This window comes from Patagioenas fasciata, chromosome 3 (genome assembly GCF_037038585.1).
Source record: "Patagioenas fasciata isolate bPatFas1 chromosome 3, bPatFas1.hap1, whole genome shotgun sequence".
In the NCBI taxonomy this organism is placed as follows: domain Eukaryota; kingdom Metazoa; phylum Chordata; class Aves; order Columbiformes; family Columbidae; genus Patagioenas; species Patagioenas fasciata.
This window is the reverse complement of record NC_092522.1, coordinates 75,057,891-75,202,069: the sequence shown is the minus strand read 5'-3', so window position 1 is coordinate 75,202,069 and position 144,179 is coordinate 75,057,891. Positions and strand designations below refer to the sequence as shown.

The 144,179-nt window shown below is 36.1% G+C and overlaps 1 long non-coding RNA gene across 1 annotated transcript; it reads right to left on the bottom strand.

Annotated features, from left to right (window-relative positions):
• Window positions 1-55,698: 55,698 nt before the first annotated feature.
• LOC136099418 (uncharacterized) lies at window positions 55,699-118,591 on the bottom strand. The gene is made up of 5 exons (XR_010651083.2): window positions 118,219-118,591; window positions 64,108-64,300; window positions 62,873-63,014; window positions 61,333-61,465; window positions 55,699-57,494 (listed from the first exon to the last, which is right to left on the bottom strand). It is a non-coding gene; the product is annotated as an uncharacterized lncRNA (long non-coding RNA).
• Window positions 118,592-144,179: the final 25,588 nt, after the last annotated feature.

Sequence of the window (144,179 nt, the reverse complement as noted above, 5' to 3'; positions counted from 1 at the left end):
AGTTGGCAGCAAGCTGTCACAGCCATTCACAAGGGCAGGTTATCATATGCCTATGGCTGACCAAGTTGCAGGGCTTTTCCTGGAGCAAGGTCATGGCACTCCCAGGATGCTCTGCTCCAAAGCTATTGTTTCTGCTCTGATACAGAGCTTTTGACCTGCTGTTCAGACTTTTATCACGTCTGGGAGGTTTTGGATCATAATTTCACAAACTGTTCACTGCTACTGCCTCTCTTATGGTATCCAGACATAATTTGGAAATAGACAATAGCAAGGATCAGTGTGTTTACACAAGCGTCAAAGATTAACAATATGCACTGCCAGCAAACCTCATGAGACCCGCAGGATGATATTTAATAGTGTGAGTTCCATGTTGTTCATACAAGAACTGTAAGTACAAAGGGAGAGCCTGTCCAGTATATTTAGAGGAAAACCTCTTCCACCAAAATGTGGGGACAAAAATAGGGGCCTGTCTCAGTTTTGGGTTCGCATTGCTGTGTTGGGGGATGGGGTGGTGATCGGGGGGGTGTGGTGCCTGTGTTTGTGTAGGATCTGGGTGGTTGGAAAGATAACTTAGGTAAATGCATGTCCACTGCTACAGAAGAGCATGGAGATTAACTAGCTGATCAGACTAGACAGCAGCTATGCACGGAATTTCAAAGTTGTCTTGAGAATATCTTTTACCATAAAGGCATTTTTGGTTTTTTTTTGAAACAATGATTGAAAGAAATCTTAGGGTTTGTAAGTAACTTTTCTCATGTTGTGTTTTTTTCAACAGAAATATAATGTGTTTCTCCAACTTTAACAAGGTGACATAGCAAGTTAGTAATTGAGTCAAAGCTAATACTCTGTTATTTGGCTAAGAATTCTTTCTCTTAATAAATTAATGTTAGATTACCAAATTACAATCAGAGAATGTGAAAATGAAAGACTCATTCTATCTTGAATTTATTCATTATATAGCAGACATTTCTTCTAGTGATAATGATTAGCCTTCAAGATTTAAACTGTATGCATTTCAAAGACAATTAACTCACTCAGTACTGCTAAACTAAGTAAAGTGAAGTATATGTGTTGCAGAGTGGATTTTTCATTTTATGGAAAAGTTTAGCTCCAAAGGGTTTTATTTGGCTTCAATAGTCTAAGTTCATCAATGTCATTTCAAGGAGACTGAACACACGTCTGACTTTGAGACTTCCAAATAGAATTAGAAAATTTTCAGCTGTTTTTCTGGCTGTTAAAGGCAGATGTCGTGTTTTCTCTTTACCTGTCCAGACTATGGATATGAAAAAAAAAAATTAAAAATCCTAAAAATATTGTTTCAAGTTTTAAAAATTATATAAAGGATCATTTTTGCCCTCTCAAATGTTAAAACTTCTTAAATTGAATGTATTTTAAGAGGAAAAAATTCCCTGTATTCTAGACAGTTATTGGAAAAAAAAAAAAAAAGTGATTTTTACGAATTTGAACCAAGAGTTCTATTAGTTCACCATAGAGTTCTTTGGAAATATGACCTAGCTGTCCAAAATCAGAAATAATTAACTGTTGAAGTGTCTTTAGTTAAAATTAGGACTACGGAACTCTGCATTTCAGCGATTCTCACTGGTGGCACAGAGTTACATCTTTGGACGACTAAAATCATATTGTCTCCTATTTGGACCAACATTTGGCAACAGGCAGCAAAACCTTTAATATCCACCTATGATGTCTGTAGACAGCTGTTTAGGATGGTCATGAAAGTGTATACGGTTTACTAGTGAACTGGAAAAAATGAGTCCTCTGTTTAAGAGATAAAGCCCACTTCTCTAGGAATGTCCAATTCTTCAGGTAGTTTTTATGCAATTTTTATACCACCTTCTTAAGTAAAATCATAACTAGATGTAATATTGCAGAATACATATCACATTTTTAACGCTCTGTATTTGCTCAACACAATTCAGCTCAGAGCCGATGCCTGAAAGATTTACAGAAAAAATGAGAGTGTATGTGACATCTTAATTGCAATCAAGATATATGTTAAGTCCAAGGTGGTGTTTTTAGGGCTGCAAGATAAAGTTCTAGTCAAATCATGCGTATTTGTTTCCTCAGACTTTAGTTCTTAAAGCTACTACTTCACTCAGTTCTTGAATATGTTTCCAGAAGTTTTAATTATGGGTACATTATGTCAATTTATCTTCAAAATATTTGAAGAGTAATGGGTTTAATGAAAAATTATTAAACTCTGAGTGTATTTTGATTGAATTAACAAATTGTTTGGAAATCTTGTTTTAAATTAATATTAATTTTAATTATTAAATCAGAAGCATAATAACTGCATGAAAATACATCATAATTTTATTTCTTTAAATATTTCTCTATAGCTGAAGCTAATACATCTGTTTGAGGGGCTATCATTTTAGAGATGAAAACGAAAATCTTAGCTTTAGGAATTTAACTTTACTGAGACAGATTTAAGATGTATCAATCTAAAGCCATGATTTTTTATCCATATTTCAGCTTTCCAGACTGAAAATCCAACTCCCTAGCCTATTAACAGTGAAATTCTACCAGAACATTTGCTAATCATGCTGAGTTATGTTGTTCAGGGACACAGTCTCAGAAAGCAACTGGGCAGCAAAAGGAAAGTATAAGGATGTCTTTTAAACTGCAACATAAAAATATATTTCCTTGCTGGAGACTTCCATAGCCAAAAAATAAAGGAAATAAATGGAACTTAAATTCAAGAGCGGGGCTAGGAATTAGCTATCATAAAAACAAACAAGCAAACAAACAAATCCAAACCAAAACAGACAAAAAAAAAAAAAAAAAAAACAAAAACAAACCCAAACCCAAACAAATGGAAACCCAAACAAAAACAAACAAAACCACCAAAACCAAAACAAGCAAACAAACAAACAAACAAAACAAACCAACCAACCAAAAAACAACCAACCAAACAGAAACAGCACAACCAGATTAAACAGAACCATTGCAAGACTTTCCAGCACACATCTGCACTTCAGTTTGATGGTAGATCTTGGAAGGGAATAGGTGCCAAAAAATATTAAGCACTTTGAAATCTTATAGTTCTGACTGCCTCTCTTCCTGGAGCACCTGGCAAGAGTTTGTATTCAACCTTGACTATTACATCCAATTTGTAAATGGTTTATACTTTGCAAGTTGTGAGAAATTAGTTACTTTGACTGAAGATTATTTCTCAGTTCCACCAGAGGACTTGCAATAGCATTGCTAGATAAGATCAAATCACATATGGAGTAATCTAAATTCAGTGGTGTCTGAACAACTAGCTTGCTTTAATTAATTAATCCCTCAAAAATTGCAGCATTGAACATCCAGTTGAGAGAGCAATTAATGTCTACAACAAATTATGTCAACATTCTATTATGTTTTATTCATATACAACTTCACATAATGCAATTAGAGGCTAAGGGCTTCTAATTCTGCTGTTATTTACACTCTGCACATCGCACACTTCATTGACTAATTGGAACAAAAAAATGAAGATATAAGACCTTCTTATTTCAATTACCTAAAGCTGACGTTTTGCTGCCTACAGCTTATATATGGGAAGAAGTGTCAGACACCCTGCAGCATGGTATGGAATGTTGAACAAAAATCAGAGCAAACACAAGAAAGGTTAACTTACCATGAAATAGAAACACACCAGCCTTTATAAACTGGAAATATTCAAATAAAAAACACATGAGAGAAAATTAGGAGCTTCTCATTTTTAAATTGGAGTTCTGACATGCAATTCTGGTTTTGAGTTTTACTTAACCTTGTGATCTTTGCCATTTGAACCCAATCACTAAACTGACTATTTCATACACTAAGCAAGGCCAAATCAGAGATTGACATATTTTGCCATCCCTTTAACTAGTGCTGACAATTTGTGATTGGTAATAATAATTATTAATATGAACATTACAGCAGCTCCTGTGAGCTTCATCCAAAATCTCCATTACAGGAAGAACTGTAATAGTACAGTGTCAAATCCAGCCCTTTTCCCAAGGGTGTAGAAGATAACTGGTCAAGATATTTTGATTAAATAAGTAGTATTTCTGTGATGAAGAATACATTTATTAAAAGTATTAAATATTTTGTCAAAGATCATACTGCTAACTCACACATTCTTCTTGATCACTTAGGTGAAGAATAGCTTGTTTAACAAAGTTCTTGAGTACAAGCCACATTTGTGAAGCATCCTATCAACATGAAAAATCCTGACTCTGGTTGCAATTTCATTTCTATTTGTTTTTCAATGGTCTTAGTAAGTATGGCAAGTGAGAGTCAGCCAATCAAAACAGGAGTACTCTACACCTATATTTCAGAGGAAAAAAGTACAGCATATATCCAGGTAGACTTTATTGCAGTCTTTCAGTACTTAAAGGAGGCTTATAAGAAAGATGAGGACAAACTTTTGAGCAGGGTCTGTTGCAATGAGGCAAAGGGTAATGATTTTAAACTAAAAGAGAGGAGATTTGGGCCAGACAAAAGGAATAAATTTTTAGGTAGTGAAATGCTGGAACAGGTTGCCCAGAGAGGTGGTAGATGCCCCATCCCTGAAAACATTCAAGGCCAGGTTGTACAGGGCTCTGAGCAGATATCCCTGCTCACTGCAGAGGAGTTGGACAAGATGGCCTTTAAAGGTCCCTTCCAACTTAAATCATTCTATGAGTCTATAATTCTACATTATACATTATAAATGAGTCTAAGTTTTGATATGTTAATTTTGTTCATTGTGGCATAGAGGACATTTAAGAACTCTTAAACTTGCATATCTTTGTTGACTGTCTTTGGATGTCTCCAGCTTTTTAAGTCCTCATCCTGATACAGATTGGGACACACTGTTATCTAGTCCAACATTTAACATCTACTTCTTTACCATTGTCTTATTGAGAGCCTTTTTGAGCCAGTGATTGTCTTTTCTGAAGCTGTACCTGTCTATTGTGTCCCTGGTTCTTAATGACAGCCCTCTATTACTATGTTAAGACATACAATAGAAAACGCTTCTGCTAGGATTTTTCCTATATTAAAGATATTATTCACTCTCTGTCTAGGTTTAACCATATGCTGAGAATTCTCCTCATACATTAACACTGTAGATACTGTAGATGTTTAGTATTGATTACAAGGGGATTCACTAATCTTTCCTCCAATAAGAGCGCAGAAGGGAGGGCAGTGTGACAATCTCTAGTGTAAGTACTATGACCTTTTCTCAAGAAAAGGTCCAGGTTTGCTTTTGTACCTTACCAATGCATCACAAGTGGATGGGTTAAGCAGAAAAGAAAGGGGTTAATTATAAAATGAAGGGAAAGAGCAGATGAGAGACTCTAAAACCAAAAATCTATGAAATTTGTAAACTGTGAAACTAGCAAAGACTTGATTCTTATAAAGTTGTACCTTAATTTGGACTCTCTGATATCTAATAAAAGGCAAATGCAACTGAGGTCTGTCCTTAATTAGGACTTCTATGATACATTGCTCTGGATTGTATGGTGTCTACTAATTGGAATTCATGCAACACCCTTTCCCTTAATGGGTGCAAAACCAGTTTCTCTCTCCTGTACCCAGCTGGCTAGTTACAAGACCAAAGTCTCTTTAAAATGTGTATTTTATTTTAAATGTGATTGATCTTAGCTCATGGATTGAAAAATTGTTTGGAATCAGGATAGGGCTAGACAAGATGGACAGATGTTCATAAGCACATATACAGACTCTTACATACTGTCTTAATAAAATTGTGTTAACCCCCAGAAAAAGTGAAAATAGTTAGGGATTGCTTTTAACTCAGATCGGTGGTATGGTATCTCTTTTAGACTTTATTATTAGATTACAAGTTGGGTCAATTCATGCTTAGTAGAACTCTTTTACTATCCTGGTATTTAAGATAGAAATAACCAATACAGAATCTCTCATTAAAGTTTTTATAGCATGCAGGTATTTTCTTATACTGCTATACAAACCTTGTTCTCAACAAATAGCAGAGTCCTAAAATTGAGTTGTATTATTTTCTTGATTAGCAGATTCCCACCCTCTCCCATTAAAACTACATCTGGTTCTGTGGTGACTATTCAAAATTATTGTATCAAAGCATGCTATAACAGGTTTTTAGTGGGTACTTGCTAAGTGTTCTTCTGAAAATTATGTCACAGACATCTCAAATAAAGATTAAAGTAAAAAAAATAAAATTCTGGTAAAAATATGGAGAAAAACTTGATGTCTTGTAAATAGACACATGAAAATGACTTCACTATGGACTCTTCTGTGTTTTGTCTCCATGTGTTGAAGTCTCTTATGTTTTTTTCCAAGACAATGAGTAATCTGATTTTTCTCCAAATTCAAATTAAATTTCCTCCCTACCTTCTGTTGAACAGGACTTCGTTTTTGTAGCTACTTTCAAAGTCACAGGATAGCTAGTCCTAAATTAATTTGAATTTGTGGTTCTGCTGTTAAAATGAGAGGAAAAAAAAAAAAAATCTGTTGTGCTTGGGATTTATATCCTTTCTGCTCCATAAATGAACAATCTGGACTTCTGTGATTTGAACTGTATGTCCAAATCTCACAGACTATCCTACATTACATAAATAACTTTATAAAGTACACAAGGACTGCTATGCAAAAAAAAAAAAAAAAAAGAAAAAATAAATTTAACTCTTTGATTATACTTTCCAGATCTACAGATGGCTTGATAAGAGTTTCTGAGAGGTTCTAAATGGTAGGTAACATCAAAGACACCCCTCTACCTACTAGTGTGGCTCACAGCAGAAAATTCATTTGCCTTGTTTTCTCCTAAGTCATTTAATCATTAGTTTCCTCCCTGTAGGACAAAAGACATCCAGTAACAGAGAACCTCACTAAAGCCTAAGCAATGGATACATTGTTTATACTCTTCCTTGTATCATTTTAAGTCCATTCTTCAAAGAAAAATACAGATTATGTTGATCCTCTTTACAAGAAGGACATTTCTCTTAGGTCAGCTAACACATTTTCAGACTCGAAAATGTTTCCTCTTGTTGCCCTTCAGTTCCACAGTGTCCACCTCATTTTTCATATTTATAGCAGTTTGGTGAACAAAACTGGACCACGATGATGAGGCTTTTCTATTACAGACTGTATTGGCTGTTGACTGCAAGGTCAGGCTGTATTTCTATTTGCATATATATCTTTTTTTTTTTTTTTAATAACAGAATTTCTGTGTTGTTGTGTGTTCACATTATGATCTAGTGTATCCAGTATGTCTCCCAGACTTAGCAGGAATTTTACCTTGATTCACTTTTAGTAAAATCTGCAAACCGAATGGCATCATGTCTTCCAAACAATTAACTTTCTTTATTTTTGTGGAAAAGAACAGGACTAATATCATTTTAATGCGTCATAAAAGAGGCATGAACTTTCCATTGCAAATCCTACAGCTAAACGATGAAGGAGAATGAGAGTCTCATTTAATAGTTTTAATAACACTCTAACAGCTTCCTCTTCATTTCTGTTTCTTTAACAGAAATTTAATAGTATTTGTTTTCCATGTAGCTAAACAAGCAAAAGTTTCTCTGTTCAAGACCTCAGAACTGATTTGATAGTTTGTTGTTGGACAGTGATGACATCCTGTGACATACTTGGTTTTTTACAAATATTCATGATCCTGAAATTAATTCAAAAGATCCCCAGACATCAAGAGTTTGCAATATGAGCCCAAGAGTTGAGGAAATAATGGAAATACAAGGTAAAAATGATAAATTTATTTTATTCACACAAGTATAGTCACAACATAGCAGTTACTTTCCCTCTTTATAGACCTTACAGGAGAGAAGACTTTTAGCCTGACATCTCAAGGTGATTAATGCAGTGACACAGCAGAGTCTTAGAAGGAGTTGCTCCAGTATATCAATTGTATCATGGAAGAAAGCACACAGATATTCAAAGGAAAATTGGCTTGATGGGTGATGCAGAATGGCATTTCCTGGTACATTCAACTTGATGACTCAGTGGTAAATAAAAGATAGGAGATAAGATGAGTTTATAATTAAGGGCCTTAAGAGAGAAGACCAGTAGTTTATAATTACATGTTTGAATGTATCATTTGTTTCTTCTGAATACTAATGGAACTTTTAAATTTGCTTTCTGTAAACAACATGCTAGTGCAATTCCGTTCCCCAAATATCTGCAGATACAAGCAAACAAACGTTGCAAGTACAGCCAAAGCAAATTTATTGAAAAGTGAGTGTTGCATATAAATTTGTTGTACTATACTTTTCAGTCCTTCCTTTGAACCTGTACTTTCAGTGTTTCTTTAAGTGAATCTCTTGCAATGTTATAGTTATTTCCTGTCTCTGCAGACCATTTTTCTCCTAAAGTAAAGTAAATAATAGTAGATTTTGGTTCACCTCATATTTTGTCACCTTCCTCCTGGAGCTCTAAAGCATCTATACACTATAATCTATTAGTTTTAGGATGCTTCAGAGTAAATATTCTCTCTGTGTCATCTTCTCCAGTGTAACCTAGTCCAACACAGAAGTTTAGATTTCTTTCTACTACTATTCACACATGAGCTTGACATAAGACAAGGATATTTTGGGACTTTTCCATTGGTAAATAAAATGTCGAATTGGGCACTTGTATATTAAGGGCTGATGTTGTTAATAGATGCAGAAGACTGGATATCCTAAGGTATCTCACATAGTACATGGCCAATAGAACTAAGTCCCTAATCAATGCAGACAATAAAGGATAGAATCTGACTAAAGTCACCCTGAGACACACACCTATCCACTCAACTGAATTGCTTTTTAGATTCCAGCGCCTGTATTGATGAGCTTTCTACTGGTTATAAGAGAAACTTAGAAGCAGAAACCTACAGTGGGTTTCTTAGTCTTGAAACGCGTTCTGCTTGAGGAGTAATTTTGGAGTAGTGAAAATAAAACTGCAAGGTTTTCTTTGCTCTTTTCCTATGTCTGTAGTCATCTTCTCCTGCCCTCCTTAGACCTCCCTTACTGCACCCTTGGCCCCTTCAGTGCCAAAGCCCTGAGGCAACAAGGAGAGGTAAACGCCATTTTTTTCTCATCAGAGTCCCTTTTGCTGCAATCCAGCCCCTCCAGCGCCTTGCTGGAGCTGTCTTTCTTGCTTGTTTTCTCACTGCTACAAAACTGACCATCTAGAAGAAGATTACTGTGTTTTTATCATAGGATAATTATAATAAGAAACCCTGATAGATACGTGGATGTCTGTTGAATACTTTGTGAAACCCATGAAAAACAAAAGCAGCATTTCCAACATGTTCAGTATTCCTTGAGGTAAATGATAACCTCATTTTTCCTAAAAAAAAAAAAAAAAAATAAATAAATTCTAAATTAAATCTCCCACTTGCTCTCAAACAGGACTTAATCTTTACAGTGACTTTCAAAGCTGTGGGGTAGTCTTTGTAAATGAATTTCCTTGTTACACGATAAAAATTATACTGCAGTTCTAAAACGTAATTTAGGGTGTATGGACTTTCAACTCCATAAATCATCAGCATGTCCTTCAGCTGAAGCATGCGTACCATTTCTCACAGGCTGTAATATATTACATAACTATATAAAATATAAGATGCAGTAACAGACTCTCTAAAAATTCAAGTTCAAGACAGAGCTTATATATATGTATAAAAATCCATTTTATTGGGCTAATAGTATGATATAAAACTTTAAATTGAATTAAAATGATTTATGCTTTCAGATCCTCTTTACAAGTTGAGTTCAGTTAACGTGAGAGAGACTTTTTAACCTATATAACTGCCACAGTACATGAATACACATCTTTGAATCTGCTTTCTTTTAACTTGTGCTGAAAACAAAGACTTGTTGTCCCTTGTCTACCTCACTATTCCCATTCAAAACTAGGATACAACAGAACCAAATTACTAATAATTTATCATGATTTATAAATATTAACATGCTTGTACAGGATTATGTTCACAAAGAAGGGCAAAATCTACCTTTGGAGAAGTGTTTTTCCTCAGTGCCTTACCACTGATGCATCAAGACATTGACAGCAAGTTCCAGGGACCTGTATCTAGGTGAAGAATGTGCACTGTGCAAGCTGCCCTGTAAGGAGATGGCTGCATCTCATTATCTCTCTGTCTAGTAAAGCAGCATGTTAGCATGCTGCTAAAGCAACTGTTAGAAATAATGGGAAGTCCTGGCTTGCAGTCTGGAAATCAGGTTCAATATCTGATTTTGTTCACTTCCTCTTCCTTACAGAAACTATTTCTTGGTTCTTGTGTTTATCCTTCCATGCTACAGAGTCAGTCTTTCACTGCTTTTACTCTTTGTTATTACCTTTCTATTCTTACCTTACTGATTTTCCCTTTTCATGCATTTTTTTGTGAGAGTGCTGGAATCGCTTGCATTAATTTGTAAATATTTGAAAGTATTTCTGCCCAAAAGGTAACTAAAAGTTAAGTTCTGCAGGTACACAACTTGTAGTTCAAGGCTGTGAACAGAACTTGTCTGCCTGAGATCCTGTGTTCTCCTAGGTGCAGGTATCTCTGCTGTTACTAGGAGCACTACCTGAGTGCATTTGGAACATGTTCTGGGTCTCAAATGAGAATATGTATCTTGAAACTGGACAAAAACTAGACAGTAATCTTTGAGATGCTTTCTGGATGGAGGAATCACAATGGTGGGGGGACAATATCTATTTAATGTAGCAATAAAATTTGTAAGAAAATAGATACACCTGCAAAATGCAGATACCATCAAGCTAATGCCAATTGAGCCTTGGTATAGCACAGGCACGCCAGGCCAAAGATTACTATGGAGTGATAAGCCCCATGGAGACTTACACAGCTTATTAACTCACCAAATACAGTTACCTCAAATCCAGAGGCAAGTTAGACTCTCTCCATGTCACTATGGTATGTGTAAGCACTGAGATCTCTACATTCCAGTGTAATACAGACATGCTCAATGCATGTTTAGCCTGTTTCTGTGTATGCCCTTGGTCTAGCAGTATGCTTTTCCATAACTAAGCACTACACTTTTTAATTGTTATTTTATTTGATGGCTTGTCACAGTTCCAAGAGTGAATTCTACTACAACATCCAAATCTAAGAGCACATTTTGGGAAAATGTAATCTATGAAATGCATCTAAAAATGGGAGAAATTTCAAATCTCTGTTCTGATATAACTGAAAGCCTTCTACTTTAAATAAGTACTTGTGGTGAGACTGAAAGAAAGCTCTCTAGTGCTACTTGCTATATAATCTAAATGCAAAATCACTGTGCTTGGAGTAAATGCCTTGTCTCTTCAAGCCATGGAGTTATGTGGTTTTGTTTTGTTTGTTTGTTTGTTTGTTTTTATTTTGTTATTTTTGTTGCTGTTGTTCTTGTTGTCTACTTTAAACATCTGTATTGCAATAGTCTGCAAATGAACATTTTCCTATATACTGTCTTATCAATTAATTTCCCTGTCCCCATCACCTGTTAGTTGTATGTGCTAAAATAAGAGTATAATGTAATTTAGGTATTGAAATTTCCTTTGGACTCAATGGAGGGAAACAGGCATTTTAGAAGGATGTTTCATCACATTGCCAAAATTAGAATCCCACTCTGCAATTCAGAGACATTGGATGGAGTTCCTTTGATCAGAAGTTGACATCTATGTTGTAGAATCATAGAATCACATACATCTGATCTATATAGTCAAAATTATCTGCAAAGTCTGAGGTAAAAAATAGGTGCTTCCATTCACCTCAAAGTAGATTCTAAATAGTTGAGTGTTAAGTGATAGCTTTCCTCTCACTTGACTGTTAAGGGAGATGCTGGGCACCTGCCCTAGATGTAGAAGTCAAAGATATCTAACACTAACACCTTCTGTCTTGATTACTGAGATTGCTTCATCTCTTAACTGAGCCTAAACTCTTATCCTTGACAATTCAGCCAAGGTAAACCCTAAATGTAGGTGAGATGAATCCAGGCTTGTGTGTTACCCCATCCATGCCTCATATTCTCAGATTCTTGTCTATTTATTAATGATACCTATTAAGCACCAATTTGACTCCTATGTTGAAAAATCTGTGTTCATACTAAAAGTTAAAAAAATACAAGATTTTCCAATAGTTTCGATAACAGTCTCATTGCCAGCTATGAATGTAGATTATAAAGCACTTTACACAGGGATCTCTCTCCTTTCTTTGTACGTAAAATTTCTAGGAGCCAGTTGCGCTTCATTCTCCCTCCTCCAAAGAGAACACATTTTCACATCCTTTTCACACTTTTCCATTAGACAGAAAGCATATCTTCCCAAATTACTTGTGTGATGTATGTATTCCTTCTAAACTGTATAGCACAGGAGAAAAAAATCATGGTTTTCTTTCCTCTTGCTTAGATGGTGTTAATTAATGAATGTCACACAGTTTTCCAATGTGGCTTACATCATCACTGTCTGTTTTGGTTCCCTTGTAATGTTTGTACAGTGTGTAAACAATGAAACCAAATCCAGCACATCCAGTAATGGATCACCTAATGTAAGGGGGGAAGGGTGTTTGGAGGCAGGGGGAGAAGATGTGTTTTATTGCAGTAGCTCTGTTTTATATTACAGCCTCATCTGCCTGTGCTGGACCTTTTGATGACATCCAACAGTGCAAGCTAAAAGAATGATCATTTGGAAAACACTTTGACAGATCAGCTAAATAGTTAGACCCAAACCAGATGGTGCTGTCAAGAACAAGTACCTTTTTCTCTACCACTTTATGAATAACTGCTCTTATAATGATGATGAAAAATTGCATACAAAGCTTTTGTAATATTAAAAGAAAACTCTCCTGTTGCCAGGTGAGAGAAATTGTCATTTACCTTTTTTTAAAACTAAATCTGATTTGTTCAGACTGTCTTTATTAAATCACTTCTCAATGAGATATTATTCTCAGTATAAGATAATAATATTAGTATTAGGAAGGAATATGTTTTGTTTAAGATCATCCATGTAGAAATGAACTTTGCATGTAGACATATGTACATCTGTAATTATGATAACTAACAAAGAGTTTGTTTACTTCGTGTAGATACAAACTGTTACAGTGTTTATATTCCAACACACAAATATTTCAGATTCTTTGTGTAGAGGGTTTAATTGACCTCTCAGTGCAAATTAGTGAAGCCAATTAGTTTTCCCAAGTGTTCAGCAACTACAGAACCACCTGCACAAAGTAACTGTGGGTTGATTCACTGGTCTATAATTTTTCTCTTCTGTTTCTTGTGCTTCATGACTTTTAGATTTTGCTGTTCTTCCTGCCTTCATTGTCTGTCAGTTGATCATAAATACAGAAAAGTGGTAATTATTTATCACCAAATGTGTTTAGCCCAATTTATGTGATATTCAGATGCAAACTTAGGATACTCTGCAATCTAAAAACAATAGAAAAGACATTTTCCCCAAATTCTTCTTGATAGATCAGTATAAAAATAAATACCTCCTTATGCTTATTTGCTGTCAAGCAACAGAAAACTTTGTAAAGTTGAGTTGTGAGATATAGGTTGATCATTTTGGAACATTATTGCTTTAAGACTTCGCAATTTGGCAGTGCTAAAATATGATGATCATTTCCAGCATTCTTGCCAGGACTTCAAGGCAGGTATGAAATTTAAGGCCTAATTTTGTTCTCCCCTTATACTGGCATAAATCAGGAAGAATCCTATTTCATTCAGTGAAGTTACATCAATGTAGAATTACGTGTTGGTCCTGATATCAATAATCACTTCAAGAGCACACCAATAATACTGCTTTTATTGTTGTTGTTGTGCTTGATACTAGTATTTTGATATTTCCAAAAAAAAAGCAATGATATGGTTGATGTACTACTACACAAACCATGTACTGGTAGCATACTGTTATCCTAATGTTTTGGAAAATGTTCTGAGTCCTGTCAGAAATTCTTTGGTTATCTCTCTTGCCAGTCTGCAATTCCAGTTGTGTAGGACAGCACATGAGGAGTACATCATTTGAATAGACAGCTCTCTTAGAAGACCAAGAACTGAATCTACAATCAGATTACCACATGAGAACATAAAGAGGGAGGAGGCAAAAAACAGGCAAATATGGCAGTAACGTGATCATCTTGTACAGTTTAGTGGTGAGAATGACTTGGTCATCTGAATAATTAAAGCTTTCTGATGTAAATAAATCATTATCAGCAGTCTCCATCTGCCTTCTACTTGCTTAATAATTACTAGAAAGGAAAGTGTGTGTAACAAGGGGGCATTTTTTACCAACAGAAAAGGAAGGTTCTTCTGTCTTCTGCTTTGCCCACTTTTTGAAATTTGCTAGTCCAGCATTATTATCTCTCTTCCTTTCAAAAAGGTGGGAAGAGTAATGTCTTTTGGGCTTTTAATATTCTTTCTTCCGTACTCTCTCCTTCAGCAGGCTGGAAGATCTTTAACGTTATTCTGGCCTTTGTGTGCAATACTGTGAACAGATTGGTGTTGTCAGCGAATTACATCCAATCTGTGCTGAGCTTTGCACAGAAATTGTTTATGATTAGGTGATTTACACTTGAAGTGGGCAGAAGATGGCAAGGCCTATAATTAGAAGGAGGGAAATTTATCTCCCAACAGCATGTTCCTCCCTTTGAGCAGAGCCCTAGAGTCAGAAAAGGGCAAATGTAAACACACTTCTCCCCCAAGCTGGATGAATCTGCACCTGGGTTTGATTGAGTCTGGGTTGTTGCTGCCAGAAACAACAGTTGGACTTCAGCCTGGTTAGGAAAGGCAAATTCTGTCACCACTGTCTTCTTTGCTTAGCTTATCTGCTCTGTTTTCTAAAACATTTCATTGAAGCACATCTGCCTCTTCTGACCCAGTTGGCCAAATGTGCATGAACAAGCTGCAGCACACTACCTGCTCTTGGGTTTGCACAGACACAGGTCACTTGAAGAGTTGAAAAGGAATCAATAGCCATGCTAAATAACAGCTGTTTGAAGCTGAACGAAGAGACATTGTCAATGTCCCAACTCTCTTCCTTAAATCTGTGTAGCTGTTCTTCTGCCTGTAACTCTGCCTGTGCACCAGGGATTTGGCTCTGCCAATGTGGCTATGGCAGCTCCCAGTAGGGGACAGTGACTACAAGCCATTTAACAGATAATACCCCATATTTAGCCGTCTAGAGGATATGTTGGGTGCCTCAACAAAGAGCTCACAACTCCCACTTCCAGGTACTACCAAGCATTACATTGGCTTCCTATCTGACAACCTGATCGACATCTTGGTCACCTCATGGGTGTCTTTGGAGCAAAGTGTCTGGGTTTCTGGAGCTGAGTTCTTTGCACACCAACATCACCCAGCTCCCATGGTTTACTCTGACATTTCCAATAGTTTTCTAGTGAGGAAACAGATCTTCTGATTCAGACTGTCTAATAATTCAACTAAACTACACTTCTTCTTGGAGCAGTCCAACTAATCCAGAGAGTATTTTTATTGTCCATCTTAAAAGTCTTAATAATTACTTGTGAAGATCAGAATTTAGCTCAGCTAAAGTTTTGAAGTGATAAACTTGTCTTTCAACTGTAAAATTATATCTAGTTAAATGTATTCTTTTGTTGAACAAGAAAGTAAAGAATAAGTGGTAATTAAGAAGATTTTCCTGTGGACACAAGTTGTTTTGCTTTTTCTATCCAGGAATCTGTTTCTTTTTGAGCTTTTTTCTTTCTCCTTAATTCAATACTTGAGATTTTTTTTCTTTAATATTTTAACAGATATTCAACAATTCAGAGAAGGATGTATGCTGCCAGCCTAAAACTCCATATCTAATAAATCTCAGCCAGTCCCAAATGCTTCTAGTTTATGTGATTTTCCAGAAAAGTGAGAGCTACTGGCATCCAAGAAGCTGTTAAGAAAAAAGGGGGAAAAGTTACACAGTAATTTACTATTAACGTAGTCACTTATGTCTAGTAATTTTTTTTTCAATAAATGTTTTTTACATTTATTTTTAATATTTTTTTTAGTGTTTCCCCTCCCCCAACTTCTCATAGAACAGAGATATGGTAATTAGTTCTTATATCTCATAAAGGATTTTCTACAGAATGCATTATAGTTGTAAAAGGAGAGTGATTATATTCTGTTGTGAACTCCTAGAGAGCACAGCACAACTGTTTACAGTGTCTTCAGCCTCCCCTTGCTCTGTAGGAGGAAAGGGCTCCTGGGAGTTAGTTGACCTCTGTATGTGACTAGTAGTTCTAGTCCAGGAGTACTGTTAGTGCTCATTGAATTTGAAGAAACAAAAGAAATGGTATTACAGAGACTACCAGCTTCAATAAGGCAGAAGAGGACTGGTTATTTTTTAAATATGTACCTTTAGGAAAGGTAGCTAATAATGGACAGACAAAAACTGAAAAAGGAAGGAATACAGTTAGTGTAGTGACAAGTCAACCAGAATTGAACAAAACCAGATTATAACTCAGAAACACAGGTGAGAAGAAAATAGAGAGGAAGTAATAATAGAACTGTTTCAGCAAAGGTTGCACTTAGAACTTGAATATATTCTCCAAATTCCTTCACTGATTAAAGAAAATAAAATAAATTAAAAAAAAAAAAAAATCCAGAGATTTTAAAGTATAATATTGTGCTGCGGAAAAATTACATAACGGCATATGATAGTGGAAAGTGTTGTAATGATAAAGTATCTAGAAGTTTGAAAAAATCAATCTTTCATAAAATCCTCCAAAAACTGATCTGTTTTTAAAACCTTTTTAGACCTTTCATGTTCAATAACAAAAGAAGATTTCAAGACAAAAAAATACCAGTTCTGCTGACAGTAATTTATACCGTATATTGCTTTTCCTACTAAATTAAGTGGCCAAAACCTGCCAGCAAAGGCATCATTTTAATAACCATTAAACTTAGATTTCTGCTAACAGCGTAATTTGCTTAAGCATCCTGACTTTCATATCGTTCTGTTATTGGGTTAGGAAACATGGCAGAACTTTTCAAAGGCCAAAGTAATATTTTTCGAGGTATGTAAGGAAAGAAATTTCAACAGTACTTGCCTAGCTTCCACTAAATGCCCAGCTGCCCTTTTAGATTACTATATTTGAAGTATTTGTTTGTTTGTTTGTTTCTTATTTGACTGATATAAAATATTTGAGTCCTTCTCTGAGCTCTAAGGGTCTTTTTGGATGAGTGACGAACAAGCTGAAAAGCTGAAAAGTTGAAAAGCTGCAAGTCAAATCTGAAATAGTGCAGAGTGAGAAGTCCTGAATGTCACTAGAATGGTTTAATATTTTTTTAAGGTTGCTATTTGATGCTTGTGAGCATTCTGGGTCCAGCTGATTTGTGCTGCACTGCAGGACACACAGTACACGTGCTAGTACTCAAGCTGCTAATCACTATACTCTACTGTGAAAATTAAGTCCCTGATATTAAATTCAATCCTGTAGAAGTGAATTCTGTAATAGGAAAGATGGATGCAGCCATGATATAAGTGGTGACTAGAGCCCCACTTCAGGTACTGTACCCAGCTCTCTCACCTCCTCTGGAGTCCAGACTGTGCCCTATATCCCCAGCCACGGTGGGCTGCCTGCATCATGGGGAATTAGCCTGCAGCTGGCAGAGACACAATACCCACAGCCCTTCTGGCCCTGAAGCTGCTCTGTCCGTCTCTCTTGACACAGTGCTGGCATGATTTCAACTCCCAGTAAAGCACCAGGGATCCCCTGTGGAGCCAGAAGCTGCAGGGATGTGTTGGGTGGACTGAGTGATGCCAGCACCACAGCAGGGGAGGTAGGACCAGCATGAAAGCAAAAACCTCTGTGGTCTGCCCCACAAATCTGTTCTTGGAATTACATATTCAACATTCAAATGCCTGGTGAATCACAGGTCACATTCATTAATTTAGGCTTCACTTTAACTAGCTGATTATACACATAAAACAAATGAATATTTCCCTTGATTTCAGTTAGATCATTCAATTTAAAACTAGGCAAATTCTATTCTTTGCTGAACTAGGGCCATTGCTGTTCCATAATAAAATCTGTGACTTCATTTGAAGGGCAAGAATGGATAGAGAAGGCTGTCTGCTTTAACATGTGAGTGTTTGTTCTCTGTAGGCTGCAAACACCACCTAAACTGCTAAAATGACATAATCAAATGTAACATTTATGGGGTAAGACACTCCTCTGGCTCCTGATTCATTGCAACTCTTCCCCTGGTAGCTGAGGAAAAATCACACTGGTCAAAACAAAAGATGGAATGGTCATTCTGAATGTGTCATCAACCTGTGGATGACCCATTGCTAGTACTTCCTTTGGCATTTGTCAGTATGCTCAGCTGCAGATGACTCACATCTGCCAAAGACTTAGAGTGGGATGCTGCACATTCTGCTATTCTGAAATTCGACAACACATTTCAAGTTGACCAAAAGAAAGCAGCAGCTTCCTGACTTCAGTGGGTTCATCTTGGACTCAAATGCCCATGTGTGAATGGAGAGTCTAACATTTGTTTCATTTGTATGGTTGCCATGAGAGTAGATTAATCAGTGCTTTTGGAGTGCATGCTACGCTGCTAAGCACCATAGAAATGACTGTGGATAATATTTTTTTTTTGAGAAATCGTCATCGTTCTCTTCATATGTGCTCTGAAGGCTCTTAAAAGCTCTCTCTGACCCTTTTGTATTCAGTCATTTGTCTTGCAAAATCAGCTGCTTAGTGTGTGCTTGTGTAGTGACATAAAGGATTGTGATGAAGTGAAGGTTGAAGCTCTAACTTTAAAGAATTAAAGAATAGATATTATGTTCTGGTTTTCTTTCAGGACTGAAACTAAAATTAGATGGATGAGATTGGAAGGAAAAATTGTTATAAAGAGGGTGCAGTGAAACACAGGAAGAAATTTGTTTTGAGCTAAGTACTAAGAATGCAATGTAGTATTATACATTACAACAAAAATGATCAGAGGGCTGGAACACATCCCCTATGAAAAAAGGTTGAGTTGGGGTTGTTCAGCCTGGAGAAGGCCTTTCAGTGTATACAGGGATCTTACAAGAAAAATGAAGAAAGACTGTAGTGACAGGACAAGGGTTAATGGTTTTAAACTGAAAGAGGGCAGATTTGGATTGTACATAAGGAAGAAATTTTTTGCCACAAGGGTGGCAGATTGCTCAGAGAAGTTGTGGGTGCCCCAGGTCAGGTTGGATGGGACTTTGAGTAATCTGAAAGGTGTCCCTGTTCATTGCAGTGGGCTGTGGAACTAGGTGATCTTTAAATGTTCCTTACAACCCAAAACATTCTGTGATTCCATGAGTCTATGAATCTATGAATGACAGAATCTACTTGATGAGCAGAAAGAACCAGCAAGACCATGAACTGACTTGGCAAAAAGGGGACTTCAACTCATAATCAAAAGCCATGCTAGTAAGACAAGGCAGGAATGCTACTTGGGTAGGTAATATCTGGATAGACAGCAATCTGGAAGTTGGACATGCTGGCTAAGAAATGACAATTAAATGAAAAATATTTGTGATGGTGTTGCATCTGTGCTATTGAAGACTACAAACTTGGAATAGATACAACCTCACCCTTCCGTGCACTGAGGAATCCATAACAAATGCAATTTTCAGAAGGAACAATGAATTATTGAATACAGCTGGGAAAGAGAAGAGTAAATATAAACAATAATTAAATCCACTTTTCAGTGCAATGCTCTTTGCAAAACCAAACTAAATCTGTGCATATAGGAGTGCAATAGTAACAATAAACAATCAATGCAAAAATATTAATAATAGCAAAAAATGATGGATGCAAGCAAAATTATTAAGAAACCAAGTAAAACTAGCATTGCACTTTGAAATGCCACTCCAAAACTTACAGCCTCTCCAGTTAGAAAAACAAAATAAAACAAAACCAAACCAAACCAACAACAACAACACAAAACCAAAACCAAACGCAAACCAACCACAAAAAAAGCACACCCCCCCCGCCAAAAAACACCAAATAGGCCTCATGTTCTAGAAGTTGCTGACTGCATTGCCATCTACATGAAATATCCACTGATATCAGCATGATGTCTGGCTAAATCTAATAAGTTTCATTTGGAAGTGTAGGTTAGAAAAAATGAATTCTGATGTGAAAAGTGGAGTAACAAATGTAACTATATGTAACTATATGAAGGATATCCTGTGGCAGAGATCTCACAGTGGAAAGTATGTTTGAGTAACTAAATGCGTGTGTCTTCATCATCCACATAACACAGAAAGAATGATGTTCTTATCCTAATATATTCTAGAGTTATTACAGGAACAAACAAATAAAATATACCTCTTTACACACTATTAATCATTTTTGAGAAGCATAGTGATTCAGTGAAAATAGTTATTTATTAAGTAAAAGATTAAAAATATAAAAATACACCTAGAAAAATTAATCTCTTTTGGATTTCTCTGTGCTTATGATGAAAAGAAAGACTGCCATTAATACAAGTCAACAACACATCTAAATGTTTCTCACAAGTTCAACATGCAAGAACTCACATGAAAGAAAACACATTAAGATTAGGTTATGCTCATTACTTATGCCATAGAGTCATTATTACTGCTTTTAACAAGGCTACATCTCAGAATCTGAAACTTAAATAAGAAGATATGTTTTTCAGGAAGGTTAAAGGAAGTTATTTAAAAATGACAGGCATGTACCAGCTAGAACAAGAAAATTTACCAATTGATAAAACTGTATGGATACAAAAAGTGACATTTTCCAATATCCAGCAAAAGAACATTAGATTCCTTAGAAGCTAAATAGAAGCTAAAGACATTATTATAGATAATTTCACTGAATGAAAAATTATCTCGGAATTGATATAATTATATGTATGGCAGGATATTACATCTTTAGCTCCTCTTTTAGTTCATGCAACTGATAGGATAGGTCTGGAGTATATGATGTGATGTAATATTATGTCCCATAGTTAGTCAAAATCAGAAATCAATTATTTGGTCCCTAGTAAAACATGTTGAAAATATCATCTTTTTGTAGAGAATGTGGATTTCAAGTTTGAAATTATATGCCTAACCTGCCCATATTTATGTTATCACATGGGTTTGCTTAGTGGGTTTTTTTATGATTATACTCCAATTGGAAAAGCCATGGATATTTCTATAGGATTTTTTTTTTGTCTTTTTATGTGGTGTAAATTTAAAGTTGGAAGAACTTCAGCATACCACTCTTTTTGGACTTGCTAAGACAGCAAGTGCTTGTATTCTTTGGAAGCATATACATTGTCATGAACGACATAGATCCAGTCTGTATCAGAAACCTTTTTTCTTCAGTGTTATATTTAAGGTCTTATTGAAAGAAAAGTGAAGGCTATTGCATTTTGAAATAATCAAATTTTGAGCTGAGATCATCTTCTGTCTCTACTGTATGCTAATCTAGCAAGCTAGAGCTGCACCAACACAATTAGAAAGAAATAGCTTGTTTTTCCAAATATATTGCATCCTCAAGTGTCTCAACATCTTAATTTTAAAAAGCATCTGTGAAATACATTAATTAGCACATATTAAAAGGAGATTCTCAATTTTCTGTCTCTGTAAGCTTACCACTGATTCATTTAGTGGTATCTCACCAAAACCTCAAAAATTTTATTGATAATTCACAATTCATGACCCTCAGTTTCTCACCTAACCTAATTAGTGTCCTAAGGAAAGGATTCACAAAAACTAAGATATTGCTTATAGAACCAAACAAACTAGACAGAGTTTAGACTGAGCAGAACTTTTTGGATGGATAGGTACCTAGCAACAAAGTAGCTCAGCTCAGCTTTCAATTAAGAGCCATATCTTAGAGTGAAACACTTTCAAAAGGACTTTTTTCCACACTTCTCAGGGGAAGAACACTGCTCAGCCTCTTCTCTTCAATGTACAGCATGACACAATAGCTAGTGGTATTTTCTTTAACTATAATGTTGGAAGGACAGAAGGAAGACAATCAAAGAATCACAGGATGACTAACATTGGGAAGACCTCTGGTTATCATCTGGTCCCTGCTCAGGCTCCCTGTTCAAAGCAGGATAAGCTACAGTAGGCTGCTCAGAGCTATGTCCAGTGGGGTTTTGAAAACCTCCAAGGATGGAAACTCCATAATTTCTCTGGACAACCTGTTCCAAGTTTGATCATCCTCACAATAAAAAAGTATTTTAATTTGTTTAAAGGGAATTACTTGTATTTCCTTTTGTGTCTTTTACCTCTCTTCCTTTCACTGGATACCACAAAGCGTCTGGCACCATCCTTTTTACTTCCACCTGTGAGTTATATGTGTCCTGATCTTCACCTTCTCCAAACTCCACAGTCTAGGCTCTCACAGCCTCTCATACAAGAGATGCTCCAGTGCCTTAATCACCTTCATGGTCCTTTGCTGTGCTTACTCCCATATGTCCATGATTCTCTTGCACTGGGAAGCCAAGAACTGGGCACAGAAGTCCAGGTGAGTGACACCAGCCCTGACTAGAGGGGATCACCTCTCCTGACCTGCTAACAATGTTCTTAATGCAGCCTAGGATGGTGTTGGTTTTTGTCATGGCAAAGCCACATTGCTGGCTTTTGTTAAACTTTATGACCACCAGGACTCCCACATGTTTTTCCTCAAAGCTACTTTCCATCCAGTCATCCCCCAAAATATTACTGATCAATAGAGTTATACCTTCACAGATACAGGGCTTTGCATTTCTGTTTCACTGAACTTTGTAAGATTACTCTTTGCTCATTTCTACAACTTGTCCCCTGGCATCACAACCGTCTGTTGTAAAAGCCACTCCTCCCAGGTTTGTATCATCACAAACTTACTGAGATTATGCTCTGTCCCATCATCCAGGTCACTAAAATAGTGTTCAACAGTACTGGCTCCAGTACTGATTGAGCCTCTGGCTGGACTTCATGCCACTGATGATAATTCTCTGAGCTTGAGAGTTCATCCAGTTTTCAGACCATCTGATAGTCCATTTACATTGGTTGGACCTCGTGCAGTTTGTCTGTGTGGATGTTACTAGAGGTGGTGTCATTCCAAAGAGACTGTAGCCCAGTAACTGCATGCAGACCTCTAATTCCTCCCATTTGCTCCTTGTGCTATGTCCATCAGGAAACACAAACTTCTGATGTGCACCTAGAGTTATTGATTTATCAGTAAAAGTTTGGTGTACAATGTACGAGTAGAATTCATAGCTTTTATTAAATTAGAGCCTAGATGATACCAAATGAGCTCAGTTTGCACCAGGGGAGGTTTAGATTGGATATTAGAAAAAAAAATTTCATGGGAAGGGTTGTCAGGTATTAGAACAGGCTGCCCAGGGAAGTGATGGAGTCACCATCCCTGGAGGTGTTTAAAAGGCATTTAGACAAGGTTCTTAGGGACATGGTTTAGGGCTAGAGTTAGGTTATGGTTGGACTTGATGATCCAGAGGGTCTCTTCCAACTGAAATTATTCTATAATCTTATGATTCTAAATCCTGTGTTTTAACACAAAGAGTATATGGCATGGAAAAGAGAGAGGCCAGGCTAAAACTGATGCTGATTTCCTATGTTTATGCAAGTGAAACATCGTCCCCAGACATGCCACCTTTCTAACCTTGGCTGCTCAGACTTCACCACCAAACCTCAGGTTGCTTCTTAAATGTTCTCTAATAGTTGATGCTTATTGCTTCCACTTTCTCTTGCCAATACATCCAGCACTTGCATGGGATGTGAGAAGCCAGGATTCAAAATCTCTCTCAGCTGGAAGTTTTGTGTTTCTCACTTCTCAGAAAAGCATCCTATAAGCTATTTTGAGTCACTCTTAGCCTGTTTTATGAAAGTTTTTGATGCACATATAATCACTAATTGTTAGCTGGTCTAGCAACCAAGTATAAGTCAGTAATTAGGGAGATTGTGTCCCAGTCATTTCCTCAGTTACTAGCTGGGTAATTTACTCGAAACAGAACAACTTTAAAAAGTGAGATGGAAAATATTCTGTTCCTCCAGACTCCCATACTTTAACACCACAGTAACATTTATTGTAAAGTATTTTCCAAGCAAGTATTCTCAGAAGATGAAGTTGAATACTGAATGTCAACTTTGACATAATTCTCCAGTGCTCTAACCTTTCCAAGTAAATGTTCTCAGCTACAGTTCATTACTTTGTTGTATGAATCAAGTTCTTTAGATGAGATATACAGACTATGAAAACCCACTTGAGCATATGTATGAAATGGCACATCAGTGGAAAGATTTGAATTTGACTAAACTGTAGACTTAAGCATCAGAAGTATCAGTTGTACACTTGCTGCAACACTCAATGCTTCAAATTAACACTCTTATGAACAATAAAAATAGAAGGAAAAAAAAAAGAATTCTTCAATTTATTTTATTTTATGTCTAGTGAGGATAAAAATGTAATTTACTCTGTACTTAGCTCCTGAATTTAATTCTCTGTTTCCCATAGGAGAATGTCACAGTTCTATTAAGTATTTTAATTCTTCTGTATCCAGATATTTATATAAGTTAAAAAGGTAATGAGAGAGTTTTCACTGGGACTACACTTTGTTATCTTGTTAGTTTCATATTGGAAAACTGTATCCTATAACTCTTTTCAAAAAAAGAAGGGGGGAATGGCACTCTAATAAAAATTTTCAATAAATTACTGCAAACAGATGTTTAGAATTGAGCATCTGAAGCCACTGTGATTCTTTGTTATACAGCACTTGCCCTTCAGATGACAAAGCAGGACACAAGTCTTCTAAACAGAATGTTAAATCTGTCAGTCTCATGTAGATGCCTCAGATATTGTGTGCCATTTCGAATGGCACTAGATGTCTACATTTGGAGAACTGAACTGAACATAAGAGCTGAGAATCAATAATAGATTAAGATGTCTAAAACTAAGGTGTGCATTGTCTAGAATCACATTATAGTATACAGAATCTACAGAGATATTCATTTGACCAGAGATTGTGTTCTGTTTCAGTTTGAAGTGAGTAGGGCTTCCAGAACAGCAGCTTAGGTACTATGGGGCTAGTAAGTGGCTACACTACTTGGAGTATATCTCAAGGCTTACATGCAAAGTAACAGAAAACTCCAAATAAAACACAACAGATGTTAACCTCATTATCTCTTTTCCACTAACAATATTTCTGCCATTACATGCATTTCATGAAGGACAAGGATGTAAATATTCCTGTCCTGTTTCTACTTTTTCACAATGGTAGCCTAAAAGTGCAGTAACCCTTCCCTAGCTAGTTGAAATTACTTGTACACTGAATACAGGAAGATCTACCTCAATATCTTGTCATATTCTGTGTTGTTTGTTCAGGGTATTTTTTTTCCTGAATGGAACACCACTATGAAAAATTTTAACTGAAAAGTTTGTAATTTGGGATAAAGGAGAAACTACAACTATGGGAAGAAAGAAAACAACTTTAAAAATCAACATTAAAAAAATAGTCACAGATTTTTTTTTTTTCTCTCCAAATTTAGTTAATTAAAAGACCTGCAGTTCTAGGTTTTGGAAACTGCTTTAAGTCACATATTTTTTTCCTATTAGCTCAAGAGCAAGAGTTATGAGAATTAAACAGTTTATGGTGACATCATTCTGCATTTTCATCTCACAGCTCTTTGGTTTTTTAAAAACAGTCTTGAAATTAATATCTAAGAAGAATTATGATCTTCTCAGAGACATGACTGTCACATGATCAAAATAATTAGATTCAGCAACATCACCAAACTGAAATTAATCATGGAAAGCAGCTGTAGTTTAGCTAATTTCTACCATTCTTATAAACAAAGTTATCTATTTTAAAATACCCAGGAACAGAATGAACTTTTAATAATGTTTACTTTAAAGGATAAAGTAACATAAACTAAAAATAATACAGTATTCTAACTACCATAATAACAGACAAGTCAGTAGTCTGAAGAAGTAAGAACAGAAGATCATACCATTAGAACATTAGTTTATTCTGAATTAAGTAAAGGGACTGTCAGCCAGATTAAAAATTGCTCAGTCTTTAAAGAGCATCAAAACCCTTATTAGTGTGCTATACAGAATGGAGTGACTTCTCCTCCCTTCATTATTATCTCTGGCAATATTTAGTTGGACGAAAATAACATACTTCTCACCCACTCACAACCTCCCCTTTAATGGTTTTCAAAATACTCTTCAAGAGTTAGATTAAAATTTACTTTTCCTTAATAGAAATAAAAAGCGCCACATTTTTAAACACTTAACTAGGATTTCAGCATGCCTCACACCTTCTACCTGGAAAAATACACATAGAGGAATCTTAAATTTTATTTATTATAAACAAGGAAACTTTGTAATAAGCAAATTTTTCACTAACAAATTAAAACATTTGTAAGTTTTTAAGATTAATTGTTTTGAAGCTTTATATCACCAGATTGATCCCTTCTTTAGAATAAAAAAAATGAAGGTAATAAAATCTGGGGCTTTTTGACAAAAAGATTTAGGTTCTGCTCTTTTTTATCTTCTTTCGTGACTGACCATAGGATTTAAAACAAAGATCAGACATGTATATGTTTAACAAAAACAAGATTTTCTAGAGATCACCCATTGTTCAGATCATATGAAATTTCTAACTAGTATCATTAAAAGGAGCTTATTTGCAGCTAATTTGCTATAAATCCCCAGTCATGGATTTATTTTCTTTTTCTCCATACTGTCATGGAGACCTCAGGAGCACATCATTCTACCTACCCAAGCCAGAAACTGAGAAACAGATGAGTATTAATGCACAACGAAGAGGGGTATCTCTGGTTATTTTTCTCTGTTTTTTTGTGCCCAGGTTCCATATTAGAATAATAATTAAGTTGTGTTATTTACAAGTGGACAAATGAAAAAGGCAAACTGCCACTTTTTGAAGAGGATCAAATTCTAGGTTTCTAAAAAGTCATTCAGGGCCACAATGTACATGAGAGCTTGTAAGGACCCCAGTTAAAGTCAGCTTCTCAAGGCTGATCTCTGTACTTAAACCATGCACAATTTCTTTTGATCATCTCCCAGCCTTGAATTTGCAATAGAGACTGGATGAAATGAAGCCATCAAAGGACACTCCTTAGCCTGGCTCCTGCATACTCTTTTGTCACCATCTCCTGACCACTGCAATGTTATGCATAGCTAGAGTACAAAACTAGTCAAACTTATCTCTGTGCTATAAAATGGTAAAGGCACTCATAAATGTAAGACTTCCCTTTAAACCTTCCCTACTACCCTGTTTGCTTTTCAACTACGATGTCTATCTTTTTGCACTCTGGAGGCTGGGAAACAGCTTTCATATTTTAATTTAAAATGAAAATCAAGCAGTATTTTCTAGGAGTACAAGGATTTGAAATATTGGGAAAACATTAAAACATTGCCACAGGGTAATGGAAAATTAGATCCAACATTCAGCTGAATATTAAACATTCAGTTGCTGGCTCTAAAATTTGAGTAGAAAAGTCAATAAATAGATGTTGAGCAGATTTCAAAGGTATAAGAATGTGATGGTATTCTTAAAGGAAAACTCTGATTTGAGAAGGCTGAAGTTATATTTATTCTAATCAATTGGTTAAATACAGAAGAAAAATCATGCAAGTATTAAATAGGCATTTTAAAATTTAATTAAAAAACCAAACCAAATAAAAAGGGTAAGTATTTCAGTGTTTTCATATGAAACAAAGTGAACTTGAAGAACTTTATTTTTCTTTTTTTTCACCCCCAAGAAATCAGGATGGTTGGAATATTCTTCAAAGTCCTGGTAAATCTGTTCAAAGGATTCTTTATTATGCTGGGGATTTGGAAGAGGAACTTTTGACATGTTTATCAGTTCAATGTTTTAGGTGGATTTGAATGTAGTTAAATGGTAGTTATCAAGTCTAAATAACCTTTGTTGAGATCTATTTAGAAAGTGCAAGGGCACAGTATTTTGTCTTGTAAATTTAATACTGGAAATGCATAACTAACAGTGTTTACTGAGTTTGCCAGTTTCATTCTTTCTGAAGTCTCAAGAAAACTAATTTATCACCTTTTTCCTCTGGTCTCTACCTAGAAGCCTTCATGCTTTTTTTTTCTATTAAGTCAGTTCTCACTGCTTGCTTGTAATCACACCCATGATTGGCTTTCCCTCAGGAATAAAGGCAGCTGCTTTCTGGTGAATGTTAAATAGTGTAATTATATTCTCAAATACCATAAATACATACTTAATTGTCTAAATTGTCAATACTGTTTGTAAAGGATAAGTGAAAAGTAAAATATTTGACCTCATGGTTTATTTAGAATGTAAGCAGCTAGTGTCAGGGGCTGTCTACATGTATTTAGGTAGTGGCTGGCACAATAGGGCCGTAGTGCTCATAAAATGTTATACAATTATTAATGCTATGAACATCTTAATTTTAGAAATCTGAAACATTTTTTGAGTGTACGGGAGATTATGAAGGGTAATTTTCAAGTCTTAATTTTAAGAAATTGCAATCCAATGCATAACAAGAGGCAGCCCAAAATCCTTGCCATCCTCCAGCTACCAAAGGATAAGCTTGTATTGGAAAAGGGAGTACACTACTTTTTTAATTACCATTATAATTTAATTTATTTTATTCATCAAACTATTCCTTCTAGAGATATTAAGTTTGGATGTCTGTATCATGGTTGAAATGTTCTATTTTTAATGAGTGCATCGAGTGTAATTTGATTTTAATTTCTCCAAATTCACAACATGATTGTGATATAGTACATGAAAACACTGAAAGTACTTCAAGTGCTGTTTTCAAAAGCTATTGAAAATATTTGCTTTACTCGGATATGTTTCAAATAGAATAGATTATAAGCATTTGAATAAATTTTTCAGTAGGAATAGTGAAAGATTTGTAAAGGTGATGGGCATTAAAAAAGTGAGAACTACAATCGAATGTATTACCGTTAGACTGAAAGAAGTCACCCAGTGGGAAACAGACAGAGAAATTTTAGAGAGTCATTCTGAAACTTTTGAATATATGGCAATCTACAATTATGAAAATACTCTTCCTTTTTAAGAGTAAAGTTAAATTTGGCTACTAGCAGGAATAACTCCTTGAAGACAATGAGACTGCTAATTAAATACTTAAACCCTGCTGATTCTGTGAAGGTTAAACGGCTAATATTACATGTATTGCAAAGCGAACTATGTCAAAATTAGTTTCTGAGAGGCTTGGGTGAGGACAAAAAAGTCCATTACAAAATCAGTAGCTATCAAGAAAGCAGAAAAAGCACTGCTAAACCATTGAAGACCTAAGCTTTTAGATCTCATGACAGTAATGTGAAAATGAATACTCTAACCATTTCTAATGCACTGGAAAATACAGGTTAAGAAATGCAGACAAAGACCTTCCTTAAAATAATGAAAAAGTAGATGAATTTGAACAACGTATGTCTTTGTTTATTCATCTTGTCTATAATGTAAAACTCATTCTGACCAGAAATTTCATTCAGTTTTAGCATCCATCATGCAGGTTTTTTCTACACTGTAAGTATGTGATGACTTTTTTCACAATCAACTTTGGAGAACTGAACTGAACGTAAGAGTTGAGAATCGCTATGCCAGCATGCAAACTTGTGTTTCCGATTTTTTTTTTTTCTTTTTCTAATTGCTGTGATCTTATCTAGAATCAACTTTAGTAAGATCTGACTTTATTGTGAAACAATTAATTGCTCTAAAGCATTAAGTAAAAAGGGTTTTTTTAATAGTACAGATCTGCAGCAAAAAATCATTCTAAAGATGATAACATAGGAAAAAAAATGGAGGAGCTGGGATTTTATCTTCCTGCTTCTTTTAGAGGGTACTGAAATACAAGTTTGAGCACTTGTGATTATGCTTTCCAAAGGGTGATCACATTTTTCTTACAAGAAATTATGTTCATTCAATATTAGAAACAAGAAAGGAATATTCGTACTCTGCATTTGCAGTGTAGTTTTAATCCGCAAGTATCTTAAGTACTTCGTTAGTTGTGCATAAAAGCATGTCTTAAAATCAAATTGTGTATTACATTAACCAGGAGATAAAAAGTAGTTTTTACAAACAGACTAAAATGCAATATTTTACTTTGTTCAAATGTTTTCTTAAAAATGTATCTTTCATTTTGAAATGTCATTACTTTTGCCATGTTCCATGAGCATTTCACATTTCATTTGCATTTCACAATGGATTATTCACAAAATGTCTGAATGGTTCTACATAAAAGATCTGCATCTGATACCTGTGGGAGAAGAAATAACAGTTGTTCTGTAGCAACATTTGCACAGTAGTTTTGGAAAGAACTGAGAAAGAAAACTTTTATAAGTCAGTTTTTCTATAATTTTAAGGAAGTAATAAATAATAGATAGATTGATGATCTTGTTGCCTCTACCTGCATAGAAAATGATGTGGATTATAAACTCTTTCTTGGAATTTTTTTGTTACTTGAGAAGTGGCACTTTCACTTATTCCATGTCACAATCATTTAATGTTATTTCAGTCAGAAGAATACTGACATTATTGTAAATTCCAAGATTTTCAGGAAATTATTAGCTTATTTACAACATGATCCCTGAATACAAGAAGCCACAAAGACAGTAAAACTAAGGGTTTGCGAGCACAGAAAAATTGGTCTGCTAATTTCTTAATTAATATTAACTTTGTCCTCAGAGTTCATGACACAAGGTGTAATATGATTGAATGAATACAGTGTCTTTATTTTTTATGGATTTTATTTTTTAAATGATGAGTAAGCAACTATATTGTTAAGCAAGCATTTTACTGAACTAATTTATGGCAGCTTTACAAAGCTAATTAAAGATGGAATGATCCAATGATCCAATCAAGGTCATAATTAAGAGTGAGTCAATAAATCAATATGTGAAATTATCAAATCATCAAATTAATATAACAAGTAAACAACTGAAATTACAAGGCTGACACCAGAAATAATTTTTTTTCTGGTAGTCAAGTGGGGAAAATCTGAGATCACTTTTAGTCTAAGATATCAGCTGGATTCTTTAGGCAATACAGAGCATTGAGCGAGGTTCTGAAGTTCTTAAGATTTTTGTCAGGAAAGTTATCATCTACTTTGGTTTCTCTCAGAAAAGTAGAGAGCTGAGTCTTTTGGCAATTCCACTTTGTGAGGTTTTTTATTGACACTTTGTTCTTTCTTTTTCTCTCTTGTTTAACAGCATTGTAGCATACATTCTAAATATGTGCGAAGTGATGGGCAAACAATGTCCAACATGAGATTTTCTGTAAGGTTGTTTTCTTATAATCCAAGTGAAGAAATCACACAAAAACAAACAAACAAAAACAAACAAACAAAAACAAACAAACCCACACAAACAAACAAAAAAAACCCCACAAAAAATACAAAGAAACAAAAAAACCCCAACCAACAAAACAAACAAAAAAACAGAAGGAGGAGGGGTTGGTATTCACACCTAGAAATATTTTTGTAGCAATGGTTAGTCTTACTATTTACGTTAGAAATACATACGCGTTAGCGGAACAATATGAGTGAGACAGTCCTACAACAAAAAAAACCCCACAAAATTCGAGACAGGCCGTCTTTTGGGAAGTATGATGCAAATGGAAGTGAAAAGTGAATGAAGTTTACAACAAAAGGAGTGTCTTTACACCACAGAAGATTGGGATGGTGGGAGAAATGGCATTAAATTCTTCATGTCTTTGTGTAGATGACCTATGCAGAAACTAAGCATCATGTGTCTCCAGTGTTTGTGTTAATCCAAACTATATAATATGAGCAAATTTTCCTTCTGAATTGCCTTAATCCTTATCTTGCCACTTTCCCTTTCACACTGCTTCAGAAATCTTCATTGTTTGGCTCCAGTTAAATAGATCTAAGTATCAATCTTATGCTTTCACAGTAAGCGATCTGTTAGGCCTTATACAATAGTGCAAAGCATTGTAATTAGTGACCTTTTATTTGAAATCCGCTGATATTATTATTGAAAGATATCCTTGAACAGAAAAACTTGGGTCCAAAGGTATATCAGGAATCTAGCTGAACCAGAAGAGACCCAAAATGAGAGGAAATTACATATTATTTTATGCAAATAGGGACATAGTCAGCATATTTGCCAAAACACATTCTTCACTTAGCACTTGCTTCAGTATTCATTGTGTTTCTGAAAATAGTTTGGATGTGTATATTAGAAGAATGAAAGAAGTGTATAAATTCAAAACTCATCCTAAAAATTTCTAACCTAGAAACATATCCAAGATTACACTTTCAGATGAGTAATTAGATTATTGAAGTTTTTCTTGCCAAGTAATATTTGGAGCTGAATTTAATGTAATTAAAGCCTTAGAGTTAAATCAGAAGAGCACCATAAGTTAAGACAAGTGTACCTTACATACCAAAGGCCTAATGGCCTACTTATGACCAGTAGCAAATGCTTAATGAAGAATTTAAATTCCAGGAAGTATGCGGGGATTTTCATTTCAGTGGTTTTCTGATATAAAGAAAACATCTTTATGTCAGCTCCTTTCTGAAGCATGTGTGTTTGCCTATAGTGAAGAGTTTCACAGTTTAACTGAATGTGTGAAGATGTGTCCATTTTTGGGGATTCAAACCTGTTACCTGACACATAAATACATTCTGTATTGCCCCAGTTCTTGTTCACTTCCTCTAAAGATTTTCTCATTCTATGAGTCTGTATAGTATTGTCCTCCATCTTTCCCAGGCTGAAGAATTACAGTCTGTTCCATTTTTCTTCATGCAAACATCCTTATCCAGCTTCTCCACACAGGTAAAATCTTGGAACTAATTTTTTTGTTGTTGTTCGGCTGGTTTTCTTTACTATTAGTAAATAGTCTCTTGCTAATAAATTAGGCCAAAGTTAAGCCAAACTTTATAAAATTGGCACTGCATATTCTAGTCAAAGTAGCTAGACAGTCGAGACCTAAGTCAGGAACCCAACTGGGAGTGGGAGTGAGAGATCAAAGCTGTGTATTCATTTGTGAGAGGACAGCCTGACATTCTTGTTTAGGTGTTGTGGAAGTGGATGCACATGGCAATGTATGGAGTTGAGTATTATTAGCAATGTTACAGCAAACTGTTGCTGACATGTTTGACTTTGTTTTTATCTCCCACCCTTCATCCAAAAGCATATTGCAGGACATGTAGATGGATCTGTGATATATGTGTATATTCATATGGGTTATTCTGTTGACAGGACAGAAACTATTTTGGGTAAGGATGGAATGGTGATGGGAAGACCAGATGTTAAAAAAAAAAACCACACCACTTTTTTTATATATATACTTTTTTAAGCTTTTGTTTGATTTTTTTTTTTTTTTATTTTCTGGATGAAATCCAGAATAGGATGGATAAAAGCAGGTAGATCTGAAGTAGACAAAGTATACTTTATAAAGAAACTCCTTTAAAAATAAATAGAGAAACAAACTTAAAAGGAAACAAACAAGCACAACTCTAAAACTTAATTTTCAGTCTACGGAGTGGATTAAGAAAGATTCCAGTAGAAATTAGGTGGGAGAAATTAGTTTTCTGTTTGATTATATCTGGATACAAATTGGTTTTAAATTAGATTTGTGCTGGAAAACAAAGCTTGCACAGTGAACTCATGTGTGTAGTTTTCAAGTTCACATTGAAAGTCCATTTTTTTAACAGTTGAGATAGTGAATTAGCAAAGTACTTAATCACGTGTCAAATTACATTGGTTTTATCTTTATCTTGCTAAAGGAGTGAAACTCAAGTTCCTCTAATGTATTCGTTCATCTATAGTGAAGAAATGTTGCGGATTTTTTTCTTTCTTTTCAGAGGGCCAGAGATGAAGAATATACATTTAAATCACCTGCAAATAGTGCAGGATGACTAATTAAATATGACTGAAATGTGTATGCATTTTTCACTGTTTTAATACGTGAAATTTTGTGTGAAAGAAGATGAGAAATGGGAGTATAGTGAGCAGTTCTTTACAGTGTTTAGCTAATATGCTACTGTTGATCTTCACTCTTCCAACAAAAAGAACAGCATTTCATATTTCAAAAATATTTAGAAATATCTCATATTTTCTTTTTAATTAATTATGCATGGTTTCACTATCAAAAAAACCCCACATACCTCTAAGTAGAAATCTTTAGTTTAAGAATTTCCAAAACTTCTGATGACTTATGAAAAAATTTGTAGACTTGTTTTATGCACTATACCAATGGCGTATTACAGACACATGATTAAACATTTTATTCTGATAAATATGATGGTATCCTTACATCATAATCTTCTCTATACTGAAAAATCATTTTAATTCTGTGACTCTTGTAATTCTCATATCTCAACCATATGAAGCTTCATCAGTGTTAATAGGCTTGGACATATTTCCTGTGAAATCTTTTCTACACCTCATAAACAGATTGTAGGATGTTAATAACACACACAGTATTTCAAGGAACAAAAGAACACAAAATATCTTTGAAAGAAATAGGACATCACCGCATCAGCATTACTGTTGTCATAGGCTAGTCAAAGTGAAGTAGTATCACACATAATAGTAGCTGGAGACAAAATGCAAATCTTAATTGTGGAGCTGTAGAATTTATTCAATATTGTTTTACTTACTTTATTTATATCAATAAATCCTGATCAGTTAAAATGACTTATTTAATATTGAACAAGGAGTTAGTGAAAAAGAAGGGAATAAGAAGAGAAGAAAAAAATCATGATTGCTCTTCTCTCCTTTCAAAGCTGCTTTTCAATAGTAAGCACATTTTATTTTTCATCAATTTGAGCCAATGTCAAAGTTAAAGGTCCGTTAGCAAAGAGTTTTAAAATTTTTGCTCATCCAAGTATTTTATTTTCCCGTTTATACAGGTTATATATATTTAAAACAAACAAACAAACAACAACAAAAAAACCTAACAAACAAAACCAAAACAAAACCTCCCTCACAAGAGCTGTACATTTTTTTTTTTAGTAGAATTTAACACATACACTTGTATATACACACAGGCACATACACATACATAAACATATACATACATATACATATATATGCAATCCCTCAGGATTTTGAATAGAGTTTGGCCTTGTTGTTTCATAAGGTAAAAGTGAAGTTTTACTGCATAATCATATATACTAAAGATGTACCTGGAAAGGTCTTTAAACTTTTCAGGTCTAGAAGAATTCATGGAAGAGTTCAGCTGCTCTAGTGAAGAGGTTTCACTCAGAACAATTTTCACAAGGAAAAAGAAATTGAATTCAATTCTACTTCTCCTGATAAACAAACTAATCAAACTATATGAACTACCATTCATTCATCAAGGCACTAATCAAGTGCAATCAAATATCTTTATCCTCATCAGTGATTTCAGATAATTTAGAAGATAGTGGACTGTAATTTTTGTTTTCATAGTAAAATAATTTAAACATCCTCAAGTACTTATGGAAAGACGTGTCATCCTCTGAATTCACAGAAATCCTCCTTTACAGTAATAACTAAATATTTTGCCAGATATTTAAAAAGCTAGGAAAATGTGACCACAATCTTGTTGAAACCTACTATACTTTTCCATGTGTTCCCCTAGAACAAACAAGTTCACTTTATAGTTTCGCATATCAGTAATATTTCATTACTTACAATAAAACCTTTAAAATAAACATCTAATTTCACTTCATGGCCTAAAAAAATTAGCTACATTTTGTTCTGTAAGCACATTTTATTTCCTCTTATCACGCCTGTGGTTTCTGACATATTCATTGAATCCAGGAATACAGATGATGTATGTATGAAATGTCAAATTTCCATCCAAAGTGTTCAAAACTGCTACACTACTTCAGGACAAATGTATGCTATTTAGAAGAAATACATCAGTCATGGAAATGAGCAGACTGTAAGTCCTGGTCAATACCCTACAGCCTATTAAACAGAAGAAAGGAAAGCAAGTTTGCTTAGGCTTATTATGACAGATTGTGAAAATGAATAATAGTAATGTATTCCTGTAGTCTTAGACTGCCAATATTAAGATGGAAAATTATCAATCATTAATCCATCAAAGAATGCTGAGTTTCTGAGACCGAATTATTATTGAATTTCTCTATTTAGATGAATACAAAATATAATCAAATAGTTTTAGTGATTGAGTTTAATGGAGCGTCTTACTCGGTTGTTATACCAAAAAGCTTTCTTCATCACCAATAAACCTGAAGATTAAAAAGAGGTTTTTCATACTTGATCACAAAGATAATGAAAGATACCAGAAAGTCTCAGTATGGTGGACATCCAGGAATCTGATTATGAGAATTTAATCATAGTTTTTGTTTATCCTGGAAGGAAAAAAAAAAAAAAAAAGTGTGCATTTCTGAAAGAAAAACTACTAAAAAAGAGTGTTTCAGCTTTGAACATCCTAAGTTTCTGAGCTAATGAACTCTTCCTCATTAAGGAGAATTATCATGAACCATTTGGCAAACAACACAACCAAAACCACCTAATTTTGGATTCTTGCTCCAAATCCACTAGAATCCATCCTTTGTTTCCCTTTGACTAAAACAGGCTTTTAATCATTCCTTCTGTTGTTAGGGTGACAGATTACATGGAGAAGCAGAAAAAGTTTGAAATTAATGATCTTAAGGATATAATCTAAAACAATACAGTGATGTAAGTAGGGAGGCAGGCTGCTCTGTTGAAAAGGCCTATATTATTAAATCTGGCCCATTGCTCACATCTTTCATATCTCCCTTCTAGAATCAAAAAAAAAAAAACAAAAAACAAAAAACAGATGATTCTCCTCTAACTTCATTAACTGCTGTCTACAACAAGTTGAAATACAGCTGTCCTGGAAAAGTATATATACACACATATATATATACACATATATATATATTACTGATGACAGCTGAAAGAAAGTATTTCTAACCTTGATCTAAGAAAAGAAATACACATATATGTATAATGCTGAGCACAAGCAGAGTCTTCTTGGCTCTTGCATTGTTATACTTTTGCTGGGAGAAGGGCTGACTAGCTTTACTCCTCTCCTTAACCCCATTTCCACTGAAACACTTCATGTGGTGTATTGCAGTGTGGCATCATACTGGAACAAAATCCAAACCATTTTCCCATCCATCTTGTAGCAAGAAAGACGTTCACCAAATCCCGACAGCGTCTATGGTTTAAGAAGAGATGTAATCCAGCTCATGCTAAATTGGCAGATCAAAACCATAAAGTCACTTAATACCGAAAAGTACAACAAAAGTATGTCATATAATGCTGAGAGAGGTGTCTGACTTACCTGTGAATGAGATACAAGATCACAGTGTTGTGTTGTTGCCAAGTAAAGCTTGCTGGATTCCAGGATCTAAGTGACTCACTACAGAGTAGGTACTGGAAACGTAGGAAGTGGTTAAGATTTTATTTTTAAAAAACATATGAAAAAAGGACAAAAATAAATTAGAACCATACAATTAAAAATGACAAAAGACAATAACCCTTTCATAAATGGTATCTAAATGCAAAATCTACATTCCTTATATAATTCTCTTCTTTAATCGGAGACTTCAAAATAGATCAAAAAATTTTGATGCTTTTCTTCCACCACCTTCCTCCTTACTTCATCTCCAAGAAATTCCTACGTGGAACCTAGCTAAACTTGATCCACTTGAAAACATATATATTAATTTATTTCACAGTAAGTGTAACAAAATATGGTTTTTTTAAAAAAAAGTTTTAATATGTATTAGCTTTCATACTAGTGTCAGTGTGAGCTTTGAGGTTACACTTCTGGTTACTAACGCTCTGCCTTTTTTGACAGCAGCACTGCTTTTGAAGATTTGATTAGACCAGTTCTTTGTTTGAATCAGTAAAAAAGTCACAATTGTTCTCTGCTTCACCAAACCATGTAAAAGAAAAGTAAAACGTATTTCTTAGACTGCAACAATACAACATTGAAATGACAAGCAATGTCTTTAAAGTGTCTTCAAGGTTGAAAGCATATTAAAGTAATAACCATTAGTCTGCATGTATGTGCCTTTATAGGAGTTCTGCAGTATAGTGTTATATTTGATTACTCAACTAAAAACAGTCATCCATTAACCCCCAGAGAATTTGAGCCCCCTCAGCATGCCTGAGGCCATGCCACTTAGTGTGTCCCCATTATTTTAAATGTTACAGAAAGAACACTAGTTTACACAGAAACATCGTAAGGTCACTCTTTGTCATTTTGATAAAAGTTATGGGAGAAAATGTATCCCCTTTGCAATGCTATCGCAGTCAGCAGCACAGTAACATGAGGGAGGAATCTGGCATATATATTCAAGGGCATTCATGGGTTAAGTATCAATAATATTAGCAGCAAGGCTATGAAAAAAACAGATACCATTGTGCTTGTCAGAATAGACCTGGTATTTCCATTTTTCTGGAAGCATCATGGGATTTCATTATCCCCTTCCCCCAAAAAAATAGAGAATTACGGATGATTCCACAGCAGTTTATTTATATTACTGTTCCTACTAATTAAGGTTTTCATTGTACTAGAACCCAGCATTTCTAGTAAAAGTTGGGTGTTGTTCTTGTGGTTAAGAATGATAAATTTGGACTTTCCCTTCATTTTGAAGAATTTATAATAAAAAAATGCATGTAGTATATATAGAAAGCAGAAGCTCAAATATGCATGCAAAGTTTGCTTTGAAAGCTTCTAAACATTCAGCAAAAACATTACTATATTTCATAATTATCTTTCTAGGTATTTTACCTTCTCCTCCCAGCATAAAAATATTTCAAAGAAAACATTAGTAAGCTGGCAAGAATGTTCTCCACCATCATCACTACTGCCAGCATCATCATGCTACAAATGACACAGTGCAATCAGGAGGAAAATTCTGTTGTGGAAGCTGTTTTGGTATCACAAAGGAGGTCACAACCTAGGGTACAAAATTCTTATAAGTATAATAATTCAATCCTGTCATTTTTTAAAATACCCAAGTAACTCGTGCAAATGCATATGCAAAGGTGCTGCCTAAAATAAATTTTCCAATAAAACTTCCTTGTTTTTAATATTGTCTTATGCTTTCATTTTATTTAGTTTATTTATTGGTGTTCTGGTTTTGTCTGTCCTCTTAACATTTTATTGAAGAAGATATAATTGTGACCAAAATCTGTGGTTAGATCTAGGGTCTCCATCCATTGATGTGAGTTACAATTTTGGTTCCCTATAATCACAACAGTGGTGTAATTTGAGAGCTTAAAAATTCTGGTTCCTCAGATATAATGTGATCTCTAAAAACAATAACTTTCTGTTAGTTTTATTCAATAAAGAATGTGAATACACAGGGTAAAATTCCCAATTTTTATGTAAGAGAAATATTTTATGTACTGTCCACAACAAAGAAATCCAACTTCTTACACCATGTATTGTGGGGATTTTTATTACTTAAATTGCTTTTAATCCATCATAATGATAAATCACCAGATTGCCCAATGATTTTACATTCTTTGCTGCATTTATTTTAACAAAACCAAACATTAAAGAATTTTCAGCAAACTATGTCTCTAGGGGCATGTTCAAACTGAATCAGCTACCGAAGTGACTTTAAAACAATTGTTAAAACATATGGTTGTAAATTTAATCATGTATACACCACTTTATCTATATAAAAGAGACAGTAATAGAAGTCTTAATTTTTGATTGTAAAACAGTTAAGGATCCTTTAAAAAAAATCACCATGCAATTCCAAAACAGCACTAGTAATAGCGGTGTATCACACAGGTCTTAATAATTTACTTGGTAGAATAAATAATCATTTCTCTACTGATTTTTGTGGGATTTTTTTTCCGCTATATTATGTTCAAATTCAAATAAAGTTAGCTCTCTTGGGCAAATCAGGGCAGCTGGACATAAAAGCCTATATGCATGCTGTTTTTCCACTCAACCATATAATGCAACACTTTGCTGTCTCCATTAAAAGACTTACGTTGTACCATATCATGCATTTCATAATATTTCCATCTAAATGCAGATTTTTCTGTTCCATGTGTAGCATCTAGTCAGGTTTTCCATAAAAATACCAGCAGGAGAGAACATTGAAATTCATTTTGCATATTAAAGAAACCTCTCTGAGATTCCTTCTTTTATTTGTTTTATCAACTGAAGCAATAAGCAAGAAAATTAGTGTTTCAGCAATGATGGAGAAAACATTTATGATCTTATCAGACTTGCTTTTTTTTTCCTCCCTTCTTAGACAATTTCCAGACTCTTAAGAGCAAGTAATTTTACAATATTCCACTAATAAATGGCATAAGTCCATCTGTATCATTTAACCCAAGTACAGTAATAATATACATTGCCCAATGAGAACTTCACTCTGAGTAACACACATACTGAGTGCTTTTCTTCCCAATATTCACAACACATTTAATATCTGTCCCATAGGAATTTGTTTCCCTTGAAAGCACTATTTAAAATGCCGTAATATTTTCTGGTATAGCTCTCTGGCATGCACAGGTAAAGCCAAAAAAAAAAAAAAAAAAAAAGTAGAATAGATTAGATAGCAGAGGTGTCATTGCAAACACTCTTGCAATTCTAAAAGAAGACAATCAAAACTGTCATTGTCAAACTGTATAAATAAAGCTGGAGTAGATTTATACTGTAATCAGTTGTTTATTAGAATTCTTTATATTGCACATTTATCAAAAAATGGCAAAGAATGCAATACAAGTTAAAAAAAATTGAGGATGATTATTAGAGCCTACCATATGTAAACGTGTTTATATGTAATGTTATAATTCAAAAAACAAGGAAGATATTTGATGTTTACTTATTGATTTTCTCTATTCTTCAATATCATATTAACATAAAATTAGTGTTTTAAAGAAAGTTTTTTTTAGGGGATTTTTACAGAAAACAGAGTATGACAGTGAATAACGGTAGCCTACTTTTACATTCATTCTTGATTTATTTATTATTTTTATGAAGTCCTCCTAGACCACTCAAAATTTTACCAAACTGGTGATACATGATCATCATACTACAGTTGTAGCTCAGCCACACACAGATATGTGTGGTAGTTCCAGGGTAACATTTGCAAAAAGCCTGCAATTTTTCCTTCCATTACTTCAGTGCAGCTGATAGGATGCCACAGAGCAACAGAAGCAGCCGCACTTTGGACACTTCTAGACTCTACTTTGAAATACCTTCAATTCAATTTTAACTTCGAACAGAGTGGGAAGTGCTTTTCTATCCTGAGCCACCAAAGCATGGAGCACACAGGCAGGAAACCCAGATTCCCTTCAGCCCTACAGATGTTGGCTGGGAAAGGCTGGCTTGGCCACCCTGCCACCTGCTCCTTGGGAGGACATCAGCTGCCACCCCTAGCCCTCTGTTTCCCCTAATGTGCAAGCAGGACTGCAGAGACTCTCAGCTCACTCGCTGTACCTCACTCACCTCTGCTGCCTCCTTTCCTGTTTTTTTCCTGGTAAAGTTCACAAATTCTTGTTCCTAGCAGAAGAGTTTTCTCTTGTCTAGGTTTTCAGATTGTACAGCCTCTGAGCTTATACATGGGTAAGTATAATTTTCAGCATAGATGTGGCTGGACTGAATTCCCAGCCATGAAAAGTGTAGAGAAGATTTTGCTGTTTTTATGGTGTTTCTTGTCACATCTGGTGATGGTAGATTTATTAATAAAATTCCATAAATAAAACCAAGCAGAAATAACATTTCCTTTTCCAAGATCTCACAGCCTTTTGCCAAACTGAAGTCAATTTATCTCACAGTTCACTAGCTGGATGGTATTTATCTCTGTAACTGTCCTGATTTCTGTTGTGTTTGATCTCTGAGACAATACTATTTACAGGCCTTAATCTTCATCTTAGCTTGCTAAAATATTTTTATTCAAATCTTCTGTGAATGCAAAGTAATATGCAATTATGTGTAACAGAGGGAAAGAACAACTTCTGGATCAGAGAGCATTTAGGTTGCAAAGCTATCATCTTAAATATGAAAATAAATATTAAGTTCATTAGCATTTTCAAATACTTTAAGGTTGCTTTAAAATTAATTTGAATAATGAATATAGTTGAGATTAAAATTATTCTGCTTTTATTCAAGCACAGAAGAGAAGAAACAAAATTCTGTCTCCATTTCACAAGAGAGTTGTGATGCTCAAGTGTTCTCATGGCACAGCAATTGTTTGAAACTTAAATGGTCAGAGTACATAGGGGTGATGGTAGGAGCCCCTCAGTGAGAAGAATACACAAACGCTTCAGAGACATGGGCAAACTGGAATGAGTTCACCAAGGGGCCCCCAACTGATCATAGCTGGAGCAGTTGCCCCATGAGGATAGGCTGAGGGACAGGGCTGGCTTCACCTGGGGAAAGATGGTTCTGGGGGAGCTGACAGATGGCCTTGGTACCAGTGGAGTTTTTGGTCAGGTACCTGAAATCTTTTGGCTGAAATATTACAGATGCTTTTTCAGCTTATGGGAGAAAGTTACTCCTAGGGAATTCATTCTTTCATCTCATTTCCTCAGCTGATTTTTCTCTGGAAACCATGAAGGAATTTTCATCTGGAAAAATGTATTAAAATAGGAGACTTGAAGAAAAGGAGTAAAATCATCACTTGAATGTGGGGCTGCTGTTTACATTTGACTTGGTTGCCACAGAACACAGCTTCTCAGGACAACTGTCTGGCTACATGACTGTAAGAGAGATCTGGTAACAACAAGGCTCATGGACTGTGCTAGAAGTTAGAGTGCTGACATGATATGCAACCTCTCCTGCCCTTGTTTCTGTAGAAAGAGGGTTCTGCTGCTCTCACAGTAAGAACTACTCACAATGCACACTGCAGCCCTAGCATTCTCCAGAGAACAGGACTTCTGATAGACTGCAGCCGTTTTAGTAGGATATGAATTGATTACATATTTTTGAGGTGAGGAGGGGGGTGACTCATTAGGAGTATGGCCTGAGGGAGCTACACATCTAGGGCATAATGTATCTTGGGGTGTAATGGCTTTATTCTCTCCAATGATTTGTTTTAATGGTCCAACATGTGCAATATAAAAATAAATACAAAAGAAGAACAAAGACCTTCTCTTCATTCTTTACTTTCTCAGGTTTTTTTGTATTAAAAATGAATCATTTTCTTCACACTGGCCTTTGTTGTTGTTGGATTTTGTGCTTTCCCCTCCCAATTTTTCTCTCTTGAGAGAGAAAACAGAGATACAACTGCTCTTTTACATAACGGAGCATAGTTTTTCTGTGTATACTCATATGCATACTATTGTACATCATTGTCTGTCATAACAAGCAATGGTTTCTTTGTCACGTGACAATTCTTTCCTGTACAGAAGACTGCAGAACAGTGCTCTGCTCTGTATATAGTTTTAACTTTCTTCACTAGTTTTAAGAGTTATTTTAAATGTCAGTAGAGCATCATAGCACATTATCTACAGTTGCCATATCAATGCGTATTTTTCTTTTTTGTTTAAATTAACCTTTAGCATTTACTAAGCTTCACTTTCCCACAGGCCTCTTTCTCAAATAGTTTTGCATAAGATCCTTACATGAGACTGCTACATGCACTGGTATGTATACTATACCATCTTATTCTGGTGCTACGACCTGTTTGTGTGTTATTTACTTGCTATCGTGTCACATGTTTAAACAAAGATGTCTTGTCACATCTGTTATGTATTCCCATTTAATTTGGGGCATTTCATTCTGCTAACTAAATTGGTGATTTTGAATTACAGTCAAGTGACACATTTAGCATTTACAGTGAAGGCAGCATGTCATCTAAACAAAATCCATCAAAATAAATGGAAATCCACATGATTAAATATGCAGAAAGAGTATTCTGTGATGAAAAGTTGTGCTCATGCTTACTAAGTAATACAGCTACTGGTGTTAATTTGTGTAAAGACCTTTCATTGCTGCTAATAGATTGCATCACTAGACAATTATATTTTAGAGAAATGCAATATTACTGAAAGGTTTGTTTCTCCGCAACCTGATTTAATTTGCCCCATCTTCCCAAACTTCCTGTTCATAAGAGAAAAAAATAAACCATGGATGATTTTCAAACACTATTTCACCTATGACACAAAGTTTTAGACTAATTTGTATGCTTGTGATACTTGTGATAAATATCCTGTATTTATGGAGTAACGTATTTTGAGCAAAAGACGATCTAGGAATAGGTAACTGAAGGCATACGTATTATATCAATTTACTTTTCTCATTACTGATGAAAGCTATCATGAAAGGTGCTAATATTTGATGCCTCTCTACGATTTGTTTTTCTTCTACTTCTTTTATCCCAGTATAGCCATTTTATTAATATTTGGATAGCACCACTTATATATAAGATTGCCAAGTAACTAATAATTTTCAGTCACTAATCACTTTTGTATGCCAACCTTCCACTGATATTCTTAGGTTGATATTTTGGTTTTCACACAGACACACAACCCTTCTTCTGGGAAAAAAAAAAAAAAAAGTTTTTTTTTACTAAGTTTAAAACAATTGTTAAGCAATATCATGATCATTGTTTGGAGCATTTCTGTTTTGGATCAAAGGCTTACCATCTGTGATACATTTGCATCTCTGTTGCTTCTGATGAGCAAAATGTGAAGGAAGAAAATAGAAATAAGAGGGAAGGTCATTTCAAAGAAGAATTAAAATGTATTTTTCACACAGCCCTCAAATAAGACCTCTGACTTTGAAAGATTTCCTATTTGATTTTGCCTTGTTCTGAAGTATCTGTGTTCACAGGTATGTCCTGTCTCAGCTGTCAAATGATCTCAAAATGTTGAAGACTGAACTGCCTTTTCCCAGGGTTATGTGCTGAGCTACAGAACCAGAGCTCTGGTCCAACTTTTCACTCCCTGAAGACACTGAACTTCAGTCCCAACACAGCAAGATAATTTTTATATGGATGCAAGTACAGTAGTAGCAAGGGCTACAAGAGACATACCTTTTTTCCTTTGTTCTCAGCACTAGACTGGGCAAAAGCAACATGGCAATCAGCATTCTTACTTCAAATAAGAGGTATCAAAGGGAGTAACTGAGAGCAGAATGCCTGAGGAGGCAGCCAGAGCCTTGAGTATGCACCAACCGGCTGTAGTGGGTTGGCTAAGGAAAATTTGGTAACTGAAATCACCAAATAGTTGCTTGGGAGAAAGTTGAAAGAGAGAAAAAAGAGAAGAAAGTTTTCAGTGGGAAGGTTTTTGTTTGGGAGAATGATATTAAAGACTCAGACAAGAAGATTTGGAACTGAAACTAATATTGCCTTGGGAACCTGGAGGGACTCTAATGTGTCAAAAGATGAAGAGCAGGACAAGAAAACACTGGAAGTGAAGAGGTCCTTAACAGTGAACAGAGTGCATAAGGAGACACCACAGAAGGAAAGCTGGAGAATCTGGGGTGGAAACAGTATTTGTGAGAACACGCTGAAGTTGAAGTTGGAATTGTTCCGTTAATACTGGTAATCTGTAAAACTCCTAGGTTAAATGTCTTTGCATACAAAAGCCTAAGTATCCATTTTTGGCCGTTGTGTAAACTAGGAGCCTGATATTGCAATCTCGTAACTAATTATTAGTTAATGGAAGAGACTCTGAATATTTTAAGCCAGGTAATGGTTCACAGAGATGTTAGTAAATTTGTAAGTTTTGTTCATTCACCTTTGTCAAAAACTTTAAAAATCCAGTTCTATTCCCCTCTTGTTCTCTCCCTTCCCCTTCCTCATCTACTCTAATATACCCAAGTCACTGTAAATGAAGATTTTCAATACTAAAAACGAAGAACTTGAAAAGTAGGAAACAGTTTATGAGTTACTCTCCACTACTTAATTGTGAATCAGGATCTTGTGGAAAAACTGAAACACAGACTGGCTATTTGGTCTGTTTGAAATGACTTTGATAGGTGTTATATTGAACTTCATTCCCTGAAACATATTTTCAGACATGAGGCTGCAAACACCGCAAGGTTATTTTAATTGTTGGTTTGTTTTGATTACCCTCAGCAAAATCTCTGTCTTGTGTGGGTTCACTGTTCTTCATTCAGGCACAAGAACCTGGCTGTTCTTGGCCGATATCTGACCTGATCTAGCTCTTTCTGGTGAAGATAAGCATGATGAGATCTGTACAGTTTCTTCACTGATTTCCACCATTTCTAGGATCTGTCTGTAGATGTTGAATACATTCAATGGGAGAAATGATAGCTGTGAAGTCAGGGGACAAACATGACTTTTACTGTCACATTATTAGAACTATATACACCCAAAGAGATGTTAGACCATTTTAAAATATTAATTATGCAGCCTTGCCATTTCTTTCAGTAACCTCTTCTGATCACTATCTGCATCCAATGTTGCAAAGAGGTCAACAAAGATGAGAAGTGATGTCTGTCCTCCACTCTGCATCATCAAGAAATTATCCATCACTGACATTAGTGTTTTGAGATCTGGATTCTGATTTGCATCCAGATTGCATTGATGCTTGGGCACTTGCTATACAGCCTGGTTGTTTCTGTCATTGCCATAAGAACATCACAGAAAATATCAGTAATGTGTCCTCTGTGCTGGAGCTGTTGTCACTGAGACTCAAGGATCCATAGGAGCAACTGAGGCTGGTTTCTGATTTCTTTCTTTTCATTAGTTTCAGGTTGTGGTGCATGGCAGAAAACTGCCCTATGCCTGTGAATAGAGAGGAGGGACTTAAGTGAGAACCAGAAATAGGAACCTGCAACCAGAAAATGGTCAGTCACAAAGCTCCACTTTGTGACAGCTTGGGGATGAGGTGAAATGAAAATCTGTTCACTGGGCAGCTGGCCAATATGAAAAAAACTACTGCTTTGATTTGTGAGCTGTGTCATTAACTGTATATATAGCACCATGTAAAATCCAGCCTCAGTCTTATAACAAAATCTCTGTGAGAGGAAACTTTCAGATCTGGGTCTTCTCATCAGGGCATCATAGAAATAGTGGCCAGTAAGAAGGGTCTGCCTAAATTTTGGATGCAAAAATTAGAAGGATTTAGACAAATTCTATTGCTAAAGAAACTTTTTGAGGGCGGGGGAAGAATGGGAAGAGAGAGAAAAATGTAATAGCTGAGAAAAGATTCTTAGCAGAGCATGTACAGGTAAAGTATAAGTAAAATTTAAATACTTGCAAAGTGTAACTGTTGATCATGTATGTCAATGAAAAAAATTATTAGGAAGATGATAAATAATTGATGAATCTCATTTTGTTACCTTGAAAAATCCAGGATGTAAAATCACAAGATGACTGTGCAGTCTTTGGCACATTCAGATTCTGTCCCTAGAATATTAGCAGTAACTTGAGATGTTGGAGGGGAAATAAGGATCTAAACAATATGACACTATCAGGTTTAATCCATTAAGCAGATCAAGTTAATGACAGACTGACAGAAAAAGATTTTCACTCATGTGCACATGTCACCTGAGACTTTCCAATGGGTATGTCTCCAGCGAGAGGGCACAATCAAACACAGGGAAGATGCAGCACCTCTCCAAACAGCCTCTGTCTCTGGGTGGAAGCTTGGCCCTGAAGAAAAGGTTGCCACCTCAGGCCCTCTGCTCCTACTTGTTGTCAGGCATCCATGCAGTGGTGTTCTTCCTGGTTTTCACAGCAAGGCTTTCTTATAGCCAGATGCCAGAACAGACTGCCAGTCACATCAGTCCACAATGACAGTATGGGATATCTTTCCAGTGTTTTGAGGTGTTCTCCTATCACATGGTCCATAGCCCACACCAGAGCTCCTTACACTTGGTTCTTGGTCCATGTGGAGATATGATGCCTCCATGTTAAAGAAAAGCCTGTAAAATGCTCCAAGTAATATATCTGCTAGCTAGAGACTATTCCAAAATGCAGGAAGTGTGTCTCTGCTGGAATCTAGTGACACCTTAGTTGTTTTTTTTTCCTTTTCCTCTAAGATCCAGGGACTTAGTAATACAATGCATCACATATTTAAGCTTGAATTTTAAGACATACAGCTTTTAGATGGAAATGCGCAAACACATCTGGGCATTTAAATTCCCTTTAAAGTGCAGAGGGGCAGCTGGATGTCAGAAAATGTGATTCACAGCTATGGGCATGTTGAGACAGACAGCAGTATGTACGGAAATCACTGGGAAAGTCAACACAGACAAACAAGGATCTAATGCAGAACATCTTTATGAATATTGTTACTGTTTAGTCTCTTGAAGACTGTTGGATAATAAATGTTTAATGCAAAGAACACTTGAATCCATCTCCTTCTCTCCCATATGAAGCTTTAGCCTAATTTTACTCAGCTCTGAGAGCTGTCATGCAGTTTCTGTGTTTACTCAGAACCTGACTTGTTAGATGACAAAAGCAGAAATTATGTATGGTTGTCCACTAGTAACATGGAAAATTAACTAGCATTCAGATCATTTAAACGCCCCATCTGAGGCCTGAGATTCTGACATGGCTTCCCCCCCACACGCCGTGCTACAATTACATTGGTTTTTTTTTCAAGAAAAAGGAAAGTTGTATTCCTTTAAAACTCTGATCCAAACTGATACAAGATGTCTGCCAAATTGTATCAGAGATATAAAGAAGTTTGTTTGTTTGTTTGTTTGTTTGTTTTCCATGAGGGGGAAATAGTAAGACAAAGGAAGGAATAGAAGAAATTAAATCACACACATTAATATAATCCCTTGGAAAGTGAAGAGGACACTCAGATATTTGTACATATGGATTACTAAATATAAGCGTTTGTTCACTATGTAGGTAACACCTCATCCTCCATTCACCTTCAAATGAAGAGTTTGAAACTGTTAAAAGGATGGAAGAAAAGTGTAACCCTCAGGAGTAAGGGACTTAAGGGCCCCTGATCTACAATTTAATCCCGCTAAGTAATAATAATTACTGAAATTGTCACTGAACACTAATCCACCCCACATGTCATATGCAGTTTTAGATCACTGAGCTAGAGGCTAGTCTGTTAACATAAACCTCAATACAAGATTCATTTAGCATTGAAAGAGTTTTGTTTTACCCAGATTTACGCCACAACTGGCATAGCTAGATGTACACGTGGATGTTCATTAAATCTCAGCTGATAGACAGCAACTTAAGCTATAGTCATGTTCAATAGCATAGCCATAACTTCACTGGAAAACTTAAAAGAAATTGACGTACGACCACATTTTACTTCAAGCCACGTGCTTTCATCTTTTAGCCACATAGACAACTAGTGCAAATAGTAGCTTTTAAAAGATATTTTCAACTGATAAAGTTGTCCAATATTCAGTTTTTAACTTGCTCATGTTTCCAGATTTCTGTTTTATTTTTAATTTGCAGGACATTATTTCCAGGTTAAAAAAATACAGAAGTTAAAATAAGGGTTAAACACACTGTTGTGAAAATTGAAGCTTAAAAATATATCTGAACCTTCTTCTGTTTTTTCCATTTTTCCTGGAAATCTTGTAAGAATGCATTATGTAAAGCAGTGAAATTTCCATCACAAATGTATGGACTGAAGATATTTAAATAACAATAGTGCCATTTAAACATTGTCTGAGTGAAAAGAATTTTCAGGCTTTTGAGGTTCATCTTCCACTAGTAAAAATGTAGCTTCTGGCAGTTTGCATGCTGTGTTGCCAGATTAAATGATAATGTTCCTTCTTGTATTACACAGGAGAGAAAAATTAGAGCCTTGGAAAGAGAGTCCTACTCCTCCTAGGGTCTTTTTATGATAGGTTAATGACCAGTAAAATGGGCTAGAAAAAAATCACCAAATCTTGGAGATGCAGGAACTGAATATTTTGAAGATTTTTTCACAAGCTCTGGCTCAGCAGTCCTGGAGATCAGAAGAGATATCAGGAGAGGGTCACAGCCTATCTGTACTCATTTCTCACATGGAGTGGGCAGCAGAAGACAGTTACAGTGTGCTAGATGGCAGCAGCCAAAGGCATTTGCCTGAATACCTGCAAGTTATTTTTTATGCTCCTAGACTTCTGCTTCTTGTGGCTCTGGTCACAATGGTAGCAAATTACAAAGGTGTCTGCTGCTAGGATTGAAAGAACGGAGTCCTCCCGCCTCCCTCCCTCCCTCCCTCCCTTCCTCCCTTCCTTCCTTCCTCTCTTCCTTCCTTCCTTCTTCCCTCCCTCCCTCCCTCCCTCCCTCGCTCCCTCCCTCCCTCCCTTCCCTCCCTCCCTCCCTCCCTTCCCTCCCTCCCTCCCTCCTTCTTTCCTTCCTCTCTCCCTTCCTCCCTCTCTCCCTTCCTTCCTCCCTCTCTCCCTTCCTCCCTTCCTTCCCTTTTTCTTTCCCTCTTTCCCTCTTTTCCTCTTTCTTCCTTTTCTTTTGTCTTTTTGCCATCCAAGTACTCCAGTCATTAGGAGGAGATAGAGCCTGGATTTATATACATCAACTGAAGTGGGTCATGTCTCCTAGAGCACAGAACACAGCAGGATCCTCATGGGTCCCAATATCCCACAAGCTCAGGCTCTGCTTGGGAAGACTGAGTATTGTCAGCTGTCCTAGCCAAGGTGTAAATGACTATTCTAGGTACAAAATCCAGGCAGAAAGCACAGAGAAAAGGCTCAACTTCTCTCATCTTGCACTTTTACATCATGGCATTGACTTTATTTCTATTACAGCATGGGCACTAGGGACACATGTTCCAGGAGTGCAGGGGGACTGTGGGGAACAGAGGAGAAAAGCTAGTGAAAGAAAATATGGGGCAAGGCAAAACGCTTCCTAAATTTCACAAAAAGGTCCGTGCCTAAAAGTGCTTCACTAAAAATCCAAGAAATCATTGTTTATTGCATAAAGTGACCTTTAACAGTGCTTCAACAATTTCTCTTCTCATGGCAGTACCTCTTGGAGATAAGACTCTCAGTGTAGGGCACCTCTCAGAAATGTGATACTTTACAACTACAAAAGATGAACCTAAATTTTATAAAATCAAACAGAGGACATTCAGCTGGTTTGAACATTTACATACTTCAGTGTCCTGGTTTCAGCTGGATAGAGTTAATTTTCTTCCTAGTAACTGGTATAGTCCTGTGTTTTGAATTTAGGATGAGAATAAGCCAATAATACACTGAAGTTTTAGTTGTTGCCAAGCAATGTTTACATCAAATAAAGGACTTGTTATCTTCTCATACTACCCTGTCATCAAGGAGGCTGGTGGTGCACAAGAAGCTGGGAGGATACACAGCCGGAACAGCTGACCCAAACTGGCCAAAGGGATATTCCATATCATATGACATGGTGCCTAGTATATAAACTTGAGGGAAGTTGGTTGGGGGATGACCGCTGCTTGGGAACTGTCTGGGTATTGGTTGATGAGTGGTGACCAATTGTATTGTGTGTCACTTGTTTTATGTATTCTAGTAGTAGTAGTAGTAATAGTAGTATTAAACTGTCTTTATCTTAACACATGAGCTTTACCCTTTTTCCGATTCTCTTCCCCCATCCCACCACTGGGGTGGGGGGAGTGAGCAAATGGATGTGTATGGTGTTTAGCTACCTGCCCAGTTAAACCATAACATTCATGTTTTCTTTCTGCCACATTTGTGTGGGATGAAGTGCAGAAATGAAGGTAGCCAAGTGACTACATTAGACATGGATCATACAAAGCCTCCTTCATCTTCCTGTAGTGTTTTTTATCACACTTAAATGTGAGGACAAAGTTTATTTTCAGGAGGCACACAGAGGTATGAATATCCCAGCTTGTTTAGAGGTGAAAAGTAAAGTAGAAGTTTCCTTAGCTGAAGACATCAATAAATTCTGTATTACAAAGTTCTAAACTCTTTGCACTGGATGAATAATTTCCTATCATTTTCATTTATTTAATTAATACTAAGTAGTCAGCTTGACAACTTATGCTTGCTCCAGATAGTACAGATGGGTCTTACCTCATAAAATATTCTAAGTGATTAATTACATTAAAAAAAGAGTATATAACAGCTTAAAAGCAAGAAAACCAATAGATAGAAACACCATTATTTTTCATACATTGCTACGATAATGTTCAACACCTGTCAATATAATGACTTCAGGTGAACTTAAATATACACTTTCTGGTTTAAATTATAATGTATATATACTTGAACCAGGTCAGACTGGAAGCAGGTTAAAATAAGTTATACAAAGCTCTGCATTTGAGAGGTGAGTGCCTTATCACACTTTCCAATTTTATTAGGTTAGACTATCTTCTTAATATGTGGTACACATTTCCTGTAGGAGAAAGAATATCAAGAAAGAAGACAAAAAACACTGTTACAAATTTAGATACCTACTTGGATCCATCTCAGTTAATGTTTGAAAGGAAGAAAAAGCTATTGCTTTTGTGAATACTAGGACAGTACTAGGATTGGTTCTGCTTTCAAATAACAAACAGCATTTTACTAATGTGAAGCAAAGAAACTGTATGCTGCAATGCTTAAAATGAAAGCACCTATTAAGCCAAATTAAATTGCTTTCCTGAATGGGTTGATGGTGAAGCTACTTTTATACAGGACTGAAAGGTATATTAGAAATATCCCAGATGGAAAATACATTAAATTTGAATTTAAATATTTTCAGAACAGCAGATATTCTCATTGCTAGGGCTTAGAATTTGTTCTCAAAGACAGGTGTACAAATGGGCTTGTGGTGCTTCTACCAAAAAAAATCCAGAATCTAGGTGCTTTATTATTATGGTATTCTACAAAAAATACACAATTCATGAGAATCATTTTTCAAAGTATCAGTTTCGACGCAAGCATGATATGAGCAACATAATGGTTTTGTAACTGCTGCTGTATTTACTGATCTAATAAAAAGCTTTAAAGTTGGTGGTCCTTGAGATAGGGAATACTTGAATTCATACTCTTATTTTCATCATTTCTTACATAATTGTGCACAGCTAGTGACAAAGTTGACTATTACGAGTTATTACCTACAAAAATGGGCATAAGCAGCACTGGATGCAAGCTTATTTGGCTACTCTAGGCAGACAGAAGCATTTCACTCAGCATTAACAGTCATTGACAGTGATAACTTTGGATCAGAATCTGTTCTTCTTTCTTCAATGTTCCCTGTAACAACTTAAGTAGAGGAAGTAGTATTGAAGGTTGTATTCTATGTTTTCACCACTGTCAGATATGTTTTCCATTTGTCTAATTAAATTTAAATGGATCTTATTTTTATTATAACAAAACTATGTCTCTGGTTGGTGCTCTCTGGCTTTACTGTAGACTGATATATCTTTGTATTTCGGCTTTTCAGACTTTTCTAAGAAGTCTCTATGAGACTTTTGAAACACCACTCTTTTTATTTTCAATCTAATTTTCATATAATTAATAATCCAAAAAATAAACAGCTATTCATCCATTTGAAATTGAAATGGATATTTTGAAATTCTACGTCACTTAGCATTAGCATACTTCTAAATTATTATCCCCTGACCACTTAGTCTTGGTTTACCTGCAGTTTGTGAACTCCTGCAGGCAAAGACCATTTCTGTTCATTTGTTTTAAGGTCCTGTGTGGCCATAACAGATGAAATGTACAGTGCAATTTCCACAATAGATCTCCTTCATGCTAAATGGCAGTCCGAAAGGTCTAGTGAATGCTGGAGATTGAACAATAAAATTCATTGTTAATACATACCTCTTGCTGCCTGGAACTCAAATGTACAAGCATTTATAGAGTTTGGGAATAATGGAAAGTGTCTGTGATTGATTTATGCTACATATCACAAAGCATGAAATTTTTATTTGTGTGGTAGAAATGTGTTGCACTATAAATGTATTTTTCTATAGAAATTACCACTCTTTTTTATAACACCATGGAAAAACACTCTCTGCTCTTAGAAACTCTTTATATGACAGCTCTGAGATTGCTTTCCTGCTTGACATACACTATTGTAATATTTACTTTTTGCAGAACTGTTTTTAAGTGCTTATTTTATAAGAGATAAATTTTTTCCACATCTTAATTAAAGTAGTTGGGGTTTTTTGTCAGTTTGGTTTCATTTGTGGATTTGTTTGGGCTTTTTTCCTCTGGGATTGCCAAGGCCCATTGTGCATTGTGACTAATTTCCTCTTTGGAAATGTTGTAAAATTCTGTTTGCTTTTCAAAATCAGAAAGCTGATATAATAAAATTCCCCATTCTTTTAATTTAAGCGAAGTAATGTGAAGTTTTTTCCCTAAGTAGATTTCATTAAGTATGCTGTTTTCACAACAAAATACACTACTTAATAGGCTTATCTAGATTACCATGTATTTATATGGTATTGAAATGTGTCAAAGTTTAATAGGTGATAGTGCATTAAGGGATTTTTTTTATTTTATTTTTTTAATGTTCAAAACTTAGGTTTTGATTTAACGAAGATCTGATTTCCTTTGCTAAAAATTGAGTATGGAACACGATTCCCTAATCATGAATAAAAATGCCAACATAATTAGCATTTTTTATAAACTAAACATGAAGCCACTTATCAACAAATTAAACACGGTTTCAGTACCTGAAGATTTAACTAAATAAGATTTAACAAAATATTCTAGCTGATCACATTAAATTCCTTTTGAAAATACTGGTTATGGGGTTATTTTCCCAGTAATAACTTAAAAGGAAAAACTCATCAGAACAGGTAATTTATATTTGTGTGCATGTGTATCTTGTACTTAAATGCATATGTTGGTGTTATAAACCTAGGTAAGTGAAGTTGTGTATTCTAGATGTATACACACATAAGAACACCCACTTTATATAATGAAGAATCACATTTCTTACTTTTGCAGATATATGTTCTATTTCAGCTACAAAAAGTAAGAATCATGTTTCCTGTGGTCAAAGACCTTTAGTTGCATTTACAACAAATGTTTTCTTACCTTTCCCTGTATAGATGCAGAAGAACTTCATTGAAACAATGTGCATTAGCATATGTAAGAGTTGAATTTTTACTTATGCCTTTACAAATATTCTGAAGTGCAGTTTGGGCATAGCAGTCATATTGACCCTGATTTTTTCTATATGTCTGCTCTTTTTTTATTATTTCCAGACAGACAGCTGCCATCGGCTGCTGGAAAAATAATATTACCTGGGTCTTTGTTTGATGTGGTGCATTCACACTTACTTTCACCTCTGTAGGGCCAGTGGAGATATGATTGCAGCACATTCAGAAATACCTATAGTAACGCCAAGTGAAGTATGGGGATAACAGCAGCAGCAGCACATCCCCAGGACAATGACTGTAGATGTTATTCAGAGGGGACGTTACCCTGGATCAAAGGTACTGAAGAGAGACTGATGGTTATAGTTTGTATTATGCAGCTCCCACAGTAAGTTGTCCTTCTTCCCAAGTCAACTTATCCGCACTGTTTCTTGCCATGGTGCGATCCCCGAAGGCTCCTACTTTACATAGTTTTGGGTTAGTGCACATGGAGCTAGTGTGGAATAGGTATTCCCTCTCAAGAAAATATAAAAGTATATGTAACCTGTTTTTACTTGAATTTACTTTCTTGGACCTCAAAAGGTGCCACAGGTATCAAGTGGGCCAAAAGTCTTGTGCCTTATTCCTAGATGAAGTATTACCCCTAAGAACATATTTGGCTTGAAAAAGCAAGGAGAGTCCCATAATCTCAACCAGAACCAGAAAAAACAGCAAGTCATAAAGAATCCAGTGAGATACTAGTCTCAGCAGCAGTCAGTCAAAGAAGTTTCCAGTCTTTAATATTTGTTTCTAGCTACTGGTCGTGACAGCAGAAAACTATGTGGGTCTGGAACCCAAACCATAGATCACACAAAATTTGACTGAAGTCTCTGAAAGTTGTATTTGTCAGCTCTTTTTCACATTAACACACTAGTTACAGGAAGAGGTAAATAGCCTGATATAAACAAACTCTGAATTTTATTTTTGAAGCAGGCACTTTTTTCACTCTCTTACTGCAGTCCCTGCAAGTAATGCATTAAATAAGTCCTTGTTCATTTGTCAAATCACAGTCTATACAGCTACTTTCCATTTGACAGAAACAGCTTTAAATTATCTGATCATATTCTCCTTTTGAAAGCTGAGTCTGAGAAATATAAGGATTTACAAGCGCATTCTGTTGTTATTTCTTTGTCCCATCATTAAAAATGAGGCTGTAAATCAAACAGTGCATGGATTTCCCTTTTGGCACATTTATCCCCTACAGGTCGTTACTGTGTGTGGGTAGAAAAATGTTGTTGCACTTCAAAGCTATTATCAACCTTCTGTTAGTGGAATTACAAGCTTAGCTCTGAACAGACCCATATTTGATTAAACATTTATTGTTTATAGCCTTTTCTTTCACCGTAGAAATATAAATGAGATGACAGTGAGAAAAGTCTGTCCTTTTCAGTTAAGTAAGGGTTATTTTGGCATAACTTTTCAAGAAAAATACACAATGCTTTCTGCATCAACATTAACACAGTACTATTTTTATATAAGCCTTGGTTATTTTGCTCCAAACATTTCTAAAAATGAAAGAGATTTCACTAACAACCTTAAACCTGCAAATATGCTTTTCAAATTAAGAGACACAAGTATGTGGCAGTTACTGTGTGGAAACAGATCACTGAACTGTACCATTGCTTCAGAAAAATACAAAACAATGTGATACATTTCACAAAGTAAGCAATACCATTCATGGAGAAAGACAATGAAGTGGACAAATTTCTGCTTTCCTCTGCAATGATTGTCTTATTCCCTGAAGCATAACCCTTGATTGCCCTCATCTTTACATGGATAACTACAAATGTTATTATTGGCTGTAAAATTATCCAACGTTTCTGAAAAATTCATCTCTAGCATCAACCTTTCCCATTTTGATGCAGCCATGAATATCAGAGTCTGATGACATGCAGTGCAAAGCAAGACATACTTGCTCCTACATATTTTTCATGTCCATTTTCTCTGGTGATTCTCTGGTCTTTAGAAAAACACTAGAAGAAGAGGCTCTTATGAGTAGGATTCAGTTGATAACCAGTAGATTTCCAGCATTTATTCTTAACATATGCTCCCCCTCAACTCCAGCTGTTACTGTAGAAGGGTTTCTTTCTTGCTAGTGACTGAGTCATATCTACTTATGTCCAGTTTGGATGCTGCAGGGGATCTAAAATGGCTCTTAAAAATGTTTGCTTGGTAAACAGAATTCCACATTTGGTTGCACAAATACTGTAACCTCTGGAAAGTTAAAGAATACTTATTTTTATTTAGACATCTAATTTCTACTGACATTAAATGTCAGTCTAAAAAGAAAATACAGTTTTGTTGTTTTTTTTCCCAGTATACCAATCTATATTCAGGAAGTTCCACATTAACTGAGGACAGATAAATGGCACTAGATTATATGGTACCTATATACTTTATATGTTGTGTTATGAACTTCCCTCTCGTTATCACACCAGAAAAAAGAGAGCAGTTGTAAGACATGATGAGTAGTTCATCTGCACACACGTGAAGGAGCAGTGCCAGATAGGGACAGGCAGCTGGAACAGCCTGGCCTCTGTCATGTGCCTGGTTTCTGCAGTGTCTGACAATATGAATACTGATACCATTCCTGAAAGAGAAAGGACAAGGACAAAACAGGTTTCAGAGGTTTGTTTTGGTCACAAAAGCAATGGATGCATATCCTGCAGCAAAAAATAATAAATCACTGAAAGTGATGTTAATTAACTGCAGTTGTACATTCTTCACATTTCAATATAAGGTATTGCTCATATAATGTTATTTTAGTTGCAATATCTCTTGTGTTTTAAATGCTTCCTTTCTCATATGCAATTAGTCCCTTTTTGTGTGAAAAATATTTTCCTTCACCTTTTCTACAATGATTCCTCTTGCCTGATTTAACATGTCTAGAAGGTAGTTACTTCAGTGTAAGGAAATTCCCCCCAAGAAACACCTATCCTATTGCAGATACTTATTTTACACACACACAAAAAAAATCCACATCTCTATACCTATCCCTCCTTATTGACTATAAGGAAGCTAAAAAGATTAGCAGATTCAGGACACACTTTTTGATGTGTAAATTAAGTCTATATAACAGTGCAGAATGTGAATTTCTACTCAATGTGCAGTACATAAAGCTATACATTGACCCTGAAATACATATTTTTTTAGTATATCCATATTGATAGACAAAGGCTTTAGCTGATCATCATATACTAGAAATAAAAATAATAAAGGAGCTTGAGATCAAACGTGTCAAATATATAACCAATTTTTCTTTTTGCTGAACTGCAACTGTCTTCCATTGATGAAGTAAATATATTTGCCAAATAATTTCCTCTAAAACTTTTTGGTAGAAGTTGTTCCTCCTAAGTAGTTGATACTTAAAACTTAGGGTAAAAAGCTTTGACTAGAGTTAATTTTTTTTCTATATACTCCATAAGTAACGAAAAATCAAATTTCTGAAATTATAGTAAAAACTACTATTCAGAAGAAGGCTGTTCAATATTTGCTAGATTCGACCTGGTTTGAAACACAAAGCTTTGTTAATGTCTAAAAAAGGAGGGGAAATTCATCCTTCCTTACCATAATATTTGTTTCAGTTCACTGAAATAAACAAAAAATTACTTTCCAAGAATTCAGTAAGTCCTCAAGCACTATAAAAACTGATGACTTTTCATTGTTCAATGAATTTAATCAAAGGGTTTCTCACAGGAAAAGAAAAATGAAGCTCTGTGATATTTTAATGGAATATAGTCCATAGGTCAATGTGCAATGAAAAACAAATAATATCACACAGCTCACTAATGTGCCACTGCAGCAGGATGCAGTGCAGTACTCCACTGATGGAGCAAAAATAGTGCTTGAGGTTATTAAGTCAGCCTTTGCACAGACACACGGCCCATTGACTACATCACACTCAGTATTCAACTGAACTTGCTTAGAGGTAGTTTAGGCAATTTGAAACAGCACCAGTGTGAGCAGCAAAGAACAGCTTTAAAAAGTATTGTTGCTCAGCAAGTGAAGCTCTGGTCTTTAATGTTTTAGATGCTGGTTGGATATAGTTCATTAAACTCATGAAATAGTTGAACTGCATTAGTAGTTCATAATTATATAACTTAATTTAAGATATTCCAATGATCAGAGAGAAAATAATATGTACTTGAGTATGATCCAAATTCAATGGTGTGTGTGCAACACAACCCTCAGGAAGCCTCAGAAACCATCATGAGAATCCTCTAGCAGTCAGCTCTGTCTCTGCATTTCTATGTCACAAATTGCGGCAAACAGTTCAGTTTTCTTTTGGAGTCTAACCTCTTTGCACATCTATGGGATCAATCTTTGACAGATTGATGTAATCCGTTCATTATATTATGGATCCCATTTTTCCCGAGGTAGTTTCAAAGCCACACACTTAATATTCTTTATTTTGCATTGGAAACCATGACTTACTTGAAAGATGTGTAGATCTGTATGTAAGAAGACAGCTCCCTATTGGACTGTTATACCAGCTAGGAAGATTCATGTATATTTATTTAATATAATATTTATATTTATGTTTATTTCATATAAATATATTTATTTCACCATCATACAGAATAATTTGCATTCTAAAAAAAATATGTTTCTCATTCACTCGTTTGAGAACATAAGGTATGAGTAATGATGTTTAAGAATACAGAATTCTTCTTTGTGCAAATCTTATCATTGGCAAAGAATCTGATGCCTGAAACACTACAGAGACATATCTTTGCATGGAAATACCATTCTCAGCCAGCTCCTTCAATCTGGACTCAGTTCTGCAAGGTGAAAAACAGTCTAACCAACCAAGCACCAAAGACATGCTCAACTGTAAGCATACAAAAAATAAAATTGATTTAGGAGAAAGAGAGGAGACGAAGTCAAACCATCGTGACTTAAAAACCTTAGTGTATCTGAGAGAGCTGAGAGAAGTGTCAGGACTTACAGATGCTTGAAGGGGAGAAGAAAAAAAAAAGGCGGGGGAGGGAAATCCTGAGGAATTCCTTCCTGTTGTATTGTGGTTTTCTTCCACAGACCTGATCCATTACTCATTGAAAATCAATTGACAATGAACAAAAAATAATGTCCTCATTCTTTCCTAAGATTGTACTTAATTTTAAAGGAAAATTCAAAACCCTCAAAAAACAAGGTTAAGAAAATGGCTGCAATAGAACAGGCTTTCATTCTTCACAAAAATGCTGAGGTTGCTAAATCCTCATGTTGCACACTGTACTGGAGGTGCTGTCGGTAAAACTGCATTTAGCTTTTGTGTTAGTCCAGAGGCAGAAGCAGAAATTAAAACATGTCATCTAGGACAGCTAAATTTGCATGAACTAATCATTAAAGCAAAGAACACATTCATAGGGATTTATTATTACGTGCTTCTCAGAAGGATACCAGTGCACAGTCTTTTTTTTTTATTAAATTGCCAAAATCATTATCACAATATTTTGCAGCAGTTACATTTCAAAATTAAGACTTTAATATTTAGTTGGTTAATTTGTTGTGCTAGGAAAAAGCCTCAGGAATTTTTGTATTAGAAAACTGTTTTGGCTTCAGAAATTGGATTACATCAGAAGCTTTTGAATACGTTTGTACGACCTGATTTGCTAGCATTTATGGAAACCACAAATGTGTAATCAAAAAGGTAATAAAGCCACTTTGTCAGAACAGTAATGTCTAAATAAGTATTGAGAATGCCTTTCCAGTAAGTACTTCTTGAACTTTTTAGTTAGACTATTACTGCTTTCTCTGATAACTTAGTCAACAGGAAACAATATCTGACAATATCTTTGAAAGAGGCAAACATCCCTATTCGTTTCTGAAAGAATTCCAAAACTTATTTAGTGTTAACTAAACATTAAACTATCCTCAATCAATTTTATTTTTTCTCTAATGTTTCTGAATACAGAAACAAAATACATATTGTATACAATCTGAGATACAGATTTCAGTACTGAGCCTACAAAGCATTTTATTTGAATGCTTATAGTTTTAATTCCCAGAAAGCTGCTCTCCCTAAACTGATTTCAGGAAAAATAAAAACAAAACCACCACAAAAAACAAAAACAAACAAACAAACAAACAAAAAACAACAACAAAAACAACAACGACAACAACAAAAAATACAAAAACAAAAAACAAAAAAAAACACCTTACTGTTGGTTTAAGCACAAGAGAGCAGAGAAATTGATTTTGAAAACTGTTCCAGGATTCTCAAAGTCATCCACAAAAGGAACCTTTCATTTTTTATTCTTTCATTTTTTAGCAATAAATATTTGAAGAAGACATGTTTTATCATTGAAGAAATGAAACTTGACATGGAGTTACTGGAAGTCAATTTTTGGGGGGATTTATTACATTAAGATGTAGGTAAGTGGAATAAAAATAGTTCATATTACTTACCTGGTGTCTAAGGTACTTACCATCTGGTCTGTTTTCCAACCAATCTCATCTCCCCCAGTAGATCATGGTATGGCCAACCCTTCTGACAGCTGAGTGATGGCAGGAAGGCTGTCATCTCCAACTTCACCTTAATAAGCACTGAAAACTTCAGTGCTGCATTGGAAGTTATTTGAAACAACAATCAGATAGGTATGAATCTTTCTCTTAGAGAAGGAAAAAGTCCCTAGACCTTACTTCTTAGTTTCTCTGTAAGCTTTTTAACTTTGATTCCCTCCTGGCTTCCCCTCCACCTCAGAGAGAATTCTGAGATGATGTTTTTAACCCTGAGAGTATAATTTGACTCAAGAGTTATAAAATATCATAATTTAGTACAGTTTGGGAAGCTTGTGCACCTGAATTAACTCTGCCAAGGCCTTGTAAGTTTATATCTTCTCTGATACATACTTTAAAGACCTAGACTTTTAATGATGGATAAAAACAAGTGGGTTATTCATGGCAGTTCCCCCAGATATTTCCTTTGTGATTTTGCCTAAATTGCAATGTATGTACATACACACAAGGGTAAAATATCATTACTGTTTCTCATGCCCTGCATTTATAGGAAACAGCCCTCTTCACTAATCATTAAAACAGAGATCAGGTGTGTGGCTGGTCAATAAGAGCCCATCAGGACTTTCAGGCAGTATCTCGAGCACCACAGTGTGAACTTTTGCTATGAGAGATACAGTGAACAACATCTTTTAGCAAAAGCTTTTCGTTACTATATTAATTAGATTTTAATTTATTAAATAAAAACAATCAACATTAGTGTTTAACAGTGGCCTTTATTAATGGAATAAAGAATTGTAGAGGTGAATGAAGCATTTTTGTATTTTAAGAATATATTTTATTATGAAAATTACATTTATTATAAACTATTAAAATTAAACTTTTAAATTGTATTATGAGCATGTAAAATTTAGGGGTTTTTATTATTATATAATTATTATATTATTATTATATAATATTTTTGTTCTATAGGAATTGTGTTTTCTTTTGCTACCACTGATTACAGTCTTTAAAGGAGTTCAGTGTGATTTATCAGTGACAAGGTGAAGGTGTAAGCAGGCATGTAATTGTATTAATGTGGGAAGACGATCAAATGAAAGATATTCTGGACTTGATTTGCTTTAACATATGATGAAATATGGAATACTGTTTTCATCATTTTCCAGGGACATTCTTAAAGAAGCTGTCGATGTTTTTACTGCTATTGATCAAATTAGGCTAACATATTTTGACAGCACTTGGAAAACAATAACATTTATTTTACATATAACTTGAAGCTTACCTGTGAAATATTAGGCAATTTGAATTACCTTCTGTTCTTTTTTTATGTCTTCTCAAATTAATTGGGTAGAAATGAAAGAAAAAAAAATAGATGAATGACAGTCCTAACATGCACATGCGTGCACAACATGGTTTATGTAGTCATGACAATGTATGTAAAATTTGATTTGTGAAAAGACAACAGATGAGAAGATATATGATGGGCAGGTTTGGTGTTTACTTGTTTTTTACCTGTGCTATGATCCTTCAAAAAGTTGTGGGTGGATTGTAGGAAATAAGATCATTGTTTGTCTTCTACTGGCTTTTAAATTCTTGGGCAAGAAAGGAATTTGGCTGGCAGTTCAGACTGGTGTTACCTGGAAACAGGATTTTCCTGGAAAATCAAAGGATAGGGCAGGAAGAAAATAGTCAGGAAGACAAAGCAGTAAAGGTATAACAGACTAAAAGACGTTTGAAAGTCCAGGTCTAAAAGATGACCAAAAGAACAAGGTTTTCCCTAGGGACACAGAAGAGATGGTGTGAAGTTTATTGCAGCCCGGAATGACTGGAATGAGAACAAGTCTGACAGACAAGACACAGCAGGCAGGGACAAATGGAAGAATGTTGTTTCATTATGCCTGTTTTATTCATCTCAGTTTCCTCTGTTCTAAATTATCTATTGTCTAGCTAATTTTTGGACAAAACCTACTTGAGACTTTGATATGCACTTTTCAGAAAAAGAAACAGCTGAAAACTCCAGCAGTCCTGTGGCCTCAGGAATACAGGTGCAATAGATAAGACTTTCATGCTAGAAGCACCTAAATGTGCAGAACTGTGTGCATCTCTGTACACGAACACATCCATAATTATGGAAGGTTTATCAATAAATTGGTGTGGACAAAGGTATTTGTCTCTGAATATAAAATGTTGGTGTTTTGTTTTGTTTGTTTTCCATTTTTTCCACGTTCTTTCCACATTTGGACTGTATTGTTGTTTTTATATCATTTAATCTTCTGAAAAAATATTTTTGAAAAATTAAGAGGGTAGTCACAGAGTAACTCAAAACAGGTATTTAGAGATCTGAGTAAAAATAATGAGATCCAAGTTCATGTTCTACCTCATGCAGACTTGACTGAGAAATTCTGTTGTGTATTAATCCACAAATCTTTGAACCTTATTTTATTATTATTATTTTTCCCCTAAAACTAGACACAGACTCAACTTATGTGGGCAGTCAGTGATCCAGCTTTGACTTCCTCTTCTTCTTTTTTAAGAGGAGTACTTGTCATGAATTCGATAAATAGCTTGACTATCCTGTTATTCAACTAATTCTTTGACCAAAAAAATGAGAAACTACATAACTTCCATTTGCTTTTTGGATTTTTATTTTTATTACAGTGGTAACTTTTGTGGTTTTAAAAAGGAAGTTCTAAAGTTTTCTAAGACAAAGAAGCACCTCCAGCAACCATGCTATTGCCTTGCATTACCTGTGTGCTCTGTTGCTTGTGTTTGCCTGCTTTTAAAGCTGTTGGCAGATTTGCCAGAGAAGTCTCAAAACAATTATCTTCTTCAGATTACTTGAGAAGTGGTGCCTGGATAGAGATGTGGAACTTCACCTTCTAGTGAGAGAAGTACTGTAGTGTTAGGAAATGTCTGTTGGTTCCACTGATCACGAAATTGCTGGATGACAAAGAAAACAGTTAATTGGGGACCTCTGTCCATGCTGCTGATTAAAAACAGTTCCAGACATGTCACTAGGAAGCTGGTTGCAAAAGAAGTAAAAAATAAAGCAGTAATGCAATCTACCATTTGGTAAAAATAAAATAAACAGATCAAAGATTTTAATGGCAGTCACTAGGTGGAAAGATAATAAATAAACCAGAAGTATTTTCAGATGACATATTTTCTTCTTGATTGACATGTTTTTCCCATTTCCCTTTGGGCATGCAAATAGCAGAGACATTCTAAAGACTTTTTTCCCTTTTACAAGCTCAGTTATTCTGAATACACCACAAATGTTCAGATATTGCTTAGGAAGAATGCAGATGAGGTAAATCCCCCTTTTTGAAGAATATTTTGCAGCAGGGAGAACTGGAATCATCACAGGAATTCCACAGCACAAAAACAGACAAGCCCAAACCTTATTTGATAGTGAAAGACAGAGAAAGAGAGAAGCTGCAATCTCTGAGAGAAGGGGGAAAAAAAAGAAAAAAAAAAAAAAGACAAAACCAACTAAACCTCAAACAAGCACCACCAGCAACAAAAACTTTAAAGCATAATTCTTCAGACTTTTCTACATACTATACCAATATCTTTTGATGAGATCTTTGGGCTGCTCAGGGAATCTTGTAAGGGTTTTAAATCTCTTTAGACATAAAGAGGTTATCATAAATTTCATTGAAAGACTGTGGAGGCTTGAAAATACTTATAGTGAATTCATAAAAGCTCAGCTATTCTGGTATTTCTCAGACCTACTCTAAACTCAAAACTAGGAAACCTTACTGAAATATGAAATCTTAATTTTTACTTTTTTTTTTTCCTTCTTTGTTTGCAATTTGGATTTCCTTTTCTTCTTTCAGAAGTAAGGATAAAGTACTTCCATATAAATAGATACGTTCCATATAAATAAACTATGCAAACTGTCCTTAGAAGAAAGACTGTTTCACTGAGGGGCAAGTTTATAGATTTTGAAACTTGGCCAGAAAGTATGCAGATAAAATTATGCAACCTGATTTTCTAATAACTTTAAATAAACTAGAACAAACCCTACAACTGGAGACAAAATCAAAGCCATTTATTTTGTTCTGAAAGTGTTTTCCCAAGCTATGAACTGAACAACCAAATAATTTTAAGGCATAGCAATCAGGTCTTGCAAAAAGATCACTTGCTGAGGGAATACGAATGATGGATTTGTACCTGGAAGGTTTTTTTTTTGTTGGTTTGGGGTTGTGGTTTTGTTTCTGTTTTTTTTTTTTTGTAGTATAGACCACTGAGAGGTCCATTGATTAGTGCAGGCTTCCATGTAGCCCAGTTCAGTGGTTTCAGGCTTTTTCATTTTGGGATTTCTCAGTATTTTGATGATGCTTATCCAATAATGCAAACATGATTTTACTGACATTAGACTTATTTCTCTGAGTTTGTTTCCTTTCATGATGGCCTGATGGGACTCCAGGACAACACCTACAGAAGGCTGAAGAAGTAATTTGGAAAAACACATGTTCCATTCCTCAGGAATGTCTGTCTTTATGCAGCAGTTACCTGTTTCTGTGTCATTTGCTCTGACTCATTGCTACATTATTGAACACCTTGTGATGTGGGAAGGCTGGGGTTTGAAACATGCAGACATACTTCTCTTTAAAATTCCAGTTTGAATAACCAAATTACACAGTAAGAGATAATCCTTTACATATGGAATCTGAGTTTGCAGTAGCAAAGTAGCTATGTAAGATATGAGGGAGGACCCAGCAGACAAATAATGGCATAGTTAAGGGTGGCATCCTTAACAGGGGAGAAAAGGTAGAGTAATTTGTCTCTGTCTTTTTTCCCTCTGTTACCACTCTTGTATGGGCTGTAGATGTCTTTTATACTTCTTGTTAACTCCTTTGAGTTTTCACCACATGTAAGATTTGCATATGTTGAATATATTTTATTTTTAGCATTTCTCATGCCCTAAAGACAGTTCTTTCATATACACCAGGTTTCATTCCTTCAGTGACCAATAATGTGTTTATAACCTTGGTGCCATCTTGTCCCTGTATTTTCAAGGCTTGGGTTGTCACAGCATAATATGAAGTACATAAATAATTGAAGGGGTTGGGAGGTGCAGGGTGTGGAGAGGTATCCAGACCAGGGCTTTCCAACTGTGTTTTGTCTTCCTCTTTAGCTGCCTTTGAACTCCATTGATTCTTGCCTCCTTGGCTACACCATGGCCTTTCTTTACTGGGATGGATAAGAGTTCTACTTAAGAATCTCCATAGCGTGATAACTAAAGCAATCTTCTGGATGTGCAAGTCATGGATTCAAATATCTTCAAACTGTGAAGAGCCTAGGGAACACTCTGCCCTCTTATATGGGTATGTTAGCGGCAGGCACACAAAAGTTTGGTGCTGCTTCTTCTTGCAGAACTTTTGAGAAAAAATAGCGGTGGCTGTACTTTATTCTATTCCAGTGCTCTTGGTCACTAGTTCAAATCCTGATAAGTCTTGGAGAGAAAAATACCTGCATCAGTTAATATGAATTCTCTGGTTCTGTAGAAGTGGAGCCTATGAGCATGCTTTCTTTAACTGCTGATCAAGTAAATACCTAGACAGCTTTTGATATAATGTGAAAACTATAGCAGTCTGATTTTTTGTATTGATTACATGCATCTAACCTTAATCTATTCTAATCTGTTCATTGCATAGATTAGGTTCTTAGGGACATGGTTTAGTGCTAGTGCTGGGTTAACACTTGGACTCAATGATCTTGAGAGTCTCTTCCAACCAAAATGATTCTATAATTTTAACTCAGCAATATGTATACATTTTCAGGTTTGCTATGAATACCAATGCATATGACCACAAGACAGTATTTTCTATGCAGGAAGTCAGTAAATATAGCTGTGCTAGGGAATATTCAATAAATTGTGAGACAAAAATTGTGTGTACTACTTTACCCATCTTCTGAGAAGGGTCTGCTTACTTAGGTTTGAATATTACTTGATTGCAGACTATTGAGTGTTACCTTTGTGAGACTCAATATGGTCAGTGCTGCAGCTCACCTGCTACTATCACAAACATGACAACTGAATACTTCCTGATAATAATGGTTCATATCAGGGTTCAAAAACTGTAACAACAATTACGTTTAGGTAATACACATCACTGTAGATGCATAAAGCTGACAACAAGTTAGATTTCCATATCAACAAAGTCTGTTATGAATATAATCACCTTCACTATAAAGGAAACAATTTCTTCATTGATACACTGAAAAATCTTCCCCTCAATTGTCAAACTCAGGAAACAACTGTAATTTTTTAAATTGCTTATAAGATTTGATATGAAAATAACACTGTATCATAGACAGAATATTGAATGTTATTTTTTTAAAATGATAGCTATAAATTGAAATAGTGCACCAAACCTACAATAATTGATAAAATTTAAAATAGAGAATTTATTAATGAGGATGAACATCAGATCATCTATTGACAGAGTGTATTAGGCTTGTTACTAGCAGAAGACAACAATTCACCTGCATATTACAAAATTATTCAGGTTCTGAAACTAAAATTTGATCTTTTAAACATTAGTTAATATTATCAGCCACAAGTCTTCTGAGACTTTGAATGGTCTGTTTTAAATTAAATGTTTTTGCCAGCTTTTGTTACCATACAATTAATTTCAAAACCAATTAAGATAAAGATCACCCATAATAATATCATACTTATTATTAAACCTATAATTTTGCCAATCTCATTTACCATTTTTGACCTAGGTTTAATGACTCCTGATTAGAGGTGAGCATAGACTCTAGGGTTTGTGTCTGTCAACTGTTGACACATTTGAAAAAGCATGTCCTCTTGAATTGGATATTGGCTTTGCTAACTGCAGAGGTAAGTGGGTAATTTACAATGAATAATTAATTCATTTGACACATGTAACCCATTTTTAGGCTAACATGATATCCGCAAGTAGATCACAATTTCATAAAAATACTAATTGAATGTGTGCAAGATAGTTCCTTAAGCATTTTGCATACATGAGGGAATTGATAGAAGTAAATATAAGGATGTTTACTGTTGCTTCAATAAATTTTTCTGTTTCTTGATTAGAAGATTGCAGAAGAATATTTGGTGTCAATATATGAAGTCTCAGTGTTGCAAAACTTTTTGTGAATACTGAATATTCATAATGTTTGTATTCCTGGTCCCAGTGGAAACAGTGTAATTCATAATTATTTTCGGAAGACCTGTTTTATGTAAGCTCTTTGTTGCAAGACTTAATATGCTTGTAACCAGTGAGTAGAAGTGAAGCTGCATATATGGATAAAAGGAACCATTCAAAATTAGAATCAATACCCCGTAGAAATATTTCTTATTCTTTTTCCAAGCCTAAATAAGTCTCTGCTTCATATTTATTCCAGCTCCATTGTCTTCATATATTTCTGAGAATTCTCTTGTAACCAATCTAACATCACTTTCCATTATGATTAGACTGTTGCATTTGTGTATGATACAATATGACATTAAACAACACAAAGTGAATAACCCAGATGATCACTTGTTGTCAACATAGTTCATGTAAATACAGCTGAAAAGCTCTGAATGTCAGAAAATAAAACCTTTTATTCTCAAAGGTCTGAAAGTGAGAATGCAGATAATTTATAATATAATATGTCTTTCCATAACCTGCTTTGCTTTCTGGTTGCTGAGGAGTAGATGCTTTCTTTGCTCTCATTTTGTTTCTCCTTTTACTACAGTCACTGCCTAGTCAGAGTTATTTAGTTATGCCTAAAGATATAATGTAACTGAGCACATAGATTTAAGAAAATAATTTCTATAAAACAGCTATTTGTCCTTAAGAATAATCAGAAGTAAATCTGCATGTATTTTTCTCATATGTACCAATAATATAAATAAGTCAAATAACTTAATTTACAATTTACAAATGTGTGTAGTTTTTCAAGAGTGAATCTAGAAAAAAATTATATAGACTTTATTATTCTTACTGCAAACATTTGATGTGATAAATAGATATATTTTTCAAAATGTTTGATGTTGACCAAACTATTGACATTCAACAAAGATTTATATTTGGATAAATTAAAAAAAAAAAAAGTGGTAAAATATGAATAAATATTAAACTTAGAGGATGTTGAAAAAGAAGATAAGAGGTATAAAAAGCAACTGAAACATCACAAGAAATATTTACCTGTTTATTTCAAAACATTTTCTCCACCTAGAACACATTTTGTTCTCCCTTTAAAATTGCCCTCATTGAATCACAGCTACTACAACAGATGAAAATGTTAGAAGCTTTCTAACTGGATCTATCTTGACCATGATCCATCTCTTCATTAAACTTAAAAATCTACAGCTGGGGAGAATTAAGCCTTAAGAAGAACTATAGAGGACTCATCATTCAAGTAAATTAATGTTCTGCATGAGTGTTGGAAGGAATAAGACTGAAAAGAGTGAGCCATCTGTTTTGGAACTGACACAGGATTTAGAAGTTCATATCAAAGGTATAGATCATAAGTCAGCCCTGGCACTTACATGTTTCTGTAAATATTACAGGACCTTTCTGAAATAAAACTGAGGCAAAGGCTGTGCAATCCAAGCTGCCCAGAGATTAAATTAGACTACTTAGGGGACATGGTAAAACATCCTGATATATTTTTAGGAAAAGTGTATTAATCTATTACTCAAGTAGAATGTAATATAAATTAATCATCATAGCAAGTCCATCTCCTCTGTCACATTAGCTGGTTATATGGATAGAGAGAGAGTAATGGATAACACTCCTTTAGTCTAGAAAATGAGGAAGGAAAGTTTAAATCTCAGGATTTTTGAAAGGGGGCCAGGGTTATGAGTCAGTGTTCATGCTGGTAAGATTTTATGGTCCTAGCCTGAAAGAACTTCAGCTAAATTTTTGAAATATTAAAAAAAAAAAAAAATTAAAAAAAAAAAATTGTCATTTACTTGCTAGACATGCCCAATCATCATTGCTTCTAGATGTTCCAGAGAGAAAGAAAACACTGATATACTTTGATGAGAGTAAGGAACAGGAAGATTTTAAACCCTGTTGTGTCTATGTTTCATATTTCAGTATGAAGAATTTGTACACAACAGTTCACTTATAGAAAGAAGGAGTACAGCGAAAGATTGTACCCAAAGTGAAAGCTCAGCCCAGGAGTTTGTCCTAGGAATCTTGAAGACATGACTCAGTTAACATCAGTGGAAGTTGCCAGTTATTTCAAAGACTTCAGGGTTTCACCTCAAACGACTAAATTTTAATGTTCGTTATATCTACCAAGAAGTTCATGGATCTTTCTGAGAGTTTTCAGAAACTTATTTGATTTCAGTACAAATACATGCCCATTGGTCATCTCACCAAAACTGAGCTAGCAAAGGATAGTATACAAGCAAGAAATCTCTTTCCTTTAAATGGGCTCAAACACTGTGCAACTCTGTCTTTTCAATAAATGTCTGTACCATGGGCCAGACCACTTGAAATTGAACTTAAAAGGTGTAAGAGAACTGTAGAAACACCTCTGAGGCTTTGTCCTCAGGAACTAACTTGTTCAGCCAAGATACGGGAAGGTTGTCTCCAGTTCAGACCAGTGCCACAAATTTAAGTTTATATACAACATATTACGCTCTATATTGAAAAATATGCTGCCTGAGAGTAAAAAACCAAAAATCTACTGTGACAGAAAATCCTTTGTGCCTGATTGCCTTCAACTTCAGAATAGAATGTCTTCTATACCTCTTCACTTTCCCATCATACCTACTTCACTCTGTGTAATGCATTTTCCACAGTACTAAATCATTATATTAGTCCCCTAGATTGTCCTTCTGGCTTACCTACTGTTGCTAAGAAGTTTATGTTCTACATCCTAACTTCTGTGTAAAGCTGACCTACCTTTGCAACTAATATGGTCCATTTTCTGCAAGATATTTTATCAGGTATCAGAACAAAATTTTGCAAAAAAAGTGAAAGTTCAGGCTGACCTACAGCATTGTTTATTTCATCTGGGTATCCCATTGCATATTGCCTGAAGAACCTGTTCATGTAAATTAGAATGTCACCAGTCATTTCTACTTCTTACCTTAGCCAATTCACTTTCCACAGGTAAGGTACAGATTGATGTGGGTGTCATCAGAGTATGTTAGGGCATCACTTTGCACTTATCACTGAAAATATATTACATTTTCATTTTCATAAATGCAAACATTGAGCAAATGGTGGAAAGCAGAATCAAGTGAAAGGAGATACACTTAAGTGTTTGGAGAAAGCGATGGAATTTCATTTATAAGTTCTTATTAACCAAGTAATAAGAAGCCTGTATTCTTTACATTTTCTTTTATTCCACATTTTAAACATTATATGCACACACACACAAAAAAAAAGGAAGAAATTTATATATTTAACTAGACACTCATACAAAATCAGTAGCAATATTGTTTAAAACCTCTGTGTTTTAAAGACTGACCATTTCTTTTTTCTTTTAATAGAAATATGCTTCAATTTAGACTCATTAATTTTTCTGTATAAAAGTAGACTTGCTCCTGATCGTTACATGCTGATCTCCTCTATTTCTAATGTAGTCAGTGAGTCTACATGTATAATAACAAAAACATATGCATAAGATTTGCAAAATTACATCCTTTAATATTAAAGTAGTAAAATGAAATAACAAATTCTATCTGTTAGTCTTCTGAAAACGCTACTGAGTCTGCAGTGTGTAAAAGGGTTCCATCTTTTCCATTGAAATATTTGTCCTTTTTTCCTTGTGTGAAAGACTGAAGCAAATTTTAAAGGATATACAGCAGGGAAGACTGCATGATTTTATTTCTAACAGTGAGATAGAGCAAAAGGAGTTAGCCTGCTAACACTGTCAACTGTCCCCAAATATTGTTGTAGATTGATGTTAAGAAATTTAAGAACCTCATAAGAAATTCAGGTACTGTTTCTTGATATAAAGGTTGTTTGAAAAATAACCAGTTGTCTGAATTACTAAACTAGAGAGGAGCATCATAACCTAGTCAAATGCAAGTCAATCAAATAGTCAATCAAATAAAAAGCAGAGCAGGAATTTTATGACAAAATGAGTAGACAAAATCTTGAACCACTGTCAGTATTTATGTAGTTAAACTGGTGTTAGATTGCTTCATTTTATCCAACGTTTGAATGCAAATGTGCCTCCAGCAGACAGGGGATGCAATCCCAGTCACAAACCACAAAGTCAACTATGTGTTTCTGTGCTTGTTCATTCTATACACCTATAGGATGAAGATTCAGCATGAAGCAGCAATGCATGTAATCAGATAGCTTTAACCTGGTAAACAGATGTAATCTACACACAAATTTGAGTTATGACATTAGATGTAAGATTTACAATCATTCTAGATTAAAAAAAAAAAAAAAAAGAAGAAGAATTAAAAAACAAAGGTCCCTTCCTGTGTATTTACCTATATGTTATGTGCGGAATATGTTTTTCAAGGTGTATATAATTATATGAGAGAACAGAAAAAAAAAAAAAAAAGGCAGCGTTACCAAGATTGTCTTAGCTTTATTACTACTTCGGATCCCTTTTTTTCCCCCAGCTCACAAATTCAATACTCCTGAAAGTTTTTTTTCAGTTCTTCTGGGTATTCATATAAAAAATTATGACCATGATATGTCACGCTGGTGTAAAAGTTGTACATACATTATAAATGCTCAAAGAAGGATATTTCCATCTTTAAGATAGGAGTATAAATGAAGGACTATAAGCTTATGTTTTCTCTAATATTTGAATACCAAGGTTACAAATATAATCACTGCTATGGTCAAGTCTAAATCTGTCAGACTGATGGCATTATGTACATACAGACTGGAAGATACCTGTTTTCATCTTTGTTATTCATTTATCTATAAGTATGGAAAACAAGGATGAACAACAAAGCTGTTCTGTTTTCAAGGAAGAGTGATATAAATGGGGTTTTCTGAGGGTGCTTGAAAACCTTTGGAGATTTTGAGAAGATTTTCCTCCAGCTATTTTAAGCTTTCCTGGAGTTCATTTTAGCCAACTGGGTTTCACATCAAAGACATTTGGAAAAGTGAGAACTGTTTACCAAAAGGAAAATATTACTATGTTGATTCTCATTTTAAAAGTAGCTTGTGCAAAATCTCTGGAAACAAATGCAGTGCTGTTGTTTCCATCATGACTTTCTGGGTTCAGGCTCTTGCAGATGAAACTTTGAGAAAAACTGATAAAGACTCCTTGGTGACAACTGTAATCAGAGGTTTATCTGAGTGGTTTCAGTTATTTTCATTAGAAATTTTAGAAGAGCTCTTGCACCCTTGGGTGGCCAAGGCTCTCTTCCCTCTACACTTTCTCATTTGTTGGGTGATGCATTCACCCCTGTCTGTTTCAGCAGGCTTTAATCACTGCCATTCCCAAACCACCCTTTCAAGACTGTGCAGTGCTTGTATTAAGAAACATGGAGAACAGGATTTTATCCCTATCCCATGCCTTGCCTTCTGCTGTTTTGGATGAAGCAACCACAAGATGCACATTTTCTATTCTGGAAGGGCTTAATTTGCAAAGTAGAATTAAAAGTATACAGTTGAAACTGAACTTCAATGAGTTTAAGTATTGTTGATATTTTCTCCAGAACTGCTGGAATTGTTTTGTTTAGAAATGGAAGGTAAAGTAGTCCTGACATTGTGAACTTCAATATTATAAACGTAGAGCAATTATGAAGTTACCAATAGCAGGCAACTAATCCTACCCAAGACCTTCCACAAAACAAAGAAAACAATCCTGAACTCTGTTTTTTTGAGAACAGAATTCATTATATAATTTACAGAGATGTTAAAGAATTACATGGATTAACTTTAACAATCATAACAATATTAAATGTAAGAATTAATGAATGCAATGTTCGAATTGCTAAATGTGTTTTTTATACATGACAATTGCCAAAATCATACGTTAGTTTGTGTGAGATCACTCTGGAAGCTCCCTAGGAAAAGAAAGAAGAAGAATAGTAGGCAGGGTTCATGCAACCTGAACAAAAAACATTGCACAAAAGAAAAAAAAACAAGGTGGAATAGAGTCAGGTTTGGATTCTGACAATATTCCTGGGAATAGTGAAACTTATTTTTTTAATATAAAAAATCAAACTACAAATTTTCAGAATTAATTTTTGAATTTGATTTACTGGTTTATATCAACAGTCATTTGTTTCTGTTTTCTTAACATTTAGTACTCACCAGGTTGCTGTTACTGCACCTAGTTGTATTATATACACATCCTCTTTGCACAATAGCACAGGGTCGTTCTTGTGAGTTTATTATTCAATTTTCATCTTGTATATGTTTGAAAATTCTCTGTATTCCCATCAACAGCTCATGTGAATGGAACTAACGAAGAAATTTGCACTCTTTTTATTCTTCAGAAAAATGTGTGGTAATGACACCATGTTTACGTAGCGGTTTCAATTCCTATATATTTTACAAGCTGATAATATCAAGACATTAAAGTCTTCAATTTGAATTCACTTACACCAACATTTTTTCCTTAACTTATTATGACATGGTGCATTTTCAGGTGAATTACAAAGTACCATTATAAAAAAGAACATTATGTGATTGTTCATATGAGGAACGGCAAAAACACACACACACACAAAACAAACAAAAACAAACAAGCAAACAAAAACAACAACCTCAGATATTCATATTAAAGTGCGGGAAGAGAGCTGCTATACATGTAATGAAGCTTCCTGAACTGGAATTTGACCAAGCTAAAAGGATTAACAGTCTCCGTTGACCAGAGGGGTGCCAAGGGAACTTTAACAAGGAGACACATCTGGCAATGAGGCAGTATGGAGGCCCAATAATACCATCCTTCATCAGCTCTTAAAATTCCACAGACCTGAAGAGTGTGGCTAGAAGAGTTTCTAGGAGTGATATTTCACTGTGCAGCAATAGAATGACTGGAGTTATGAGACCAGAGATAAATCACATTTATGTTCTTATTGAAACAGCCATGCCTGGAAGGGAGGTGCAGTCTCTTCCCCAGACACAAAGAAAGCAAGCTGATGCAAGAAGCAAAAACTCCTGTGCTCTTGGGACACTTAAACCTGCCTTTGAATGATGATTCTTCTCATGAGGGGAGCATGCTTTAATTATGGAAAAAGGATTTTCAGGGCAGGTCAAACGAATTAAATTTCCTATTAGTACTTACGTTTTTCTGCATGGACTTGTTTCTCCAATCAAGAAAATCTCAGTGTTTGATTTGTATATAGAAAAGTCGACCATAAATATAGCAAAACTCTAATTTTCATAACTTTTCTCAATTCCAAGAAAATCAAACAATTTTCCACTCTTAGTTTCTACCTCAAGAAAAGAAAAGAGAGGGGAAAAAACACACTAAGAATTTTAGGAGTGGGATTTAATCATCAATGGACAAGGAGTTTAAGCCTCATAGGAATTTTAGAGTTAAATTCAATACAAACATCACTTTTTTTTTTACTTGTTTTTTTTTTCTTCTTTTTTTAATATGTTTTAGATTTTTGTGAAAGGTCACCATATGGAGATAAAAGAGCAGATGAAATAAAAAGCAATAAGACAAAACAATAAAACTGTCATTGTTTTGTTGACCTTTTTCAAATGCATTCATCACAGAGTATAAGGTAAATCTTGTTAGAGCTTTGCAGCTACTGTTGCTCTGAGTGGAATAATCTCTAGCAGCCACTTACCAATAGCCCTTTCTGACAAGGTCAGATAATAAGAGACCTCTCTCTAAACTGAAACTCTAAGTAACCACTGACTCGAGACAAGGATTGTTTACTCTTTATTTTTCACAGAGATAACACAGGCTAGGCCAATTTCTGTGCTACTGTTACTTAGCTTTGTGTGAAGTTATGATAACACACAAAAAGAATAAACATTACATTTCTCAACTGTGTGGCATGCAGTGGTTGGAAAGGGCAGAAAGCAAGAAAGAAGCTTCTTTCTGAAGAAGGCACCCTTCCATTAGCTTCATAAATACAGCAGAAGACTACAGTTCCCATATATTACAAGACAATACATATCATTAAGTTGAATATGTGTTCAGAAGTTAGTGATACTTACTGTAGTTTCTAAACTGAAATACTTGGCTCATCATTCTTTAAGAGGGAGCTACAACAGGAAATGTGTGTTCTTTTCCTGTTGTTTTCCCAGAGTTGAGTAATCCTTCCCAGTAATCATACTTTGATCAAATATGAATTTTGCTCTTAGATCTCTTCCAACATTGATTTTGTTAGTGTTCCTCTTTCATGTAGTTGTCTTTTAAACAGAAAACACATTTACTTGCTATTGTATATATGAGATGTATTTTTTAGAGTGTCAAATCTGATGCTAGACATGAATTCAGAATAATTAACTACTTGCTACATATAGAGTAGTTTTTGAGGGCAATTGAAGGGGAAAAGGTATTATTTTCATCATACGTGCAGAGCTGTCAAACAACATTTGAGGCATCTGATTAAACTATGCTCATTTGCAGATGAAATAGCACAAAACTCATGCAGACAACATATTTTTAATTATTTCTCTAACAGACTCTAACTTATTCCCATTCCTGTTGTGTGGAAGGTTCTCTCTTTTAATGTGTTTGGAACAGCTTAATTCCATGGTGATAAAGGCTATAGGAAAATCACTCTAAGATGTGAAAATCTCAAAGAGGTACATTTCAGCAGGCAGCCAGTTTCTTTGATCTGAAAGTTTTTAAGGTTGGAAGTGAAAACCAGGGGTTGCAGAGGAAGGAATGTTGTTGATAAGAGCGTTTTTGCACTCTGGAGATCTTAATCAAAGTCTATGCTTAATTAAACTCACATAATTCTTGTTGCATTTCCTCCATTGCCACTCCCTCATGTCACTCAAGCACTTTAAACTTACCACACATCAACAAGGACCCCTAAGAATATGCTTAGTAACTCAAATTATACCCACATACCACATGTGTATTGCAATTTGTAGGGAGGTAGAAATTCCAAAGATTTCATAATCTCTTTCCCATTAATATTTTCACTGTCTTGCCTACTTTCTAACTGACCCTTCCAACAGAATGATGTTGTTCAGGTTCAGCAGATAAGAGATCGTTTTCTGGCCTTGATTTATGTTTAACATAGATGATTACACTTGATAAAAGAGCTTGAGGAAATGAATGGCATGGTCGTATCTGTTGCTACTCAGATTTTTTAACACAGTGAAATGGAGGAAGAAATACCCAAGAAACAGGAAACTGAACTTGGGGTCTAAGTCTTCATTTAGCACACGATCTGCAGTGCAACAACAAGCAAGCTGGGTCTCCTATCAGCAAGATCTGTCAGATCAGGAAAGTTTCTGATCAGATGTCTGTGTGCTTCTCAGGGCAAAGGGGAGCTGAAGCTGGAGGGTAACAAGGTTTATTCTCAATGCATAGGTAATGAGTAACAATAAATAATGGTAGCCAACCTTTTTAATGTGGGGATCAAAAGTGTGTGATGGCTGGGAAGAAACTTTTAGCATGTTACAGTCATTTCTCTCAGAATACAAATTAGAAGCAGCTCTAAAAAAAATCAATGAAGGTGCTTTGGTTATAACATTCTCTGAGTTTATTTTACCCTTTTATGTAGACATATCAGAGATAAATGGGGTTTTATGAATCAACTGTTGATCAGAGTGTTCTGTAAGAAAAGTTAATTAAACAATTTACAGTTTTATACCTTTGTATTGCAATGAGTCTTGGGATTGATTCCACCTAAGAAAACTCCGTCTGCCTCTTTCATTACTTCCTGTAATTTCTAGTTGTCACTTTAGAAGATGAAAGATGGATTGTTCATTCAAACGAGCCTCTCCTAGAGCACTTCCATGCAAGTTTCAGGAAATTTTTATAAATGTGTCAGCTCCTGTTCTTATATGACTCACTGATAAATCCCCCTTTGACTTTCATTGTACAAGGGAGGACTTGACACTTTATAGTATTTTCAGGTTACTTTTTGCTGCTTCTGCATGTCACAGAGACCTGCACTAGTGTAGAATCACTGTACTTGACAAAAATTAAGCTGCTTAAAACAAATTTTTGTGCTTTGGAACTGGACTAACCAGAACCTGTGATTTAAAGCAGATTTATTGTCCCTCCTGCCACCGGTCATAGACTGGTTAAATAAGCTGACAGACTGGACTGGTTTAATAAGTTAACTGTTTTATCCGATTGTCTTCAAATGCGAAGGAATCCAGCTTTTCCATGTAGAGATTCATTAACTGATTTTTCTGTGGTTTCTTTGTAAGGCAGAGAAATGCAAATAACAAATATCACTATCTAAATAGTTCTGGTGTAAACAAACTATAAGTAACCAGTCCAGTAGAAAAAGATTTTTTTTTTTTGGTTGTGTTTAGCCCTCATTAGTCTTTGTGGTAGTTCATGATGGGAATATATGTAATCATATAACTGAAACAGAAGTCTCTGGGAAACTATTTTCCATCCAATTTTCCTGATCACAGTCTTTCTCTTTTACAGTTCAATCTTTGTCAGCTATATTAGGTTCATGAAGTCAAATGGGGACGCTCTTGTCAGAGGTGAAATCTTTACTATGGCTAGAGTACACTATTCAGCAGCTAGTTAGGCTTCCTATTATTTGTTATTCAGTATGAGGGGAAGAGTCATCAAACCTTTTCCCACTTCCCAGCCTGAGCTGCAACGTTCAACAACCTGTTATATCTTGCTGTTATATCTCTTCGAGCAGGACATATTTCAGTGCAATGAGCTTTGCATAAATATATAGTGGGGCAGTTAAAACACAGCCTGGCATTTAGTTGGTTTGTTACCTTATGTTACAACCTAACTTGTGGCTTTTCCCAGTTCTTTACCCGTCTTGCCCATACTTCCTTTTGAAAATCCCAGGGTCTTCTCTCAACTTCTATTATACCAACAATCAGTGCTAAGATGAGTGTCCCTCAGAAAATGCATGGCCTGCACTTTGCTGTCTGGGAAGGCTGCATTAGTACCACTCAATATCTTTACTTCAGAAAATAAAACTCTCATGTTTACAGAACACTGGATTATAGAGTTAAGAGGGCCATTGCAATTCAATGGTAGCGTGTTACTAACCGTCAAAAAGACACAATGCTCAGCATACTGTGTAAATGATCTATGCCAGTGAAAGCCATTGGTCATGACTGAGGCAGACTAGCAGAACTGAAATGTTTTTGACACAGATACAAATAATGATATAATATAAAAAAACAGGTTTATTATAAAGTATTTCTGTTCATGTGCATCAGGAGGTAAGGTAAAGGCTCTGTGATACAGAAGCACATTCCTCTTATATTGAAGTGTTACACAATCACTTTGAAGAATGAGGTTTTACATTACATGTTTAGAGGTCATGTACCTGACTGTAGAGGCTAATAGTCTTAGTGTGAATCTCATCAAATAATAAATGTAAAGGTTTGCCTTTGCAGAACAATGACCCTGTCATTATATGCATGTTAGTTTCTTGTTTGCATTTGAATTGGCAACAGGAAACCATGTGAAGTCATTGAAAAGTCGAAGGGATAAAAATGGGCAAATATCCATTTCCACAACAGCCTGCGCAGTTATCCAACGGAGTCAAAAGTATTACATTATGCAGATCCAACAATGAAGTTCTTATAAGGGCTTTAGTAACAACTAAGTAATCTTCAAACTCTTGTAAGACTCCTTCTAATTGTATAGAGGTACACAGAGGAAATCAGACTTTTACACAAATGTTTCTGAGATCATTGCAGTAGAGAATATAGATATTGTTTTTCAGGTTTAAAGTTCCTGAAGGAGTCATTTTCCTTAGGAGATTAAATCTGTAAATTCAAAGAGGCAGAGTCGATGGCCAGTTATTCAAGAACGAGATTAAAATTATTAATAACAGCAAAGCGCTTGGTAATATGTGCAAAAAGCCACAGCACAATAATATATACATTCTTTGTCATGTATGTTTCAATTTTGACCAGCATGATGAATTTTATTTGGTTGAATTACCACAATAACACAGAGAGGAAGGGTAAGCAATTTATTAGCCACAGACACATGGGTGCTGGCCCTGTTTTTAATCAGAACATTTTTTGGTACTTAAGGGACTTATTCGGCACACATAACAGAAAAACCTAATTGTCTGACATTTTGATATAGTCTCAGCACTAACATCTTTCAGAACCTGTGTTTTGAGACATGATATCAAATCACATAATTTGCTATAACCCATGGGTTATAAGATACAATACTTGGAAACACCCAGGGGTAACAGTCGCTTGCCAGCTGCTTCATTGCCACTAGAAAAATCCTAACAAAATCATCCTTTAATTGAAGAAGTGGTGAGATTGAACAGCATGAAGCTGTTACATACAGAAAAACAACTTATCCTCAGCTGAATTCCCTCCTGGGGCTTTGCAGCAACCACAGCCCCCTATTCCATTAAACATGGAGCCAGGTCACCACATGGGACCACTGCTTGGGCTACCAAATACTGTTATCCTACAGAAAAGGGAAGAAGAGGGAGGTCTTGTGCAAATGGCAGTGAATTATTAAACCTGATTTTAAAAAAAGGACTGTATCACTGCAGTTTCTGGAATGATGAGGATTTCTTCCAAGTGTTAAGTGCATAATTACTTTTCAAAATCTGATTTGAACAATAACCTTTGTGTAAACAAGACAATGACTTATATTTTGCTAATGATTGTGAATTAAATTTCTGCTGTTACAAAAGAAAAGTGATACCCTTAATTGTACAACATTGCTAGTATATTTGGACTAGTAAATTTCAGGACAATGTTAAATGACAACAAAATTGTTGCTATGCTTTTAATTGCAAATCCTTTAGCTGAGTCCCACAGTCTGAATCTATGTCATACGCACTAGTAGTCTTTTCATTATGCAATGTAATAATTTATGAAAATACAAATGAATTACAGGAATGTTTGGTGCTTTTTGGTTTGTTGGTTTTATTTGGTTTGGTTTTGTTGGTGTTTTGGTTTTGTTTTTGGTTTGGTTTGGTTTGGTTTGGTTTGGTTTGGTTTGGTTTGGTTTGGTTTGGTTTGGTTTGGTGTGGTTTGGTTTTCTTCAATGCTTGCTTTCTTGAGAAATTGAAAATTAGTCATTTCTAGTTGCAACATGGTGACAAGTCTTAGAGATAAGAAATGATAGAAATGCAACAGATGTGGCGTCATTAAGCAACTTAAGTTTTGTTTGTTTGCACTAATGGTTTTAAAATGGCTAATAAAATCTGAGCCTTGCATTTATGGTGGAAAACGAAAAACGCAAGCAGAGGCAAACAAGGAATAATACTTCGATAAGAATCAACAGACCTGCTGCAATATAATCATCCAATTACAAATATTAATCCAAGATATGGAAACATAGAATCATACAATTATAGAATTGTTTTGGTTGGAAAAGACCTTTAAGATCAATGAGTGAAACCATTAACCTAACACAGTTGTATTTCAAATATTTCCAAGGGTAGAGATTCTAGAGTCTTTCTTGGTACCTATTCTGGTGTTTGACAACCCGTACATGATGAGTGTTGGTTTGGTTTGGTTTGGTTTGGTTTGGTTTTCCTCACATTGGTATTTCCCTTGTTGCAACTTATGACTTTTGCCTCTTGTTCAATTACTCTGCACTTCAGAGCACGTGGTTCAAACTTGTTTATATTGTACATATATGAGGTAGCTGAGGACCAATAAGACCTCTCCTTAGCACACACTTTTTCAGGCTGAACAATCCTGACTCTCAGCCTGCTATTACATGTCTAGTGTTCCAGCACCCTAACCATTTTTTTGGCCCTTCACCAGACCTACTTCAGTATACCAATATCTTTCTTTTACTGTGTGTACAACTGTACATATATTTGTATGTGTATGTGTGTATTTGTGTATGTGTGTATTTGGAAACTAGTTGAATTTGTTTGACCATCCTTCTTCAGGTCATTGTTTTACTTCTACTTTCTGATACACAGAAGCTATACATAAAATTCTGTTGGTGAACAACAGCATATTATTCAAATGTGAGCAGATGATTAGGTGCAATCAATTCAACATGGTTCAATGAGTTATCATGTATCAACAGAGCTACGAAACTCCCTCCCTTGTCTACAGAAAATGCAAAACAAGTAATCATGAGGATTTGATTGCCGATCTCTGTAAAGAAACTCAGCTATTGTTGGACAGAGGAAATAAGAATTTCTCTCTCAGAAGGGTTGAATCTTTATGAAATAGATTTTTTATTTTCTATTTTATGAAATATAAGTTACATACGTGAAATTTCTAGCTGTTGCCATGTACTAAATACTCGTGACATTTTAGCATGACAGCATTTTGAGTTCGTATGTTTCTTAGCCTGCTATTGATACAGGGAACTGACAATTAACTAATTAACACTTAAAAACTAACACTTGACACTTAAGGAAGTAACCCTACCCCACATCACTAAAGACACTTAGAGAGCTAACCCTTTAACTCACATCACTATTGCCTATCCTTGCTTAGCTCTGTGTAACTTATTGTACGAAAAACAGGACTTCACTGATGCTTTGCAAAAATAATAATCCTTGGGTGCATCCTTGGTGCATCCTTGGGTGAACTAGATTACAGAATCTTGGGCACAGGACAGGAGATACGCCAGTTTTAACCAACTCAGCAGTCTGAGACCTAATCAACTCATCACATTGGACCAAAGGTGACTGTGTACAGAGAAAGAGGACCCAGGTTCACGATTACTGTGCAGCTGCAACCAGGAGGAGCCAGAGGTGGAGACTATGGAAACGGTCTCCCGCAACTCATTGTAATAAGAACCGCCTTCTCGGGGACAGGTTATGAATATGTATTGTGGAGAGTTTTTGGAAGGAAGAGGACATAAACTGTGTGCTATGAAGAAGCCAAAGCTTGATGTGACTGAAGTGTAGGCCAGGGTCTACATGGAAGGTTATCTAAAGACACTAAAGAAGTAAACAGAAGCTGGACACAGAAGGGGCGCTGTCGCCACTGCGCGTGAACAGCTCATGGACAGTGCCATGCAGCTAATCACCATGGGGGGGGAACGCGTGACTGCAGAGAGTAACCAATCATAGCCTGTGTTTTGTCGCGTGACCACTAAGTAAGAGTATATATGTGTTGTTAGAACGTACATAGGAGAACATTGATATTCAGTGTGTTGTTAAAACGTTCATTAAAGGGCATTGATGTTAAACTCATATTGAGTCCGAGTTTCTGTCCTCGCTGGTCCGCCCGTCGCACTCAAAGAGTCTTACCATGCCAAAATTCTACATTCTCCACAATGTATAGGCATTCCTAAAACTTTCATGAATATGTAACACTTTACTGCATTTAACCAAGTTCACAGCTACTGTAACTTTACACACGCATTAGGTGAAATGATTCCCCGTGTGTCCGGCGTCATAAATAAATGCATACCTTCCTTATAATCTCAAGGGTTGTAAGGTCATTCCACACCTCAGCTACTGCAACAGTTGGGAATTTCACATGCCTCAGTTACAAGGAGCAGCTAATAGATGTACCTTACTAAGATTAGGTAATTCAACTGTTCGGTATTATGTTACCATATCCTTCAAAACAGAAAATAAAACAAAATAAGGTTCTCATACACCATTGCTGTGAAGACAATGTAAGTGCCAGTGTAGCATCTGAGGCAGATCATCAAACACAAAATCATCAAACTTATTTTTATACTGTCAGCTGTAGATTTATTAGGAAATGAAAGGACTGTCTCAGGTATTGGCAGCTCACATGTTCTCAGTGCACTTTTCTCACTGATAACACTGATCTACAAGGTGAAGAATCAGAAAGATGCTGAGGTATTGAAAGCATGAAGTGTACATGGGCTTGCCTTATCTTATCCTGCGATTTGAAATAAGTGAGGATGGGAGACCTCCCTATTCATATGCAATTTTATCTGTCTTGGCTGCTATAGAAACATTTCTTTTTAGTAAACAGTAGAACCATATTCACTTTAACAAAGGACCATACTCATTCTTGTGGAAAGTTTAATAAATTTTCATTCTGAAATTGTGGGAAGATTTGTCACTGTGCAATTTAAATTTAGTCCACAGAGAGAGTCAGGATTTTTTTTTTTTTTTTAATGAGTGATCTGCACAACTGAGTTTCTAGATGAAATTTTGGGGTTTCTGTGTCTTAAAAATGAAGTATTTGCACTTGTATTGGGGGTCCTGGTGGACAACAGGATGACCATGAGCCAGCACTGTTCCCTTGTGGCCAGGAAGGCATCCTTGGGTGTATTACAAGGGGGGTGGTCAGTAGATCGAGAGAGGTCCTCCTTCCCCTCTACTCCGCCCTGGTGAGACCCCATCTGGAATATTGTGTCCAGTTCTGGGCCCCTCAGTTCAAGAAGGACAGGGAACTGCTGGAGAGGGTCCAGCGTAGGGCAACAAAGATGATTAAGGGAGTGGAGCATCTCCCTTATGAAGAAAGGCTGAGGGAGCTGGGGCTCTTTAGTTTGGAGGAGACTTAGGGGTGACCTTATTAATGTTTATAAATATATAAAGGGTGAGTGCCACGAGGATGGAGTCAGGCTCTTCTCAGTGGCAAACAATGATAGGACAAGGGGCAATGGGATCAAGCTGGAACACAAGAGGTTCCACTTAAACTTGAGAAAGAACTTCTTCTCAGTGAGGGTAACAGAGCACTGGAACAGGCTACCCAGGGAGGTTGTGGAGTCTCCTTCCCTGGAGACATTCAAAGCCCGCCTGGACACATTCCTGTGCGACCTCACCTAGGCGTTCCTGCTCCAGCAGGGGGATTGGACTAGATGATCTTTTGAGGTCCCTTCCAATCCCAAACATACTGTGATACTGTGATACTGTGAAAATCATTCCAGTTGCCAGACTGAATCAAACACTCAGTTTTGTGTCAGTTGAAGAGTAATATTCTTTTCCAGAATAACTGTGTTTGGATTTGGAATTCATGCCACTCATTCCAATCCTTTCGTAAAAGGCAGATTTTGCTGTTAATAGAAGTATTCTATACTCATTTTCATGTCAGGCAAAAGCAAAAAAACCTGTTGGTTGAATATTTTCATTCAGAAATGTTGACATATTTTGGTTTTGACAAATGTAAATAATATTCTTATGTTTTGTTTTGTTTTGTTTCCATTTTTGTGAAAAGTATATTGCACATTTGTGGAAACCAGAAAAATAAAATAATTATTATCCAATATATTTATATTATTGCTTTTTCTAGACCAAGCCATCAAACCTCCAAGAAAAGAGATTCAACCCGTTTCAGTGCTTCAGTAGCCTCCTTTGGGAAAAAGTTTGTCCCAATTGTGAATCTAAACCTCCCTAACTATGGCTTGCAGCGTGTGCCCCTTTGACAACTTCTAGCATTGTGGAGAACAGGTGTTGTATTCTTTATATCTTTCCTTCCAGGTTCTGAAGGGAAGAAAGAGTTTCAAATTCTCCTTGTTGGCTGTGACTGAGGCCCTTAACAATGACTTGACAGCCCTTGTCTGAAATCTCTTTAGTTTCCCTTCATCCCTCCCATGACCTGGGAAGTGCAACACCAGAAACAACATTCCTTATGCAGCTCAGCAGCCTAGTGTAGCTCAGTACACCCTACCAGAAGCAGACTCCCAGGAGTGGATCATAATCCCTAGATGCCCCCCATAACACCAAGTCTTTTTCAGTATGACTGGTAATTCAGTTGTTTATCTCCCAGTCTCTACTAGAAAAAAATTAACTTATATCCTTAGAAGTTAACAGTCAAGGTTTTGGATTTAAAGTCTTTCTTCATTTATGCATTTCAGTAAGTGATTTTACAGTAGGGTTTCTTTTTGTTCATTTGTGTATTTTTTTTTTTAAGACCACTGAATGCCTCATTGGCATAAGAAACTACAGATAATTTTCTTCATTTATTTTTACATTTGACTGAAAGGCATATTTGAATAGCTTTCATGCATGCCTGATCTAGGTATGGTGACTACTCTGAGCGAAACATTTTTCTGTGGTTTGTGGCTGCCAGAAATTAACTTCTTACACCATCAGAAGTGAGAAAAGTCATAGCATCAAAACTGAGCAGAACAGCTGAACAAAACCGATTTTAGATATCAAAATCACTTGCTCCATCACAGTCATGTGTAGTTGAGCCTTGATCTTAAGCGTTGTTTCTGTGACAGATAACTTAGATGCCCACACTTGTCAATCTGAACTGGATCATGAGTGCTTAGGAAAGAAACCAGTTTTTCTTTACAGATATGGGTAATGAATGTTTAATTTATCACAACTTGTTGAAAAGCACACCGGAGACAAGTGGAAAAGAGAAACAACAACTGTGTTTGTTCCCAATTTGTGCTTGTTCCACCTATAAATGATCATGTACATTGAAGAAGTTGCCTATCAGATTTTGTGAAGAGTTTCTGCTGAGGGTGTCTTACTGGGAGATTTCATACAGCAAATTTCATTGAAGAGTTTCCTAAATTGTTTGAAGGTCTTTACTTTTTCAACTTTTCAAAACTCAAGAATATATAAAATGAGTAATTGTGGAAAAACTTACAGTTTCTTCAAAGTACAAATCAGTCAAAATAAGAAGCTGTAGAATTCTCTGTTCAGATCCTTAACAGTGGCTTAAAAAATGTTGAATGGAAGCAGGGAAACAGTATAGTTAGACATATAGTTTTCAGTTTGGGCAAGTGCATAATGACATTAACCTCACTGAATTCAGTTTAGGATTAACACCTACATTTAGATGTCTAAATGAAAATGTCTACATGAGCATTAGATGTGTAAGGTCCTAGTACAATCTAGAGAGATATAGTCAGAGCTGTGAACTGACTCTGCAATTCATCTCATGCCAATAAACATAGCTGGACCAGGATTCAATTACATAAGAACTGTTTTCTAACACTATTTGAGTTGCTTCAAATATCTATTACTGCTGTTCAGGGATATTGCATTGGGCCTGTGGAAAACCTGAACACTTGAGATAGGGAGCTGGAAACCAGGATGTTCCCAGGCCATATGGGGCATAGAAAATCTTAGCCACTTTTCTAAACAATAGTGTTGATCCTTTCACAGCTAGTCAGTTAAATATCACTGATTAAGCTGACTGTGGGTTTAAGTCAAACTTGTCTCATGTTTAACGCTTTTTTAAAGGCTATCAAGTCCCCAGACACCTATAGAAATCCCAGAATTTCTGTTCATATCTGCCATTCCCATCCCCAATAACTAAGAATGTCTCAAAAGACAATGCTCAGCTCTGTGGAGGAACTCAGTTGAGTCCAAGATCTCCCTTGTTCTATAGTTCACTGGTAGATCTATAGAAACCCATGAGTATATGCATGCATGTACATTTCTTAATCCAGAGCTAAATCTCGTTCTTGGGACTTTAACCTTTTTTCTTTGTTTTGTTTTGTTTTGTTTTGTTTTTATCTTTGCAGTTATTATTTTTTTAATTTTAATCTGTGCTTTAATCCATTTTTCAACTTCAGGATATGTGTTAAATACCACAGTGGGGAGAGAGAGGCTATTTCTGGTAGACAACATATTATGTAGGCGAAATGACTTGTTACATGAAGACATTAATTAGCATGAAAAATTAGTGAAGTATAATTGAAATAATACTAATACTTTTTTTTTTAAATTACCCAGATACACCTCCCTGTAGATATTGCACTTAAATAAATAAAAAATCGCTAATTAAAAATCACAGATTTTAAATGAAGTTAAATTCTTAAAAGTTAATAATTTTATTTTTCCTACATTTTACTTTGTGAGATACAAACAGAGGCAAAGTTTAGAAATGAGCCATCTTATGTGTGACATTCCGACAGAGTCATTAAATTTTCTTCTGATACTACTTTTTATATTTTGCTAATTGCTTTGGAAAGGGTTTGTGTCCAAGATAAACAATCAATGAGATCTTTTTTTTTTTATCTGAAGATAACAGCAGTTTCCTTCCTCCTGAAAATGGCATTAAACTGTTAAATTGTAAAGGACACAGGATGGCAGTTTTTAGTGCTTTTCAGTAGTCACTTCTTTAGGTGATAGGGTGCCTATCAATTCTGTGCTCCATTCTTGTGGAATAAATGGGAAAGAATGGAGCACAGCAGTTCTGTGATTGCAGCTGAAATTTAAAAATAACTGAAATATGACAACTATGTAAGCCTATTGTAATTCTTACTTGGTAATGATCAAACAGAAATTGAATTGTCTCTAACTACCCTTGTTGGTTTATAAGAACACATGCAGAGATAAGGAATCTGAATATATTTATAGTAGGATAAAACAAGGTGGGACTGAATGATTTGCCTTGTATTTCCACTACTAGATATACATGTCTGATGTGAAACTTGCCTGTCAAAAAAACATACAGGTCGGTCATACAAGCATTCAGTACTGTTTGACAATAATTGGTGGATCAGCTGAACTTTGCAATCAGAGATTCTAGGCTTGCCTGATAGTAGCAGTGAAAAATCTGAATCTCACACTATGTTATTGGCCTCAGCTCTACCACACGGACAATAGCTCTGCAAGCTACAGTTACCAGAGACAGGTAAATAACTGTGTTATAATACTAGTTACTTATCTTGATTTTTCATTAGCGATGAGGACTGCTAAGGCTTTTGGAATATTTTTTTTTGTCTTTTGTAAGCAGCCTACTCCACAGTCCATACTTTAAAAAAAAATAATAATAATTGATTGTGTTACTACATATATCCACAATGTACACTCTTCTCAGTCGCTGTATGCAATCTTCTTTTTCTCATTCTGAATTGAATGTCGTAGAACTATAAAACATCCTAGAAAGCTGATACAGATGATTTGGAATACAGAGTGGCTTCCGAGTAAGAAAAGATTGAAACTAGGAGGATTCTTCAGGCTGGAAACAAAGGCAACTGGGAGCACTTTGTTGATTTTTTTAATTTTTTTTTTTTAAATCCTGTCATTGAGATGGAAAACGAGGCATGACTTTCCATTCTGCTTCCTGACTAAAGAACTCAAAAGCATTAGGTAAAATCAGAACAAACACAAAGAACAAGCACAAACTTCATAAGGGAACTGTGGAACTCATTGCCATAGGGTGATGCACTTAGCAAATACTGATGTCCAGAAAGTGACTAGACACATTCATGGAAAAAATCTATCAGTGTCTATAAAACAAACATTTAGATGCAATTTCTAGTTCAAAATATCTTTGATAGACTTAAACATGGGGGTGGGAGCTCCTATATTCTCCTTTCACTGCCCTGGTGATGATGTTTTACACGGTATAAACTTTCATCTTTTGTCCTGTCTATCATACTCTGCTGGAGCTATATGGTTAATACAGAGTTAATGTATGATTCGGGACTTTTTACTGACTTCAGTAGGAGCTGAATATAATCTTCAGATTATTCTATATATAAAATAAATTATAAACAATAATTCAGTGAAAATAATAATGACAAAGTTTTGAAATATGACCACTACTAAATTAAAAATGAAAAGTTACTAGTCTGGCATTATTTTAAAAGTTACTTTTATGCATTATTATCATGTTGTTCTTTATATATAATTCTGACAGTGAGCAATATGTCATGTTATTTCTAACATCAAACAAAAATCAAATGTACAGTTAATGTCATTCACAACATATCTTTGTTTTCCACAATCAAGAGAATTTGCTAAGACAAAAATGGTGAAAACATGCATCAACACCTTTATGTGTTTGTGAGTGTGTATTCTTACAGGTATATGAATTTATAATATTTACATCTAAATGAGGGAGATGGAATGTTCTGTGTGTTACATTCATTAAAAAAAAAAAAAAGATAATCAAGGTCAGACATTTTCCATGGACTCATCCTTAAATGAACAGTCACTACCTGTTATTAAATTGAATGTGAATTACCATACTTTTCCCTGTATCTCAATTTTTTAAAAATATTTTTTGTGATGCTGAATATTAAGATAAATATCAGTGGTCGTACTACCTGTATTTTTTTTTTTTTTATTTGAAAACTGTACAAAGAGCATTATTTGCTATTCATAAATATCACTGAGTCCTTCTAATAGCTTTTTCTACTTATGTCTTTGAAATACATCTTTTTCTTTCTTAGTTTGAATTGTGGTAGGAAAGTACCTTGTTCTTACTCTTCAGAAACAAATTCAGATATACAGCTAATTGTTATCTATTATGTATTCTTACCTAAGTTAAGCAGGTTATTATGAAATTACCTGTGTTCCCACTTCACTATAATATCATTTACAGGCTTGCTGATCTCTCAAGACACAGTGAGCTCCTCCAGAAATGATGGAGGAGTGTCATGGTATGATTTCCCACTAGTAAGCAAAATTATTGGTATTTACTGTGTTATAGCATGACACAGGTAATAAATACATTCAGCCCAAGATACCTTTTTGCCATGAAAATTTTACCCCATGAAAGAATCAATCTAATAGTTGTTTCAAATGCAAACTTGAAGATGATTATCCGTATTTTATTCCATAAACTATGTTAAGCACTTTTTTCACAGAATGTAATGTTTAAAATATGCATATTTGATGATATAAATGCTCTGCTGTGATTGAGTAATTGAACTGGTGAAAAATTATTTTTGTAATCACAGCTGTCCCTTGTTATAAGACTAATGTAAAGCAATGATTTACCAAATAAAGATAGCTCAGGTGTCTCTACTAGATGGATGTTATGTAGAAGGAATTAAAATCCTTTATATGCTATCCTACACTTACCGTTTTCAGCCTTAGGCATCCAAATACAATATTAAAATAATATACCTTAAGTAGGAAATTTCTGATTGAAAAAGCTCAAATATTTAAAACTAAGACACTGAGAGACTGGATAAATAATAGTTTATAATGATGATTTAGCATACAATAATTTTAAAATGTAATAATGCTTTTCCTTTTCATTTAAAGAAATAACATAAGAAACAGTTTTTTCAGTGATTAAAAATTAAAATGTAAATCAGAGCGTTTAACTGCAAAATTATTCTTTCACAGCAAAAATGTTGCAACTACCATTGTAGTGAAAAGCTGAAAGACCTTCAGAGGAAGCCAAAGGAGTCTGCATCTCTTAACATGAGCTCTTCTGCAAAAACAGGTCTGCCCCAGGTTGTTGCAGGGATGTTGTATTTCAACATACGCTTCTTAAAAGTGTGATGGAATCACCCTCACACCAGCTACTAGGAAAAAACAGAATGTGGTGACAAAGACCATGTTTCACAAACTTTGAGTTTTCCCCAGATGACCTTTCTCCAAGTTCTCATGTGATAAGGCTCTTGATCTGTAGTATCATGAGAGGTCAACGTGACTTCCAAGCAAGGACTAAAGCATGCCTAGCATATAGCAGATACATTTAACTTCCACAGTTCCAGTTGGTTTGTTTGTTGATTCTGCACCACTCAACTCTGAATTCTATTGAGACTCACTACTGTCCAGTACAATTGGAACTGGGGGTGAAGTTCACTTTGGAAGCGTTCTAAAAACAAATCAACAGAGAAATGTCTATGCATACATGTCTACCTGTCTATGTTGGAGATTACTCTTTCAGAAATTTTTATGGCATCATTAGCTGCCGCAGTAGGACATGATTCACAAGATGACTGAAATTCCTCAGTTTTTCATCAAATTTCTTAAAGAAAGTAAACTTATTTATTGGTTTTTGTTTGATTGATTGTTTTGGAGTTATAATTGCATCACAAAACCTTTCAACCAACACAACTTTATAGGACATTAGTAAAATATATGTTTAATTATTAGAAAGGGTCACTTATTTCAAGACAAGTGGGTAAAATATTCAGTCATCAAGGCTCCCAGTGCAGATTTGTTGCCCTGTACCTTCTGTGGTATATATACATTGAGGTAAGTGGTCCATCTTCTACCTACTGAGGAGTTACTTTCTAGAAATCTTTCTTTTGAATGCTGGAAGTATCTGAAGAAGTAGGAGAGTAATGTAGCCTATGCATTTTCATGCAGATTTAGCTCCTCTTCTTCCTCACTCTAAGTGATTCAGTGAATAAAAAAATAAAAATCAACTGACAAAAAACAAACAACTTTTTTCTTCTCAGAAGGACCATTCCTGAGAATGACAGACAGTTAGAGAAATTATGTATACTTATTAATAGGATGAGGACTCATCAAGTGACCTTAAAACACTCAGTCCTACAAAGGCATTCACACTACTTGGTAAATGTGCATAGTGCCTTTTGTGAAATGAGGAATTAATCTATTATGTCCACTAGAGATAATGGGAAATTTCCCAGTGACTTAATGAGATAGGAATAAAGTCCCCAGTGAGACTTTTCACAGGTATGTACATCTTTACAGGTCTTTATACCTCATCTTCTCCCTTAACATTTTCAACTAAATATTTAAGTGCTTTGTTTTGTTATTAATAGATATCAGTAGCTGAATTTATTTTGGGGGAGTAAATTGACATTAAATGTGAACATACAGATTATGATAGGCTGATAGTCTAAACGGGAGGAAGCAAAAATGTTCACAGAATTAACCTCAGCTTTGATAGTAACACTTACACAGGAATTCATGCTGTATTCATGCTGAAATTTTCATCTGACTAGACATAATTTGAGATCCTATTATATATCTATAATCACCATTTTCAGAACATTTCATATAAAGCATCTTACAAAACTTCTCCTTCTCTAATCCTGCAACCCTTTCCCCCCTGTACTTTTTTTCCATTCTTTCCTTCATTTGTCCATAAAGATTATGATAGTAGCTCTAATTTTTTGCCTGGGTCCATTAAAGCTTAATATATTCTAGCAATAGAAAATCAAGCAAAACCCTAATTTGCATTAAACATGAAGCAGCATAAGAGAGATTTATTCTGGTGAGGATTCAGATGCTTATTGTTGACTTTTGCAACCTTAATTCTTATGGTGCGATAGAAAATAGTTTACCAGCTCACACACAAAAGGCAAAAGAAAGCACAGCCTTGAAAATGGCAAATGATTTTGTTATTTCTAAGCACTACATAAGCCAGCCCTACTTTTGGATATGCAGGCACTATGCGTGTCTTGTGAAACCAGTCACTCTGCATGCATATGCATTTACCACATAGGTTTTTGGGTCAGGATATGGTTTCATTTAATGCCTTTTATATATCGAGTAGCCAAAAGGCAATTTACAGAGCAAGAAATTAAATATTAGTGATGCAGGAAATCCTAGGTATATAAGCATAATTTGAAAGATTCTACAATTTAACCTAAAAGGGTCATAAATGTTACAGTTAAATTTGAATCCTAAATTAACCCCTATCATTAAAAAAAAAAAAAATCTAGTGTTTTTACCTGGACCACTTCATGGGTAGAGAAACAGTGAATGAGAACATTCTCCCTGAAGTATCAACATAACTGTGTCCAGCATTTAGAGAGTTGGAAATTGAAATACAAAATGTAAAGACATGTAAAACACATAAGCTCATTTTATCTGAGGTCAGAAATGGTGTCTGAGTGGAGTTACAGAGAAAATGTACATTAATAACGCAATATGTGAAACAATAACTAATTGCATTGCAGAACCCAGAGGGGCAAGAATATTTAGCCTTGCAAACATTAAAAGTCTCTTGCTGTTTATTTGGAAGTGCAGGAGAAGCTGCTTGTTGGTGATGAAGGGGACTGATTGTCCAGGTTTCAGGAGGACCCATCAAAGAACATTCTACTGTGTACAGCTCTTACACCGCCAAGATTGAAATAATGAGTGAAAGTAAATATTTTTTGAAATTTTCTAATTCTGTAAGACTTTGCCTAAAATAAGAATTTTTGGTGATACTGAAAAAAAAGCGAGATTAATTCCAAAATTACCTATGTATCATTAAATTAATGACCAAAATGAAGTGTGTTTTTTTGTTTGATTGGTGGTGGTTTTGTTTGTTTGAATGTTTATTTTATTTCTTAGGATACCAGTTTTATAAATTAATGTGGGACAAATGAGAGAGGTACACAGCACACCACATTGTCTTGCTCTGTAGTGTCATTTGGACCTGCAAACACACTGGGAACACAGAATCTCCAGGACAGCTCATAATATACAGCGTGGTTTTTTTCGCTTCCTGTGCAGGCAACAGTTTTGTAGTTTCCTTGGTAGAGAAGGTATAGGATCTCAACGGCTTGTGATTAGATTGTTTTTTTCAGTTTAGTAGCTTTCAGGTAGTCTTATTATTTCTAGAAATAAAACGGTTCTATGGTCTCAAATTATCACACAGTATCACAGTATGTTTGGGATTGGAAGGGACCTCAAAAGATCATCTAGTCCAATCCCCCTGCTGGAGACTTTTCTTTCAGGACATTTCTTAACAGAATGTTCTGTTTCCTTTTCTGTTCTAGGTGCCTTCTAGATGTTTCATCTTGTCTCCAATCATGTCTCAGTGCAAAGTGACAGCCTGAGGCAAAACTGTATGGAGAAGAAACCCAGGATACTTTGCAGCTCCTTTCTGCTCTTAGACACTCTTCACACACAAGCAAGGTGCAGGGTTGTCAGTGTACTGCTGGTTCTGGTGCTGATGTATCCTGGAAATTCTCCTAGTTCTATCAGATATTAAAAAAAAAAAAAAAGCAGCAGAGATTATGCATATATGTGGATAGCATAAAAAATTGTCATCAGCTTGGAGGTAATGTTCTAAAAACCGAAGGGATGCTCATATTGTATGGAGGTGAATGACCTATTGGACAGAACCACAAAATCATTCTCTACAATTTTTTACTGTGCCTGTGCTCTGCTTATGGGTGAGGTACCTCATTCACTGAGCTCAGTGGCAAAAACAGAGTTTTAACTTGGTGCATTTAAAAAAAACAGACAAACAACAAAACTGCTTTAGATTTCACAAATTTCCCTTTCTATTCTTCTCTCTTGAGGCAGCACAGTCAGTACTGCCTAAATTCAGGAAGCCATTGATTAGATCAAATCAATGTGAAAGGAGAAAGGAAGAAAGGAAGTACAAGTATAATCTGGAGAGCTAAGAAGTTGATGCTATTTTTAAATCTTATTAAAAAACTCTAAGGCATATGTAAATTTGAGATAACACACCTCCCTGGTCACAATGTCTTGAAGGCATTTACTTCAGTAATTCATATCTAATTCCACAATCATTAATCTGGATAGCGTATTTTCAACATTTAATACCACAAATGCTTAGGTGTTTTCAAAGTAATGTTTAATTTTGGCCATCAAAAGTAAAGCCTTGATTAAAATCTTTTTATGTGTTTCCTATTCTGTTTAGTGATAAGTCAGTCATGTTTTCTTTTTTCCTTTTAGTGTTTCAGTACTTTTGGCCACCTGTCAGCCGATCAAAATTAAAAACAGAGGATGATTAAATGACTCTCTATGGTGCTGTTGAGGCAGCTTCATTAGTGCTTCAGTTTATGGCCACTCAGTGAGCCACACTGCTGTAACTTCTGACAGTTTATGGAAGTCGATTTGGAGGCACAGGATGTGGGGTACACAATTTTGCACAGTTGCAAAGTTTTGATTGCATGAATTATACATGAAGTCCATTACTGTTGATGCTCACTGATGGTAACAACACTCTGAAGGTGTAAAACGGCTTTTTCTTTGAAACAAGCAAAACCAAACCAACCAAGTACTAAACACCACATAAAGGAGGAAAATACAGAACAACAAAAACCCCCATCCAAACATATCCTTTTTCTTTGTCTGTCTAATCACTTGATAGTATAAAAAACAGTTGAGAGCTTTCCTGCTCACGTTGCTGGTTTTCAGGTATGTTGAGAACTAAGATGGCAGGAAGGAGAAAGGTGGTATATAGAGAAAGAAACATTCAAGGCTATGGATTTAGATTATTGCACAGATAAAGGATTTCTCCAGCATGAACACCACAAGCATCTCTGAAAGATCTCAATGTCGCTTTGCCAAAGGTGTCTCTTCCCTAGTTGTCTGTCTGTTCTGTCACATGTAACACTTTATTAAAGCTTTGGGGCTTTGCCTTTTTTTTTTTTTTCTTTTTTTTTTCTCTTTCTCTGTCTGTCTGCCTTTTCAGATGACAGGAAAGAAATTCCAAAGGCAAAAAGATGAGAGACAAAGCAAAACTAGCTCTGATTTTCAGTGTTCCCACTTTACTCCTATGACTTACTAATTCCTTGCTATTTTTTTCATTTTACACTAAAAGGAAAATGTTCCTTTTGGTGAAGATTTGGTGTTAATTGTTGTGAAAGTATTGCTTGGTGCAGTAGGAGTCCTTAATGTTCCCTCTCACACACCACCTGAACAAATTAAGTTATTGGTGGCAGAGTGTTCAGAAATGGCACCAAAACAGGTATACACCAACACCTAGTCAGATATTACTTCCATTGACATTGATGGTCAAACGACACCCATGTAAACTATGGAAGGGTGGAACCCGTAATTATTGATACAGAAAACAAGCAAGAATGATCAGGTAGTGTGAGCTCCATCAGCTTCACACAGAGGGGATGTGTGTTTCCTCCTCCTTAACACTGGTCTGAATATGTAAAGCTGCACCTCTCATACTCTGGGTGGTATTTACACTTGTTTCCACTGTAAATTAAAGCAGTCTCCAGTTTCAAGGATTCTTATTACTCATTCCGCATGCCTAACATGCCTTTTCTGTCTAAGGCTAGATGTAGAGCACTGCTCATGACTATTCATTGTCATGTCTTAGCAAGACATTCACAGCCTTAATGCGTCAAAAAAAATGTTCATGGGGTAATATTTGCACCTTGAAGTACTTGGGTTAGAAAATTTACATTGGCAAATTAGCATTAGGCAAATTGTATAACCTCTCAAGACTTTTTTCTGGGTTCTTAAAAACCCAGGATATGTTTTTTCTCAGTATGTTCAAAATTTCTTTTAGTGTGACATGTTAGACCAATTTCCACACTTTGCAAATAAAAGTTCTTGTGTAGTCAACTCCTTATACCTAATTTGCATTATGAAACTTCTGAATTAATTGATCTGTGGACTTGCATGGGGAAGCAGATTCATCTCTATTGCAATTGTTTTCCACAGGCAAATTCAGATGTATGAGAAATCATGTACCAAATATGCAGCAAGGATGCTGAGCTTCCACAGCCACCAGTACCAGATCTCCACATTGTCATGTTACCCAACAGCACTGACCTGATTTAAATCAGATATAGGCACATAATAACATTTCTGTAGACCAGAATACATGATACAGACTACTTCTCAGAGTGTTCTGACTTTACACCACCAGCATTCGTCAGAAAACATTTAATTCAACAGAAGGTTAGAACAGTGTGGAAAAATAAATATTGACCCAACCAAAAAGTTCGAAGAGCAGAGTAGCCTACCAACATCTTTTGAACAAAGCTGAAAAAGAAATGCAAGCTTGTCTCACTCTGTGGCCAGATGTCTCTGCAACATTTCTGAGCCCACACTAAGAGACTTACATTAATATTTACCATTTATATTACTTATCCCATGTCTGAGAAGACTCATAAGCGTCAATTTATACACACTAAAATTAGTAAAAGTTGTGCCTAGAAAAAGCTTTCTCTTTAAGAAAAATCTTTCTGTATTTTCTCATACCAGGCAACGGGAATCTTTCATTCTTACCTCTTACTTTTTCCCTATTTATTCAGCAGTAAAGATATCAACACATTTTTATTGGCTTTTATATCAGAGTAAAGTCATGTAGGAAGTTATATGGGACTGTAAAGAAACTGGTAGTGTCTAATGCAACAGAAGTTCCTCCCTAACTACAAGGTATAGTTATGAGCAGGTAGCTATGAAAAATGCTGGAGCAAATGTTCTATTTCTGAAGTGAGCATGTATGTTTGGGGGCTAATAGCATATTTTATGTGGTGACCCCTTTCCTTCCTTCCATAAACTAATACTGCAATTCTCATTCATAATACAGTAGATTGGACTATCATGAGATCAGTCACAACAAATCCATTTCAGTATGATTGCATTTTTTCTTCAGTCATATTCCTCCTGGAAATTTGGCCAGAATCAGCTGTTCCCTTGTTGGGGACATTGATGATACTGATTTTCCTTTGCTTTCCTTCTCTTTCTTAACTTCCCTCTACTTTTCTATCCTGTATATACTCAAATTCCATTTTAAACCCTTCGGGGAAACAATCTGTGTCAAAACTGGTCTCTGCTGCAAAGGTACTTGCTAGGAAGCAGAGTGTCTGATACCCCTCATATACTGAGCTAATGACCTGTATTTTTTCTCACAGCTGTAAAAATGTCTCCATTGCAAGAACTGTAGGAGTCAACGAATTAGAAAAGTCCTTCTTCAAAGGTGAAATACAACAGCCACACTACTAGATTATACACTGTGTTCTGAAGACTTGAGGCAGTAAAATTCAGAGGTTACTTGCTGCAAGTTTGGTGTTAAATATACTCAACATGTGAACACGAAATCTGCAACTCTTCTCTCTCTCTGATAGTAGGAATATGCCCTCCAGAGAAGCCCAAGGTGACAGAAACCTTTGACACCTAATTACCTGGACACCTAAGACATGAAGCCTCTTCTGTTGCTTAGCACAGGCAGCTTCCTCCTTGTTGTTTTCACTAGATTATTTTGGCACAAAGAAAAAGGAACTCTCATTTATCTGACATGCATTCCAGGACAGAAAGGGATCCCTCAGTGTCAGGAAACTATCGTTTAGTTATTACCTGCTTCTGTTCTTCTGCTTCCAGGTCAGGAACGTACTGATGGGAAGACTACAAAGGACACTATCACACCACACAATAATCCAGTGACTCCAAGCAAGTAAAAAGAATAACAAATTCTGTCTCTTAAATCTGCTTAACATTTAGCAGGCTTGAAGCCAGCTTTCAGTAATCTCAAAATGTCTTAGCTAACCAGTAGCATTGCCACTGTTTGTGTACTGACCAGCTTTACAGTGCCAAAGCTATGGTGCAATATTGCTCATTGTTTTTTATTTAGCAAGAAATTTATTTCTACAAGAAAGAAAATAAAAAAAAAAGGAGAAAAAAGGCTTCTTTCAGGAGGAAACTTGCCATTAGAAAACTGGTTTCATCTACATAGCTTCTATTTATCATTTTTATATTGTGCAAAACCCCTAATATTTCTTTTAATGCCATGGATTTATTTTTAATGTCCATGTGTAAGCGGTGGGAAAAAGAAATTCTCCATCTGAACAGTAAGATAGTTAATACAGCTACAGAACTATTTTAACTACAGGTCACGTAGATAACTGTAAATCTGTTCCCCATTACTAAGGTATTATTAGGAATCTGGCTCTGACAGGATTTGTTGAGACCCTCTGTTTTAGCTGTGCATGCTGAGCTCTGAGGTGCTGCGGTTGTTCCATGAGAAGAGCCAAGCTGGCCTCAGTGTGTCTAGGGGAGCTGCAGCCACTACAATGGGAGTGAGACCACCGTTACAGAGGTACAGATCATGCTGGCTTGGACTGTGGTGTGGTATCTAGCAGATAGTATTATGAACTACTGGGATGGTCTGCTTGGTTTGTTTTTTTGTTTTGGTTTTTGTTTGGTTTTTGGTTTGGTTTGGTTTGTTTTTTGTTGTTGCTGTTGTTGGGGTTTTTTCTGAGGGGTGGTGTTCTTTTTCTTGTTCTTTTTTGGGTTTTTTTTCCATGTGTGGAATCACTCATTAAAAATGAGATCACTGATCTAAGATTCCGGGCAGTTAAAATTTTCAGTAAAAATAGTAGTAAATATTGAGGATGATGTAAGGATAAGACAAGGAGGCCAACAAAGCAGGATGAATCAAAGAATCAAACTAATATCTTCAGTCTATAAATCTCACTGAGCATAAAATCTGTAATTACTGCAAGTATAAAATGATCTTAACTTAGGGAAAGAAGTAGTAGGAGGATGCCTCCGCAATACCTGTAAAAAAATATTCTGCGTATCTCTAGTGAGCATGAAAAGGTTAGAGATACGTGACCTTTAAATGGAATGATAAACAGACAGATACATATTTGCCTGCATACTTTGTATTGAAGTCAGGGTGAAAGATGATTTTTGCTTTATTTCAGATTTATTTAACACCCATTTCTAGAACACAGCATTTCTTTTGTCTGCTTTCAACAAGTATTGCTAATTATACACATTTGAGTCAGGTAATATTAAGAAAGTTTTCAAATAAATTGTTAGAAAACCAATGGTAGTTTCCCACTGCAGACTCAACCTTAGCACCTGTTTGCATCCCTTCTTCCATAGTTCTCATGGGATTCCAGTTAATCAATGACTTTCCAACCAGGACTCTCAGGTCCTTTCCTCAAAGATACTCACGCAGCCACTCAGTCAGAGTTACTTAGCTGCCCTGTATTCTTGTGGGAGTTGGTCTATCCTGGGTGCAAGATTGATGTATTTCATAAGTCTCCTGTTAGTCAACTCTTTCAAACTGTCTAAGTCTCTGAACAGCAGCCCTGCTCTCAAACATACAGACTGGTGTTTCAACACAGTGTCATCTGCTAACTTGATGAGAGAATGCACTTCCTTACCTCCTCCATGTCACTGATAAAGACACTGAAGAGTACTAACAGGTCCCAGGAAAGACTTCCAAGGAACTGCACTTGTAACTAGCTGACAGATTACAAACTATTGACCACTGTCTTCTGAGTCAAGCAAGCCAGTCATTTTTTCACTCGTCTTGTGATATTTCCATCTATATCATAATGTCTAAAATTGGATACAAGAGTGTTAGGAGAGACCATTCTTAAAACCTCACTTAAGTCAAAATACTTTTGCTATCTGTGACAAAGCAGTAACTTTTCCTTCCTACACAGATCTAGTAATTGTATCATGAAAAACAATTATAAGACACAATTTGCTTTAAGTCAGACCATGCTAATTTTTCCAGTTAATAGCTTCTTCATGCACACAAAAATTACTTTCAGGAAGAGTTGCTTTACTAAAGTGAGGGTGACAAGCCCATAGTTTTTCGAATTTTCCTCACCCTTTTTAAATATGATTAAAATATTTGTCTCTCATTCCTGCTCTCCCAGTACTCTTTTATGAAGCCAATTTGGTCTGATGAACTTGTATGAGTCAAACTCTCAAAATCCCTGACCCCAACTCTAGTTTCTCTCCTTCTTCAACTTCATCTCTAAGCAAAGAGGCCTGTGAGACCTTGTTGGTGAAAACCAAAGCAACGAAATTACTGAGTATCTCATCCTCATATTTTTTCCTCTGTCACTAGATTGCTCACCTCCTTCAGCGTATGAGCATGGATCATACCTATTCTTGTAGGAGGTTGTTCTCAAAGATTATAGAATCATAGAATTATAGAATAGTTTGGGTTGGAGGAGACCTTTATCTTAAGCTCTTCTGCCCTTCACAGGTGCATCTCACAGAATCCTATATACCACTTCTGAGCAAGCCAAAGACTATTCTAGTGAAGTTCAGGGTCTGTACTCTGCTGTTTGCCTTCTTCCTTCCCTCAGAATTTTTAACTTCTCTATGTCATGTATATAATATTACCATAAACAAAGAGAAGATATGGTTAGACTAAAGCACTGCATATGGAGTTAGCTACATACCACTTAGTTTTATACTTGTTTTGCAAAAAATGTTAATATAGCTTTGTAAAGGACTCACCTGAAGAACAGAAACCATTAAGTTTGGTATAAGGAAATCTTTCACAATGGGGTTCTTTTGCCCTGAGTAGCTAAAGCAAGCATCCAAGGATCATTATAGAAACCTAAACTGTTGAAAAGATGACACATAAGTGAAACCACAGCGTGTTCCCTTCTTCATAATGTTCTTTTAATCATTGCTCACACCTTGTGCTTAAGTGTCATATTGTCTGTTAATCTAAAATTTATCAAGAGTATTCAAGTCCTCTAATTGTCATTTCTTGTGAACATTATTGAATCTAACCTTACAAGACTTTCTTCCCTGGAAAGTGTGATCATAGATACATAATAGCATCAGCGAATTATACATGAAAGGTGCATATGAGATCATTGGGAGTGTCAATATTGACTTTTCCCTCGGCTGTAATGGATGAGTCATTCTACCTGATCTAATGTTTTTTATCATAATTCTAACCACTACATTAATAAGAGATGGCCAAATTAAAATGCTAGACAGATGTAACCTTTCCTGATAAAATATATGTATTATTAACTTTATTACAAGCAGTTTTCTTCAAAGTGTCTTCGAAGCTGCTAATGATGTTGAAAGAAATAATGGATAACAAGTCACAACATTTTCTCACTGTATTTACCAAAGTGATGGAAAAAAATACCGTAAGATCAATTCAAACCACTGACAATTGTTACTTTAGCAAAACAATTAGACTTTTTTTTCTCCCTCAGGTATTTTTCCGTTTCTACAGACATTTATATCTTCTCAACTGCTTAATTTTAATTCTCTGAATGCTTGTAATTGATTAGTATCTCATTTTTTGTGGGGGTAGTCTTTTCTGTATTTTTTCAGAATAACATCTTTCAGTGTCACTTCTCTCTCACTACATACTTATCACTATCTCTTGAAATAACCCATCATAATCCTCTTTCTAAGTATAATGCAGAAACTGATCATTTTCAACCACATTGTTTTGGCTCCATGGAGCTCTATTAACTCTGATAGGGCTCTACGGAGACTTAAAAATCAAACCATACTCTGATTATCACCAAATCTGTTCCTGGATTGAGGTTTCTTTCAGTTTCTAACTAATTGTTATTCTACTTTCCTTTTGCTGAAAACCATGAGTGAGAAGTTTTCTTTGTTCTCTGCTTTTTTCTTCAGGTAACACAATTCTTATTGCAAATTAGAAACTCTTACCACAGAACAGTTGTTTAATGCTGCATATGTATACATTATTTCATCCCAGTAGCCTTTTTTCTCCTTTCATTAACTGACTTCAATATTTTGTATAATAAGCTGCCCAAATTTATTGCTCTTTGGCATGGTCCACATTTCTAAAGCAGATAAATTTATCAACACTAAAATCAGTGTAACAGGTAAAACCAAAACTATGAAACAATGAAGCATTCATGATATAATACAGTCTTGCTGAAGAGCATTAATAAACAACTTCTTTTAAGATTTAAAGGATCATTTTATTGATTCAATCAAACAGAAAATTCCCAATATCTAGAGTAGGTTTCAAAACCAGATTAGGCATCTGGATGTCATCTCAGTTCCTAGTCTCCTCTTAAAGAAAATGGAGCTCTACCATGTAAAGTCTGAAGGACTCAAGAGTGTGATGCAGTTCACCTGAAGTTCTCTGTCTTTGTCCATATTTAGCTGTCTAGTATCATCTGAGATTTTATTGGTTATGCAAGATATCCACACAAGGCTGAAAGATATGACACAGGAGCCATGGCAGCTGAAGGGCAAGTGGGACACTCTAAGCATCTCAAGTGGCAGAAGACAGTTATGTTGTTTCTATCACAATAAATTCAGCCAGGTTTGGAAATGCTGCTGGCAGCAGGAAGCAAGTATCTGTAACAACAAACTCTTAGAACATTTCCTGTCATTAATTTGACTCATTCCAGCCAGATTAATTGATCTTAGATAATTCATGGGATGGTCTAGCTATTAAAATGGTACAGGGACCATAACAATAGACAATTTGTAGGTTAAAACACAGAACATTTAACTGGCACAAACACATGCCAGTCTCTGCCAGGTGACCTCAGTGCCCAGAATCTGCCTGGGCAGATTTAATTTATTAGTATGAATGGAACATTAGGAGTTGCTTATCAGAATAAATGACCTCTGAATATATTGGCAAATCCTCTGGTGATTATAATCCAGTCTTAAATGTTTACTCCATGTCTAGTTACTTCTGCACAAACACTCAAATTTATAATTCCTGCTCCTACAGAGCTTAAGTCCTACTTCATGTCCAAGTATGGATATCATTCTTACAATGTATGTGGCCAAGGTACTCCAGCTGACCCACACTTTTTCTTTGATATCTTATGAAAAATGCAGCATGCCCGTGCACACCTTTTCACGGACAGCCATGGTCAGAGGGCCAAGTCTTTGATCAGATAACTACATACATAAGAGTCTTACACGCTTAAAAAGTAAATTCCTAAATGAGACATGTTCTGTCGACTTATTATTGGAAACTTCCATGACAGACTACTTTACTTCCAAATGGCTATGCATTTTTTACTTCCCATGCATTTACATCCTAGCTGTTAAACGGCAGTAATCAACATTCATTTCTGACCTGTGATATTTCATTGGTGAAGTATGGTATTCATATTCTTGCACACTAGTCAGAGAAATCTGGTTTATCTTCTCAGTATAGTCCACACCCTTTCTTTCTCTTCCCCATTTTCACTAGTCAAAAATACAAACAAGATACAGCTTCACAAGAACAAGTTTTGCTTTCCAGTAAATATACAGCACTGAAATAGTATTTAGTGTTCTTCAAACCCTTTGAAACTTACCAAGCAGAGCTCAGTGACACCCATAAAGTTATTGGCTGTGTGCAAGACTCCCAGATTATAAAAGCTGCACATTATTAATCACCCTGAAATTCAGCAACAAGGAGGTAGTGAACCATTCTTATCATCAGTTGTGAAGAGTGTTTGTGTGCTAATTATGAGACATAATAACATTACTATGTAAATCAAAAGTCCATAATATTAATGAAAAATGCCAGAACTTAGGAATAATAATTAGAAATTTAATTAATAATATAATGTACCTATTAATATTATTCATACTTATATCTGTAATAATGTAAAAGCTTTAAAGCTTACATATATTGTAACTGTAGTGGATGACAAACATTCAGCTAACAGATATAGCCATCCAAAAAGCTATATGGTCTCTGGAGAATTTTGTTGTTTTATTTATTTTCTTTATTATTTTTACTAAAAAGAGTTCTGAAATGCAATATTTACAAATTAATTTCTAAAGTCAGAGCTTTGGGGCTATTTGTGAAAATCAACTGCCTCAAGACCAAAAGTAGTTTGATTGTTTAGAACAGATTTTAACATTTAATAGAAAAAAAGCAGCATGAAGGCTAATACATAGGAAAAAAAAAGACACACGGATATCAGGTTTTAGTTCCATACAACGTCTACTTAAAATGAATTGCCATATATTAACACACAGTTTTCTTGATCTTAACACAGGAAAATCTTACTTTCAATTAAGCCTCAACACATTTATAAGTCGACTCTAATTAGTCCTGTTCTTCTAAATATGATCTGCAATTACAAGATAAACCTACCTATGGAGATCCATTAAACCTCAGAATTTTTGAAATTCGGCTTCAATTATCCTCATTTAAGCAGACCCCTACAGCCACTGACACAATTTTCTTCCCTGTTCCTTGAGTTTACTCAGCTCACAAAACTCTGATGGGAATGTTTTAACATAATGTTTGTGACTTAACTCTGGTTCTCCTCCCTAGACTTTCCCAACTTTTGTAAGAAACATTCGTTAACTGCAATTACTTTTTTTTTTTTTTTTCAGAGAGCTGTGTATGTGTATGTCAAATAACATTCAGAATTAGCAGAGACGTATCCAAGTGAAGGCAGAAGTGCACCTTTCGAGGTGTCATGGTTTAGAACCTCGTGTATGCAGTCCAGGAGGTACTCACAATCTTCCCCACTCTCTTGAATCCAGAACCTATAGTGACTGGTAATTCTGCTTGCTAATCACCTCCACACAGTACCATTGATTCATAGAAAAATGCAGGTTGGAAGGTACATCAGAAGGTCACCTAATACAACTTTTCCTTAAAGCCAAGACAACACAGATCAGGTTGCTTAAGGCCGCATCAAGTGGAGTTTTGGGTTTCTCCAAGGAAGAAGATTACACAGGCCCTCTAGACGATACCTTCCAGGGTTTGGCCAACCATTCAGTGATGTATTATTTTTTTTCTAATACCTAATTAGAATTTCCCATGATGCAACTTGTTAACCCTCATTATATTACTATGTACCTCCCATCAGACAGTGGTAGCCAGCAATAAGATTTCCCCTAAACCCTCTCCTCTTCAGGTTAAACAAACTTGGAAATTCATTTCAGCTTTTTCCTACTATCTTCTTGTTCTCCTTGTTTTCAGAACTAGGTCCCCTCAATCTCCATCAGCTTGTGGGAAAAAAAAACCTGCAAAATTTGCTCTCAACAGCAATTTGAACTGCAACTCTTCCTTATGAGAACATTTCAGATCCTTTCTGAGATGAAATTGCAATAGTGCACTTGTTAAAATGGTGCTTTTCCTAAGAGGTCCTTGAGACTTTGACTCTGGTTCCAGGCACTGATCTAAAGAGAGTCAAAGAACATAAAGAGTTGGTGAGGTTACCAAAAGTTTTCTGAAAAAATAAATAAGAACTCATTTATCAGGTCCAAAAACAGTAAGCTTTTCTCTCTAGGACAATGAGTGGATTATATTGTCTGGTAACTATGAACCTATAAAAGCTTTTAACCCTTCCATCATATGTCTTTCAGAATTTTTCAACTGCATCTTTGAGTATAGTCAGGGGAAGGAGGTGATCACTGCTGGGCTGGTCAACGGTGCCCTTGTCCTGAACAGTCCCATTACAGTTAAAAACTGAGTGTCTGACTACATAGTGGGATGAAAAGTCTAAATTTGGAGGACTGCGGGAAAGGAAGTAATTAAAAAAGTGGTTCTCCTTCACAGAGTGACCTTGTTTTAATGTTCTCCACGCCATTCACCTTCCATAGCTGATCAGCCAGTGTAGTGGTAGCAAATTCGACGAATCCAGACGCCGGCATAAGCTCTTTGATCGAACGGGCGGGCCGGGCGAGAGTAAGGAGTCTAATTCAATGTGAATTTACCATCCGTACTCTTTAATGAACTCTTAAACAACACTGAATATCAATGTCCCCGAGACCACGTTTTTCCAAGCCTTATATACTCTATACCAAAAGGCCATGCGGCAAGTGCAGGCTACAATTGGTTACACTCACAGTCACTCATCCCCCCCCACTATGGTGATTGGCTGCAGGGCACTGTTCACAGACTGTTCATGCGCAGCGGCAACGCCCCTCCTGCAGCCTGGGTCGAGGGCAGACCAGCTTCTGTTTACTTTCCTTTTGTCTCTGGTGTCTCAGGGAAATCCTTCCGTGTAGCACAGCCGCATCAAGCCCTGGCTTGTTCACAGCACACAGCCAGTAACTCTCCACAATTCCTCCTTTTTTTTTTTTTTCTTTTTGGACAAGCCAGGATTGATTAGCTGTGTGTTCTAATCCTTTTTTGATATGTGATAAAAAACAACTTATACATAACATATAAATAACAACAACAATCAACGTAAACAGTGCACTTTGCAATAAACCTGAGGTATTCCATTGCCGTTTAAATATCGCAATGGATTGATTAAACAAATTCCAAGAACTTTGGTTTAAAGATACTCAACTTATAACAAACGATGTGCTGGGTGTTGATAAACTTACTCAAGAGGTAGTGGTGTTTAAAGATCTACTTATATAACTATAGTACGCATACATGTCACAGCTAAATCAATGCAAAGGTTACACCTCACTCTGTGACCTCCGAGGGTTCTGCTGCAGGGAGTTGACTTGGTTGAGTTTGTGTCAACTCCGGCTTTACTGCTCGGCTTGGAACCCACAATGGACCTTGATCTGTGGAGAGACACATATACCCTCTACCATTAAAAATAACAGGTACTGGTCCCTTCCACAATCCAGTGGTGGGATCACGATATCTCACCATGAATTCTGGTAAAGTGTTTTTCCTTCCTAGTCTGATCTGATAATGATGAATGATCACAGGAGGCTCCTCATGATCTCCAGTTAGACATAAATAATTCAAGGTAAACAACACCTTTGCTAAACGCTGTTGACAATCTAACTCTTCCTGCTTCTGTTTGCTCAAATACCCTTTAATCATTTGATGTGCTCTCTCGATGATTCCTTGGCCTGTTGGGGAATGAGGTATACCTGTAACGTGTTTCACTCCCCATTTCATTAGAAAAGTTCTAACTTTCTGGCTAACATAGGCAGGGCCATTGTCTGTCTTAATCTTTTCTGGGACACCCATTACAGCAAAAGAAGCTGTAAGATGTTTACATACATGTAGTGCTTTTTCCCCTGGTAAAGCAGTAGCCCATATCATTTTTGAAAAAGTATCAATTGTGACATGCACATATTTAAGTCTTCCAAATTCTGGCACATGTGTCACATCCATTTGCCATACTTCTAAGGCTTTTAAACCTCGAGGATTGACACCGATTCCTATACCTAACATCTGGCTTCCACACTGAGGACATGCCTGTACAATACTTCTTGCTTCATTTAAAGTTAAATCGAATTGTCTTTGGAGACCTCTGGCATTCTGATGAAAGCTCTCATGACTTTGTCTCGCTTGTTGGAATTTATCTGTTGGAGGCATGTGCTGTACTGAACTTACTAAACTATCTGCAATTTGATTTCCTTCACCTAGACCAAGATTCCATTGATGACTGCGGATGTGAATCACACAACAGGGTTCTTTTCTTTGATTTAAAATAGCTCTCAATTGTACAAACAATTTTCCTAATCGAGGATTATTCGATTGTCTTAACAGGGCATTTTCCATTCTGGGTATTACACCTGCTACATACAAAGAATCTGTGACAACATTTAAAGCAGATTTCAGCCAATTATTTAAGGCCCATATTACTGCTGTGAGCTCTAAAGTCTGCAATGAATCCTCTTTTGAACCTTCAATTAAATGCTGTATCCATTGACTATTCTCTTGCCAGACACATGCTGCCTGGTGTCTTCGTTTTCCTGCATCTGTATATACTGTAAAGCCTTCAACAGGTTTTGCTTTTACTTTGCTTCTCTCTAACCACTGATTTGTTCTAAGGAATTGCCATAGTTTACCTTTTGGTTGTCGTGAATGTACCTTGCCTATAAATCCTAATAATGCATTCTGTATAGGCATCGAATGTCTCAGCCACCATTCTAAATCGGCTCCATTTATCGGAATACTGATGTCATCTGGTTCCTGACCGCTAATTTCTAATATTCGAGATCTTCCTTTTCGAATCAATTCTCCAATTGCTTCTGGTCTCGTTTGAATACTGAATTTTGGTTGGACACTGAGAAAAATCCACTCTAATAATCGCAAATCATTTTCTGTTTTCAATCTGACAGTGGCACAAAAGGAAGAATCTGTAGCAACATCTATGGGGAATTCCCCGTTTTTGTTTTGCCACTGGCAGATGATTGCACACGGATGTTCTAGATTGCTAATAAGGAGGGAAATTGGTCGATCAGAAAGTCTTCGGCTAGACCAATTTGCCTGTACTTTTTGTATAATATCAGAAAGACATTTGAGATGCACGGACTCTAAGCTTATTTTCTTAGCTGGATCACCTCCTTTTAGAAGTGAAGTAAGAGGTGCTATATCATTGTTAGTAATGCCTACGCAATTTCTAATCCATTGTATGTCCCCTAACAATTTTTGGACATCATTTAATGTTTGTAAATCAGTATGTAATTCAATTTTTTGTGGACGAATCTGTGCATCACAAATGGACCAACCAAGGTATTTCCAAGGTGCAGACTTTTGAACTTTCTCTGGAGCTATAACCAACCCCTTTTCTTTGAGTTTGATTGTAATTTGGACTATGGAACTTTCTGTGAACTCAGCTTGTTGACAGAACAGAATATCATCCATATAATGATAAATAATTGTTTGTTTCCATGATGCACGAATAGGTTGAAGTGCCCATGCAACATACATTTGGCACAGTGTAGGAGAATTTTTCATACCTTGCGGTAGCACTACCCACTCATACCTTTTAGCTGGTTCCGCTTTGTTTACTGAAGGCAGTGTAAATGCAAAACGCTGTGTATCTTGCTCATGTAAAGGAATGGTAAAGAAACAATCCTTTAAATCTATAATTAGAATATGCCAATTTTCTGGTAACATTACAGGTGATGGTAATCCAGGCTGTAAAGCACCCATGGCTTGCATTTGATCATTTACCTTTCGCAAGTCATGTAATAATCGCCACTTTCCACTCTTTTTTGGTATTACAAAAATTGGGGTATTCCATGGACTAGTAGAAGGCTTGATATGGCCTGCAACTAATTGCTCTTCTACTAATTCACGTGCCTTTTGCAGTCGCTCTTCTGTTAATGGCCACTGGTCAACCCAAACTGGGCTATCTGTTAACCAGGTCAATGGAGGGTTGGGCAACTGCTTTCCAGTGACCACTAAGGAAAAGGCGAAGTAGTTAACACAGCACCAAGTTGCCCCAAGACGTCACGGCCAATAAGCGCCTCAAGGCTGCTTGGCAATTCCATTACATACACCCTAAGGGTAACACATTGACCTTCAGGGAAACTAATCGAAATGGGATCAACACTTATATTTGGAGTAGTTTGACCTCCTACTCCAGCTACAGTGGAAGAGATTGATTTTTGAAGTTTCCAATTTCGTGGCCATTTGAATTGACTAATGATGGAGACATCAGCTCCAGTATCAAGCATTGCATTTACCTCTACAACAACAGTAGAATCAGACTGAAATAGTTGCACACGTAACATGGGACGCTGAGTCACTGATGAGGTGAAGCAAACTGCAGGACCTGTCGATCCAAATCCTTTATCACGCCTTTCTGTTGAGGATGCTGGAGGGACTCCTGGAAGCATTGGTAGGCAGTTTTCCAGTGCTACTACCTGAGCTATTCTACTCCCAGAAGGAATAAAAATTGGCGGATGCAGAGTGTAGGCCAGGATTTGAACAGTTCCTGTGAAATCTGCATCAATTATACCTGGTATTACTATAAGACCTTTGATACTAGCAGAAGAACGGCCAATCAATAGGCCTCCAATGAGACTATCTTGTCTAAATAAAGGTCCTTTAGCATTAGTTGGTATTCTATGAATTGCAGTATTGGTCAATGTTATATCTACTGCTGTCTCCACATCAACTCCGAGGCTTCCTGCGGTGCTTGGCTTGTTGAGGTGAAAGAAGCCTGGTTCACAGTTGGTTGCTGATTGGGATACAGGTTCGGAGATGTTCTTTGTGTCTGGTAGCTGCTGAACGTATACCATAGCTTGTGGTTGTTTGTTTTGCTTGCTGCAAAATTTTCCAATCGTGTGGTTCCCATACCGCTGTCTGAGTGTTCATATTTTGAATTACCGGTAGGGCTAATTTTGCTGGAGACCAATCACCTTCTAGAATGGCATCTTTGATGACCCCTGACCATCTGCCATGTCGGGGCTGCGGCTGGTCAGTAGAGTCTATAGGCACCTTTGATTGCATTGTTTGTGAAGGGCAAGCTGGTTTTTTGAAACTCAATTTGTTCCTTATTTTTCTCTACATTTGACTCTCTTAAGTTAAGTTGTTCAAGCTTGTTGGTAATGACTTGCAGTAACTGCTCTACTGCTTGGGGTGAGCCCAATGATGTAGGAGGAGGCTCACAAAAAACTTCCGCGGGTGCTTGCGGAGGCAAAGTTTGAGGCGGCCCCGGCCCCGGCGACGGCGCCGGCCCGGCCTCCACGCTTTTCTCGGAGGTGGGGGGGGCGTCCGGCTCGGGGCAGGGCAGAGGCGGAGCGGTAGGAGGAGGGCGGCACTCAGGGCCTCCCACATCCGGACAGTCGACTAGTTGCACTTCCGCCTTCTTGGCACATTGCCCCAGAGACTCGGAGGGGGAAACTTCCGGTTCTTTGTTTACGAGCCGCGCAGTTTCTAATCCGCGTTGCAGATCGGATTGTGAAAGTATTGGCTGAGCCGGGACCCCGCGACCACCCCGAACGGCAGGCAGACCCCACAGAGTAGCCCACAGGCCCCTCTTTTCTTTTGGACGACAAGTTTTATCAGTCCAGGTTTGTTCTGGGACAAGCGCCTCCGCGGCTCTTAGGGCGGCACGTTGTTCCGATTTCAAAACTTCTAATGATTCTAATACGGTTTTCCACAATTCTCTCACAGCTTTAATTTCTTTCTCTTCTTCCCCTCTGATAGTTTTGTCCCACATAGTGTCCCCCACTGATCTCCATTCCGTTGGGGAAAACAAAAGTGGAACTTCCCCAAAGTGTCCCCACTTCTGAGCTAAAAAAATCAATGTGATTAGCTTTTCCTGTGACGATTCAATACCTCTCTTTGAGAGAATAGTCGTCAGCAGTGCCGCGGCTGTTTCAATATCCATTATCTTATCAGCGCGGTCTTAACGTAGGATGCGAGTGGCCAGCTCGACTGGTGCCCGTCTTTTGATACCGGACTAAGCACACTATCCCACACCCCGGCTTGGCTCCGTTTTTATGAACGCTGCTCACCGCAGTAATTTCGATCCGGAGCGATATGCTTTGCTAACGATCCATCCTTCTGCTACCATATGTAGATCCGAAGCGTTATGCTCTGCTAACGAACCATCCTCTGCTACCAAATGTGGCGGTAGCAAATTCGACGAATCCAGACGCCGGCATAAGCTCTTTGATCGAACGGGCGGGCCGGGCGAGAGTAAGGAGTCTAATTCAATGTGAATTTACCATCCGTACTCTTTAATGAACTCTTAAACAACACTGAATATCAATGTCCCCGAGACCACGTTTTTCCAAGCCTTATATACTCTATACCAAAAGGCCATGCGGCAAGTGCAGGCTACAATTGGTTACACTCACAGTCACTCATCCCCCCCCACTATGGTGATTGGCTGCAGGGCACTGTTCACAGACTGTTCATGCGCAGCGGCAACGCCCCTCCTGCAGCCTGGGTCGAGGGCAGACCAGCTTCTGTTTACTTTCCTTTTGTCTCTGGTGTCTCAGGGAAATCCTTCCGTGTAGCACAGCCGCATCAAGCCCTGGCTTGTTCACAGCACACAGCCAGTAACTCTCCACAAGCCAGTTCCATTTATCATTATAATTAGGCAGCATCTTGCCAGTTCAATCAGGCTCAATTACTTTAGGCCTCATTAGTGACTGACATACTATAACAAGTGCATCTTTGAATGAGCAAGGTCAGATAAAGAAAGTACAGTATGCAGCCAGCAAACACATTTATAGACCATGACAATACAATGCTTTGGACGTTGAACAACTTCGTATTCCCCCTTTTAAGAAGGCATGAAGATAATGAAGCTAAAAGTAACCTTGCTTAGATTGCATTTTTTCAGCTCCTACAGGTTCCTACCAACTCTGCATTTGAGCAGTAGTGCTAAGAGAAAAAACTTCAAATGGCTCAGGAAAAACTTTGGGGCTATTAGCAGCTCTCAGTGTAAGTTCCAGGTTCTGGAGAATGACAGCTCATGTAATGCATCAGAGAAGAACAAGAACTTCAAAACAGTGCAAAGGAGGAAACTGGATACTGAAACTGCAGTACGACAAATCCTTCTGCATTAGTGACGGCAGCAAATGGTTCTACTTGTAAAATATGTAAAGCAAACTGCTTGACTTTTACAGTAATGAGTATTCTAGACTTTAAAATAGTCATTAAAGTTAGAAGAAGGCAAGTTTGAAGATATTATTGTTCTCTATAAGTATCTTGAGAAGAAACCTCCACAGATGAAGAAGTATATTCTAAGTTAAATATATATATGTAATTTACATATGTATGCATATATATATGGCATGACATTAAAGAAAAAGAGACACATTTATGAACTAAAAATTAGAATCTCTTTCACACAGGAAAGTGGTGGTCTGTAACTATTTTCCAGTACAAATAATGGAGTAACAGATGCACTTTAAATATGATATTTGAAACATTTATAAATTTTTTTCTATCATATTGGTCTCGCAGACCAGGTAACATAAATCATGAGTTTATTGGTGTGTTCCAGCTATATATGAATACATATACCCGTGTCCTTGCTCTAAGGGAGACCTGTCACTATTCCATAACTAGGCATCAGAAAAACTGAAAATGAAGTTTCAGGTGGCAAGAGGTTTATTTTATATAAACTACTTCACTGCAAAAGTCTATTGTTTGCTTATTTAGTCATGCTCATTCCTTAGTAAACCGTCATAATTTAAATCTTTTTTTTTTTTCCCTCCAGAACACCTAAATAGAACTTACATTAGTCTTGTTATTTTATCCACTGTCATGGTTCTTGGAGATGAAATTAATTTTTCCTTTTGCTGAGAAGATAACACTAAGAAGTCAGATGTAAATTATGATCAGTATTGTGTTAGTATTTATTTTTATTATTAGAATTTTTTGAAGTATCTTACATGATACAGGCACAAAAGTACTTAAAAACCACACATGCTCTGGTTTTCTGGGCTATCCTTTTACAATCTTTTAAATTCTGGTAAACTTTGTTTCAAATGTCACCTATATTTTTAGGTTATATTTTTTGGATTTTGCATTAATGTATCAAGTTCTTCTGCAGTCAGAATATTTAAGAGGTTTATGAAAAATACCCCAAATGTACACAGAATACTCTGGAATATATTATACATTAGAAAAAGAAGATAAGATCTGCAGTGTAGTGATCAGTATGCATCCAAAAGTATGGGATTTGATTATCTTAACAAATACATTCTGGGTCATTATTATCTGGTTCCCTAATATTCCTCTACACAATATTTGAGTACATTACACCCAGAAGTATTTAATTTCATAAGCTGGCAGTGTGCTATGTGAAGTGTTTCTTTCATTTATTCTTATCTAATCTTCCAGTTATTTATTTATTTTCCTAGGTAACTATTAACCATAACAGCTGAGTATTAAAAACCAGAAATAACAACATCTCATTCTTCCTTTCTTCCCCACTTGAAGATGAATCAGCTGAACTGTTCTGTATGTTCTTGAAAATTTCACTGAGTGAAAGTGAATCAAAGGGAAGAGTTTTGTGAGTCAGAAATTGGTTCAGACTGTGGTTATTCTCATCTCTTGCAGAAGTGAGTTCTCCAGCATAGGCTGAGATCTTACAAAAATTCCAGCTCAGATATTCATGAGATAGGGAGATTAGATGATGATCTCACACCTCACAACCAGTGTCATTGTGTTTGTCCTTTAATTGGTTTTGATCAGGAACAAAATATGACATATACAGTGCTCTGAGGTAGTGCTATTCTGCACAATGCGGACAAATCAGTTGTTTCTACAATGACTGATGGACCAGGCATTACAAACCACAACATCTTCTACTCCTAACACAGAGTTTGTCATTGTCACCTTTTTGAAAACAAATGCAGATATTTACATTAACAGTAAAAAACCCAAGCCACCAAATTTTTTACAAAACTAAGTATTCACTATATTTTTCTACCCTTGGAGAGAGAATGCAAAATAATTTTGTGGTAAGTATTATATATGTCAATAAAGGAACTTCTGGGAAATGTCCAGATAGTACACGATGGAGATGTAGCACATTAGGTTAGAGAAAGAGGGAGGCCCCATCTTGAATACTGTGTTTAGTTTTGGGCTACTCACTATAGAAAAGTCATTGAGGTATTAGAGAGAGCGCAGAGGAGGGCGACAAAGCTGGTGAAGGGTCTGGAGCACAAGTCTGATGAGGAACAGCTGAGGGAACTGGGGCTGTTTAGCCTGGAGAAAAGGAGGCTGAGGGGAGACCTTATCACTGTCTACAACTACCTGAAAGGTTGTAGCATGGAGGGTGTTGGTCTCTTCTCCCAGATAGCAAGCGATAGAACAAGAGGAAATGGCCTCAAGTTGCACCAGGGGAAGTTCAGATTGGATATTAGGAAAAAGTTATTCACAGAAAGGTTTGTGAAGCAGTGGAACAGGCTGTCCAAGGAAGTGCTTGAGTCACCATCCCTGGAGGTGTTTAACAGGTGTATAGAAGAGGTTCTTAGGGACATGGTTTAGTGCTAGAGTTAGGTTATGGTTAGACTCAATCATCTTGAGGGTCTCTTCCAACCAAAATGATTCTATGATGTTTGAGAAATTATGAAGGCAAAGATTTGGTGAGTATATAAGCACTCACAATAGCTCGTAACTCATAGCAGAGTTAGAGTTCTTCAGCCTGGAGAAGATAAGGCTCCAGAGACACCTTATTGTGGCCTTTCAATATGTAAAGGGGGCTTATAAGAAAGATGGAGCAAGACTTTACCAGCACCTGTAGTGATAGGACAAAGGGCAGCAGCTTAAAACTGGAAAAGGGTAGATTATGTTGGACGAAAGGAAGAAATTTCTTCACAATGAGGTTGGTGAGATATTGGAACAGACTGGCCAGAGAAGGTGTGGATGCCTGGAAGTGTTCAAGGTCAAGCTGGATGGCACTTTGAGCAATGTGATCTAGTGGTAGGTGTCCCTGCCCAGGGCAGGGGGTTGGAACCACACGATCTTTAACATCTCTTGCAACTAAAACCATTTTATGATTCTATGGTTATAGGATTCCTTGCTCACTATAGCCTCTTCCAAAGAGGGCGCATGTGTTTGGTGATTGCATGGTGTTTCAGTGCTGTAGAAAGGGCTCTCTCTGCACTGTGTTCTGGTCCATACCTCCTTAAAAAGCACTCAGAAATTTGGCAACTGACAAATCATATTTATATTAATTACTTTCTTTACTTTTTTTTCTTAAATATTCTTGAGAACTTTACATGAAAACAGGGAAAGCATCTTCTGTGGCTATCAATAAGATTTCTAGAAATGAGGATGAGGTTCTTATAAACTGATATGGCAATGTTTTGTATGAATCTAAGAAAATGTGAAAGAAAAAGATTAGGGTAAACCGAGGGCAAATCACAGCAGCAGCACAACAGAAATGAGATTGTGTACATTTCAAATTGTGAAAAAAAAAAATTAGTTTGTATACAGAAAGGTCAATATTAAAAAGTGACAAATATGATCCCCAACTCATCCATTGCACTTTACTACTTTAGGGGTGGTGCTAACTTGCCTTTTCAAATGTCAACATCTCTCAGGATTCACAGCTTTCTGAAACTATGGCAGTGTGATTTACAGGGATTAACATGCTCATGTCACCAAACCCTTGCTCAGATCATTAAATTGCCCTTATCAAAGAAGGCATCAAGAATTTATGTTTGGGAAGTTTCAGCATGCCCTTTATTATCTCTAATTGCTCAGGTAAAACAGAGGTCAAATTCATAGGCTCTGAACTGCTGCCACCAATGATTCTATTTTTCAGGTGTAAATGAGACTTCTAGAAGATGGGCATTTAATATACCCTGTGTTTTATGAAAAGAGAGGTCATAGGTGGATATGGGTGAATTGTTTTATGAAAAGAGATTATAGTTCTTTAGAGCAAGGGATGCCTTGTTCTTGCAGAGGCAGTCTTGGTTTACAAAGCTGTGGGAGGTATGAACTTTATATTTACCTGATATTATTTGCATTGTGTTTTTGTCTCTGTCACGGAGGCACCCCGAGGTTAGTTTAAGGGACAACAGGGTCCAAAACAACTTTTATTAAACCGGTGAGAAACAGGGTTTTAGCACTCCAAAAGTGACTTAAATACAGGTTCGGGTATCAGTTGAGGAAAATTATTAAGGGGCAGTAACTAATACAACAGGCGGTCCACAGAGTGCACGCACGTGGCTTCACCAAAACAATGCTGGAGCCATCTCTGAGTCCTGGAGGAGTACACACTTGCCTGAACACGGTGTGGGATTATTTTTAAAGAGATACATGTACTCGTAGTGAGTACGGAAAGTGTACATTCGCGATTCCGCGAGGGTAAATTTATAATACACTCGCAATCCTGCGAGGGTTAATTTACTTACACGTGAAAATGTGCACAGAATACTACACGTGCTTATGTAGAAGCACGGGAAGAAAATACACGCGCGATTGTGCAAGGAAGTAATTTATACACGTGCTCGTATTGAGCACAGAAAGTTACACGTGCAAATGTGCACGAAAAGTGTACGTCCTTGTATTAAGCACGGAAAGTTACACGTGCTTATGTGGAAGCACGGGAGAAAAATACACCCGCGATTATGCGAGGATTAATTTTACACGTGCTTATATTGAGCACGGAAAGTTACACATGCATATGTGCACGGAAGGGATAAATATACTCACAATCCTGCGAGAAGTTTTACTCACACCCGTGGCGGCAAGGCAAGCGGAGTCTCCATTCCGGTGAGGGGGGCTCTCGGCGGCAGCATCTTGCTCATGCTCCGAGAAACCTGCGACAATGGGCGGAGTCTCGACGAGAGTCCCATTTTTTATATTAGCTGATCAGACCTGACTGCAGGCATTCCAGAAGCTTCTCTGCACCCCCACACTGGCTGTGGGGTGCCCCTGAAGCCTCCAAACATCCCTCACACTGGCCGCAGGTGCCCAGCGGCTCACTGGCACCTCTGCACTCCCTTCTCCTAATGGCCCTGGCCAGGGTGCTCTGAGGTCAAACAAAAGAAGCTGTTAGCCTCAAGTAGCAGAGAGAGAGGGAGATATGCCTACTCCTTCCATACTGAAGGAGCGGGGGGAGAGAGGGGGGTTTGCATCCTGCCACAGTCTCCTATCACAGCTCACAATTACATTCTACATTGGTTCTTACCATACATGCTTGAGGTTCTTTATTTCATAATTTCCCATCGAAGTATCTATTTTCCCCTTCCATATGCTGCATGCTGTAGATACACTACAAGATAAAATTTGAGATTCTAAGTGAAATGAATTCAGTAGTTTTAGCTCAATCCCCAGCCAACAGCAGATAAAAACATATGCAACACTGCTCAATTGACACAGTTACTTTCATCTGTGCTGAGGAAATGCACTGGAACACATCCAACACTGACACCAAATTGATTTGCACCCTTGAGATGCTGGCTACTCCTGTCAGAATTGAGTTTTTTGACAGATGGCAGGCAGCGTGAAGAAACTTTCTGTGGAATTGCTTATATGTTACCCAGAAATGGGTAAAAAATCAAATAGGGGTAGGGTGGTGGAAGGAAGGCTGAATAGCTGGGTTTATTATGGCTTCAGGTTTCTTCACTTCCTGAAAAAAATTCTGATTGTCCAAATAAAACAATGTTTCAACTTTTTTTTAGATATTTCTTACTTTTCTTTTTTTAGTGTGGTTGCACATCTTTTTTTACATGGATAAATTAAAAATTAGGACTGAGATACAGACATTAACGTGTACATTTGCAGGCAGAGAAAATTTTGTAGTCTTCAACCACGAAAATCCTTAAAAATTTGAAATAATGTAGGAGTATGTTCTCTAGTATGTGAGGTAAGGAAACAACAGACATTAAACATTCTGCTTCTGATTTTAAAATCAACTCTTGGGTTTTGTGGAAAATTTTTTGTCTCAGGGTAACTAGGGATGGTATATCTTACCCAGTTTCTAATCACAGCCTGAAGACTACTGTTCCAAATTTCTTTGTTACCTTTGCCATAGATGTCATGTTTCACATTCACACGCAGATTGCATAATCCAAGAGCTAGTCTTACAAGTGTCAAGGGCAAAATGGTTCATAAACATTGTCTTTTATCTAATTTTTTCTGTTAAAAAGAAATCTATGAGACCATTTGATTTCCCTATAGTGCTACTGACTGTGATATCAAATCAAATTCTGAAGCCCCTTATTAAACTTATTTTAGATTTCAGCTAATAAAATGGCACACCAAAAGCAAGGTGTTAAAAAGGCAAGTAAATGCGACAATTGTGAGGAAGGGCTATGAAATATTTTGCTAATATTTGGAAGGAACAGCCTAAATTGTCTGCTGGCTTTGTTTTTCTTATACTGGTGGTTAATGGAGATATGAGAAAAAACATCCTGACCTCACCTTGTTTACCTCCCAAATATATTTTCTGTTTTAAAAAGAGTTAGACCAAGCTCAGAGGTTGCAAGAACAGGGGAACAACTAGATACTCAAGAAAAAGAGGATGTATTGGCAAGAGAGAGAAATAGGGCACAAAGGGAAAAGAGAAAAAAGAAGAATGAAAGAAGGAAGGAATAATGAGATATGACACCCACGAGAGAGACTTGTCCATCCCCTTAGGTGTAATAATGTTGACAAAATTTCATACATTTGAATAATGTGCTTGTTAAGCATTAAGATCCAGGGACAGATGGGATGAAGGGGCAAGACAGAAACATTTGAATTAGAGATCATATAACATATATATATGTAATTTGATGGAATACTGTCAACCCCATTATTTATTTTTGTTAATGCTGATGGAAATCATACAGGGAAATAGGTTGGCAAGACCAACTACTCTGCCTCCTGGGCAGCTTTCCTGACAGCTAGCTGCCTGATGAGTAGACTGCCAATCTTTCCAGGACATCTGATTTCCCAGCTGTTCACCTGGTGAGCTTCTGGCCTCCCAGGCTTTCCAACTGGCTCCTCCACAAGCTCTCCAGCTGGGATGAGGGTTACCTGGTGTCAGAAATCAAGCTCTCTTGCTGGAGTCTGCACTGGCTGGGGTCTGCAAGCATATTTATTTTGGAAACTCTGAAATGTTCCCAGTGTTTCATCAGCCTGGACAATATCAATATTTCACCACTCTCAAAACAAAATCTGTCAAAATTTGCAGTGCCACAATGACAACCCTAGATTTGTTGTTGCCGCCATGCTGATTTCCCTTTACCAAATTGCTACTTTTTGTCCCATTTCAGGATGAAAGAAAAATAAAAACAGTGTGGATTTCTTGTCAGATAGTGATACTATTTCCTTACCATGTCAGTGGTAGAAAGATTTCTTGATTTCAGAGATTGGAAAAAATCAGAAGCATATTGATAATTGCTTCTTTAAGAGACTGTTTGTTCAATTTTTGTTTAGAATGGCTGGGGGGTTTTGTTGTTCTTAAGTAAAAAATTGAAATCATAGTCTTATTATGTGAAATCGGCCCTAAAAATCATGTATCTACAGGAAAGAGGTGTAAAACTGCCTTGGGAGAGCACCTTTTAATCCTGTTGGGTATATGACTAAGAAAGCTCATGTTTTTCTCAGAGGTAGCTCTCTGTATTTCAGGTCATTCGCTGTTTTAGATCAATGTCTGACTGTCTGGGAGTTGCACTGGGCACCTCTCCTGCTACTGAAAGAATTCAGAACAGGCTCAAAGGGGGTGAGATCACTAAATGCTGAATTATCTCATACTTTTTTCAGAAATTTAAGGTTTGCATAGACACCCTCCTCAAAGTGATAGTTCATATTGATTTCTGAGGAAAAAGGGCAGCTGCAAATGAGAAAATACATGGCAAAGCTTTACTGGAGTAATCGGTTCTAGCTTAAAAAGGAAAAGTTGTCTAACTATGGACGTATAGAGGTATACTGAAGCACACCAGGGTATGCAAGACACCTGAAGGGAACTGACCTAATGACACACGTATGTATGTTCCCATATCACTCAGAAGCAACAGAAAGGTAGTTGAGACCTCTTCACAAGAACAGATGTCTAACTATGTCTAAGCAACTGAATTCTGCCAGAATGCTATTTATCTAAATTCTTAGCTCAAACATTTTCTTCTTGTTCTGTCATTCTATCTGAATCCTAAAAAATATGTAAGTTTATGCTGGTCAGATCAGAAACACAATGCTTCCTCTCTTAAAACCATGGTACAATATGTTGTGGTCCTACATTCCCTAACATTCGTCTATAGAAATTAAACAGAATATTCCCATATGAAGTCACAAATCAGTAAATGTAAAAGAGACCATTATTAAGAGACAAGAAAGATATGGAAATCTTCATAATGGCTGGAATTAAATTTACCCTTCACTGTGGGAAGGATTGCTTCCAGTTACATGTTGACTTCTGGAGCCCTCTGTCCTCATAAAAGAGAGACATTTCTCAAAATGAAACTATAAACTCAGTTTAACTGACACTGATATGAATACACTACGTTTGGACTTTCGCATTGATACACCATGTGCAAACACTAGAACCAACTAACAAGGCATGAAAGCCTTAGCATGAAAGGAAGACTAAGAAGGCAAAAGTTGTGATACGTGTTTATCGTCAGCCAGTACATTTCGACATGCTTTTCCTCCATTCTCAGTCAGCATTGATCATAAAACAGGTGGTTCATCTACTCAGGTTTTGGAACTCACTAAAAAGAGTGAGACAAGTCTGAGCAGTTTTGCGATAGGAAAGCCCAGCTTGAAGTGAATCTTCAGTCACATTAGTGCTACGTTTATTAATGGGTTCATAAGGAGTTTCAGTTTGTACTATGCTGTGTGTTTTAGAAGGTTAGGAAAGACGCTTGCACGAAAGGAGAAAGGCTGTCCTTGTAAATAAAGCACAGTGTTTTCATCTATCACTACAATGCACTTCCCTACAAAAAGGACTGGAGTGCCTTGTGTGAGCACAAACGGATATTACACTGTAGCACACAACAGGGGAGTTAATATCTATGATGACAGCCTTCTGTATAATGCAGTTGCCTTAAGGTAGTGTGTGTGCATATATATAAAAAATATATCAAATAATTGAATTGATAATTTCAAAACCACTCTATTTAAGTCTTGACTGGAACACTTCCTGAACTCAAAAGTAGTTTAATAACTACAAGGATAGAAAAGGTTTGCACTTAGCCAACATAGACACCGAGGTGCAGCAATTATAGGTTATGGAGGTGAGAAGCTTAGGTGCCTGATTGTGAACAGGTACTTTGGAAAAAGTCCTTTGAAATGACAGAAAATTGTCTCAGACCTTTTTGCTGAATAAGAACAGATTTTCTCATTTTCTTCATGAATATACATGCATGCTTCATTTTAATAACTTCTCCATGAGTACCTGGGAAACAATTTTTTTTTTTTTTTTTTTTTTTTTTTTTTTGTTATTACATCTTCTGAGCATTCCAGTTCTGAGTTGAAAAAGTATCAGGCAGGGAAACAATTTACTTTGTAACAATTTACATTTAAATTAATTTACAACAAATGTCCTTTGTGTGTGTGAGAGATTTCAGTAACTGATGACATTCTATTGTAAAAGAACACACAGCAAGTAGCTCTCTCATGATAGCCAAGTTGCATCATAGGCGAATGGTTATGAATATTCAATAATTGCTCTGCTAGTCTGAAATACCATTTTACAAAAGTCTAAGCAGCTGCAGTATCTAGAAAGCACTTTGCTGAACTGGAAAACATGAATAACGGTATTAAAAGCAGGGCAATATATGGCACAATATTACATCCTTTTGATTGCACAATTGAAGAAAAAGAACTTTCATTAAAACCAATAAGTGTTTTGGGTACTGAGAACACTGAAAGACCCTTAGATAATTCAGTTTATCTTGTCCTTTAACTCACTGGTTACAAAGTGTTAAAATATACAATGGTTACTTTGACTACTACTTCCTTAATATGTTTTTTAAATTATTTTAATTAAAATGTTGGCAAATATTTTGGCCAACAGGAGTGCTTCCATTTATTTTTTTTTTTTTTAGCTTGCCTATGGCTTCTGTTGTGACTGAGTTTCTGTGTGTGTATTTTAATTTTTCTTCTTGTATAATGGTACATTGTATTTTGTCATAGAACATGGAAGGGAAGGGGAAGCTGTGGAATTGATTGTGTTGGGGGAAGAAGGGAACCTGAAGGAACAGTCAAGAAATAAATGAAAATGGAATGAGGCTACAGAAAAAGTGGATATGGTGAGAGGTGCTGCGGGAGACAAAAGTGGACTCACCTAGATTGATTATGTGTAATGGACTGTGAACGGTTGTGAGGAAAGTAAGAACATGAAGTAAGCCAGATGGAAGTCAGAAAAGAAGTATGGAACAGGTCAGGGCAGAAACCTGAATGAAAATAAGAAAAAGGACTGCAAGAAAACCAATATAATCTTGAGGAAGGCGAGAAATCTCATTGCATTGTTTGGCTATGGGGAATACTTCTCAGAGCAGCTGAGGTCAAGAAATAATTGGGAACCAAGAATTATCTTAACATACTACAGAGCTAAAAACCAAAGGGCTTTCACAAAGAATTAAAGCAAAAGTTACAGTATTTTTTACTTTGCTCATCTGGCAGTCCTCAAATTTTGTGAGAATTAACTAATTAGAACAAATCTCTATTAATGCAGAGAGCTATCAATCCATATAGTATTTTTTTTTTTTTTGAGAAGGCAAATTCACCATCTTTAAAACTGATTTTATGACTTTTTGAAGATATATTAATAGAAAACCATATGAGCAGTGCTGGATTTACAATAGAAGATTAATCATGGCAATGAAAGATCTCCATAGCCTCTCAGAGGGTACTCTGAAGCTGCTTCAGGCCTAGTCCTGTTTTCCACTAAGGTGACAAATCTGCAAGCAGAATTTCAGGCACAGAAGTAGACAATTTTCCAGAGACCATGCTCTCCAGCTGCACCCGAACATGGTTCTAGTATGGCAGTGGCCAGCTCTCTTTAATTCTAGATGGGTTCACAAGGGCTTTGTTATGGGTTTTTTCTTAAGGTCACTCAGGACAAAGTCAAGATAGCCTGATCTGGGATGACTCCTTGAGACTTCAAACCCAGAGTATAATATAATAACACTGAAGACAGGGGGATATATTTTTTGTCCATGAGATGCCATGTGGCTTTCTGAGTGGATGAGTGCATTTTGAAGTGGAGAGATTCTCAGCCACCTGGAAGGTGGTTCAGGTGTGTGTCATCCAATATAATCTGGCAGAGCTGGCCATTGCCAGTAACCCAGTGGCACATTTTTTTGATAATTGATTGATTTTTTTACGTATACCAGTATTTTATTCTCTCAAAAGCCTGCAGCACTGGGATGAGGAAGAATTTTTTTACAATGGAGGTGATAAAACACTGTAACAGGTTGCCCATAGAGGCGGTAGATGCCTCGTCCCTGGAAACATTCAAGACCAGGCTGGATGGGGTTCTCATCAACCTGATCTAGTTGACTTACTGCAATAGGGTTGTACTAGATGACCTTTAAAGTCCCTTCCAACTCAAACTATTCTATGATTCTATGAGGTACTCAGAACCTGCCTGGCAGAAAACAACATCTGTGAAAATATATAACCTTAAAATGTGTATAAAATGATTTTTCTGTACTCTTACATAAAACAATCAATTACTTGGCTCTCAAACACCAGCTAAAGAGGACTTGGTGGTCAGCTCAGACAAGTTATGATCATTTACCTATTAGTCAAACATAAATGTCATATGCTAAGATTGTAATGCTCACTTTCCATTTACATATGGCATTCACGCTTGTCATTTGTACCATTCTCCTTTTCTCTAAGTCACAGCCTCCTCCTTCAAACCGACATGGCCTTGTCCAAACTACTGGTTCTAAATGGTCATTAGTATATGAACATGCTAACACAGTCTAAATGACTGTGAGACTGGTTATTGCTAATCTAGGCATAGCCAGACAGTATTATTCAGGGGCCCAACTGGACCTGGCTCTTATCACATACAGAAATATAATGAACAAACAGAAGCTCCATACCTTAAAGAGTTCACATTTTTCACATGTGACTATATGAGCAAAATACCTCAGGACAGCCTAAAATCTGCTTTATTGCATGTCAAGCATTCTTCAGGACACTCTGAATAAAGTTATATGAGAAAAATGTACACTTACAAGTGCTGAAAAGTGCTAAGGTACACAGGCTAGCTGTCTCACCATGGCCCGCTTCTGTTCTCACAAGTGAAGACAGAAGTTACATTCAGATAAAATAGATAGGTAGACAGGTCCATAGACGTAAATAGAAATGATACAGCACTGGTCACCATGATAAGCTAGGGTCACAGTTGATGCACCTGACCATTTCATTTCATTTCTTTAGAAAAAAGAAAATAAGACAAAAGGGAGAATTGCAGGGAAGTTTCTATCTACATAAGCAAGTATCTCCCAGGTTTGAGAGAAAGCATATTTGGGACTGCTGAAGATGCTTAATTTAAAACATAACATGAAGGCAAAAAGTTTCAGTGTCATTGACCAACTAAAGAGACAAATATCTTAACAATTTTGAAACTGATAAGTAAGCCTACTGAAAGGTTTAACATTAATTGATAGTAAATTGAATTATAGTACAATTAAATGATGTGTAATACATAAGGCACAATCAGATGCACCCAGAGATACACATGACGAGACATGAAGTTTTTAAAATGCCAATCTTGTACTTCGTAATGTATATATAGTTCTCCTAGATTTTGGCAAAAACCACATATCTGAAGATAGAATTCAGCTACAATTTCCGTAGCACCTCACAAGCCCATATTTTGTAGTTCTTCTAAATGTCATCATACATTCTAAAAGATATTTTCCTACCCTGTACATGAAATTCTGCAAAAGATAGAATCTGAAATATTTACATTTATTTGGGAATGTTTTTCACACTACAGTTGTCACAGGGTCCCATTTATATATTCTCACTGCATTTCTAGATTATTGGGCTTTTCTAATTCCATGCATGCATGTTCCAGACTATATTGCATACTAAACAGAATTGTACTCAAAAAAATCACAGTTTTAGCTCCATCAAAGTTGGATTCTTGGGACTTTTTCCTTGATAGTTTGACTTTTGTTCATCACTTGTTCATTAAAAAAAATGTTTTATGTGTGACAGCTAGAGTTGCCTCTATGAAACTTGTCTACGGAATGGAAAGGGAAAGGAGTCTGAGGAAATTGCATGGATGACCACAACTCTAAGTCTTGAAGTAAAGGGTATAAATATTTCTCTATAACAAATATTTTTTTCTAAGAGTATATACACAGTCATTCCCATCAGGTCACTTTTACCCTTTTTTTTTTTTTTTAATTAGTAACTCTGTATTAAACATTAGCTTGAAAGTCTTTTGATGTTGTACCCCAAGGAACATGTATCTCCAAAGTGAGTATTAAAATATACGGTATGCATATGAGACTGTAGCAAGAAATTTTTGTCCTATTTTTACACGACGGCAAGCTACAGATTTTAAAGTGAAAACCAGAATTGAGGTAGGATTGCATGTAGGCATTGGGCCAAAACTGAACTGTGAAAATTAAAACTCTTGTGTAGGCTGCAAGATTACTTTCTTCTCTTGATGGTGTGATTTTAGGACTTGATGTTTTCCCCTCACTGTTACCATAATCTTTATTTCAAGAGTCAATAAATATATTGAGATAGTATTTACTTTAACATTCTTACCATTGTAAAGGATTTTTTACGTTAACGGAATATCACACCACAATATTGATCATCTGAGAGTTGAGATTTACCTTTGCCTTTTCACAGGATTTTTTCCTGTTTTCCTTTACCATTTTCTTCCCTTCTGTTCTGGGAGATACTTTTTCAGGTCACCTGTCAGTCACATGCAGGTCATCACCAGAAAACAGAAATAAAAATTCAAACCCAATGAATGTGCTAGAAACCTGAAAAGCTAGAAAACATCCACAAAATTGAGCAGCAAGTAATTATATCTTGCATCGTGAGATCTTCAGATAAAAATTGGTGTTCTGGTGGCTATTTCTGTACTTAACATCTGGAATTCCATTGAAGTTAATTATTAAGAAAGAGCAGTAACTGAGGGATGTGAGTGTAAGCACAGGTTAACACTTCTTGTCTATCCTTTCTGTGATGACAATGAACTCTACATTTTTAGTCCTATGTATAAACTTATTTACTTAACTGCATACGTAAATAAGCTCTTTATTCTGGTCTAAAAATATGCCATCAACCCAAAAGTTACCTTCTCTTTTGAAGATACTGCTTAAGCAAACAAAATGAGCAGAAACTCATTATTTAAGTATAGTACCTATTTATAACAAGTTCAGTAATCTCTAAAATATTTAAATAGAAAAAAAATGCTTAAATTGCACTGAGTAGGATAGTATATCAACAAGTTGCGTCATTTATTGTGTGTGAAACAGAAGCAGAAACTGTTAACAGAAATTCCTACTAATAAGGTACCATGTGCAGAATTCATTAGGGACTCACCTGGGTTTCCAGCAGGGAATGCCTATGACTATACATTTACTTTGACAGCAAGAGTACATAATTTGGCTTTCAGGTGATCTTTTGACCATCTCTCACATCTCTTCATTTGAGGTTTGACCTGCCTCCCACCACCCACCACCACCTTTTATGTCAACCAGAACCTCTGGATTTGCAGAAAAACTGATGTTTGTTGGGGTTTATTTGTTGTTTTTGTTTTGTTCCATTTTTTTAATTGGGGGGGGGGGGTGTTGGTTGGTTGGTTGGGTTTTTCTTTTTTTTAAAAGGTTATATTGGGGGGGGTGTTTTGTTTTTAAAGCAAGGAATACTACTTGCCTTTAAAGATTTTATTTAAGCAGGTTATTTATTTGGTTTCTTAGACATGGTCTCATTAGGCACCACACTGTTTCTTTTCTTTATTTTATTGCTGATAGGCTTAATTGAAACACAGTGGGGCAGTACTCTGTGCAAAGGAAAGACAACATTGTTTCTGCATGTCTATGGCACGAACAAAGAGGAAGGTTTTAAAGGAAAATAGCAGAAACCTATATTCATTCTTGCACAACAGAATATGAGTATTCATGGAAGGTGCAACCATTTCTCAATATATAATTGAAGGGAAACCCCACAGGCAAATAATATATTCCTAGCTAGCCAAATGCAGATATCTTAGAGTGATAGATGCTATAAAAGGTATTATGACTGACAAACAGAACAAGCTAGGACTCTTACAGAGAAAATAATTACAAAATATTCATGAATAGTAATTTCCCATTACAGTGCCCAGTCGCAGTGTAGGCACTTAAGTCTATTGAACATCTTCAGAATGCAGAAACCTTCACTGAACAGCAGGCTCTTTCTGATTGCCTTCCAGGGCTTACCCTTTTTGCTCCTGTGATCTCCTTAGCTGTGTTTTCTAAAACAAAAGGCTCAGTTGGAACTGAAACCACTCCTAACAGTGTCAGAAATTATAAATGTAGAAGAGAACTTAATCCCATGTGCATAATACTTTTACTTTGTTTTCATAGTTCATGTGTGCTTCTGTTGTTTGCCTATTCCCCACTTCACAAACTGACTGACCATGACCACATTTGCAGAAACTGAAGCATCAAAGATATTACATTTTCACAATTTTCATTAAAATCTGCAACCAGGAAGCCTGAAAGGCACCAAATGTGTAAGCCCCATATCAGTCTACGGTATGATTTCAAAATTGCAGTATAAGAGTCATCTATGCTGTTTTAGCGGCCTGCCAACTCATCAGCATGTGTATTGCCACAGCACATAATGACTCTTGCTCAAATAGCAGTGGGAGGGCACAAAGAGGGACTAAGATTTTTTCAAGTGGTTGATGAATCAAAGAATATGCTGGTTGGAAGGAATCTCAGGGAAAGGGCAAGTTATAAAGAATAAAATAAAGGACTAGACTTAGCAAGAGGAGGGTATCCAAAGGACATTAGAGGACAGTTCTGTATGACTCGGGCATCTTTTTGACATCCTGGTTATGTCCATGCTGATGCGTTGTGCAATGGATTGGCTATCATTATTATTATTATCATTATTATTGCTACTACTGCAAATCTTAATCTAGCTATTCGTTACCTTGAAACTTATTTCAAGAATCTAAAATCAAATAATTCAATTTTAAGTGGTATGAAATGGTTTACTACAGTGATCAATCAAAATTGTGATATATTAATCACATTTTTAGATTCTTGTTTTGGTGAAAACAGTAATAAATGCCGTTCAGAATGCTGATTTGAGGCAACCTGTTTGGTGTGTTCTGAGCGTTTTTTATGTCATTTTGACTGTTGCACTAAAAACTTCTATATGTTAGAGGTGGTCACGGTTATAACAGTGGATTAAAGAAAAATGTTTTCAGAGATAAAATAGTGAAGGACCCTACGATGAGTTATTGAAATATGTAGACTGATGAATGCTAAAATCAGGTTCAGGATGTTGTCATAAAACCAAGACAATATCTGAAAGACTTAAATGGAACCAATAAATCAATTACAAAGAATGAAAATCTATTTAGCTTCTATGCAGTAGCTCTGAAGGACCAAGTCTGTTTTCTAATTAAAACTGTAGGTAAAGATTAAAAATAGTCTGCATCTACTGTGTACTTCCAGAAAGAGAATGGAACACAATGCTTCTTCATTCACCATTTCTTTTGAAGGAAAAGCAGAGGTTTTTAGTGTGAACATTCACTAGAGAAGAATTATTCAGTGGTTGAACAGTAAGAAAAGTTTAATCCAAATGGTTAAAAGCTGGCTGTTCCTTGGCTGCCTAAGCCCTGACCCCTGCAGCAGCCAGACTTTCCTTTCCAGCCCTTAAGATATTCCTGCAGGGCGTCTCCTGGGAGGGTGAGAGATGAGCAGGCCAGACCTATAAGTACACCATAACCTGGACCTTGCTCTCAGACATGGTCTACCCAAGTAAAACCTGTGGAAATTTAAACCAGTTGGAAAGGGTTTTTCATATTTAACAGCTTGGTTTATGACAGAAATATCTTTAGAAAAAATCAGTCTGAAAAAGAGATTGTAAAGACAGAATTCTATTCTCCTTGCCATACAATCTCAGGGAATTGGCTTCAGCTATCATTTTGCAGTATTCCTGTAAAAGAAACAAAGATCTCAAAACTGTGTTCCTTACAAACATATTTAGATATTCAAGTAAGATGTTTAGCTCAAATACATTTATGAGCAACTTGTGATTATGTCAAATTTTCAATGAAAGGTGTGATACATTTCTGAGTAAAGGAAAAATTATAAATACACCTGTACGCCACTAACTTGTCTTTAAAATCTGAGCTGTGAACAAAAGGATTGTTGAAAAATATAGCTGATAAAATGAAAAGTTAAATACCTTTCCCAATAGCTTTTTACATTGTGGTGGGTTGACCTTAGGTGGCTGCCAGGTATGTTACCAACACTGTTCTAGCTACAAATAAAAGGCACAGCACTATGAGGGCTGCTATGGAGAAAGTTAACTCCATCCCAACAACACCTCATACATACACACATAACATAAACCATCCTGTAGTTCAAACATAGTCCAAACTGTATGTAAATCTGTAGGCTTAGTCCAAATATAAACATTAATAGTGACATTTTCTGTTCATTTGGTATTTCTTTCAGGCATCCCACTTATCAAAGTCTTCTTAAAAACAACTCATCATGCTCAGCTACTCAAACCTTTAACATAAAGTCACTTAGAGCAAGCAACTTGGTGATATGATATCCCTCTCAATGTTGCTGTAGATGTCTACTATTTTATAATCAAAAGCTTAAAAACAAAATGTCATCTACTATGACAATATGTCAGAAAGTGTTGTACATAGACCTCATTCAAAACCAGGTTTTGCTCTCAAAATTACATATTTTGCTCTAAATCATTTCTTTTAATATGCAAAGTTTTCCCATGGCTGTAATTTTGGGAAAGAGAGGGTGTTTCTTTAATATGATAGGGTATAACTGTGGGCTTCCATATTTTGGTAAGGTTCAAATATTTATAGTATGCTAACACTTTTTTTTCCCTGGTTTAATCTTAGTCCATGTTTTATCAAACTGTCAGTAATGGGAATCAAATGGAGATGAGTACAAATACAAATGTAGTGCATTAGCATTTTCACATGCTAATAACTGTATTTGCTCTCCAAATTTGGGCATCATTCTGTGCATACAACACTTTTCTTTTACAATTTATCTTTAAAAAATTTGAAAAATTACTCAATTCAACATTTTTATATTTCTTCCTCATTAATCTAAGTTGGCATTACACCATATAATTTCCATTTTTCATTTACATTAGCCACTGTGAGATTTATCTGACTCAAAACTAATGGCTCCAACTTCAAGGGACTTCCTACAACAGGAAAGCATAGCTACATTTTATTTACAGGCAGAAATTTTGAATGCCCGTTGTTAGTGGAGAAGGACCTCTGCTCATATTTTCCTCAATAAACAGGGACTTGAGTACTTTATCATTCCTTAATAGAATAGAACAAAAGCAGTACTAAGGAACAGAGTAGTTAAATAAGCCTGTGGCAAATAAGAGCTCCACAGTGATACATTTTATAATAATTTCCATCTACTGTAAACATGTGTGTTACAAGCCTGAAGTTCATGAATAATGGCTTCATTTTGTAGTAATTAGAATTCTATGCCATTAACAGCAGGAAGTCTGGATAATTATAGTTTGGAATGAAATGTCTGGGAAAAGACATTTCTGTTTTTATGACAATTATGTTTATGATTAATGATATAAATGACGACATGCAATATAAACACAAAACAGCAAAAATTAACTGTATCCATCACAAATGACAGTTTGAAAACTACAGTGAATCAGTAATCATAGGTAAAGAAGAGCTTGATAATCTTGTTTTGTTTCTTATTGGTACATTCCCATTTCTCTGTCTTATTTTTTTGAGATGTGAGGCTCATAGCTGCCTTTCACCATGCTCTCAGTGTGAAATACTAGAGATGACTAGGTCCAAAATGAAGTTATATTGTGTAAGTCACTCATACACTTTGTTTTGTGGGAGTGCTAGAGCATTATCTTGATGGGGTCAGTGGTGTCATTCAAATACATCTGTAGAACAACACAGGTAATTGTGTTTTATTCACGTAATAGTTATTAAAGTCAATTCTCTTTTCCCTGGGCTAATAAGCATTGAAATATCTTTGCTAATATAAAAATCCTTAAAAAGCAAGTGAAACTGATTTTGGAGTTGACCCAAATTTACTTCTAGATACCTCCACACTCCCAGTTCCAGGAAGAATTGCTTGCTTGTGCTTTGATTTGTGTAAACTGCTCCTATGCCTGAGGAACTCACTGGCAGGGCCAGGAGAGCTGGAGTCATGCCATATCTGATAAATCACATCAGACCAGGCATGGCTCAGAAAAATTCTCTCTTTGACAAAAATCCATCCCATAGCAAACTGTAGACCATGTCACAAGAATTGAAGAGCAGTCATGTTACAGATGAGTGGCTTGTGCTTTCCTTTCTCTCCCTCCTGCCATCACTATAGACAATTAAGGTGGAGGCAGACATCATTCACTTTCCCCTGTTTACACCTTCATTGACAGTGCAAGGCATTTGCATGCAAAAGCGGGTGCTGGGGTTAGTAGTCTTGAATCCATACAGCTAACTTCATCAGCATAATTAAAGCTAAACTGACTAGTGTAATTAGGAGATTGTAAATGGAGGAAACTGACATTCCCATACATGAAAACTTGGAAGTTTTAAAACTGAAGTTTTAAAATGTCTGAAAACGTCTTTTCAATCTTACATTACAACAAATCTTTTCAAAACAGAGGTTCTCGCTAGGGTATCTTTAGTGAATTACTTCTCACAACAAAGTTTCCTGGTGGTATTCGTCATCTTAATATACTGCACTGATTTTATTTTTATTTGTTTAACTGGTTTTGTTCATGATTTTATAGACAGACTGAAAGGTTCAGAGTGCCTGAGCAGTTACTGGGTACCCAGTGTCATGAAACAGGTAGAACTCTGGTGGACCTGGTTCCTCTTGCAGCAACAGATTTGTTTATTTGTTTGCTGAAAGCTTTTCTGAAATATGTTATCTGTCTCTCTTCATGTTCTGTTCGCATTTTTAATCTTTTCATGAACCTATCTATTATCACTTAGGTATAGTTCTTCTAGATCTGTGCATCTTTGTTAGTCATTTTATCAATCTAAAGAACTTAAGGGAAAGGAAAAAAAAACAAGACCTCAGGAAAAGATCAAAAGTTCCATGGAAAGCTGAAAACTACCCCATAGGTTTTTCTTGATATATAAATATATCTATTTGGAAGCAGGTGCATTTCATTACATAGTGCCTAAGAGTGGAGAATGAGATCAAATTTTTAAAATTCTCACCTCTCTTTTGGAATTTATTACCAACATTTTTTTCAGTTTTTTGGAGAAAATATTCTGCAGGTAGCTTCAGTAAAACCATACTTACTTTTGACTGAATTTCAAACCATGTGAGAGCTTACAGGAGCAGTAGTTATCGCCAAATAAAGACATATGTAGTCAGAAATGTGGGGACTGGAATTTGCAGGTCACACTAGTGATATAAGTGAAATAACATCCATGCTACAAATTCATTTCTCAGTCTGGGTCTCTGTTTTATTGAACATTTAAGCAGCCTGTGGTGAGTGGAGTGGAAAACCAGTGGAGATTTATGGCATCCTCCCTCCCCTCAGAATAGAGGCTACGCTGCCAGCGGGAGTTGAGAGGAGAGAAGAAGACTGCAACCATTTCCTCCAGGTAGGCTTCTGAAACTGTCCTTTCTGAGTCTTTCCTACTCAGAACTCAATGAACAAATTCCTGAGTTCACTAACAGTTCTGGATTATAGCAACTGCATTTCTGGCTAAGAACCTTTTCACCAAAAATGCTCTCAAAACACACTATTGCTCTCTACACATTTATTATCTCTATCTGACCACAGACTTTTTTTTTAAATAAATAACGTTCACTGTCATTCCATTTAGTATTATAAGCAGCTGATACTCACCTTTTACACATACCATTGACTTTATTTGTAATTCTTATTCTTCTTCAGTAAACAAAATGTGGAATAAGAAGTTCCCAAAGTTAGTGGACTGTTGGATTGGTGATTTTTTTTCCTTCAATCTATTTAGAAGATGTTTAAGACACATCTTGAAAGAAAATCTTGGCAGCCTCATGATCAAGCTAGTTGAAAAACAGAGCATGGTTTTAATTCTGCTTCTCTTAATATGTTAGATTTCTTGAACACAAAATAATATAGGAAAAGAGTAACTACTGGTTACTCCCTTTTCTATTTCTGAGCATGGATGTTTCACCCAATCTTCCACAGTGCTTCTATCTTCAAATTTCATTGAAAACAACTTCCATGAGCTTGTGCATTTTGCTGTCTCTGTATAAAACATTGCCTCTCAAAAAGGGTGCGTTCTCTGTATATGTCAGGCCAAGGTCATTCTCTCTCCTCCACTAGACCTTTGCCATTTCATCCCAGCTGGAGATCAACCCTTAGATTTGTAAGCTGAATCATATAGGATACGGTATGTGCCACCACAAAGTTTGTGTTATTTTCCACACTACGGAAAAAATCAAGTTCTTTAAAAAAATAAACAGACATACCATCTACTTGGAGTACAGGAGACCCAAATTAGTGCCTCTGCTTTATTTTTGTGAGGACAAATAATATTTTAAACTTTGGTACAGATTTGATATATAAGCCATTCTATATGTGTGCATAAGCACATACATACAGAAACACACATGAACAAATACAGGGAAAGTAATTTCTGAAATATTCATATTCTTCCTGAGAATAAAAAAGCTTCAGGGAACATTAATGCCAGTAACATGAATATGGAGCTTAAATATTAAAATTCATGAGGACCTGTCAACTGAACTGATGCAAACTCTATTTGCCAGAAATGCATGATGACATTACAAGCTGGCAAAGATGAAAGCAGCTCAAGAAAGCTCTTCTTGGTGCTATTTCATTCCCCTGAATGTCAAACAAGCTGTCTTTCACCAATCTGGAGCTACATACAGAGCATAATTCTGCAGCGTTTGGTGACGGTGTTCTCCTGAGCACAGGGGATGTGACTCTTTCTGCTTCCCAGACACCAGACAGCCTAGAATTTGGAATGACAGTAGGCTGCCAACCAAATTCTGTGTTTACTCAAACATACGTTGTCTTCTCTTCCAGATGACTTGTAGTGAAATATAGCAGGCGTCATCCATATGTTCACATTCATATTCCACACAATACTTGCACGGAATATCAGTAGGTTCTTTTTGGAAAGCTGTAAATGGCTTCCCTAACAAGGGAGGCAATATCAATGCAGTATAGAAATTACCTGACAGAGTCACCATCCTGCTAACAGGCCTTTGTCAGCCTGTGCAAAGATTTTGTGTAAAGGCCTATTCACACATGACTGTCATGGTGAGTAATTTAAATTATGGGCCATTTAGAGTTTATACTTTACTGGGGAAGTTTATTCAAAAATAGTTTAAAGTCTACAGTTTTGTTACTAACAAATTTCTTACAAAAATCAATGAATCACTGTTCTCTGCTGCAACAAATACTGTGCATAACATGATATATTAAGTGCAAACATCTGGTATATCTGAATTCACAGATGGTAAAGATGCTGGACTAGAAAACATGGTGTATTTTTAATATAAGTTTTATTAAGTTTAAGTATTGCCTCTCTCATCTAGAGATTTTGATGTTTTGTTTTTATGCAGTGAACCACAGCAAAATTACTTTTTCAAAGGCCTCAAGTTATTTCAAAAATTCTGGGTAATGTCTTTCACTGAATACCAAATAGATGCTTGAGTGAACCATTCTTTGAACGAGTCATTTTGAGGCACAAATAAGAAACATGTCTCTTTCCCTCTTTCTGTCTCTTCTAAACATTCAGTTACACTGAGAACTTCAGATAGTTCATCTGATAGCATCAGCAGCCTGGATTAGTAGGTTTTCTTTCCCCTTGTGTCAGTGACTAATTGTAAATTTTATGGCCAGTGAAATAGAGTTCTAGAGAACCTCAGCATGCTGAAAAAGTCAGTGAAACCTTTCACAAAACTTGATGGCCTCCCAATGCAGGAGAGAATTCTGAATATAAAAGGGATATTTTTAAAGTGCTAGAACAGTGTAAAAAACAAGGAATTGATACCTCATAAGACATGGGTGTGACTGAAGGCATGGGTCACCTTTTATGTCATCTCCTGGAACAAAGGCTAGTCACATTAGAAATTTCCAGTGTTTCCATCTCCATTTTGACATGAATCTACATCTCAGAAAAATAATTATTTGTCACTGAATTTGCCCATCTTGGATGTACAAAGTTCAAAACGCATTTTGAAACAAATTATTTCTGACATATGAAAGAAAATAGTGGAAAACGAGCTTTACTAGGCAGAGTTAAGTCCCTTATCGCCCAAAATGTCAATTATTCACATTTATGGAATAAGAGATAGATGTTCTAAGTCTCTTCTCATTCTTACAGGTTTTAAACTCTAACATCTGTAACTTTGTTTGTGAAAAGTATACATCACAGCTTGCAAAGATAATATAAGCAAGCAAAGTCTTTTTCTTGGAGCAAATTTTTGCGTGGCATCATATGGAAAAATAGCATGCCAATGCTAATGAAGAGAATCATCTTTCAGGTTGTGCTGTGAACGAGATAGGACAAATTTGCACACAAAAAGCCAACATAAACAATAAGAAGTTGAATAGATTGATTTGTCTTGTACCTGAAAGGACATAAATAAATAAATATGGACAGTATCGCACACTTCGCTTTGGTTCGCATTTTGTAGCATCTGCATACATAGGGAGGCCTGAGACACTACACAAAGATAGTAGTGGCACCGAAGTGTTTGCAGTTTGTACTGCAGACAACGTGGAATGAGTATGATCAGCAAAAAATGAAGGAAAGGACAAGCAGGGAAGACAAGAAGAATGTCACCACACTACTCACATGCTGCCTTGTCATGTCCAGATCATTTGTATAGACACAGACACATACACGTGACACCACTTCCAGTTAAAAACACAGTTTATCTCTTTCCAGTTCTTATGTTCATAGCTTTAATTTTCTTTCATTACTTGTATATTTTATCTACAAAAGTCAAATAATACAGCAGGTCACTAAGTGTATCTTTGTTCCTCTACGCATAGCTTGCATAATGTAGCCCTTCAACAGTTTCAAATGTTTTCTTCTCAAATCTGTGGAAGTTAACATGTATTCTTTTATTTAAATACACAGGTATGTATTTGATTCAGAGAAAAAAAGTAATGTATTCTGTGTTTTCAAAACAAAGCCAAGAAAATTTTGGAATATGCATATTTGTCTGGGGTTTTCAGATGCTGGAACTTAAGAGTAGCAAACATTAACATTACTATTAAATTTAGTTTCATTAATAATGTGATATTTCCCATGGATCTGAAAATCACTTGTTACCTGGGAGAAGAGACTGACACGCACCTCACTACAACCTCCTTTCAGATGGCTGTGGACAGTGATAAGGTTTCCCCTCTTCCTCCTTTTCTTCAGGTTAAGCAACCCCAGTTCCCTCAGCTGCTCCTCATCAGACTTGTGCTCCAGGCCCATCATCAGTTTCATTGCTCTTCTTTGAATCCACTCCAGCACCTCATTGACTTTCTTGTAGTGAGGGGCACAAAACTGAACACAGGATTCAAGATGTGGCCTCACCAGTGCTGAGTACAGGGGGACAATCACTACCCTAGTTCTGCTGACCACATTAGTTCTAATACAAGCCAGATTATGACCAAGTTTCTACCAGATGACAGAGTGCTAGTATGACACTGGTCCTCCCCTAGTGAATTCTGCAGTGATCTTGGCATGCCAAGATCTTGGAGTGTGCAAGCTGGGCTCTGCAGCTTTTGGTCAGTTGAGGGAGCAATTGCAGATTGTTCAATGTTGGAGAATGGCGTAAAAATAAGGGACAGTTGTATGAGCAGAAGCCTGTTCTGAAGGCCTTAGCATAAGTAGCAAGACTAGGCCGCAGTGGGAACCGCTGACTGTTTCAGCAAAATCAGCAAGGTCACTGAGACCTTGGCAGAGTTTCACAAACAGCTTTCAACAGCGCTACAATGTAGAATAAGCATAGCTAGCAGCTGCAAGTAGGAGGACCATGCAAATGTGACTGTTAGAGCTTAAGCCAATTAGTAGGTGACAGGTATGCATAATTATCGTGAACTGTATATGCTATTCGGGCTAATAAATAAAACTATGCTTTATCACTCATATTGAGTCGACCTGCGTGTTCCTCCGCTACTCAAAGCTCAAGACCGCTTACAGCGTGCTGGCAGACACCCCTTTTGTAGACATCTCACTTGGATAACACCTGAAATGTGGATCTTCCCTGTTAACTGCATCTTACAAAGTCAGAGTGAAGACACTTGAATAGTAACATTTATACTTTGTGTATGAGATATAGGATGGGTAGGAATTTAGGATAGTAATTTCTATTTAGAATAATGGGAGCCTTAAGCTCTCCTTGCTTTGAATGTTTTTCAGCTACCTATATGCAAGACATTAATGTACTAGATGATGCAGAACATCCTAGACTCTTTAATCCACCCTGATTACCTAAATATTTTCTGTTCCATGTAAGCAGTCTGTGGAATCTGCTTTATAGTATTAAGAATTGATAAAGTATTTAGATCATAATCTACATACGATTAGCATTAAGATTCAACATTTGCCAGTCATGCTCTATTAAATAACATATTTTGCTTCAATTTTCTATGTAAGAAGTAACTGTTGAATGGATATTTGGTAAGCATGTTAACCATCTAAATAATTACTGTATCATATACTTTTTTTATTGCACTCCTATAATTCACATTGTTATTTCTTGTTATTAAAATGTCAGTCTTTCTTCTTTTGTAATGAAAAATTTCTTTAGTTGAAATAAAGAAATCTAATGTTATAGAAACACTTATTTGTCATGTGCTAGTTTAGAAAAAAGGATGATAGCAGAGATTCTGGAAGAGAGACACTTTTATAAAGCATAACAAAAGAGAAGTCATAATCCAGAATTATTTTAATTTTGGTAGAAATATTGTTCCTGATAATGTAAAATTTAATGTCATGGATTTAGAACATGAACATTGACAGCTTTGCTTATCAGTACCTTCAAATGACCCATAATTTTTGTGTGATAGTATTCAGGAAACAATTATCTCAAACCACTATCATAGATTCATTCTTAAACTAAATTAAACTAAACTGCTTTACTTTCATGAAAGACTAATTCAGTACTGAGTGGATTTATGCATGTAATTATGACTGATGTTGCTGGGGGGTCATCCCTTAAAATCTCCTGCAAAGGAGTGGAAGAAATTCATTATTAGTTTTAATCAGTCCTCAGTATAACAAGATGTATGTTCAATTTAAATACATTCTCCAACAAATTATAATTCCTTGGTATTATCTGTACTGAGCATGGATCCAGTAATCACACTATTTCCACATAGACATGTAAGGTTATAAAATGTGTTTGCTGACTAGATTATCCTTATTGATCTATACTCAAACAAAAATTAATCTAAAAAGTTCTGACAGAATCCTAAAAATATTTTATTTTTTCTGTAACTAAACAGAATTAATATCTCCTAGGCAAAAACATGACAATCAAAAAGTAATATTTGTTTGTTGAAACACCTGACAACAATCCAGGAACCCTTATGCCATGTCACCGTCAAGAATTTCCACCTTTGTCTGATTAGAGTAAAAAAGATAGATATAATAAAGGAATACATTAAAGTTTCCTCAAAGACATGAGTATTTGAAAATTCTGTACTGTCTTCCAGATGTCTTGCAGTGAGATAACCATTGAAGTTATAGTAACTTTTATGTTCTAAGTAGATCTTAATATGTTTTTGGTGAACCCAGAAAACAACAAGGTGTTAGGACAGTAAATTCATTCATTTCAGACACTATAAAACAGATACTAGGTGTAGACAGGGCACAGACAGAACATCATACGAGCAGGAATTCATGCTAAGGGGAAAAAGATTCTGCTGTATTATGAGGACAATGAAAAAAAAATTGTGTAAAGTCAGAATAATTGTGAGCATGTTAAGTGTGAACACCGAAAGAGCACCTGTAATGAGGCTAAGAGATGTGCAGTGGTATATAAATTTACTCTCCTGAGTATTTTCTTCTTTCCAATGTACCACTTCATTAGTAATTATAACTATCACAGAAATTGCAAATAATGGTTCACATTTTTTTAAGTAAAGAAACAGATAATAAAACTTCCTGCATGAAACCTTAAGAACAGTCTATGCCAGGACAAGAAAGTGAAGATAGAGAGATACCGAGATGTAAGATATCTACCTACAGCTGACATGCTGTTTTCCAGAGCTTAATTATATAACAATAATAATAATAACATAAAATTAGACCAGCTATTAGCTCGATTAGTAAACCAGGTAATTTTAAACGGTTGCCAAATTTTCCAAAAATTGTTATGTGGGCTCAGAAAAAAAAAAAAAAAAAAAAGCCAGAGTTTTGTGATATCCTCAGTAAGGTAGATGTGCAATCATTAAAATCCATGGAGGATCACCATTGTTTAAACATTAGCTATGGAGCTTTGCTGCCTAAAACCTTGCAAAACGTAGTAAGAAACTGCAAGTGAAAAAATGTATATGGAGACTATCTTTACAAATTTAATTGTATGTTAATATACTGCTAACAGACACTAACAATGTCTTGACCTTGCATTATGAAAGTTAAGAATCATTTCACCAGTGAATTCAGAAGACTTAAGTCTGTGTTTATAGAGCAGTGAAACATAGCAGAACTGGCAATTAAATGCAGAGAAAGTAATTAAAAATAATCAAATAGGGTAAAATTAGAAAGAACTCCGATGATATTCGAATAAAACAAGACGCCACACACAAACATCCACTCTGTCATTCTGTTCTGCAGTGAGAGTAAACATCTGGCTATTGCCTTATAATGTATAGTAGGACATAAGCATGTACAAGAAAATAAAACAGTAAAAGGGAAGTTACCCATCTGCTTGTTATTAAGCAGGAAAGAACTGGTTTTCAAACAACACAGAATTATGGATCAGCTTCTAGTTTTGTATTCCTCTTCTTCCTATAAAATTCCTGCATATAAAAGCATCACAAAGTGTGAGCTACTTCAATACACAAGTATTAAGCAGAAAGTGCATGTGTCATAATGAAATTATGGGCAAAATAAAGAGGAGGAATGCAAATGGAGAATAAATGACTTTTTTATTAAAGTTCCTAGAGGGAGTTTTTGTCTCAGATTAGAATACATGTCAGAATAGATCATGGCTCAAAGTGGCTCGGCCAGCACCAAGACAATCTATGCAGTACTCATGAATGAAAAAGAGATGCACAGAAAGAGAGAGAGGAAAAAAAGTGACACTAATGTTTCATTTCAGAAGTTTCAGAGCAAAATCACCATCAGGAGGTATGACAAAATCTTTTTTTTTTTCACCAAAGAAAATCCCCAGCTTGTCAAATTAGGTACTGAGTCTTCCTAGTTTTGCACAGACTGAGCTAGCAGTAGGATACTTCTGAAATTTGGGTGTTCAAAAAGTTTTGCTAACAAAAAAACATTTCTTTCTTCTTCCTGGGAAGAGAAGAATAGCAGTTTTTGCAGGGCACTGGCAAATTATGGTATTTTATGCCATAAACATAATCTTAGGAACAGAACAGTTTCAGGCTTAAAAGAATAAGTACAGTCTCCTCCTGATAAATATACCTTCGAGTATATGAAGTTTTATCATACAAGTGGGAATAGGATGACAGACCAGGAGAAGAGAGGAACCAAACCCCACCATAGTACTTTTTCCACAGCTGCTTTCTATTGATTTCTCAAGGTAGCATAACAGCAGGAATAAATTATTCTGAAATCTTTCTATTATAGTACACGTATATTTTGCTGGAGCTTAAGTACAGAGTTTGTGCTTAATCAACCAAAACTGTCAGGGAGGACATTTGGAAGGATTCTAAAGCTGCATCTCTAAAAGCTTCTCTGGTCCTGTCTCAGCAGAGCTTATTAACATGTTCATAAAGCCATGGGCAAAATAGGCAGTTCTCTAGAGCAACTACCTATCAGAAAAACAAATGTGCAATGGTCGCACTTTTCCAGTCAAGAAAAGGTAGGTTTGCTGCTCTTCTGACGGCTGTTTCAATAGTGACTATTGAAGTTGTATTGAGCTTACTAAAAGGACTATGTAAGTAGTCACTAAATGAAAACCTAAATGTTCCGTAAACTACACTGGAGACTAGGCTCTGTATCTGTGATAATTTTGTAGTTGACAGAGTTTTAGCAAAGACAATTGCCAAGCATATTTAGGTGTTAAGATATCCATTACTGTATTTTTTATTACTAAATCAGTCTGCATAGCTACCATTTTTCGCCAGTAAGAATTCAAGCAGTTAAAATATACAGGCTTCTCTCTCATGTATGTTATTTTAAGCACTTTCTGGGTGCACAATTTCTGTATTTGTGGGGATGGCAGATACAAAGAGCTTGAATTTCAGATCTCAGTGGGATGTTCAGTAGAACTAGCAATTAGGAAAAAGGGAACAGATCTCCTGTGAAATATCTGGGAGATTGTAAACGTGGATCCCCATGGTGTTCTTCTTACTGTCACTTTTCCAACCTGAACTGCAGTTTAATGAGACCAGGTTTAATTTTTCGACATGAAATCTGAATCAGCTAACTGATAAAGGAGTGTATGTCATATATTTCCTGTGCCCCATTTGGGAAGCCAGTCAATGAACTATTACATTGCACACATTACAAAGACATTGAGATCATTCTTTAGTCTCTTATACTTACTGCAGCAATATCTGGGAATTTCTCATGTACTAATCAGCGTTTTTGTTGATCTGCGTCTTGATCATCTCTTTCTCTTGGACTTATGTGACAACTACACATTCTTCATAACTCTCCAAAATGAAAAATTATTAATGTGAACAGAAAAGGAAGCTATATTCATATCTCTAGCTATGCTAAAAAACTATGGTAGTGAGCAAGTTATGCTAGCTGAATAAGTGTTTATATATCCTGCTCAATGGAAAATTATGATCTTTTCCATGACACATCTCTTACTAAAATTTCCAAACTTTTTATAAGGCTGCAGTAAAAACCCAGTGATTTAAGAAGTGAAGCAGCTTGCTGAAGTCCTTACTGTTTTGTATTTTAGCTGTTTTTCATATAATTGAATACAAAACAAATGATCTTGATTACCTGCAAGAGTAAGGAGGATTGAGTGATCAGAAGATTTTTAGATTGTGTCTTTCACAAAGACTATGGTTAACACCTTCTTCTGTAAAGAAAAGGATCACATTAAAACAAAACAAACAAACAAATAAAAACCCTCTACTCATTCTTTATTCAAAATGGAACAGAGTTATCTTTTCTGGACTTCTCTGTCTGAACTTCTGTGTGTACATGGCCAGGAATGATCTTAACATGATGAACTGCACGATACCTCCGGAGTAGGATTGCTTTGATAACTCATCAGAACTTTTCCTGTCTCAAAGCGTGTAGGGTTTTTTATATGAAGAAACATTTATTTTGCAATAGAAAAGACTTTCTGTAATATTTATTGCGCTAA